The sequence below is a fragment of the Acanthaster planci genome, linkage group LG19 (genome assembly GCF_054643075.1).
Source record: "Acanthaster planci isolate LZ-2023a linkage group LG19, COTS_SCS, whole genome shotgun sequence".
NCBI lineage: Eukaryota > Metazoa > Echinodermata > Asteroidea > Valvatida > Acanthasteridae > Acanthaster > Acanthaster planci.
Genome location: NC_141795.1, coordinates 12,307,655 through 12,451,833, shown reverse-complemented (window position 1 = coordinate 12,451,833; position 144,179 = coordinate 12,307,655). Strand labels below are relative to the sequence as shown.

The 144,179-nt window shown below is 41.4% G+C and overlaps 2 protein-coding genes, 1 long non-coding RNA gene and 2 pseudogenes across 7 annotated transcripts in view; 2 read left to right on the top strand and 3 right to left on the bottom strand.

The window, feature by feature from the left end:
• Positions 1-17,407, top strand: part of skp1 (S-phase kinase associated protein 1) — a 22,420-nt gene extending 5,013 nt beyond the window's left edge. For all 5 annotated transcript variants that reach the window (XM_022237356.2, XM_022237598.2, XM_022237524.2 and 2 more), the window contains exons 3-5: positions 8,605-8,819; positions 10,997-11,137; positions 13,335-17,407. In XM_022237356.2, the coding sequence (XP_022093048.1) occupies positions 8,605-8,819; positions 10,997-11,137; positions 13,335-13,370 (392 nt within the window). In that variant the 3' untranslated portion in view covers positions 13,371-17,407. The remainder of the gene's footprint in view (positions 1-8,604; positions 8,820-10,996; positions 11,138-13,334) is intronic.
• Positions 17,408-23,683: 6,276 nt separating this feature from the next.
• LOC110985274 (glutamine--fructose-6-phosphate aminotransferase [isomerizing] 1-like) lies at positions 23,684-117,364 on the top strand. The gene is made up of 18 exons (XM_022246587.2): positions 23,684-23,969; positions 27,673-27,780; positions 30,506-30,616; positions 40,278-40,403; positions 43,912-44,105; positions 51,691-51,844; positions 65,832-65,993; positions 70,320-70,412; positions 78,161-78,256; positions 78,843-78,940; positions 80,345-80,465; positions 90,176-90,333; positions 93,759-93,873; positions 102,508-102,635; positions 102,879-103,007; positions 108,544-108,582; positions 109,780-109,941; positions 112,108-117,364. The coding sequence occupies exons 1-18, from the start codon at positions 23,963-23,965 to the stop codon at positions 112,150-112,152; spliced, it is 2,046 nt and encodes a 681-aa protein (XP_022102279.1). The 5' UTR covers positions 23,684-23,962; the 3' UTR covers positions 112,153-117,364.
• On the bottom strand, positions 48,322-56,035 carry LOC147796053 (uncharacterized). Its single transcript, XR_015428388.1, has 3 exons — positions 55,831-56,035; positions 49,317-49,472; positions 48,322-48,431 (listed from the first exon to the last, which is right to left on the bottom strand). It is a non-coding gene; the product is annotated as an uncharacterized LOC147796053 (long non-coding RNA).
• On the bottom strand, positions 53,953-55,760 carry LOC147796054 (uncharacterized; annotated as a pseudogene).
• LOC147796052 (uncharacterized) lies at positions 70,442-72,968 on the bottom strand (annotated as a pseudogene).
• Positions 117,365-144,179: the final 26,815 nt, after the last annotated feature.

Sequence of the window (144,179 nt, the reverse complement as noted above, 5' to 3'; positions counted from 1 at the left end):
TGCACTCTTTTTTTAAAGCTTGAGTTGTACATTGATTTTGATTGTACTCGCTGTTTTTTGCAGTCGATTTTTTTGACACTAATGATAGAATCGAATGACTTTCGCGACTGCCAACTCAGGGACCTGATTAATTGTGAGAGGTATTTTTTAATTTTGTGATTATGGTTTTAATATGTGTAAATATTACTACCTTTCACCACATCTAAATCTGTGTAAAATAACCTCGGGGATTATCACTCCTTGGTAAATTTTATTGGCTAGGATTTCAACAGGTTGTTCATGTCTGTCATAAATGCTGACATACGAGATTTTACATGTAATTAATTAACTCCAATTAAGTTGAAAGATGGACACAGTCATCATTGTTCCAGACATCGGCCATGACTTCCCTCATTACATCAGACATTGGGAATTAATTCACTGCTGTTCTCTTCAGGAAAAATGAACCCCCAAAGTTGAACATTATCTAATGGTCCATATTTTGAGGAACCTGCCATACATGTATATGCTCTCCAGCACCCCTACTCCCCCAGTCAATGTTGTCATGTCCAGCCGGAGGGCCGACCATTCACACAGACCCAACACTGAAAGGGGGCCCAGGGGTAGGAGGCCCGACGAGAGTTATCCATTGTCTGAAAAATTATGTGTTCAGGTTTTGGTCAATTTTTAAAGAATAAACAAAAATTAGATGCAAGAGTTTCTGCATGTACATGTATGACTGTTGAGTACATGTATGAAAAAAGTAGTTGAAATAACATACTGAAAATGACGAATCCCCTTGTAAATTTTTTGGGCTCCTGTGGCGTTTGATTTTAGAAATAAGTGCGAATTGGAAATTGGGCCAAAATGTCTTTTAAAAAAATTTTCTGAAAACAATTTGTACAACTTCAAGCAGCTCACATTTTACCTTTCAAACAGAACTTGTCTTAAAATGTATGTGTAAACTGTAGCACTGAAGAACAATACATGAAAGGTAGGTTTTCATTTCAAGTGAATCCAGAACTGGGTAATTCTATCGGGGTTGGGGAACAAATTGTGACGTAATAGTTATCAGTGAAATTTCAGAAGTGTTCAGAAAGTTCATTCATCACAGTTTTCAAATTGCAAAAATATATTTTTAAATGCAAAAAAGTTTTGATTGCGTTAACACAATTAGTCAGTGCACCCTGTATTGAGGGCAGTCACATCAAGTGCAGTTATTCAGTTGAACAATTTTTGTGCACATACTAGTATATGCTGCAAAATGATCCCTTTAGGAGACCCCTTTACAAGAATTAAATTTTTTGTGGATAGAGAAAGACTCAAAACAAAAATGAGACAAGACAAACGTATTTGTTACCGGTAGGTTACAATTTGAACAAAAGAGCTACAGGTATTTTTACTTTTGAAAGTTGTTCTACATGTGTGTATTTGTTATATTACAATTTGAACAAAAGTAATATTTTTATTTTTGAATATGTTAGGTTGCAATTTGAACTAAAGTACTATTATTTTTAAAAAGTTGTTCTGTATGTCCATGTTCAAACACAATAATCTCAAAGAATTCAACTGACGATGCCGAGCTGTATTTAATTTACAGACCGTAGTCATCTATCTGCTAAAGGATTTATAATCTCCAAGCACTTAAATCTTTAAGAAAAAAAAAATTTTGATAAACTATTGCAGACATAACATTAATGCCATCCAAATCTCACCACAAAAGCCAAGTGGTCAAAATGAATACAAACACAAGACAATAAAAACTTAGCAATTTTATAATCAACTATTTCATTTAATTTTGAGATGAATTGAAGCAATGTTTTTTCTCTTAAAAGGGGATGGGCCGTGCTGGGAAGATTTCTTGTAAAACATGCATGAACACAAAAACCCAAACATATAGATAACAAAAAAACACATCTGCATAATTTCAAAATGTGCGGAAATATGTTAAAAATTATAGCTTTCACGACCCTATTTCACTCCCCTCTTGGAGCAAAAGCTAAACAACAGCCATCAGGTACAGGAAGTTGTCTGAAGAAATTCCCAAGAATTGTGACGTCATAGGATGGAGTCCTGTATTGCGGGACTGTTTACTGTTACGCAACGACCCGTCGACATGTATGTAGTGTACATGTAGTAACGTTAGCATGTGCAATCATGTCAGACTCAAGCGACGATAATTCCAGCATTGATGCTTTTTCTGATCATGACAGGGATCAGTTGTCATGTTCGTCATATTCATTTGACAAAGAATGTGACATTGAAGGAGAAATATTGCCTTGTCAGTTCTAACTAGAATACACTCAGGAAGAGATTTTGCAACTCAGGGCTGTTGGCCACATGCATGGCAGCGAACCGGAAGATCGACAACCAAAAACTGACTGGTCACGATTTGATTTTTTCCTGTACCATTATAAAAATGTATCTTTCTGAAAAGATGCAATTGTCCTACCATTGGCTGTTCGATAGCTGTATAGTAGAGTTTTTCTCCATGGTTATAGGCTAGCCTACTTGGTCAAAGTTGGTGTTCCATTCCAACAATTTTTTTTCACCATGCACTGCGAGTCACTTGCTTGGCATCGACAGGTATGCGTGATGACTGTGTGGTATTAATTGCGCAGGAAGATAGTTCACGTGCGCCAGTGCAATATAATCCCATTTTACATCGTTTACGCGTAGTACATGTATGGGTGTACATGTGTGTGTCAGTACTGATACGTGTACATACATAAACATGTAACCATGCACATGTTGGGAATTTGAGTCCTCATAAAAATCTGATTGTGTTTTATCCACAAACCTACCTACAATCGACAACAGCCACTGACAACACAGTTTAACGACATTCTTTCAAAAATCAGAATTCACTATAGAAATTATTACACTTGTACGATGCGATGCAAAACAAAATGAATGTGACGCGTCAAGTTGTCCAGTAGCTCTGCCCCCATGTTGAGAGAAGGGCATAGGGAGCAAGACCGAATGTGGTTGACTTGACACAAACGAGTTACGTACCCGACTACACGCCAGAGCAGAGAATATTATTCTTGCGCGGACTTATCAACTGTCTTACCAGAACTACCGGTATGCATTCTTGTCTGGAAAGTCCATCCAATGACGTCACATTTTTGCCAAGATTTGTCTGCTGCCCTCATCAACCAATTTAGATAAGTTTTGGGGAAAATGCCAATTTTGGCTGATTTAATGACATAAAAGAGGGGTTAATCCAACTTACTGTATGTAAGACAGTTGTTTGTCAATTTAACCCTACATGGCCCATCCCCTTAAAAAAGGAATGTCATGGTCCAGAAAATGGGTTCTGATCAAGTCTCTTGCTGAAAATGCTATGTAATTTACAAGTATATGTTCTTATTCTTTGCCAAGCCACAAATACTTTTAATTGCTAATATTTAATGTTACCGCATGTTCAAACAGTGAGTGTACATGTACATGTATTATTGAATTACTATCTCATATTACGTATAAAACGTCCATGGAGTGATCACTTGTGTTTGCCCTTGAGAAAGGTGTTGCAGATGTAACATCGACACCGCACTCATGTAGCGCCTGCCTAGTCCATCTTTGAAAAAAAAAAGATCTTTAACAAATCAACAATGATGTCTTCATACATGTTCATGTACCGGTATGTATGAAAATCCCATGAACATGTACCTTTAGAAGCACAAAATTAAGTTATGCAGTCCACTTGAGGGATGCACTTTCGCATGTTGTTGAGAAAGGTGCTCACGAGCTGAGTCAATTCCATCAGCAGCCTTGGAGGAACACAAAACAGGACCAAACAGTGTGTCATGTGTGTGGGTATCACTGCAACAGAATTACACACAAAATACAGAGTCAACGAGGCATCAGGAAATATTCGTAAAAGGGATAAGATAATGAAAAGTAAAACATAGAAACAATTTCGAGATGGCTGCCATTTTTTTTTTTTTTAAATTTCTAACAACGGTTGGTTTTTATGCTGTTTAAAGACACACAAAAACGAAACAGACAAGCTGGACAAGTGTATACCACATACAGTACCTGCTTTTACAGTGAATTTGTCTCGCAAAATTTTTATAAGAAATAAAAAACTGAGCTAGCATTTTTGTCCATGTGGCCTGTATACCGATACCACTTTGTAGTTTTTTCACTAATTTATTTGTTTACATGCAGTTGGCCTATCGGTAGGGTCAACATGAAGATGTGGAAAGAAGTTTCAATTTGCTAATATTTATTAAGTTTAGTTTCTGACGGATCAGTCTGCATTTTGCTTTTTTTTCAAAAAATGTAGGTCGTAATGAATAAAAAATCTGTGTGGCTGCCAATACTATAATATCAAAAAGACAATTCATGTTTGCTTTTCCAAGTGGTCAATAGAATGTTCTTTTGCAAGCACTGATAAGGCCAAAAGAAAATACTGCTTCTGCTTCTGATTTCCTGACTGACTCTAATTTTACGGCACCAACCCTAAACTTGTTATCGGCAAGTTTAAGCTTCTTATTCTTCAGAAAATGTCTAGAAAAAAAAATTTTCTTCCAGCTAGATTTCCGTTTCGAACTTTTACAATTTTGAACAGTTTTTCAAAAATCACTAGAGCCAGAAACTTTACCCCAAAATACAGGGTGATAGGTTATTCTGTATGTGTGATACCAAATACTTCTTATTACTTAACAGTCCTACGGTATAAACTTTTGCGTCTAATGTACCAGTATGTTTAATCAAAATGACTTTCAGAGTTTTCTTTTTTTTATAACAACAGTTTTTTTGGCCAATTTAGTTTTTGGCCAAAAACTAAATGCATGTTTTTTCTTAGTTGTGGATTACACCATAAGTGCACGCATGTACGTTGTAAACTCAACTACAGGGGCATAATAGAAATGTACATGCATAGGATGTAAGGGGTTCATCAACTGTGCAGCGCAGTTGACAGTTGCTGATTGCTAGTCAAAATTTACATACATGTAAGTTTCACTATTTAGTTACTGAAATTGTTATTTATGAACTAACTTTCTGGAAATCAAGAAAGTCTTAATTAGAAAATCAGCTTACGACACCGACGTAAAGATAATGGCATCATGGAATTCTAATCAGTTCAGTCTCTGCTCATTCATGTCAGATTTGTTTGAATGTGTGTCATTCAGTGTGTTTGGAATCCTCATGAGCCATAATTGAGATTCAGCCCTAGGTTATGACATTTTACATACATGTACATATTGCAGCTAACGAAGGTAGGTTTTGCTCAATGTATGCAGTCTTCTGCCTGCAGCCTGTGCGGATTACCAATACATGTACATATTCATTATTTCCTAGATCATTACATGTACTTCCATTCAAATTCTTGATCACCAGTAGTGGCCCTCACTCCCCGACTCCCGCGGAGGTGGCGGCCATGTTCTTCCTGTCTTCGTGTTTTGGTCTGGCTCTGAAATTTTTGAGATTTTTTTCTTGGCTACATGTACAGTACTTTGTGTTTTGGTGTCAATTCTCGATCACCTCGTTTGTTTGTTCTCTCTTGTTGTGAACGGTAATACTATTCCTTTTTCCGTTGTATATACATGTATATATATATTTTGTCGTTCCTTTCTCAGTCTTGTGCAGGTTGGCAGACTGACCTGTTTATTGACCTAGTTCTTGTATCTGTGTTTTTGTAAGTTCTCGCCTGGAGGTGGTCTTTGCTTTCTTCTGTGTATATTTGTATATATTGCTTATCTGAAAATACTTTCTATTTAGCTTTGCCCCACTTTGGCATTTCTTGTTTATATCTTATCAAAATACTTTTGAGAGTGGTTGTCTCGTTATTGTGTTCTGTATTTCGCCAGAAATTTTGGCGTTCCCTATTTTATTCTTTCGTTAGTGCTTCTTCCATTCTGTGTATTAAATTCAAGTTCTAGAGGGAGCTATTGAGAGTTCGCTCTCTGCTTCGAGTAGTACTTGTGTTCGCGGGCCAGGGATCGCTTGGTTAGTAAGGACAGTGGTGTGGTGGTTTTGGTCCTTGCTAACCTACGGAATAGCACATTGCGTAGGTTTACTATTCCCTCACTTTTGATCGGTCCGTGTACGACCGAGCATTTGCTACAGTACTGTACTGTCGAACATGTGAGTTCGCTCTTGGAGTACCTTCTCAATTTGCAGCAGGCTAACGGCTGGCCCCCCGGCATGGGGTGATACATCTGTTCATTCAGCTGCACTTTAGCCCATCAACACCCCTTCCCCCATTGGCCCTCTGGGGCATGGCAGAGTCTGCCCAGGGGAGCTCTATAGGGTGATTCATAGTCGTGCAGTAGCATTTCTACTGGCACGGCTCGGCTTACCGTCCAGTCCGGTAATACCACTTGGGAAGTCTTAGCATCATTAGATGCTCCTTGCAGGCCGTCTTCAATCATCCAGCAACCTTTGACCCATCTATGCCCCTCTACTGGCCATCTGAGATGTAAGCGAGTCCGCCAAATGGGTAGCACGGGCGACTCGCTTTGGCTTGCCTTTCAGTCCAGCAACGCCTTACTGCAGTGTCTCGTGAGCAGTCGAGGCATTCGTTGGTTGTCCCTGCCACTGTATTGCTTGCTTATTGTATTGCCAACTGGTCTCTCTACCCTGGCCCAACAGTTGGGAGTGTGTCCAAACCCACCCACAGCTGGAGTGTGCTTCTGGTCCGGTTCACCTACGCCAGCTCAGTTGGGAAGTTACGGCACATAGTGTTCGTTGGGCTTTGGTCCAGACCACTCCTCCTGATAGTCACAGTTTTGGTGGTCACGTAGCTTGTGTAGTAGTTGTTAGGCAAGCCCCTTTCGGTAAACGATCTTTTGCTGTCCAAGTCTCCCTGACATCTTCTACAGTGATACAAGTCCTTGGACTGCCCACCCTGTCATTGACTGGAGGGGGGCATCCCTTGTTGAAGCGTCGTCTTCCCAGAGTTTCCCTTTGATCGTTCTTGTATAGATGCTATGGACAGACTGGTGAAGGCCAAGCGGTGGACTTCAGGCTTCTACCCATGCCGGTTTTTTAAGTTGGCAATGGGTGATTTAGATCAGTATCTCTCGGTACCTGACTCCCCAACTTGGCCAGAGATGAGATTTTTCCGAACAGGGGCAAGTCTACCCATGTTTTTCAAGATTCAAAAATCTTCAGCAAAAAGTCTGCTCTGAAGGATGTTGATTTAGCTGCTCGCTTGGGCATTTGCTGCATGTCTTTCCTCCTCCTTACCGAGTTCTTGTCCTGGGCTTGCAACATTGCAAGGAGGGCTCTGATATTTCATCCAAGATTGTGGTCATGGCCTTTCACTACCTCGACGATTCCTTGTTTACAGGGTTTGAGCAGTTGCCAGGGTATCTCTTCGTGCTACAGCTTCCCACAAGGAATCAGCTATTCTGGCTATGAGTATTCCCCACGAGTCAATTAATTCTGCCCTCAAGAGTCTTCCCCTCTTTGATAAAGATATCTTTGTGGGCCAATTTACTTCTCTTCTCGAAAGTGAGGTATATATGCCCTGTCCGGATGCTTAAATGGTACCTCCACTGGACTAACGACATCTGAGGGCAAGTGACTCAATTGCTCATCACATCTACATGTACCAAGCCTCACCGTCCAGCCTCCAGAGACACTATTGCCGGGTGGGTAGTTTCGGCTATTAAATCTGCTAATTCAGACTGGCCTACTAGTCCTGATGATCAGTGCCGACGCCATATACATGCTCATGATATTCGGGCCGTTTGGTCCTGGGCTTATTTTAAAGGCATCCCAATTCAGACATTTGTAAAGCTGCATGTTGGAAATTCCCCTGAACATCTCTTGTTATCTCAGTGATGTTTTGCAGGGGGATCATTCTCATGGACTGGCCGTGCTGGCCATCTTCAAGACGGGATATCAGTAGCTAGTAGTAGGTTTGGTGCTGCTTTGCATATGTACATGTATTGGTAATCTGCGTGGGTTGCAGGCAGTAGACTCCCTCCCACCAAGAGTGGGACGAGTCTACTACTACATACCTATGAGATTACCAGTCTCCCTCCCTCCTCCCCACACAGCGCAAAGTGCGCTGAGGCCATGTGAGGAGGACTCAAAAAAGAGCAAGAACATGGCGGCCGCCTTGTGGGAGTTGGGAAAATGAGGGTGCACTACTGGTGATCGAGAATTTAGCGAATGGAAGTAATGGACTAGGAAATAAATGCATGTATATTGGTAATCTGGTAGGTATGTCCCACTCTATATGTACATGTGGGTGGGGGGAGAAATCAGTGAATTTTTTGGGGAAAACGACAAAGTTTATTCAGTTTTTCAGGTTGAGAAAAAATTTTCTAGTATCAAACATACTGCCAATACATGTATTCTGATAAAATTTTTTCAAAAAATAGGAATTTCTTTTTTTTTTCAAAAAGATGACATTGTACCGTTTAACTAGCTTTAGTGTTTATAATGAAATGTACATTTGATTAAATTTTAATTGAAAATTGTGAAGTAGAAAGTTATTATTTCATGATTATGAAAGCTATCATGTATAATGAGGGATTAACCATGACCATGTTTCATGAACATTTCATGAAATTTAAACCATATCTTATTTGTCAGGGTTAAAATAATAACAAATGTATTTGCTTGGCAGCACTCCAGACTTTATTTTCTTTCCTTTTATAGATCTTGGAGTGGATGAAGATGATGATGAGGCCATCCCTCTCCCTAATGTCAACTCAGCTATCTTGAGGAAAGTCATCAAGTGGTGCACCTACCACAAAGATGATCCCCCACCACCAGAGGACGATGAGAACAGGGAGAAGAGAACAGATGATCTGTGTGGTTATGACCTGGATTTCCTGAAGGTGGACCAGGGCACACTGTTTGAACTAATCCTGGTGAGTTACATGTACTCGTGAGCGACTGTTACCTGTCAAAACTCTAAATGGAGATTTCAGTATTTACGTTGTACCAGACCCTAATTCTTGGCACTTGTCAACTCCACTTCTGGGACTCCCTTACCTTTCACGTCTTTGCATATTTGCATATTTCTCTAGCCTGAGGTTCCTAACATGCCTAATGCTAGTGTTTTATACCACTGTAAATAGCACCCTTAGCTCTCACATCAGTCTGGTACTCTTATTTCTCTAATGCTTGCATGGGTGACATGCAAAATTTTCACGTTTCTGAGGACATGTACCGGTACATACATAAATATACTCTTAGCAGTGGAGGTTCCTTAGTTGGAACTGAACTTTCATGATTCATGAATGACTAGACAATGCATGCGTCACGGTTGCATTGTTACAGAGATGTTATTTCTGTGTTTTTTTCCCTGGAATTCCGTTTTTTGGGGCCTCAAAAGTTGACTCTCGTGAATCGTGCAAATCCGTTGAGAAACTGGGGGTACAATATGCTAATTAAATATTCATATCGCATTCGCATGTATGCCAAAATGAACAGAAGAGTCAACTCACTTGTTTATTCTGTCTTCTCGAGAATCAGACACTTTGGACTATTTTTCTAATGGCATTTCACCGCGTATGTCTGCATTATATTTACAATATACTTTTATACATGTACTTTTTGCATTCCTCACATGTCCTCTTGCTTGAGAATGAGGTTTTTCAAGACTGGTATTTCTTATGCATTTTATATGAGTAAAATTTGAAATCTGGGGCTCGTATCCAGCCCAGCTGCATCGTACATGTATGTACGCGCACCGCTGTGTAAACAGTAGGCACGTGATTTGACTGATTTGACACGATTCGACACACATGAAAACGATGGCAAGGAAAACGAATGCATAAACAATCTTCATCAAATACCCCACATGGTCAATGGAAAGAAAATTTTAAAAGGTTTTGGAAATGACAGCCTTCTAAAGTTCCCTTCAGTTAACCAATGTTTCACATTCCCCTTTCAAAATAAACTCGCGCAACCCTGTCGCACATTAAAAATGAAAGTTACTGTTCCATAAATTAAAAGAACATTTCTGCAAAATAGATTAGATTAGATAAGATAGAAATAGATTCCCACCAATTAAAAACTAACGGAAATTCCCCAATTTCAGCGCCCTCTTACGTCCAGTCCTTACACACATGAACTGGTTCTCAAGTTTAAGAAACCTTTACTTACGTGCAACATTGGGCACCAGTTTCCAGGTCGTGCTTTGCCATGCCGCACAGTGTGGCTGGCCGGCCACTCACACCACTGTAACAACGTTAACCAAGCACCCTGCTTTTGCATTTGTAAGCCTGAGTAAAAGGGTCGGCGTTGATTGTGTGTTCTTTCCAACTCTACTTTCCTAGACTTCTTTGATTTGTTGATCATTAACATTGTGAAAATCTCAACCCATCTGCCAACTACATGTATATGTCATCTGCAAGAGATATAGGCCTTCATAGGATATTAAATGTGAGGTTTCCAGGCCCATTGTCATTGCCACACAGATCCATTGTACTGACGTCTGGAGGGCATCAAGTGTGACTGTTTCTTTGAGCTATTGTTATGCAGTTTCGGGCATTATCCCACTTTCTGAACGAGGCCCGTGTGAATTCAGGAGTACAGGGAATAAGAACAGTTGGCCCGTTCCTCCTGTGCGCCCATGTCAGAACGGAAAAATACTTTTCATCTTTGGCCTTCAGTAATGACAGGTTTTTAAGGGATTCAAGTCTTCCTTTCGTCTGTGGAAGTAGAAATTAGTAAATATGGAAACATATGACATGATTTAATATTATAAGTGCTGGTAGATGGGAAAATATGCCTTCCCCTTCAGATAAATTTCTGTGACATACATGTAGATGTTGGTCCACCACATACTGTTTGCATATTTTCTGTTAACATTGTTGTGTTGAGCAACTCCATGAATATTGGTCCACATCAGCCAAATTTGCAGTGCAAGGGTGCTGTTTAGAATTCAGTGGGTGTTCATGTACGTATGAGGACCTTCAAAGGTAATACTGGCTTTCATCCACTGGGATACAAAATTCAGTCTTCAAACTTTTTTATTACCACCGCAGATCAAAAGTGTTAAAGTTGTCTTTGGTTATAATCTTGGATTTTTATCTTTTAGGCAGCAAATTACCTAGATATCAAAGGACTTTTGGATTCCACCTGCAAGACTGTAGCCAACATGATCAAGGGCAAAACCCCTGAAGAGATCAGGAAGACATTCAACATCAAGAATGACTTCAGTCCAGCTGAGGAAGAACAGGTAAGGAATAGGTCGGAGAATACAAGAAGCGAAGCAATAGCTTGAATAATATAAAGAAAGAAAGCAATTACAGTGATTTGCAAAAGTTTAAGATCACTTGGAATTTTATTGGTACATGTATTTCCGTCACTGGGCCAGCATTACTTGTCTCATTGAATGATTATTTAACATGTTTTTATAGTGGTGCATAACATCGGTGTAGTGCTATATACCCGTTTGAATGAAATTTTTTGCAAAGGCAGGTCTTGTATGACATTTTGTCTGTAAGGCAGCATGGGTAAAAAAGCCAGTCTAAGTCATCAGAAGTAAAGGAGAGCACACTAACTATTAGACTGTTAACATTTCAAATCATGGAAATGTAGTCAAATAGCTGTTAAACCAAGATACTAAGGTTACACATTGAAAATAAACATAAGTCGCCATGTTTGATTGGTTTAAGTTTAGTTTCTCTTCAGGTTAATGCATTTTGTATGGGTGGTCCTAGACTTTTTCAAATGACTGTAGTTAATATTTTTAGGTATCTGACCAGTACATTTTTACTTTATGTCCTCATGATTGTTACCAAACTTGTGCCGATATTGAGATTGAAAATGGAGATATTCCCTATACTACTATTTTTGTCAAACTATGACCAGCTGTTTGTAACTTCAGATTTTTTTGCCCCAGATGGTAAACTGTATGTTCCATAGTTTGCGTGAAAATCATGAACAATTAAATTATTTATATACCACATAAAAACATGTTTAATGATGATGTTTGAGGAAAACTTGCACAGTAGGGATAGCCTAAAATCCACATTGTGTTCGACTCAGCTTGCAGGCCAACTGCCGTAAGCCAGTAAGGTTGCATGTGCATTGAAGCGAGTAACTTTCGATAACTCGAACGTCGGATAACTCGAACTTTTCGTCCATTCCCCTGAGCTTCGACTTAACGAGATCTTACTGTAAGTGAATCACCTGCACTCGTAAGCAGGAAGTTGTGGGTTCGAGTCCCACCTGAGTACGCTTGTGGTTTTTCACCAGCCTTCGGGGGCAGACACTGAGTATACAGTGTTATAATACATGTCAGGCAGGGCAAAAATCCAAAATTAATTAACATCTCCCCAGTACAAATCCATTCTTGGAAATACATGTTGGAAATGTCGGCTATAGCCCAAGCACCAGCGCTGCCTCAGGCCTGCATATGTACATTAGTGCATATAGGCCTACTCAAAGTCAACCTATGGTAAAACATGACTTGTACACAATTTTGAAAGGAATGCACACATTGCTATGAAACATGGCTGCATTTGCAGGTATGTGATTATGTACATGTATGCCTTCGTATCTAACACTCACCCTGACCAACACGACTTTTGCTCCAGCTGCAGCAAAGCGAGCAATTCCTGTAATGTTTAGGAAACTGGCACTAAATAAAAGTGCGGTTGACTGCGAAAAGTTGACTCAGACATGAAAAAGTCGCATACGCCCATGCTTCAGTGCTAGCTACTAGGAGACCTGTTACCTACCGGTATCCTGACCTTATTTTTGGAGTGATGATGTGCATGAGATATGCCAGATGTGCAACTTAAATGTACATAATGTACATGTACATGTATACACCACACAACTACATGTATGTAAATGTATGCTTAACATTAAACTCCTGTACTGTGACAGTAACACAAATTCTGATTTGAAAATAACATTTTTCTTGTTTCTGCAACACATTTCAAGTACATGTATATCTCTTAGAACTTGGTGAGGAACTGTTTTAATTCATCATCATAGCTTTTGTGCATTTGTACACCAAATCTACGCAATAACCAAAGCCAATAGACTATTTCAATGAGCAAAAGCCACAAACTGAACAAGTCAAGCAAAGGGGAGGGGGTATAGTGGACCCCCTGCTTACCTCCCTCCCCCAACTTCCGCCGTTGGTGATTCAGGCAGCCAGAGAGTTTACCCTTTTTAATTGAAGTTCTCTACATTGCATCAAATTTACAAACACACGTACATATATATCTGTATCAGAGCACATAGCGGAGTTGAATGGGTCATATTCAGATTAATATCATGACTGGTTAAATGTTTGGCATGTTATGTAAACTCAAGTTCTTTTCTTCTTTGCTCATGTGCAGTCTTAAAAGTATGTTAAACTTCAATCTTTGGTCAGTGGTAATCATTGTCATTGTTGTCTTTTTTACCTATTCTTGCAGGTTAGGAAGGAGAACAGCTGGTGTGAAGAGAAATAGATGCCCTTTCTACAGATCAGCACATAGGTCACCCTTACCATTTCTTACCTAAATACATGTACTTCACAAATTCGCAACATGCAGGTACATCTTAAATTGAGGCTCACTTGTAACAGTGCATCTTGGATTATTGCCTCAGACATATATCTCAGCTATGCCTTTGAGACAGATGGTTTCTTTTGTACTGCTGCCAGATCTTTACTGTATATACATGTACATGTCATGGAAGACGAGAACTAACACACAAATCCGGGATTGGTACATTCTGTGAAAACTGTGCAATGAACAATTGAAGTTTCACAAACTAACATAAAAGTAAGGGGGTATGTGCACACACTTGGCGCACTGACCGGTGATTTCTATAGATCTGGGTTTTTACAAACGTTTGACATGAATTACTCATTCATATACTTGTGGATTATAGCGGCATTGAAGTAAAATAGTTCTTACTTAGGAAATAAATTAACAGGTTTCTTTTCATGAAAACAAATATGTGCTAAGACTTGTCTTAGTTTGTGAGAACGCAAATTACGGCAACTGTCAATTCTCAGCGCAAGACATATAAAGAAATGAAAATTACAGGGACAGTAAATTCTCTGCCCAAAACGACCCTTTGTTTGTGGTGACAGTGACGATGTGTGCACATTGTACCTGGAAGGGCCCCCTTCCCCTGAATGATTATTAATCGTACCTAAAATGTAGTTAGTGTATGCTTAACTTTGTTAATACATGTTCGGCAGTCGTCAAGAGTTGACAGTTGTTGAATGGTTGATTGTATGATGAGGATAAAACTGAACCTTTAGCCATAAACAGCTGTTTGGAAATTATACAGTAGCTGACACCTTAAAGGGAAATAACTCACAATTACATGTTAAAATGAAGAAACCAGGACTTGGATTTAGTAGTTTGCTAGTGTACATATGCTCATGTCTTGGATGGGTAAAACTTCTCATGAAATTGACATTGCTCCTTTTCAAAAATTATCTTTTGAATCATCCTGTTTTGCATCATTTTCATGAATATAAATACTGTACTCTGGGAAAGGGGGGCTGGCTGCCATGCAAGCTTTGAAAAAATTATAAGCATGACGATTGTACCTAGCATCAAAATCATTTATTTCACCATGTCAGTTCGCATGCTGCAGGAGGTGAAATGTCGGGAAAAAAGATTTCTATATGCACTCTTGTGAAAATGATGGGAAAAAAACGTATTTCTCCTTACCCCTCCTGAAAGAAAGACAGACCAAAATTCGACCAGGCTGAAAATTTCGAGCCAGCAGTAGGAAAATCAAGTTTTATTGCCAGCAACTGCAATATTTCTGCAGACAGAATGTTTACTCGGGGTCACTGAAAAGTAACAGTGGGGTAGTGGAATTTTTAACCATCAAAATTACCTACATGTACTTCAGCTTGGGTTTGGGGTACTTCATCACAAGTAAAACCCCATTTGATGATGGATTTGTCTTTATGGCCTTTGAGAATTGTTCCTCTTAGTTGAACAATATTTTAATTGCTGAAAGTGTTGTTTGGGCTTGTTGTTTGATAGATGAATTACTTTATGAATACATGTATGTACCGGTAGCTTGTTGGCTTGTTGTACATGTTAGAAGAAAGAGTGTTGAAATCCAGTGCCAAGAAGTGTGGTTTTAAAGATTTCTCAATGATGACTGTAGAAAAAAACAATGTGAAGGGAATTTTTCGTTTGTAAAATATTGTTGGCTGTTGTGCACCGTTTTATGGGAGCATGATGAGTGTACCTGCAGTCCCAATTATGAAATATAGGCAGATATAAAAAGTGAGAAATGTGCATGTTTGTTATGACACAGAGTTTGTAACATGCAGATGGAACGAAGACTGGGTGTAGACACATACAGTTATCATTGTATACCAGGAAGGCCTGTGCAATGGGCTAATCCTACATCATGTCGGACGTTTTGGTTCTCAACAAAATACATGTACCTGACAGTACCTGTCTGTTGGTTTTTCTGTACAATAGCTGTACAACAACTGCCCACTGCTGGGGTTTTCATAAGTGTGAAGTGACTACTTGCTAAGATGTACCATGCTGCTTAAAATGTTCCCTGGGCAACATTGAATAAAAGACACGTACATGTACCTTCCACTGCGCCAGAGAATTTTAAATTACGAATGGAAAAGTCACGACTTTTCCAAAACACTTCAGATATCATTCAGACTTAGGTTCTATTAAGTCAAAGATTTGAAGTAAAGTTAATTCATTTTTCCCTTTTATTTCAAAACTGCTTTTCCTTAACAGTTACACCATAGACGAATATCTCTTTGTACTGTTAACAATGCTAAAGTTGTCAGGTGTTCCCTGCTTTGCTGATGTGTTCATGTAACTTTCAATTATAGACCTCTTCAGTATAAATAGACATCTAGCGGCCACAAATTGTGAAATTTGTTTCCTATGTAGTTATTTATTCATATCTGTTCATCCAACAGCACATTAAATGCCATTTCAAAGATGATTAATAGTGACAATAAAGCCAATAAAGAAATGTTCAGTTTTTAGGGGTTGGAGAGAATCTGGATGAATATTTCATGAAAACATCCATGGAAATGGGTTGGACTGAAAACAGAACAGTCAAGGTGCCCACCCTAAGTGAGATTCAATCCTTGGTTTACAGAGAGGGAAGGTGAGGAAAGAGCCACCTGCTATACTGACTCGCCAAGGAAACTAAATATTCAGTAAATGCCCTTTAGAAAAGCTTTATAATATCTTGGGACATGTATACGTGTTTAAAAAGAAATGTACACGTATTTAGAAATTTGGATTATGACCCATTGGTGCAATTTACATGATAAAAATCCATTTACAGCCTTTACGGGTATTGCCACATGTATTTACCATGAGTATAACCAATGTGTTTTTCAAACAGCATGTAAAAACCCAATTTGTAAAATACTCTAATGTTCTGTTTGTGGAGATGGTAAAACAGCCGGTACATGGAGATGTTCAGTTGTTGATATAGGGACAGAGTTTCTGTTGGTGGGAAGATCGCTTGACAGCAGTAGTCTAGATTTTGCATCGTTCAGTGGATTTATTTATTTACATTTAACACCAGTGTCACAATAATCGTTAGTACATGAATTGTTTACTGTGGTTTCCCAGTTTGGCCGCAAAGTTGATTTTAATAAAAGTTGTTTGAAGAAATTGTCTTAAAGAGCACCTCTAAGGAAAACATGTTTTCTCTGACTTTATCTGTTCAAATAAATATGGAAGCAAACATATCGAATGCAGTGTCATTTGTCTTCAGAGCTACAATGGCTGCATGCATTATTTGGCATTCGCAGGGTTTATCCACAATTAACACAGTGCAGGGTTCACCTCATTTTCTCAGAATGACGTAATCTACATTCAGAATTTGCATCTAGGCATGAACAGAAAAATTCCTTTTTAAGCTTGTTTAGCTCTGAAGACAACCCTGCGTTTGATATGTACATATATGCTTCCATATTTATTTGAACAGATAAAATCAGAGCAAACATGTTTTCCTTAGAGGTGCTCTTTCAAACCTGCTTTGAAAGGTGGAATTCATGCTGCAGATCTGGACAGCTAGGTACAGAAAGAAAACAAAAGGAACATTCATTGTACAGGGGCCTTATCAATGGCATGAGTTACTGTGTGTGTTGCAGATGGTTAGCAGGTTGCAGTTTGTCAGTGTTTTGGGAATTGTTTCCAATGGTTTCTGTATTGTTTGCATTGGCCAGTCTGGTAGACTTGTCTAGATAGCTGTTGTACATAATCATTTCTTTTCTGTTCATGCATTGCGGGAATACATGAAATATACTTCAAGCATTCACAGACAACAGGTGGAAAGATTTTCCTGTGTCCCCTCCCTCCAAACTTGAAACCCTTTCTTGTTTCAAATAAAAATGTTATCATGAGCTCATTGTTGGTCCATTGCCCGATGAACCAATAATGCATGATGTATGCTCCACATTTCACCCTCTTTCTCTCTTCTGCCACTATGTGTGAATAAATTAGTGACACAAGCTGCTTTGAGAATACCTTCAGTCTGACTATGGTTGGAGTTGTTTGTTCTTCAGAACGTCTTCAGGTCTTCAGAACGTTGATCACACAAAGTGACTCATGATGTAAGACAGACGTTAGTACTAGGCTTCCCAATTTCACTTGTTTTAGTAATAGACAGAGGGCTGGAGAGGGCTCAATGAATATTTTGGGAACACGTCTCTGCATGGTTTCAAAGTATTATCGACCCAAATCACAGAAGACTCAGTCTTATGTTTCGTCGAATAAGACAGGCTCGTTTGACCATGCCCAATGAGGTCAGTTTTTCATTCAACAGAATTTTGAGAACATGAATGAAATAAACTGCATTTGACAGTTTGAAACATGTATATCACTGAAAAAGAAATGGTCTTTAAGTATTGTAAGTAAATTGGCGACACTGTCTTCCAACTCTTCATCATCCTCTCTTTCCGATTCGGATAACAAATCATCTTCGAAACCTTCGTTTCACCCTGCATAGATTAAGTTCCACAATTTGCTATTTCTGATTCTTCAAATCTACGCTATTTAAAATCAGGCTCTGAATTACCGATCAGAATATTCAGCATGAATACCTTCAGGGTCATCATCAACTTTATCCCCTTTAGATCCCTGTGCTCCACGCAAATTTTCTACATGTCTCCAACGGTCTCCGTCCAAAGCTTTTGTCACACCAGTGACAAACACGGGGTTCACTTTCGAAACCGATGAAATCGTTAAATATGTAGCCGCGTATTTCATTGCTCATTTGCTTATTCCTTGCTCTGTTCATTACTCATTTGCTCCGAAAAATGAACACGAAGTAGACTTTGAGAGTGATTATGCATAAGTTTAAAGAAGAAATAAATTGCTTGCCAAACTTCATAGCTTCTAAAAAATGTTCTGAAAAGGAAGACATGATCGATATTATCAAAGGCTTTTTCCGATCTAGATTTACGACCGCTAAAGGAATATTATGGTAGTTAGAATATAATAAAATATCTCGTGTCTAGTTGACATTCTCATAAGTAGATTGACCAGGCAGGAACAGAGTAACTTTGGTCCATCTGAATGACATTACCGATAACATCTTTAAGTCCATCAGCAAGAACTTTCGCAAAACTCTTGTAAACGACATTAAGTAGAGAAACGGGGAGCCAATTAGAGACATCTAGAAGATTCCCCATTTTAGGAAGTAGAACAATTACAGCTCTGCGACAGGAGATGAGTAAAAGATTTTGGTGAATGGAAAATTCAAAAACTATAAAAAAGTTCGTCTCTAAGAATTTGCCAGAAAAACTGATAAAACTCAGAGGAAAGACCCTCTAGTCTAGGGGTTTTGTTTTTATTAAGTTCTTGAACAGCAATATCAACTTCTTCGATTGTGACTGAACAGTCATAATCTTCTAAATCGGAGGAAGTCAAGGTAGGGAAATCATCTAAAATAGTAACTTGAGCACCTTCGTCAGTGTCTGCTTGACTGTACAGATTTTTAAAAAAATTGCGAACAGGAAATTTGATCTGAGTCGGGTCTTCAGTAATATCATCACAAGGAAGACGACTTTTGTTCATGTTTTTTGAAGCAGAAATTGAATTTTCCAGGTTGAAATAATAGCCTATGTCGAAAACGTATTTATGTCATTACTGTATTGAAACCAGTCTGGCTTTAGACATGAGACCAGGCTTATTTGGATTGCTTCTGGACCAGGTAAATTGACTAGTATCAGGATTACTTCTTCGCCAAATGTCGCAAAGATTGAGACTAGAGCATAAATTATGGAGAGTAACGGCAATCGAACGTCTCATTTCAATGTCGTTACAAAATCTGTCCAGAGAGGGATTATGAGTACAATTGAAATCTCCACCAAATATAATAACTTCATTTTCTAAAAGCTTGCAATGGAAGTGTATCTCTTTACAAACATTCAAGGCTTGATTGTTACTTTGAGGAATAAGAATATGGTGTAGGTGGTACGTTGTATTATTCAGCTCAAGGCGACTGTAATTAACATAACCAGGCAATACAATATCATGAGAATGGATATTGATATCATTAACTTTGATAAGAGTAGTAACTCCAGTCCCACGATTACAGCCTTCATGACAGAAAGATGTGTAAGGCCATGCATTCCAACACTTGTCATTGGATTTTTAAATGATTGGTTAGCTGAAGAAAGATAAAACGTTAGGATTGTTACATGAATGTTTCATATACTATCGTATCGCGGAGTTTTTCACGGAGGACGAACAACCTCCAGTATTCAGTAATAATAAGGAAAGAACCATAACAAGTAAGAAAAGCTGATGAAAATGATGCATTTCAGGGATTAAAAATGAAGAGGATCATCAGGATCAAGTGTCTTGATCAGTTTCCGAATTCTATGTTGTGTCTTCTTTTGAATGAGGGAGCTGTTGTGTAGGGGCTCTAATTGTTTGACAAGCACCGGGATATTATTGGTGAATTTTCTCGCTGTTTCATCTGGCTTTTTCTTGGTTTCACAGTGGTCCTGTATTTTTTGGTAGACCATGCTCTTGAATATCTTGGGATTGATCTGTGTCTTCCCAAGAAATTGAGTCTCTGTCAGACTCTGCTCCTTCAGCAACAGCTAGAAAATTGGCTGGTGAAGGAGTTGGAGTGGTTGCTCCAAGGGCTTGAGCTGGGCTAGGTGTGATTACTTCCATTGGAGATCTGACTTGCTTAGTAAGTTTTCTAGGGGGGATATGGGGTGTTAAGGATGACAAGATTGCCAGCTTCAGTATGGTGCACTATTTTCTCAGGAGAGTCAATTTATTTACTTTTGGTTACAACGTCAGAAAAGAGTAGTACTGGTTGAGGAGGAGAGCCCCATACAGATATGTAATGTGAAGACTGAGATATTGAAGATGTTAAAGTCGAGTCCAATGAGGACTCTTGCGCGCAAGGTTTACTACTTGTTTTTCCGGGATTTCCTTCCTTACTATATTTTGGGTTGTCGTACCTTTTTGATGCATTGAATTTTCTTGTACTGGTCCTGGTACAGAGCTATCTCGATTGTCTTCGTTTGTGCGAGATATCGATGGCACAGATGAGACTTCTCGCGATTTATCTTTAGGTACCGAGAAATTTGAGATTTCTCATTGAGTTTGGAGAGGGGGGGGGGTGTACCTGCAGATAATTGGGCCGGCCAGCCAGCCAGCAAATCAAACCAAACCAAACCAAACCAAACCAAACCAAACCAAACCAAACTTACAAAATGTAAACAGAAAGGAGCTAAAACAGTTAAATAACAACCTAACAATATAGTTTGGAACAACCAAGGTCTGAAACCATAAGAAACTCACAATTAATGGAGAGCTGGACAGAAACAAAGACTTTTTTGACTTTTCAAATAGAAACTTTATTTCGTTCCATTGAAACAAACGCAATTACAATAACTGAAAGAAATTCAATTATTTACAGGTAAAAGATTTGTTTAAACATAAGTGAACAAAATAAAGGTCAATAACAAAACACGAAGATGTATAAAAGGATACAATATTACAGTAACAATAATAACAATACTAACAGTTGAAAAAATTACAAATGAGAAGACAAACATTAACAAAGTTAAATAAGGTGAACAATGAGAAACATACAGTCAAGTTGACAGCCAAAATGATATAGGAATGTTTTACAACACATGTAAGAAAATAAACAATATATGAGTCAAACTGACCAAGAACAACATTCTGTGTAACTCAGCAAGGGTCACAGGAAGGGAGAGGTAGATGGCCCAAGACACGGGGCAGAGGGATTCCCATATCTCGCCGAGGCGAGCTGCTGCCCCGGATTCAGGCCAGGTTGACAGGGAGAGAGTGAGAAGGGGTGGAGTAGGCCACCGGCGTCTCTGGACGTGGGCAATTCTGCCCACTGCCGTGGCCTCCTCCGGGAATAGAAGAGGGAGAGGGGGGTGGAGATAGAAAAGTGATCAGATCAGCCATGTCATCTTTTTGTTGACAATAGTTAACAGGGAATCGTTGATGTACCATTTATCAAAGAAGAGATTGAGAGGGGAATTTAGACAATAACAGTGATATTCAACGATGATTTTGGATTTAAGACGGTGGGACCAGATTAGGAGGGATCAGGAAATTTGGTAGTGCGGTAAGACCAGTAGATGACGTTTTTCGGGCTGACGATGAGAAAATTCGTGAGTTTAACTGCGTTCTGGCCATGACCCCTGGCGTGGGGGAGGAGGATCCAGTAGAGGTCGAAGTCGAGATGAAGGTCGGGAAGCAGACGGGAGAGCTTGAAGAAGGTTGAGTGCAGTGGTTGGATGGCAGGCCGGGCAGAGAATGCAGAGGTGACTAACGGTTCCTTCCTCTCCACACCATCCGCAACAGGACGGGAGAGAAGGAAGAACGTTGTGAAGTAGTTCAAACTGGATGTCATCTTCTTTTGTGGAATTTGGAAGCTTGTAGGTTTGAGTCCAGGGGATAGAGCGGTCATAGTTCTAGAAATCCAATTCGGTGCCAGTGGGTCAGTGTGATAGCGGGATGGGAGTTGACAGAGCAGTTGAAGGTGTCGTAGAGAGTCTTGGATGAGAGGGAGAGTCCGTTGAGGTCGGGAGCGATGAAAAAGGCGTTGGAGGAGTCTGGCGTGAAGGGGGATGGTGCGGAGAGGAGCCGAGGAAGCCCGGAGTCCAGAGAAGCCGAAGAGAGTTGGAAAATAGAGTGCAGTGCGAGGCGGAGACGACGGAGCTGAATATTGACGAGGCGGAGGGAAGGTGGACGGATTCTTGAAGGGGCGAAGCAAAGATCTTGAGCTTCCAGCCAGCGTCCGGTGGAGGGGTGCAGAAGGTGACGAACGATACCGATCCCGCACGACAGGAGCGGCCAAACGGAATTCTCACCGTCAGCCGAATGAGCTAAGAGAAAGCTATTGATAACATGGCTGATCGAATCGGAAGGTCACAGTTCAATTCGAGCTCCGAGCACGCAGAAAACTCGCCGTAGAATGGAAGAATACCGTGGAGAAATTTGGGATCAAGATCTATTTGGAATAGTTGAAAGTCAAAGCTGAGTTTTGTGTAGCGTTGAAGGAAGTGGGAAACCATTTTGTAGGCCGGCGGGATGAGGACAAAGATCGAGAAAGCGGACGCTCTGTAGGCAAGTGCGTGCTTGGAGGCAGACGAGACCAAGTCCGCCCCTGTTGGGTCTTTGATAAAGAGTCTTTTTTGAGGAAGATGTCTTTTCCCGGACCAGACAAATTCGACCAGCAGTTCCTGGAGTTCGCTCTGGATATTTTTTTTTTTTGGGGGGGGGAGAAAGAACAGAGAAAGAACAGCCAAGACGTGACTGACTTTAGAAGCTGCGAGTTGATTGGCCACCCGACCCACAACTCCTGGGATTTTTGAGTGTGTAAACTTGCAGCAGAGGCTCTGCTGAAGAGGTCTCGCTTACAGTGTTAAAACCGGTGTCACAGGTGATAAAAATTGAAATGTCGGCGTATGCCGAAACCGAGCAATACTTTTCAGTATTGAGAAAGAGGAAGCTGCGACCATTAAGTTTTGACATTGTTTGTGGAGAAAGGGCTCGATGGCAATCGAATAGAGTCCCGAGAGCGGGCACCCTTGACGAATGCCTTTGTCGAAGGTGAAGGGTGCGGTCAGTGAACCGCACACCTTCACCAGGCTGATATGATAAGATGAAGCCTGAACTGAAACGACGTCGAGTAAAACGGCCTTGAAGCAACAACTCTGGAAACATAGGGGAGGCACTGTCCCAATGCAAGAAGAATTTTCCGCCAGCCGGAAGCGCTTAAAAAGTACCCCTACAAATTCTTTCGTAAAAAGGGGTCTGTGTGGGCCAAGAAATTGTGGGATTGTGTAAGTATGGACCAGGGTCACCTCTGCAGATGCAGGGGCTCCCATATGGAGGAAAAGCAGGCAAAAATGTTTTTGAAAAATTGACAGAAGAGCCTGAAAAAGGTGGGGGATGTCATTTGAAAAAAGGCACCTGAAAGAAGACTTGGGAACGGTCACTTTTTGGGGGGTGAGTTTGCTTTTGGCGGATAATTAAAAAATTCTTGGTTAACCTACTAAAATTTGAAAATCAAATGAGACCTGAACGACCAAACAACACATTTTATTTGACGGAGGGGCCTTAGGGACTTCAATTGCCTGCAATGGGGCTTCAAAATTTGTTGATTATACACTCTTTTCCTTGCTATATCAATGGCGCTCTAATTTCAATTAGTTAAGTGCACCCACACATGTTGAGCTGGAGATCATCTGGAAACCACCAAGATAGGGCGCCCTCATGCTGTTGCAGCTGAAGTAGTACCACACCGTACCGTAGCTAGCTGTGCGCGCCGGTCATGCCGCTGTTAATGTCAATTTGACACGTCGCAAAAACTTTCTTCGCCTCGGCCGGCTGGGCTGCGTTGTGTTACATGTTGTTGGTTGCAAGTTAGTTGTGCTATGATCATGGTGATGAAGAAACGGTGTCCGCTTACGTAAATTTATAGAGTATTTTCTCGATTAGTAAAGGGAAAGCCCATCATTCAATGTTCAAGGTCCTACATGCCCTTAATCTATTAAACACTGCATTCTGACGTCAATATGTGTGGTAAGTAACCATAACGTTAGGTAAGCTCTGATTTTGTTCCGACTTGATCATGTTGATGTTGAGTTGAGTACCCTTGAGTTAACCCTCAACTAGCTACGACTGCCTGACTCTAGCTATCGTGGCTATTGGATTGACAACTTGAAGTGATGGGAAAGACTTTAAAAGCTTATTATACTAAGCCTACATACAGACAACCATCATTGATGCCCCTGTGCGCATGCACAAACCATGTGAAGTTACATCATGTACTAGGCCTAGTATGGGGCGGTGTGGACATCCGGTAGTTTCGCAAAATGGCGGGACAGGTAGCAACCGATGAAAACAACTGTAACGAAAGTGCATATGTGCTGATCAAAGAAATGATTGTATAGGCCTAACCCAATCCTCTGACTGGCTGGTGTCACGCTTACATTGCCATAATTGCTGTTTTCATTGGTCCCTACACCATTTTGCGAGAGTGCTGGATGTCCACGCCATCCCATTCCTCGTTTGACGTTGACATTCAGTGTTGAACAAGTGACTGACTTTCAAATGTTGAACAAGTAGCCTAACCTTTTGACATTTTGCGACCGTTCATGATATGTTGGATGCACATCTCTAAAAACAATGGAATGCAGTGGACAAAAAACAAACTGTGCCATGTACATTTCATGGCTTGTTTGACCCTGAAAACCCCATGCTCTGGGTTGCAATGAGTTGTCACTAATTTAGGACAGTGACATGAATTACAGTAGATCAGATTCAATTTCATCTCTAGTCTGAGTAACTTGGACCCCACAAATCGCCATTTTTAACATGTGGACGTGGTCAGGTGATTAGTAGGGTCCAAGTACTGTACATGTATCTGCCATTGTATGCTAAATTATTCAAATTTTGACCAAAAGAACGTACATTAATTGAAGATAGACTACTTGAGCTTTGCAAGCAGCAGTGAACATACCGGACACGTACAACTTTAGATTCCTGCCACCCCGATTGCAGACCACTCTAATGGCTTTATTTCTAGCCAAACTAAATTACCAGTCACAGGTTCTTGATACATGTGGTTTTTATTTTGTGGTTAACAGCAGCATGACACTTTTTACAAGTAGTTAATCAGACGGTGTTTACCAGCCTCAGGAAATAAAGGTAACCCAAAAAAGTGTCAAAAATAAGGCCATTGCTACCGCCAGCCTGATAGTGTTGACTTGCATATTTCAGGTGTACGTTTCCACTTTCACATTGAATGGATTTTGGGTTATTCATGTCAGGCAGTCAGATTGCAAACTAGCTGGTAAGATGAATTTTAGAATTGTATTAATGAAGTTTTGTAATGTTTTGTCGACTTACGTTAATGGCCTTAACGGAAAGATTTAATCATGAGTGTAGTAACTATCAAAATTACCGTGCTTTGTTGGTGTTCTATGCAGAAATACCTGTATATATGTATCAGTATCAAGTTTAATTTGTAATACTTACATTTTTCATGCTGCCCTCACAAACAGTTCCTCTGTTTTTTCAAATCTGCGATGGCTTCTGATTGCACATGGGGCAGCGGAGACCTCCAGGATTATTGCAAAATGGCAGGTACCAGGCCGATGGAAACAATGACCATGGTGACACACACACACACCAGCCAATCCAAGGATTGGGTTACATGTACATACTTTTTTCGTTGATCAGTACGTACGCGCGTGCTCATTGCAGTTGTATTCATCAGCGTGTAGTGGTTGCCACCAGCAATTTTGTGAAACTCCCAGATGTTCCCGCTGCCCCATAAAATTTGGATTAATTCTTCAAAATAGTCTGCTCTTTTACTCCTGCAACTTATTACATTTCCTTGATATAATTTTGTGTTTAATCAACGCAATACTGAATTTTTGTAACATTTCAGAATCGTTGCATACAATCAGTGTTGTAGTCGAGATCATCACAAGACCATGCACAAGATCAGTCCCAAGTACTGTAACAGGGTGAACAATGATAAAGGAATGCTTTTGTTGCAGTTCATTTGAATAGCTTGTGGCTTGAATTCAGACTGGAGGTCTTGCGTTGGTCTTGTGCTGGTCTTGTGAAAGTCTTAAGTGGTCTCGACTACAACACTGCGTGCAATATTGAAGTTACTCAAACTGCATATGCATTGTTTCCTAGTTCAATCTTAGCTGATACGAATTGCTTGAATTTTATATTGATTATAATTATTCAGCCTTACTTGGTCAGAAGATTACTCTGTTCATGTTTATTTACAATGTACATAAAGTTTGTATAATTTGCTTGTTAGGATGCACTCCACGTTGATAATTTTTCAATAGTTATCTTTGCAGCTACATGTATTTTGTTCAGAATTTACACTGTCTGGTAAACTTCACATTACTTAATCTGTATGTTATTTATGTTTGACCCATGTTCTTTTAATTTCAAAATGAAAGCTCCAAAATAATTTATTTTATAAGGTTTTATCAATTTTGTATTGAAGTCTTGTACATGTACCTATTTACAAGCAGAAGGTTAATCCTAACCCTCCTCAATCCTTCACCTGTTGGAGGACTGAGGAGTGTTAGGGTTAAAGCACTCAGCCCCCCCTCGTTGTGAAACCCCCTCTCCCATGCTGTATAATAAAACGTACAATCAATTCCATGTTTTTCTGTCGTGTTCCATTCAGTGTTCATTCCATAGAATCAAACTATTTTTTCCTGTGGATGAGCAAAGCAAAGGAGCATGAAATGAAAAATTGTCAAATGTTACCAGTGTCCACACTTCGTGCACTTCAACGCAGCCATTCTTAATTATCCTCTGGAAATGGCGCTTGTAACACCGATTAAATTTCCAACTGTATCAGTAATAATTTCTGCCGTGATTGGGACGAAAAGAGGAATAATGCATGGGAAATACTCCCCACATGGCACACTGCATTGAAACATGTTACGTGCATGCATTCTTGGGCAGGATGTGCATGTATGCTCCGCTTTCCATGCTTTTCCCAACTCATGCTGTCTGTACTGGACTTTCCGTCCTGGGAAAAGTGACCTGAACATTTTTCACGGGTAGAAGTTTGCCAGTAAAAAATGTGTAGCTCAGTAAAAGTAACTGAGAAGGAAACTTCCTTTGATGTCTGCACTGGACATAAAATGGGAAAAGTACCCATTGCCTTTGTAAGTTTGACCAAAATATCCAGTGCGGACAATGCTTTTGACTTTCATGTACCTGTACATGTGTGCATCAAGTATTCTGGTCAACATGTACCTTATTTGGAGTGTTTTATTAAAGCATCTTTTGAATTCTTGGTGATAATTTTGCCTTTGATTTCATAGATTTTTTTTTCTGAATGGTTCCTACTGTGGGATTTTAAATTGCTGTATTTTATACCCACTGGTTTCTGTGTGGGGAGAAGGCTTAGTTAAGTTTCAAGTCATCTGGATACAAGCATTTTATTGTGTACATGTATGTGCAGACTGAAAAATGGAAAATTCGTTCCAGTTTTGTCTGTTGACAGTTGAAGTTAGACTACACAAATGCGTGTACATACATGTACTTGCACCTGTATGTTCATATACAGAAATAAACTTCCCAAAACATCCTAAAACTTTCTTTCTTACACGTACACGTAGATGCTGCAGATACATGTATCATACATACATGTGCCTAATTACAGCACTTGCAAAAGTTTGCATAAGTAAGCAAATAGGAATCTTCATAAATCGTTTTGTCCTCATTTTTGTAATAGGGATATTTGCCTACATCAACCACTTGGTGCCAAAGCAGCGCAAGGTCATCTTAGAGACTCTAATCAATGGCCTGAAACGTCTGGAGTACAGAGGCTATGACTCTGCAGGTAAGTTGCTGCAGACCGTAGCTTTATACTACCCTTACTGCACCTGTGCAATGCATGTCCAGGGCATGAAATGATGGTCAGACATCGGACATTTTCCGACCACTTGTCACATTTGTCTAAAGCAACGATGGAAGTGCTTCTACAAAATGTCCAAGTAATGTATCAACTTGAAATCATCAGTTTAGTTTGTGAAATAATCAATTCAAGTTGTGTAAATTTTGTTTATGAGCGTAGGTCTGTGAATTATTGCTTTACGGAAAGGTATGTGAATCAAGTGGGACATTTCTCTCCTGAAATAGTTCCATCACAACCTATTTCAACAGCAGAATTTGGTAGTGTTCACATGCACATGTACACAGCTTACATGTAGGTGACATTTCATGGCAATAGTTTGTCTGTAACTTCTTTGCTGTTGCTCTGGAAATTTAAATGAAGAACAATAGTGCATGCTTACAAAACATTCCCATTGTCAAATTTCTGGCGGAGTGCATGTTCTTTTTTGAAAGCTGTTTTTCCGAAAAGTGGTTCTGACCGCCATGGTGGTTCCTGTCATAGATCTGTCTTGCATTGTGTCTTCGGAATGAAATACATGTCTGTAAGTCACAACCACAAATACATGTATATATGGTATCACTGGAAAGCCCATTTCTTACTCTCTCTTCTCATATATACACTGTATATACAAATACATGTACGTGTACATGTACATGTAGTATATAGGCACCTGTACTAAACAAATTGGAAGCAGCAACAGCTGTTGTATGTTATTGATTTGTCCAGATGTGTTGGCGTACACTGTAAGTCGCGTGCATGATCAATGGGCAGACATTTCAGCTTAGATTTTGGGCTGTTCTTCCCAAGTGACATCAGTGCACGGGTACATGTACACGTACATTTTATTGTACATGTACAGGTATGTTTTTATTTTTCAGCGCAGTAAGCAAATTGCCAAACACCATTTAACATGCAGGAATGCAACTTTATCTCAGATATGGGCCGAGTCAAATCAAATGTTTCCCTAGGGGGTCAGGTTGGCGTAGTGGTTCTTTTCTCACCTTCCACTTCTGCGGTCTGGGTTCGAATCCTTGCCTGGTCCGCATGTGGATTGGGTATTCAGGCCTTACCTGATTCTGTGGGTTTTACCCGGAATATTCCTCTGGGGTTTCCTCCCACTTCTTAAACTGTAACTGCATCTCATTGTCTCCTCTCTACAGGTTTCTTCAGGCTTGCCAGCTACAGTGCCTACATGTACTAGTGCATTGTTGGGTGCTTTTGAGGAATCCTGGGTGTCATTACCAGAAATGATTAATAATAAATAATACTATTCAAATATTTGACCTTCAATTCAATGAATATTTGGTCATACTGGCTGGCAGATTGTTGAACAAACTATAAGGCATTATCCTCATAAAATGGACCAAAATGTAACTCCGCATGTAATTTTTCAAGACTTCTAAAAGAGTGACTTTGATCATGTAAAATACAAATTAGCACCTCAGATTAAAAATGATTATTTGGGGAAAATTAGGCATTACTGTGTACATTTGGTGGACATTTGGTTGGCTACCAGTGCAAATCAAATTGAGTTGAATTCATTTAAAGTTTTACATCAAAGTGTTTGCACCAGAGGACTTGATTTCAAAACTTGTCACAACAAGGAGAATTCAGAATATTTTCAACTGATGTATCTTAAAACACCTAAGAAATAACTAAAAAAAAATAAGCAACGAAAAAAAGAGCACAAAATTGATGGGAAATGATGAGAAAAGTTTGGCTCTCTTCATTCTCTTACCGTTTATAATCACTGTCACTATACCAGCATATCTGCGAGGTCTTAAACCTTTCATCCACTGAAAATAATCTTCAAATTCGGCTGCATCAAAAGTGCATAATGAGTACAATGTGTTCATGACAAATTTCATGTTTGACAGAATGTTGATTTAGAATTTTGATAAAAATGCATGACGTTTGAGAATGCTGAAAATGCTGTCACATGTTGTGCTTGAAAATTCCATGCGCGTTGTTCATTTTGCCACTTATTTTGGAGATACAGTGTATCCCTGCTGAAAATTAAATTAAAATGAACAACTCTGCGCTGTTCCAAACACTAATCGACCTTCAGAATTGAATAAAAAGATATTATATTATATAGTTCGTTAAAAGAAGTTTGTCAAACTCTCGCTAAAGCACGTGCAAGTCTCATTGCAGATTCTAGTCATAGGCCGTGCAAATAAAGTGGAAGATTTGACCTCATTAATGCATGCGCTGCGGATTGACTAGTATAAATAGTCATTCTTGAAGGGACATAGATTCATATAACTAGTAACCTAGGACCATATTTTGGTTGGGGTTACATTTACCATGCAAACAGTGTGGTAGGGAAACAGTGATTTGTTTGCAGAGAAAATTTAAGCATTGTATAAAGTAATGGATGTTTCATATTTGTGGAATTGAAAGAATAATTTCAGATTGGCAGATTGAATGTTCCATTCCAGTTGGCTTTACCTCATGGAACGGAACATTTAGTCTGCCACCATGAAATGACGTGTGTTCTTGGTATTGCACCCATAAGATTAAGCTTTTATACAATATCCATCAATATGAAATGGGAGTTGTTGAGTATATGTATCAAAAACTTTACTTACGTAGCGTGTAGTGTGTTTGTTATTTAAAGAAATCACAAAGTGCTGTACAATATATGTGTTGCTGTTCTTTTTCGGAAAAGGTCTTGCAGTTGAAGGCATAAATACATCACCGAGAGAGGATGTCAAGTGTCGTGTTAGCCGTATCATCAAGAAGCAGGGCAAAGTCAAGGCTCTAGAGGAGGAGATTGCCAGTAAGTTTGATTATAACCCCACTCAAAACGAGGAGTTAAGGGAATAAATATGTGCTTCGGTTTTGGAGAATGCACGCCACTAATACCCAAGCTGTGGATTTTTTCTGCTGCTGTGATTTCGCTTCCGTGAACCAGGAAAAATTTGGAACTAGAAAACAACTTTCGTACAACGGGTGGAGGGGGTAACGAAAGTACATGTACCGGTAGCTCTGTTGATCTCTGAATTGCAGTTACTGAGTTTTCAGCAGCACGGTGATATTTCAGCAATTCAGCCCTTCAGTATTAAATTTCACCAACATTTTATACATGTACTACATGGATTTTTATTCCTGATTTACAAGTATCTTTTTTTTCAGTTTTTTACGGGTGCTCAGCCCCAAAAAAATGGAATCGGGTTTGTACATATATCAACAGGTGGGTACCCGGGTACGTGGCACAGGCCTATATACATACTTGGACCAATTAATGTCCAATATTAGGTTGTCAGTTGAGACTAAGAAACAAGCTGTTAAAATGAGTTCCATTCCAGCAACGCTGGGATTACTTTTGAATGCATACATGTAAATGTGAGATTACCGGTATGTACATCCCAAATGTTAGGTTAAATGTTCTCCCCCCAAATCCAGCAGTTTTTAGTAATTCCATCTCAAAGTTTGCCATAGTATGCTAAAATGCACAATATACGCTTTGTAAGGCTTTGTTTCTGCACTTCTAGCTTCAAAATTAGAGAACTGTCATTATGTCAGACCTTCAACATTATAAATTTTGATCTGTATTGTGAATATACATGTATATAACATACTAAGAAAAGACAGCACATTTTTTTGTCAGGTGACACCACAGAATGACTTCAGCATCTTTTTCCTAAAAGATTTTTGATCTGGTAGACACCACCATTGTTCGTCTGTTCCCAAAACATTTCATGATCTGGCTTATTGGAATAAAAAAAAAATGCAAAAGGAGAGTTAATTAATTTTGCTCAGTACATATACCAGGGGGCTATGATGCTCTGTAACAGCTTACAAAGAGGTGGCACATTTGTATCAGTTTCTAAGTCAGACATACCAGTTGATAAATCATCCTCCTATGTGTCCAGAGATTTGGCCACTTTTCTTGCTGACAATGTATAGGAGTTGACAATCTCACAGAGCACAGGATAATCTCTTTACTTCAACTTGTCACTTCTGTATTAGAAGAAATGATTAAAATTAGATGGATGAATATTCGACGAAAACAAGAGTTACTGGAGCAGAAGAAAGAAAGGAAATAAGCACCTGCATTTATGAGATACATCATGCACATGATCCTTCAACAGCTCGTTTTACCTTCCATTATTGATGTATAAATATTGTTTGCTTGTGAATACAGTAGGCATCACAGACTGCCCATGCAACCCCTTCTCTTTCCAAATGCAATATCAGTACAGTGTGTAGTTGTTGATTTAAACATTTTATAAAGAGTTAATTTTGTAAGCACTGGGCAGTTTGAATAACTGTCAACCTATTATACCAGTAAGATTGAAGGTCAGTTCCTTCATGCTTCTCAATCATTGTCACAAACAGTTGAGCAGTGTTGGACCTACAATGTACTCATAATTTCCTGGCCATTGATACTGGACAACTGAGTCACTTAACATCTCATAGGCCTCTTAGTGCTCCATCTGAGTTCCTCTTCTTTATAATCAGAAAGTAAATGACGCTTTATACAGGTCACTTCATAACAGATTTCCCCATCACACCCCCTTGAGCCCATTTTGAGAAAGTGGAAGAGAAAAATAGGAAGGAGTGACTGAGCCTTAGTGTGGCAATTATGCTTGTGCAAATCAACGAGACAGAACGGTAATTAGATAATATATGGGCGCTTAGTTCCAACTGTGTACAATGTCCTGGTGAAAGATAACTTCTGGTACGAGTACAACAAATTTTGCATGTACATATGTATGTACTTCAACTTGCCAGTATTAAAAGATTTGGATGAAATTGATTTGAGCCATCTGTTATAAACAAGTGCCTTTGTTGACATGCAAATGAGGACACCACAGCTCAGTGGGAGCTGGCACAAGCGCTGGTTTCCAATTATCGCAAATGGTGGTTTTAATCAGAGTTTTTGATTAAATAAAAAAACAAATCATTTCCTTCATTGTTTATATAAATAAAATGATAACTAAAATTCACTATGATTATGAACATGACCTTTATTTAAAAAGGAGCGTAAAATGTTGATAATGGGCATGAAAAGAAATGAGGCCAAGATTATTAAATTTTCCCCCAAATAAAGGAGATATTTTTAAACTAATTCAAAAATAGGAAAACACATCAATCAAGTATTGTCTACAGTTTACCCTTGACAATCCTTGCTTTTCCTTGTTAGGAACCGAGTGTATGATTTGTAACAAGGTATGATATCAAAACTCCAGAGCGACATAACCTTTGTTCCAAATGTGTGTCATAACATTCCCGTCTCTTTTGCTCTCTGCTGCTTGACAAAGCATTCCTGGAAAAAAAATTTAAAAGAAAATACAACTTCAACCATTTTGCTTGTGCTCTTTATCTTATAACAATTTTTTTGGTTCAATACTATTTGTTGCCAGACGTTTTTGGCAGGATTGTCTGCTCTGTCTGTTTTCAGTCCTAAGAAAGGCTGCTGCTTAATGTACACCTGTGATCAGGGCGCTTCATGTACTCTGTCAATGCTTGGGTCCTGGATGTACATGTACATGTATATATAAATACAACTTTCAAATTTTCAGGAGTTTCATCCACTGACATCCGCTATATTTTATGAGCTGAAATTTCCACCAGCACATTTACTACCCATGCGACCAGTCATCCCCAGGTTGTTATTTCAAGGGAATTGCGGATGTCAGTGGGTGAAACTTGAAAACTTTGAAAGTTCTGTTTCTATATATGTAAATATGTATCCATATCCAGGGCCCTGTGTCGATGGAGAAGGGCCCTGTTTACGGGTCTACTGCTTAATGCTGCCAGCTCTGGTCAGATTTAATCACATTTATGAATATTCTTTACATGTTTTTGAATCAGCGCATTTCCCTGTAATCTGCTAATCCCACTACAGTAGGTGGCCCCCGAGTACCTCTCTTTTACAAACTTTGGATTGGCCCAACCAAGACCTACAATATAATGTCCATTGGACCTTTCCTGTGAAATATGCAAATTAGACAGGTGCAAGTGTGACCATCAACACTGTTATTGGCATATGAAAACTGCTGTAACCATAACCTGGCACGTTGAAGGTCAATCAAAACTGTAGCACAGCCTTTGTCCGATGCTGCAGCATGCTTTTCTCAAAACCAAGCATGCCAAGTGAAGTTTTCAGCGTCCTAAGATTGGAAAGTAACAATTCCTTGGCACTCATGTCAAACTATACTAGAACAGAAACTATGTTTCTACTTATAGTTGTGTGCAAATGGAGATTTGTATTATTATGTCATAGATTTGAGCAACTTAGCTGCTTTCATCCAAACACCACAGTCCTTCTTCCGGACGTGATCCGCAGCTTGGCCGTTCTTGCCTGCCCGTCCAGCCCCATCTGACATCTGGCCTCGCCTGTGAATTTGTCTACAAACTTTTCCATGTATAAGAAGTGTAAACATTCCACGTCTTCTTCAGCAGTTCATCTTGTAAGAAGTTGTGTTAGTCCAAACATCACACCGCTTACTCCTCAACTATTATCTGGTCAGCCCCCTTAATCTGAAGTTTACACCCTTTATTTTCAGCTCCAGATGCCAGCCCTCTTCTAATTGGTCCACTTCGGCATCCATCATCCAGGACTTCCCTGTCCAGTGTGAAGACACATTGGTTGTCAGCACAGGCTCGTATAGCCTGATGGACAATCTACCATCATTCGAACCCTCACGCGATCCCTCTCGGGATACACAACAGGGCCCGGCCCAGATTTATCCCGATCCTCACGATAGGTCTGCTGGGGACAAAGGAATAGCCTTCTTTAACCGTACACATTTGGAGATTTGTTTTCGTCTACTCCAGAAACATATTTCCAGTTGGGGGTCTGCCGCTGCAGACAAGATCGGTCCGACTCGGCTAAGTCTTGTGGCAATTAAGGGCCCTCTTCTTTGACAAGGACAAATTGAACCTCAAGCTTACCCTGACCAAGTTGGATGGGGCCTCTTGTTGCAGTCTCCGTTGGGCAGCCTTAAATTGCACCCTTATTAGAGTATCTTCCCTGAGGCCAAAAAAAAAAAAAAAAAATCTCCTGTCTCTGCAGACCATACTGCATTTGCTCTTATGGCACTGGATGAGAATACCAGCACTATTTTCGAGCAGTTCCTGCTCATGTCTTGCCTGTCTTTGTCTGCTCGCAGAGTTAATGCGCTTAAGGCCATAAACATCCTGTATGAGGGCATGAAAGCCAAAATTCAGTGCCTCTCCCTCTTTACAGAAAGACTCATCTGGGTGACAACTCATAGAGATGATGGAATTATATGCTTTTACACCGATCCAACTCACTCATTCACCCTGTACCTAGCCCGTGTAAATAACACAGAGGGCACTGTGTTTCTGACTGCGTACCACTTCATGTATGGTTTTGGCAACTTTTCACATCGGCCAGATGGGCTCTTGCAATTGTTTTCAACTACTCTTTGGATTTACTAGTGCCCTTCTGTCTGACCAAATTCTTCACCTACATGTACATGTAACTCCAATCTCTCTGACAAGGTCGAATGGGCAGGCATTGGAGATAAAAAGAGGTTCGTTTGCCCCTAGGAAGTTCTGTATGGGGCATCCCAAACACTCCACAGTGTCTTAACCCCCGTCAACTATATCCTGGCTATCGTTGATGGATCTGAAATTTTCTATAGTTTACAAGTTTCTCTGATTCCTGTACACCGGAAGAACTTTTCGGATTTGACCTACATGTACATGTACCTTTCGATCACTCGATGTCCAAGGGGTTTTCACCCAAATGGTGGAAGTTGTGGCCACCTACATGTACCTATGCCATTTTGCCATTCTGACATTTGAACATTTCGATGGCTAACTGGGTGTAGACAGTTATCCAGACAAGATGGCAGTTGACACTAACCTTACTTTTTGAGATTTGCCCCTACTCATACCCTCTCAGGCTCCGGCACACAACCACAACTCCTCTTTGGCCTGATTATGGGTCTGGTGGACCTGATACCTCTTTACCGTTTTCATAATGAGGCCCCTCCAGCCCACTTACTGGTGTTCTTGCGGCCAAAATTGTGTCCTGATCGATCCCCCAAATTTCAAAATGGACCTCACCATGTCACAACTTTGCTAGCAGCTGATATGGAACCATGTGGTTTACAACCTTTCTCTCCCTAAGATGGATCCTTGGGTGACGACTTTCTACCAACCCGTCCAGATTTACAAGGGAATATTTCCCCTCCTGACCTTCCAGGTCTCAGTTATTGGAAAGTCTCTTCAACATGCGGAACTTTAGGCGACCTCCAGCTTGATGCGTCCCTGCTGCACAGTCGCCAGGACAAATCTGTCCTGTTCGTGCAGACAATTGTCCCCATGGGTGTTGGGCTCTGGGATTGAACTCAAGGTAACCCATATTCTGACTGCCAACATTACGACTCTCTTGCAGATGTGCGCTCTCAGAGAAAAATTATCCCGACAGAGCAGATTCTGTTTGACATTAGGACCGAGTTAATCTTCAAGATATTTGACAGTTCATATATTGTCTTTGTCCTTGACAGCGACTGCTCTACACAAGGTTTCTTCAACTACAGTAAACTCTGAAGAAGTGGGCATCACGTAATCGGTCATATCGTCCAAGTCTGCCGTTTGACAAGAGTCCCGATCGTCTGTAATGCATTTCCATTGAAAATTTCATTTCTAAATTGACATTTATAAGTCGTCATGTCGTATATGTTGTCATGTTTTTCTCGGTTCCTTTTCTACAAAACCACAAAAATTTCCCTGTGTAAGTCGGCATAAAAAAAAAATTGTGCTTCCCGGTATCAGTTTCCTTTGCCGCGGTTGCCAAGAAGTGTCAAGTCCCGTGCGCGCGGCCAGCATGAGTACATCAATACCCATAACCCCTCTAGTGCTACACGCATGCACTTGGTCCATTTTGGGGGGTTGCCTTATTGAGCGTAGTCTGGTTTCCTGCCCAAAGATTCCCTGACGACCCTTGATAATGATTTGTCGGGTAGTCAGAATCAACGGGTTTGGTATCTAGACTATATTGAACGAACTTAACCTATGTGTGTGTGTGGATGAGTGTATGTTTTCTGTACCATAACTGTATCACATACATGTACGTACTGCACTGTTGAGTTGTGATGTGATATGCAAGTGGCTTGCCGTCCTTGCTTCGTCCTTAGGGGAACATGATCAATTATTGAATTTGCAAGATAATAATCGAGAACGAATTTGCTGGGATCGACCATGGAGGCAAAAATAAACCAGGGTAATTCAAAGCCATTGAATTAGTGCAAGGAATAATAATGTACATACATGTAGGCATTACATGTGTACGTGTAAGTCAGCAAAATGACGACTTAAGCACAAGTTGGCATTCGCGTCAGTTGTCATAATTTCTTGAGTGCCCTAAGAGTGCCGACTTAACCGGAGTTTACTGTACAAGCCAGGGCAACGATTGTCCTCCATTTCAGTTGGGAAAGGTTATTTGCCAATGCGCCCACCCTTCGTTCCCTCAGTTTCTGTCATTTGCTTGAGAGCATTGCTACTGTCTTCTCTTCCTTTCTGTTCTGGCTTCACCAACCCCGGTGACTGGATCAACCAGGTTGAAAGTATAAGTCTACACCAACACATAACAGCTTTCCATTTTTTTAATGGTGTGCCAGTCGTTGTGCATCTCCAACCGAGACACCTACAACCACAGTAGCTCGGAACTACAGTTAGCATTCGTACGCAACTACTGTTCTTTTGTCAGGGCTATATCCACTATGATGGCTCCGCTTCCTCGGACAACGCTGCCCTCACATATCTTTTCTTAGTATATTTATTGAGCATTCCCCTCCGAGACAACTCATTCATTGGTGGGACCTGTCTTGTGTCCTTGAGCACTTAACCCCTTGATGACGGGAACTTTTTTCTGAAAGAATCCGAGAATTCCAGCCTCTCTTGGCCACGAAGGCCAGCTGCCAACCGCAAATTCTCGGTTTGTGGCCTGCTTGCTCTGCACGCTTTGAATTACACAGTGAAAAGGCTGATTGTTCGTTGGCATGCGGCTCTACTCATGCTTCCACATTCCCGTTGCCTCTTTTCAAAGTGGGGACTATTGTGAAGCTGGTGATTATGATGCAAATTCGGTCTTTTCATTTCTGGGCTACACACAAAGGCCAATCACCATACATGTATAAACAAAAGCCAGGGTCTGCCTTCTTTCACCGTGTTTGCTTGAGCATGGGCCGAGAATAATAGCTGAAAAGCGGGCTGAGGATCTCAATTTTTACAGCGGCTCTTACCGTCATCCGTCGTGAAGGGGTTGAAAGGGTTTTTCCCTCCGGGCCTTTTATCGGGACCTCATCATCACTCACCTCAGTGAAGTTGGCCTTTCTACTTCTAGTAACTCGTTGTTCTTCATTCCGAGGCATTGGATTACCGACAGTATCCATCACGGATGATTTCATCGAATAAGTAACACCACAGGGTTTATTTCATCCTAACCCTAGACGCCCACACAAGATCCTATTCAAATTTATCCAACCAACAAGACATCTTCATCTCGAACATCATAGAGCAGTCGAGTAGCAAACCTTGCTGTTATGTTTAAATTTATATAAATGGTATCTGACCAGGACTCAAAGCTGAGAGGTACTATCCCTCTTCTTCCGTCATTACCCCAGTAAACCTCATTGAGTAGCAATCAGAGACACTATGGCTAGTTGGGTTGCCTAGGTCATTAAGTTCACTTGTCCCAAATGGTTGACCTTCCCAAATTACAAACCCAGCCGCCCTATCGCAGCTCACGACGCTAGAGCAGTATCTACCTTGCTGACATTCTTTGGCAGGGTCCTGATGAAGATATCTGCAGGGCAGTATTCTGGAAACAGTGTCATCAATCGCACCTCATGCTGCCTGAATAAAGTCTTGTGAGGAATTCTCTCATGGCAAGACAGTGCTAGCCTGTCCACAAACCATGAGGACCCATATTGGGCAAGCCACCTACAGCTCTTTCTAATGGCCTCCTTGTTTCTCTGGTGGGTCCTCATCATTCCACATGGTTTTGCTCAGTTTCAGTGTGTCCTCGCCTAGTTTAGCGCAGTGGACTCCTTTCCCACAGCAGTGTGGGACAAGTCTGCTAGTGAATACCTACATGTACCCAAACAGTGGATACCCTCCATCACTCTGGCTCGGACCTTGGGCTCCTCAAAAGAAAGACGAACATGGCAGCGGCGCTGTGGTGCATTGCGGTAAATAAGGGTGCACTACAGTTGATCAAGTTTTAGTGAATGGCGAAAGGCGTACAGGGGAATTTGCAGAGATAGTGAGTGTTTGGGTAGGTAGCGGTACTGGTATTCACTAGCAGACTCATCCCACACTGCTGTAGGGGAGGATTTCACTATAGTAACAAAAAAAAAAGAAAAAAAAAGATGCACTCAGACTTTTTAAGCAAGATCCCAAGTAGGAATCACACTCGGCAAAATTAAGTTTGCAACTGGATTGCAACGCTACTTTCCTGTACGCCTGTTCTGGTAGCTGTTTTTACTTGTTGTGTATGTTTTGGCTCAGTTGGTCTTAAACTCCATCAGTGAAGCCATTAAAAGGGTCGTAAAAATCTCAAATTTGATTCGCTGAAACCTGCAGATACCCAAGAAAAGTAATGTTTAGGGGGGGTTGTCTCGATTAACGAGTGGTTGGCAGGTATGGGCACATATTGTAGGTAAAGAAACAAGAATACTGAACAAACGAGAAACGGTAAGATGCATGTAATCGTCTACATGTAGGTATTTCACTTTGGGTTGTGTATACTGCATTAATTAGGCACATAATGTCCATTACACAAAAATATAATGTCCATGACACTCAATAAAGTGGATAGCCATTCTAATTAGTGTTGTTTTTCTTGTTGACTATTTCCTACCTTACAGTCTTAAAGTCAGTTGAAACAAAAAAAAAGATTCAAACTTCACAGAGTCCATGACGTTCATTAGTAATACCAATAGCTAAATAAACAATTATGCTTTTATTGATGTTCGTATTGATGTTCATATTGCCTGGTTGGTACAACATTGTTACATGTTAGTAGAAACAGCTAGACAAGTAATAAAACAAATGCAAAGTTCTAAGTCAGTTTTCTGATCATTAGTACTCAATTTAACTGTCTCCAAATGTTATGTCCATGACGATGGAATTGCCCAATAGCAAAACGGTTGCCACAAATCCAAACATCATATACCGTTTGATTTAAAAAGGGATATCCCAAAAAATCAATATTTCTGACACCAATATTTACTACCATGAAAAACTTTGATGAACAATTTTCTATCCAGTTTATTAACTGCATTTATCAGCTAGTACAACTCAAATTTATTTCATGTGTTCATGTACATGTTTACATGTAACTTTAAGTACCGTATGCTTACTTTTGAATCGTGAGTTCAGACATTGTGGAACTGCCCATACATGTGCCTATGTAATCAAACAATGCTAGACACAAATTTTCAATATCTCCACAGTGCAAGAGGATCTGGATATGGATCTGGAGTTTGATGTACATTGTGGCATTGCACATACTCGCTGGGCAACTCACGGTGTGCCCAATGAAGTCAACAGCCATCCCCAACGGTCTGGAGAGAACAATGGTAAAGTAGACTTGATTCACCCTGACCTCCTGCCTGTCACATAAAGCATTGTACTAGGGGATATTCTGTACTTCATGCATGCTAGTTAGCTGTTTCAGCAACTCAGCCGAAACAGCTCTTGTTTTTGTTAAGATTATTTTTCTTTTTGGCTTTTTCCCAAGTTACAAAAAAGGCATTACTTCTGTTCTGTTTTTGGCTTTTTTCACACAGATCTTTAAACAGATGAAACGCCGACAATAAAAACCCCTCACAATATTTGCGTACTCGAAAATCCCATTTGCATACTGTGCATTGGCTACTCTGTGTGTGGACGCGCATTACCTGCCTGTAACATACATGTACATGTAGGTAGTGCACAGTGCATAGGGCATTATATTCAAGAGTTGGCAAATTTCCAAGCACGTGGCGCTGCGAGTAGATCGCATTGTATGGAATGCCAAACAAAAAACCAAAAAAAAAGGGACAAAATGTTTAAAATCTCTAATTTGTGCTCTGTCTGCGATAACAATGTTCTTTTGTATTCTACATGCCTGATTACATTGAAACCTTGCAGAGTGTCAGAAAGGGAAGGTTTATAAACGGAGACTGACCTCATCTGATGATAATGACATACACATTAAGAAGAGTCACGTGACATTAAAGGTGCATCCTTTAAAGTACCTTACCTCCTGAAGTGCATTTCTGATTGGGTTGAAACTTGGTGGACATTTAGAAAGGCAAGTGTTATAGATGAAATTGACCTCATGTGATGATGACGTCATCAGATGACCATATCGCGTGATATTAAAGGTGACTCATCAAAGCACTATATCTTGTGAAGTATTGTACATGTCCAACTGAATTCAAACCTTGCAGATATCTTGAAAGGGAGAGATGAACAATGACCTGATGTGATGATGACATCATATGACAAGTCACGTGACATTAAAGATACACTCTTTAAAGCATTATATCTCTTGAAGTATATGTCCGATTGCTTTGAAACTTTGAGTACAGCTGGAAAGGGAAGGGTTTTAGACCCAAATTGACCTGATCTGATGTTGACGTCATCAGGTGACAAGTTATGTGACATTAAAGGGACACTCTCTAAAGCATGATATCTCTTGAAGTACCACATGTCCGATTGGTTTGAAACTTTTGAGTATAGCTGGATAGGGAATTCAAGGGTTTTAGACCAAAATTGACCTGATCTGATGTTGACGTCAGCAGGTGACAAGTCATGTGACATTAAAGATATACTCTTTAAAGCAAGATATCTCTTGAAGTACCACATGTCCGATTGGTTTGAAACTTTTGAGTATAGCTGGAAATGGAATTCAAGGGTTTTAGACCAAAATTGACCTGATCTGATGTTGACGTCAGCAGGTGACAAGTCATGTAACATTAAAGATACACTCTTTAAAGTGCGATATCTCTTGAAGTACCACATGTCTGATTGGTTTGAAACTTTGAGTATAGCTGGAAAGGGACCTGAAATTGACCTGATATGATGTTAACGTCATCAGGTGACAAGTCCCATGTCATTAAAGGTACACTCTTTGAAGGACTCTATCTTCTGAATTGCATGTCCGATTGGGTTCAAAAACGTCACTAAAACCAAATATCCTTTAAAAAGCCAGATACTGGGGTGGTGGTGGGCAAATTGACCCTGCTTGCCCAACTAGCTGTGACAGAATGATCCTCACATGAGAATTTCCCTCCTAAACTAGCATTGCCTGAAAGAAGTAATCTGACCCCTTACCTGATTGGCGAAAACAATGGGATGTGATTGGTCAGAAGAATGGGCAGTGATTGGCTACCAGTTAATGCAAAAGTAACGCTGATTGGCCTACTTTATGAATAATCAGTGCCAGAATCCTCTTCAGAATCCACCTTTTGTGAAACCCTCAATTTACAGGTACAAACTGTCATAACTGCAAGAAAAGGGGGGCCAATTGAATGCAAACTGGTGCAGATTTGTGGGGATCTGTGGCAGCTGTCTGGAATCATAAATATAACCACATAAGGCAGTGCAGATTTTACAGCATTCTCCTTCCAACCATGAAAAGCTACATACAGTACCTGCTTGTGATCCCACCTTACATGTATGCATAAAGAGTTGGGCTGAGTGCAAAAAGTATAACATCTGCCAGGAAGTGTGAAAGCTACATTGTACATGTATTTAAGGTAGTGCACATACATGTTGGACCCTGTGCTTAATACCGTAAGCTTCTTCAAACCATGCAAAGCAACACCAAGTACATGTATAAAGGGTTCTGTCAAAATACATGTACATGGGTTATGACAGAACCTTGTGTTTGTGGCAAATCACATGATTGATGAATCACTCTCCTGGACTGAAATTTTGACCGAATATATGAAACACTTCAATTTGCGACAAATTCTTGTCTTTAAAACCTTTTTTGGTTTTTTTGGTCTCCTTTTTGAGCAGTTTCCAAAGATCAGTATCATGAAATCCTTGTGGAGACCTACACACCTTTAGACCTATTCAACCCATTCTCCTGGGTCTCCACAAGGCACCATATTTCAAAACTGGAGAACAAAGCCATGTCTCCACAAGGATACAAATTTCGGAAACAGTATGTTGTGTGTGTGTGCGCCAACCTTACATACATGTACCTACTGTGGACGTGTGAACAAACGATGTCCACACGATGTAGGAAAGGAAGATGTTCTGTGAACTTACACACGTCCACAGAACGTTTCTCCTTCTCTAAAAAAGAAATTAAGAGGCTTTTTGGGGTGGGGGTCATCTGTCGTAAAAGGAAGAGGAAGAGTCAAGGAAACCTTGTACAAAAAAGCCAGCTGAAAACCGTGTTCCCAATTCAAGAAAACGAGTATTTTCACTGCGTATTCTTAACTGCACAAAAAGAAAGGAATGTCCACAGTACACACATGTATGAATGTAAGGTAAGTGGGTGCATTTGAGTGTGTAAACGCCTTCAATCATGGACCTATAACAATAGGGGACAATAGGGTCCACGGTTGCCGAAGAGGTTGCCGAAGAGTCCACGGTATAAAACATATGGGAGGTCTTCCAAAAAGTTAAAGTATGAACAAAAGAGGAACAATAGGGAGTCCAGGATTGGGTGTGTGAGTTTGTTTCTGCATTCAATTGGGGACCCTGAACAATAGCAGACAATAAAGTCCCCGATTGACAACTGTGTACAAAACATATGGGTGGTCTTCTTAAAAAGTTAAAGTACAAACAAAAGAGGAACAATAGGGGGTCCCCAGTTGCAGGCAGATACACACTTGTGTGTGTGTGTGAAAGCCTCGTATCGGTGGGTGTGTCATGCATGTAGTGTGTGGAGCACATCCAGGCAGTGGACTTCAGCCTACATGTACAATGTATTTGTACTGTACATATTTAAAATTCTTTTCCATACACCTTGGAGGACAAGAATTATTCTGCCTGTTACTGTTGTAGAACTGTGATTATAAACAAGCAGTTCACAAGACACAAGAAGTCACATTAACGATTGCTTTTCTTACTTTTTAATCTCAGAGTTCTTGGTGATTCACAATGGAATCATCACTAACTATAAGGACATCAAGACTTTCCTTCAGAGCAAGGGTTTCATCTTTGAGTCAGACACAGACACAGAGGTCATCGCCAAACTCATCAAGTACATCTACGATACACGGGAGGACAAGTACATGACATTTCGCGAACTGGTGGAGAGTGTCATTATTCAGCTGGTATGTTGGAGATTTGTTTTCTAACATTGGTCTCCCTAGACCTATAGACAGTGTTGTAGTCGAGTACTTTTTTCCCGAGTACCAAGTAATACCAGGTACTTTGACTGCCGAGTACAAAGATAGGTCAAGTACTTTACCAGCCGAGTACAAGTACTGGTTTCCGAGTACAAGTACTTGCACTTCCGAGTACGAGTACAAGTACTTCTAATTCCGAGTACGAGTACAAGTGCTTCTAATTCAAAAGTAGTTTTATCTTAATTTAGAGACTCTAAGACCTGCCACTGTGTAAAAGAAACACCGAATGCAGATGACATGGCTACAAGAACAAGTGATCTGGCTAGCAATGTCACGGTCACTACGTGTGGGTTGCAGCAGTTGACACAACGTGCACGGCGTGGCGAAGTCTATTTTCCAGACTCAATTATTCATATACCTGTAATTTTCTGTATGCTAGGTTCGTCGTTAGAAATTTCTGGTCCAGAAACCAGACTACCAATGCCCAAGTAAATCGCGGGACCATTCTGGAGTACCACAATATAATTTGCGTACGTGATTGGTTAAGTATGCGCACAGACGGCCTTCTTTTTGTCAGAACCGTATCGAATATCGGGTCATTGGAGTCGATATTTTTGTACCTTATTTTAACGGCGGTGGTAAGTTAACTTAAAGGATTTTTTTATCGAGCACTGTTATCGAGTACGAGTACTTTCATGCTCGAGTACAATTTTTGGATGTTGAGTTCTAAGTATTTTGTAGCCCGAGTACAAGAACTGTAGTTGGAGTACGAGAACTTGGACGTCCGAGTGCAAGTACGAGTACTCTGGAAACAGTACTGGAGTAGTGTACGAGTACCGAGTACGAGTACTACAACACTGCCTACAGATGGGGGTGGGTACCAGCCAACTCATGTCACCAGTGTTTAGATGTATCTCATTTCCTTTGTTGACTTAAACATGTATGCACACATTGCAGATGAGCAGACCAAGCATGTACATGTACTGAACAAATGGCTGTGAACACAGCAAAACACAGGACAAGAATGCAATATGCTCATGTACTTGTACCTTTTGCTTGACCATTAACAGTTTACTGTGCATGCACAACCAGCCATGTCATACTGTCACCATTGCATTCCTAGTTAATTACAGCTAGTTAGGTTTCCCATGTGAACGGATTTGCATACGCATACTTTTAGCTATCCATATCTGTTAAAGATCTACCCATTGTTCTGCAATCCCAACATATTGGTGGCGCTGTGACAGAAGCAATCCAGCACGGCAGCCTCCATCGATGAGCTTATGTTTATGGCTTTAGAGGAAAATGACAAAGAAACAGCGTTTTTTCTTCTCAAATCTGGTGCTGGGACTAGTGCAGGAAGAGTGACATATGAACCTACCTTAACCACCTGCTGCCGGGTGGATTTTTCTTGAGCAAGACAAGATGCTGGCTCATTTTCAAGATTTTTCGTTTTCAAAATTCTTCAAAAATTCATCAGTTCATTTAATGGCCATTTATACCAAAATGAAGGACTCTTTGGGCACTATTCTAAAGCTTGACAGGTAAAATTCATTGACTCCTGAATATCTCAGCCAGGCCTGCAGCCTTGGAAAAAGAGCCGAGATTGTGCGATGTTAAGTAAGATTCTTTTGTTCCCGAAACTGGCGAAAAAATGTCGGCAATGCCTAGCAGCTCAAGTCTTTTATGCTGAGCACGGTCTTTTGTTATAAGGCACAACGCTTTTGTCCCAGTTCTGGGCTCCCGGGCTCTGCATATAAAGCCTATGTACTCGAAAACGGGTTGCCCGACAGGAAGTGGTTAACCAAATTTTCTGTGAAGCACTGACAAATGATCAGTGTCCCGATGTAAGAATGTAAGTGCCAAAAGGATGAGGCGGAAACTTGTCAGTTTTAAAGTGTTCTTCCTTTCTGGTTTACAACTGCTTTATTTACTAAACTTTATACATAGGCATAAAAAGAAAATGATTTAATCAAGGATTTCATCAAATTGCAGGCAAAATGAAGTTTATAATCAACTGTTAAATTATCTCTTTGTTTTCTGATTCTCAGCTACATGTATCTGATTTGACGTATTTTGTTACTCCAAAAAAAAATCAAATTCAAATTCAATCAGTGAAATACAAAATCAATTGGAACCTTTACAAATTATTTCAGGCTCCTTACAATCACAGAAGATTAGAGTTCGTTGTCATAAAAATGCACCAAGGCTTTGTTCTTTCTCATTTAGAAATACATGTACATGTAGTTTTCAATGTATACATTCCTTGTAGTTAAGTTGCGACTCCCGCAGTGTGTCAACTCTTGCTTGCTCAATTCTCAGCACTGCACTCGAGTATTTGTGGACGTTGTGTCGTCCAAATCAATTTGTGACACTGGGTAGCAGGGGTAGAAGGGTAGATGTGATTGACATCAAGAGTAAACACTGACCATCTAAATTCAAAGAAATGGCCAAACCGTATAAGTACTTCATTTCTAACTTGGAAGGAAAAGGTAAGTCCCTGACTATAATTCAAACTTCAAAATATACCTTAATAACTTTTGGATTAATTTGCACAGCGGAATCCTTCATCCTTGACAAATATAACTGTGAAATCAAATCAAATTACATCTACGAATTCTATCGATATTTTCAGTGAAGGAGAGGAACTTCATCTTGTCAAAACATCAGTGAACTTTAGAAAATAATCTGCCAAAATAAATAGGGTGTTTACACTTATGAGTTTCTTCAGTAGAAAGTGTGTAATGTGGTTGAGTTCTGCTCCACTGCTGGCCTTGACAACAAAATCTGACAGGCTGGGTTTTCCTCGGTTCTGTTCTAACTGCGGCAGGTAAGTTGTCGCATGAGGCAGCTGGATTTGTGCCTACTGGGCAAAAGTGCCTCTAATTGTGTCTTTTGGCCGACGAGAAAACGCTTTTGGGAGCAATTCAAATGTCATGCTGACATAGTGGAATCATCTGGCATTCTGACTCTCAGTCTAGCTATGATACTTTCCACATCACTTCCATTTCACACGTTACTCCAACAAGCTCAAGCTAATTTTTAAATAATAAAAGAAACAGCTTTCTGCCACAACCTGGCTAACCTAATTTACTAAGCAAAAAAAGACACAGACACAGGTTCACCTTCAATTCTGGTTTATTGTTTAACACATCTGGAGTGAACATTTAACCAACTAGTCAGGAGAGGGAAAAAAAAATTCCTAGTGGACTCCCAAACTGAGAATTTGCGGTTTGGCAGGTGGCCTTCATTGCCAAGCGAGGCTGGAATTCTTGGAGTCGGCTTTCAGGAAGAAATTCCTGTCGTCAAGCGGTTAAAAAACATCTTACACCGGATATGTTTTGAATAGATCGTGAGAAACTTCATAGGCTCCATGCAGCATTGGGAATTCCTGATTGTATGCCAGAACCGGACTGTGACATCAGGTTTGGATGCTTTACACGTACATGTATGTACCATGCTCCGACGATTTGCCTACCCCAACAGATTATCAACAGACATTCAAGTCTACCCTGTTGTGTGTTGTGAAGGAACAGTCAACTTCCTTCATACTCTCTTTCAACACTTGATTCAGCTACTTCTTTGCAGCATCTGTTAAACTAATGATTTTGTCAGAGCCCCTCCTCAGTCTGTTCCACACAGCAAGATTCTGATCCAACATTTTGGATGCGTAAATTGCTTTACTTGTCCCATTAGTTACCATTCACACTGCAAAATTCTGTTTCAACAGTTTGGATATACCGGTATTAATTCTTCATACCAGTGCAACAACATCGTATCTCTGATATGCCAAAAAACATTCTTTCAATTTTGTATACAGTTTTCATAAATGGTGCAAAACCTCTTACGTATATATCTTGTGCCTGATGTTTTACATGTTCATCCGAACCTTTTACATGTACAACATACAGCCTTTTGGCACTGACAAAAGCATGTTATTGCAAAACTGTAAAGTCGGTTTTATGACGTTGTTGCTCTGACTCCATGAAGAATACAATGCATTAAAAACTATGACCTGTTGACTCTAAACTGGGCCTTGAATGCTAACAATGAAAGAAAAATGAAAAAGTCATTTGGTTTAGAGTTCCTTCTTTGTTACCGGTAGTTTCAGCAAGAGGTCCATCATCTCTGAATCATGTTCCAGCTTAGCTTGCCGTTCTTTCCTCTCCAGTTCAAAATGTTCTTTGTCATGCTCAAGTTGCAGCTATTTGAGAGTGTACTCCTCCGACTTGTCCTTCAGGTGCTGCATGTACTCAGTGGTTTCAACCTTCTTGCGCTTCTTGGGCAGAGGGGTCTGCAGCTTGGCTTCATCTGAAGAAAGAATGGATGGGCCACTTTTATGTGAAATGGCAAATTTGAGCATGTAAATTTTGGTTTTACTCAGCAAAAAATTGGAATGTGATGCATTCCAATTTTTTCCGTTTTCGATGCATTGCTTCGAAAATGATTGGTCTTGATGTGAAAGATGTTCAAAGTATTTTCGAATCAGCAATTGTCCCCAAGCTTTGTGCAATAATGCAAGATCCTAAGCATCCCCTTTATGTTTCAGTGGTCATCAACTGATCCAGAAGAATCCGCACCCCATGCACCAACACAGTGTTTTAGAATGTCTTTTTTGCCTAATGCTTGCCACCTGTTTAACTCTGCATTTAAAAAAAGAAATTCTGCGCCTTCCTGATTGGTGATCTCCACCCTGGTGCATGAAAACAGTTTTTATCTGTTTAGTCTCTGCTTTTTATAAATGTTGTTTTATATTCGTTGTATCAATAGGAATTTTTTATGCATACCGGTAATTCACAGGGAAAACCAATTTTCAGGTTTTTTTAACGTGACAATGTAATAAATTAAGTGAAATGAAATGCCCAAAATGATATTTAATTTGAGAGGTGTTTTACCCTACCCGACATGTGGGGTAGGGCAAAGCATCTCCCAAATGTAATATCTAATTCCCCAATTCAAGATACATTAATTAATATCCAAACATGCTAGCACTTTCTTTTTTCCAAGTGCACTAGTACAGCTACATCATACAGACAGTTAACTAACAACAATCGATCTTTGGGTGAGCTCAGCACATTTTTGTTTTGGAAGAAGCAGAGTGTTTTTGTTCAGCAGAGTACAAGTACATGTACATACTGATTGCTACTGGCACACCCCTTCCCTTTGGAATGCACAAATCATCATACATGTGCTTACCATTCAGCCTTTTCTGTCAGACTTTAGAGGGCTTTCTGCCTGACCATCTCCCCTGCTTCAGCTGTGCCCGTTTTGCCTTGGCTAGTGCTTTCTCTCTTGGCTTCAAGGTCTACCATCTTACTCTCACCCACTCCATACTCCTCGTCAGCACCAGAGCTGAAATTACAAATGGAAAAATAAACATATTTATACTAATCCCAATCGCTTTTCTGTTAAAACTTGCTTTGATTTTAAAGTTTTAAGCTATTAATGTGGTGTTATTATGATTTACCATCTTGGAATCAAATGTTGCCACCTTTTTTGTTTTTAAATTTTCCACCTGCAGCTTGCAAAATGACCACTCAAAACAAGATTACTTGTTGGTAATGGGTATATGTATGGGTATTCATTCATAACTTTAAAAACTGTGTTGAATTCCTTATTATGCAAATATTGAAGGTGTTTATAAGGTTGTGAGCGTGGATACTTCTGAGGTTATACATGGACCTCATGATGGTCTGCTCATGACTGGTGCATCCTATCAAACCTGATTTTGTTCATTGTCCAGTGAAAGAGTAGAGATAGGGTAGATTTCTGGAGGTTAATTATAAAAGTATTAATTTTTTCTTTAGGTGTCAATTACATGTATGTATTTTTGTTGTCATATTTATTTTTTTAGTTTTTGCTGCTGTTATTTTTTGCAATTCGCAGGGTTCTGCCCAGGATGGTTTTAGTGCCGGCAGGACTATCTAAGCGGAGCGCCACCATCGGTTGGCGCGGAGCGTACCAGAAAATTTTTGGAATCTAAAAGCCCCCAGATGGCCGGAAACAGCACTTTCTGGGTGTTTTCAGCTGTGTATACACAGCCTAGAATTAGGGATCTCATGTCTGAAGTTTCTGAAATTTAATAAAAAAATTGAAAATTTGTAATTTTGGTCAACTAGGATGAGGTGATAATTTTAGACGGGCAATTGAATTAGAAAAAAAAGAGTAGAAATAAATATTGATTTTATTCTGTAAATCCCTTAAATATTGAATTAATTTATTATTATTTAATTAATCTCTATGATGCCCATAATTTTTCATTGCTATTCAAATCATTTTTTTTTGTGTGTTGAAAATAAGGCGAAACATGCAAAATCTTGGCGGAATATTTTCCTTATTTTCTTTGTTCAAAAGTTCGTACAGTATGCATATGGGATAACGACATTCATAAATGTGTGCAGGGATTTTCTGAACAGTCATTTTAAAGTCTACATGAACATAATGTAGATTGGCCATTTGCTTTTCTGACACATCTGGCCATGTGTCACGTGCATACTGAGCGCGTGTATCTTGCCATATGGAACTCGTTTACGGAAAAGGCAAAATCATGCTGTTACTTTTGAATAAAAAAATTGCGGAGTTAATATTTTCACCGTGGGATAAACAACAACTAACGAATGCGGTGCGATTGTTGGTTTAAAAAACGATCGCAGTGATCATTTTATGAAACATCGAGCAGAAAATACATGCACCGAATGTTGCTAACCGTGGTCGGCGTGGCGAAAAAGAGTCACGGTCGATTGTCAGTTTTGAAAGTACATGTAAAATTGTTTTTCTGCCAGATTTTTAAGTGTTTAAACGAAGTGCGAATGGGGTCATTTGCAATTTTTTCTTTCTGAAAGTTAAGCCAAATTTTCTTTTCAAGTTGTGGAACTGGGTAAAATGCGGAACTGGACAAACAACGCTGTACATCATGGAGAGGGGGTTTTCCGATATTCGCGCACTGAGAGCGTTGCATATGCAAGCCTATGTGTGGCCTTCCAACCAATGGAAAGATTCGTTACGCACTATGTACACGTACATTGCGCGTAACAAAGCCTCCTATTGGTTCATGTTAATATTTGGTCCAGATATGTTGCATATGCACGTACGTGGGTGCGCAGACGATATGCATGGCAGTGCAAAGTGAAATTTACGAAGAAATTTTACGGTTTCTTCACGATCTTCATATCTTCACAATCGATCCCTCGACCAAGATGCTATTTTATTTGGGTTCTTATCGGGAATTGTTGCCGGTCGGAAAAGTTGATTTGGCAGATTGTGGCGGTCGGCAATTCTGCGTGCCGGTCGGGCCCAACCGGCGCCGACCGGCAGCGGCAGATCCCTGAATTCGGTGAAATGCAATTGTCAGTTCGACTCACTGCTTGTACTGGATGTTTGCCAGTTAATTAGGGTAGTTCATTTGGGCTGATATGCATGTACATGTACCAATAAGAGTTGAAACAAATCTCACACTGAAACTTCAGGGAGTGTTACAACAGAAACAATTCCCACGTTTCATTGTATCTGGGGCTTACTTGTATATGTAATATTTTGAGCTTTGCCTATTGCTTTGTGTCCCTGCCTACAGGAAGGTGCTTTTGCCTTGGCCTTCATGAGCACTTATTTCCCTGGTCAGTGTGTGGCTACACGTCGCGGCAGTCCCCTGCTCATTGGCATAAAGACCAAGCAGAAATTGAACAGTGACTATGTGCCTATTCTCTACAGAGACAACAGCCACAGAGGTGAGTAATTGTACCTCCTCCCTCTGAGTTCATTTCAGTTTTAATCATGAGCATGAGAAAGATCATTGTGAGGTCTGTCATCATATGTGTACACACAGTGATTGATAAAAATTGAGTGATGTAAAAAACATGCGAAATTAGGAGACTCAATGAACATTTGAATCCCAATGAATTGAAAAGTTAAATTACAGCAATGACAGTTATTGGGATGGAGTCGGGGTTGTTACAATTGTTAAATGTTGTAGCTTATGGATAATGCATCACCAACTGAGAGTGTATTAGTGATTGACCGATAATACTGAAATAAAACTTCTAACCGATGATGGACCCTGCCGGTCTGTCAATCAAACCATGCATTGGAGGATGACTTTCAGTCAGATGACCATGAAAACTTCGCAGTGCTTGCTAATAGAAGTTGTTGGCCATTAGCTTGGTCAAATTTAATCGCATGCCGCACAAATACCCTACGCAAATCAGTGGGCCCAATGTAGCTGCCCATCGATTTGGAAGTCGGTTCTAACTTTTTGTATGTTTGGGAATAAAATGGTAAAACTATGCTGCTACGGTACATGTACATGTAATTCCGACACCAGGCATCCGGCGAAGTGCATTTTTTCGCTTTTCCAAAGCCCAAATCCAACCTTGAGAAATGTTTGAGATGGATTAAAGCGTGTGGTCGGCCCCATTCAGACTTGAATGTAAACAAGATCAACAAGGACAAGTGCACGTGTTCTAAGGTAGGATTATTATTAATTGCAAATGCCAAACATATTGTTAAATAATTAAATTAACTTAGATTAATAATTTGTTATTGAAAAAATAGTTTCTCTTCTGACAATTAGTTATGTACTCTTTCAACATCTTCAATAAAAGTAGGTTGTTCACTTCTTGGGCCTAGTTTCATGTAGTAATAGGATGCCATTTCTAGAAGACAACACTTGCTTAAACTTCTAGTCTACTGTTACAGAAAAAGTAATAATTCCTTGAATTCTTTTCCTGGCATATGCATCACCTCACTGTACAGCATTGAAAAAACCTGTAATCATTTGCAATGAAACATAAAATATTTGACCTTGTAGTTGTAGGACAATACCTGTGTCATTTCTTGTTTCGCTGTAGCTCACTACAGCTTTAGTCTCATTGTGGCATCTTACAGGTCATTTTATGTATACCAGGCAAGATATGGGACAGAGGGGTACCCCCTTTACCTGTTTAATCCCTACACACTCTAGACTGTTGTTACCCAACACATCCCCCCTAGAAGTCTGTAAAGAATTCCTGAGATTCCAATCAAACAATGACCAACACAAAGGCGGGGGGTACTCTTCGTCCCATATCTTGCTTCAAATGACTTTATGAGTTCAAGGTCCAGTCTTGATCCTGTCCTGGCTATTGGGACTCTACGAGACCTTCACGCAGGTGCAACTCCAATGCACATTATATTGGTGTTTGATTATAAAGGAAAATTAATTATTTTCATTGATTCAGTGTTATTGTATTCAAATAATTTATTTTAATTAATAGAAAATTAATTAGCCCTGTCTAAATTTGTTGTAAACCTGTAGTTGGAAATAAGAATAAAAGCGTATTAATATTTTCCAAGTGAAAGTTCCTGTACTATATATTTCACAGCATTTCAAAAGAAGGACAGCCAACGGTTACATGCGCTGACCCAGTACCGACTGATGGTAGTGACATCTATAAAGCTGAGAGGCCTCCATTTAAACAAAAGCTTAACCATGAAAACAGGTGGGTCAGTTTGCTATTATTTGTCTGAAACCTTTAGTTTCATACCAAATTGAAGTCGGTAACAAACACAAAAATCATCTGCCGGCTGCAAAATACATTTCAAAACATTTTTAAGCACTTGGAAAGATTAAGTATGTTGTAGAAATCTAAGTGTGCTGAAGTGCTATTCAAAGTTTGGTCTGTGATTTTCTAAAAACTGAACAGATCAGTGAACATTCTCAGAATTTTTTGATCACGTAAGAAGGAACTAGTTTGAAACATTGCATTTTTGGAACATTACTTGAAATATGATACAGTAAAATCCAAAGAAATGTTATTTAATGAATATTTGTTTTTCCTGTTAAATTTACAGTGGTCAGTCATCCAAAATAAAACTATAGAGGCAGACAAAAAGTGCAGAGGCAGGAACAGATGCACCTAATGAAAATCTAACTTCAGAAGTTAAACCTGGTAAGTTCCCCTATATTCTTCAGTACTGGCTAGGAATTGTGTGACCTGTTCCTTACAGAACAAAGCCAGTTTTCCAAATATGACTTTCCACATCTGTGTCTTAGGCAGAATCCTTCCAAGGTGAATGGCCTTACTTGTGTAAACAACAGAGTCACAGAAAGGTGCCCCAGTCACCATTAATTATCCTTGTACTTGATAAAAGTGTGGTTGATTCTCCCTTAACTTTATGCAATTTCCAGATTTTACCATGAAGAAATTTGAAATTTCATCTGTAGTCTCCGAAGCAATCACGTTTCTTGCACTGTATGGACACTTAGTATCCAGGATTCCTGTTTGTTCTCCATCACATATCTTGCCATCTAGTGTGGCTGCTGTGTTAGTACATGTACAAGCAGGATTAGCCACCAGGCTGCAGTCATAAACATGGAGAATGTTTTTGTATTGAAATAAGCCTCCTTTGCAACACTTGTATGCTTTTTGCCATAAGACACAGCTTCACTCAGGTTTATTTGGGAAGAGCACAAAATAGTTGAAACTTGTGTTGACTTTTTTTCCCTCGTAACTACCCTACCAAACTGCAAGGCATTCACAGTCTTGTAGTCGAGACCAGTTAGTCCGAGATCAAGACCGAGAACAGAAGTTCTGAGAGCACCACCTTCAAGAGGGATCAAGACCAAGATCGTCTGAGACTGAGAGTGCCAAGTACACTAAGTTACCAGCCAGAAATCACTCACAGCAACAGTCACATTGTGCATATTTGTGCTTGTTTGCTGGGAATTCAGGTAGGAAAACATGTTGGTTCATCCAAAACACCATCTCAAAAAAGACAAAAGACCGAAGTCATTCACCTGTATGAATTACAATTAATATTTCTTCTCTGTTTTAATGTATCTTTTTTCCAGCACAATCTGGGCTTGAACTAGTATCAGTGGCATCATTAATTCATAACTTAGAGTGGAAAAGGCAGCACTCAAGAAGAATCTTGCTGCCAAGGTTTTGGAGCTGCATGATGCAAAGAAACAATCCAACAGGACACCGTCAAAGCCATCAGACAAGGTTATCAACTGGAAAAACTTCAGTGTCAAGACTGTTCTAAAATCACAAATATCACACAGGGTTCCAAGCCAACACTTTCAATTTGCTTTTTGACTTCTCAATCCTTGATGCAAAAAACAACCAACTTGAGTATGAGAAAAGAAAATCGACATGCATGAAGTTGTCTTTGAACGACCAGCTGTTCTTAGTTTTGTGCTGATTGCAAAATGGGTTTCATTGGAAGGATCTTGCGTTACAACAAGTATTTTCACGGTTTATTTCTGACAAAGAAATATGCCAGAAAAGTCACATTTGCAAGCTCCTTCAAGACCTGATAAGAGATGAAAAAGTCTACCTTGATGATGAAATTATGGTGGATAAAGGCTTTCAAATAGATGGGGTTAAAAAAATTGGTTTAAAGGTGAACATCCCTCCACCGGCTTCATCGTCTTCACAGATGAAACCAGCTGATTTGATGCTCACTAGAAAGATTGCCTGTCACTTGGTACATATAGAGAAAGCAGTTGAAAGAATGAAGAGTTAATAGTCACCAAAACAATTCCCGCCAGCCTGTTTGGAAGTGTTAAAGAAATATGTTTGGTATGCTGCTGTTTGAAAGGATTTCAGGATGTTTGGTTGAAGGAGAAGTAGTCAAACCCACATCCTCATCCATCATGTCCATCTGTATTGTAGCTATAGATTTTTTTAATCACTGGCTAATGTAATCCACCTTTTAAACTCAGTATAAGTACCTGATAATATAGGCTTGATCCTCTCTGAACTTGTCCAAGGGGCGTTTGAGTCACTGAAACATCCTCCTGGAGAAGATACTTCAGTGGGGTTTTTGTTAAGGCTTTTAACTGCCTTATTTCCCTTGAAGTAGGCAGCAACACTCTGTAAAAATATGAGGAAAAATTTACAACTCTGTTTAGTCAGTTATTTCAAAATGAACAAAAGAAAAAAAAGGAAAATTTATGTTGGACTCTAGCTGAAGAAGGAGGAACATTTTAAAAAAGCAAATTTTTGTTACATTTTATTATCTTGGTGGATCAGGACTGAATCTGTGATAAAAAAAATGTGCACAAGGATGAATGGATTGTCAAGAAAAGTTGTCCAGACATCACTCTTCAAAGGTAAAAGATTTCTTGTCCGCAAAAAGTAGATACAAGGTTTTTCAGTTGTACTCAACTACATGTACGTGCTTGTTCAGTTTTTGTCAGATGCATACAAATGTACATTTTGTCTTTCCACATTCCACCAACAAAGCAGATTTGTTAATAGACATTTTTAATTGTACACTACATGTACCTTTGCTCAGTCACTTTTGTGAAAACAGGCTGTCATTTCCTGATTTTCTGGGCTTTGCCATGATCAAGCCTGTCATGGATTTTGGTTGGATTTTACATCCAGAAGGTTTGGGCCACTGTTGTGGCATGCTTGTACAGGGCAAATGCCCTGGCACCTCCTTCAGAGCAAGTTCTGGGTAATGTCTCAGGGTGTATGTCAGGGCAGTTATATTGAAGCAAGTACCTGATAGCCTGTTGAATAATCAGTTGGAATGAATTTTGGAGGTACAAAGGCTTAACAAATAAGAATGGGAGTCAAAGTAGGCCGTCTATAAATTTTCCTTGACATTTTTATCAGCTAACCAAAGAGCAGGGGGGATGCCTTTCATTACTGCAGTTAATAAATTGAGTTAAATTAAAATAAAATCGTAATTGTATGCAAAAGGAAAAGACCCAGATTGATACATTATAATTGAATGTATTTATATATTTATCTAAAAGAAATGCTGAATATTATTCTAAAGAAAAAACAAGAAGAGGAAATATATATTTTATTTTCAGAACAGTACTGATTAGCCTGTCACGTTTCCTTTTTGTACATGTATTGTGCTTGTGTAAGGCATCCTCTTGAACACAAATCAGGGTTTGCATGCATTCTGGAAAACCTGGAATATCCTGGAATTTCATACCCATCCTGAATAGTCCTGGAAAATGCTTAATTTTTAATACATATTTTTTTCATACAATATTTATTTAATACATAATTAAAAATTTTCAGTCATTATAAACTAATGAAGTTTTTTCCTTAACGTTGAATGAACTAGGGGAAGTTTATTTTTTATGATTGCCAAATGTGTGTAGGCCTACCTCGTGGTCCGGTTGTCACTGTCAGAAAACTTGTCACGTCTTTGTCATTGCGCTGCTTGATTTCTATGCATGTACATTGTTATAACTTCACAATCTTCTATTGTATTGTATTGATATATTGTACATGTACATGTATTGCATGTCAACCTGAATTAAGTCCTGGAAAAAATCAAACTTTTCAACCTAGATAATCCTTGAAAAGTCCTGGAATATTTTTTTCACAAGGGTGTATGAACCCTAACAAACGAATACAGGAATAACTAAAACTGTACATGTATGTCTACACGTGCTTATCCAACTACACAGCTGTATTTCCTCTCTGCTATGAAACCATTCCGTTCTAAGCACACATTCAGGGAATGCAGTATACTGCCTTTCTGCATACTTCTGTAGCATTTTGCCTGCACTACCACCTGGCCATCCTTCAAAACTAATAAGGAATTACGTTTGACCGGCTCAGACTTGAGTAAAGAACTGGAAGTGACCGTTTGCCGTTATTTGTAGTAAAGTATGTAAATGAATTGTTTTGTGTTGTTTATTGAGAAGTTCTGTGTTAGAATCGTCTTTATGAATATCATGCCTTTTACTTTCAACCTACCCCAAATAGTCACTAAATATGCAAATTCCTTTGCATGTGATTCTGTTCACTAAAGTTCTGATCAACGTGATGTGCGCCCTATAGTACCATGATGCATAGCGGAACAGCCACCATGTTTGTCCTTCTTTTCCTTAGTGTGATTCTAAACAGACTTTTTTGGGCCTCTTTGAGTTTATCGAGTTTCTGTTTCGCTACCACGTTTCTGTGTTATTCTAATCAACCATAACGTATTGTAAAAATATACATTTGGTATTTTGATATATTCTCTAGTTTGAGGTGTGCACTTTCATGGTATGTGGTATTTTCTCTTCTGTTATATCTTTCAGACTCGTTGACTCTACGTTACTGTACTACCAAGTGACACACAGGGTTAAGGGGTTCCAAAGGTTCCGTGATGTACACATGTACAGTACATTGCATTTGAAAGTTAAAGCTGTGAAAAGGAATGGGAAAAAATGCGAAAGGAATTCGCATTCGCATTTTGACCACAACTTTTCCCCCCGTGCGAAAGCGGTGCAAATCTTTTGTGAACACGTCATGAAACATTTGCGAAAACATTGAGAAAAAAAGAGTGTGCGAAAACAGTGTGAAAATTTTGAATGGGCAGCAGTAGTAGTCAGGATGTCGGGATAGGTGTAGATGCATTGTGTGCTTCGCGATGTGCTGTGGCATGCACAAGGTCCCGTGGCGGTTTTTGAGGAGATTTGGTCTCGGTCGGCATCACGAAAACATAGAGATAACCAGATACATGTACAATGCATTTATTCCAAAATCACGGTACATACATCTGCCAATGCATGTAAATGTAATTCACATACATGACAACATGTGGATACATGTACATGTTTCTGTACATGTGCACATGTTGAGTAGCGAAGTGGGTTAATTTAAACGCTTATAAGAGAGAGCTACAACGGCAATCTACTGTAATTTAGCTGTTCGGTGTTCAGTGCTTGTCTCCAACCTCCACCTTAGCCAGCTTTGATTTTGCCTGTCACATTGTATTTTGCTCAAAAGCGAGAAACATACTGCATTGAAATTTTAATGCTGTCTTCCTCATGTAATCTGAATATTCCTGAGAATTGAAGAACTTTTCTCTCAGACTGATTTTCCTCCACTTTCCATATTCAGGGATGCGCATGTTTGAAACCACAGAGAACAAAAACTTCCTGATGTCTACATTTACATGCACAAATACTACTGTGTCCACTGGTCTAACCATGTGGCTCAGAAACCATGCGCCAGGATGGCCCCATGCCTCCTGCGCAGGGGAGAACTACTCAGTCGAGCTACCCTCAATCTTTCAGGAGTATACGCCGCTGACTATTCAGATTCGCCTCTGCCCTTCAATTATGGACCCTTCGGCGGGCGACTTCAACTTTCGCAGGGTCTTGGGAGAAAGTCATACCAGAGAGCTGGGTTCTCGCGACCATTTGCCATGGATACTCAATCGAATTCATTAGCACTTGTCGTCTGGCCGACTTGAGTTCCTTCTGACAGAAACAAGTGGGAGGCACAGGAGTCTGAAATACACTCTCTCCTACAAAAGCGAGCCATCCGCCCTGTTCTCAAATCTCAACATTCTTCCTCACTCTGAAGAAACAACTCAGTAGTCGGCGACCTATTATCAACATCAAGCCTCTGAATGAGTTTGTCTGGCCGAAGAAATTCCACATGGAGACTCTTCGGACAGTCACCTAGTCTCTCTCGATTCCTTGTTGGGCCTCATCCATAGACCTGAAAGATGCCTACCTCCACATCCTGATTCACTCACAAAGCTATGTATATGCTGGGAACCTTTTTGAATTCACAGCGCTTCCGTTCAGCCTCTCCACCTCACCAAGAATGTTAACAAGGGTTGCAAAGATCGTCACCACTCACCTTTGATAGCGGGACGCCGTGATGTTCCAATACTTGTATGACTGGCTCATCGTCGAGACAGCAGTTTCCACCCGCCTTACGGCGATATCATGAACTGCTTAGGCTTTATTATCAACCCGAAAAGTCGAAACTCGCCCCAACGCAACATCCGACATATCTACGGGCAGCCATTGACCTTCAACGGGGTATAATCTCACCTCCGACCGAATGCGGAACCAAACATCAACCTATTCTCCTTGGTCTGTTGGTGGAGAATGCCCATCAGCCAGTGTTCTGCACCAGATTTTACCACCCGCAGGCTTGGGCGAGAAGTGCTCTTCAGCTCAGCTTGGAAGGGATGTTGACTTACGTCTTTCCCCCATTATCCCTGATACCAGCGGTACTCTCCAAAATGGAACGGAAGCAGTATAGTCTTGTACTTGTACGGGTGCTGACGGTCCTTCCTGCCAGGCTGGAACTGCTCTACCAACCAAAGTCCAGCATTCTTTACCCTCACCCAGCATCTCTACACCTGACTTGCTGGCTATTGTCACACAATCCCTCAAGTCAGCGGGACTTTCTGGTCTCAAAGAGCTGATGGCCTCAAAGAGCTGATGGCAATCTATGCGCAGCATCTATGATGCCAGATTACAACATTTTAACTTTGTGGTGTTCAGAATGAGGTTTTTCTCCACCAATGTTTCTGTGACTACTGTAGCTGATTTTTTCGTGCACCTTTTCAAATCAGACCTATACAAGTACCAACCATCCACAACTACCAGTCGGCCATTGCAGCTTTACATAAGGGCTTCACCAGACGGCTTGACTGTGTCTGACAACGATGCTCTCAAACACCTACTCCGGAGAATGTTTCTTGAGTGTCCTCCTACCAAGAGACTAATCACCTGCTTGGGACTTGTCAGCTGTTCAACTGCTTGCTGGTCCCCCCTTTTGAGCCTCTTAGCGACGCATTGTTGATCAACATGACAGTGAATCTGGCATTCCTATTATTACCTCACTCTGTGGCAGTGAACTGAAAGCCTTGTCCGTCGCTGATGGCCTTATCCGATGGGAACCCTGTGGTGTTCCCTCATCCCCATGCTGGGGCTCCTCACCATTACTAAGCAAACTTAGACCATGGTGCTCAGTGCAAACTCTTAAATGGTACATAGCCAGAACCAGAAAGCTTAGAGGTTGGACATCACAGCTCTTCATTATTACCATTAAACTTTACCGAGCTGCGGCCAGAGACACTATAGCCATATGGGCAGTTTCAGCTATCAAGTTTGCCAACCCAGATTGGCCGATTTCTGTGGACAATCAAACACAACACCTCATCAGGGCTCATGATATCTGGGCAGTTTTGACATCTTGGGCCCACTTCAGGGGCATACCGATGGAGGAGATGTGCAAGGCAACATGCAGAAAGGCCTCATCTATATTCACCTCATGCCACCTCACCGATGTCTCACAATAGGATTCCACACTTGGCAGAACTGTCCTGACATTGGATCAATGCAGAAGGGTTCCTCATTGAGGCGGTCCACCACTGGAACTGCCTAACTGCTCCATTATCTAGTGAGTCCGCACTATATTGTCCTTGGGGCTTGCATCCTCGCCGATATCAGGTTCGGTGCTACTCTGCATATTTAGCAACTGTTTGGGTAGGTTGAAAGCAGAAGACTCCTCCCCCACAGGAATGTGGGTGAGGTCTGCTATTGAATGTCTACCCCAAACAGTCAGTTCCTTCCCTTCCTTTTCCACTTTATTTGGCTTGGATAGTTTTAATAGAAAAAAAAAAAAGAAAAGAAAAGAAGGACAAACATGGCAGCCGCTCTGCTATGCCTCACAGGACTAGAGATAGTAGGCTTACAGGGTGGGCGTAAGTTGAATCTGATGATCTTGCGTTCAGTTCCTTCCGATACACTTGCAGGCACGGTGCGTGTTCACGTTCAGTTTACGTGGGGCTTAGGCCCCACACTTCACGGTAGCATTGCAACGCTACGGTACACGCGATACATACATATACATGGCAATGCCGGCTGCGCTGCCGCACCAGACATAAAACAATGAAAAGATAGGTGTAACTGCGTGTAGCTGCAAGCAACTTCCTTACACGTAGACCTGCCCCTTTCTCAGCATGTTAAGAACATTCTCTACAGCATTTTGGCCATTTGACGCATTCCTCGTAATTGTAGGGAAGTAAAAACTATGTTATTGTCTTTTGCAGAGTGGACTGAAATGTACCGACACAGCCGAATTGCACCCACAACAAACCACCTATGTTTGTGTCCCATTAATCTTTGGTAGAAGCAAATTCTTACAAGTACACTGGCTTTTTGTGGTTTGAATGCCCATCAATTTGCTGTATTCAAGCAGTGCTTAACACATTATCATGATCAGCTGACACACTTTTATTCAGTGTTTTTCGTGAAGTTTTTCTCTCATAGTTTTAGAAACCTGTATGAGATTTTCTTTCCTTCGTCGGCAATGTATAGTCTTCTCAAGTTGCAAAGTAAATTTGAATTAGGGCAGGGATTGACCGTTTATTTATCGGCCCGTTCCAATTCTGTTCTATCCAAATGGGCTTTTTTCTAAGCACCAAGCCGGATGTTTTTCTCTTCTGTCAAACATTTGTTATAATTCGGCTCCTTTACTGGTTTAGTGAATGAATTTGCCTGTAATGAAGAGTGCAAAGTCATGAAAGTCTATTGGGTACCTTGTGGCCGTTGTATTCTCTGTCTCTCTGGGCCCCATTAATTAGGTGGCACTGATGACTGAAAATCTGCTCGACTACTTCCTAAGGCCTCTTCAGAGAGAGAATTTTAGTTTTCAAATTTGTTTCACCATGTTTACTCTTTGCTATCTTATTTCTTGTGCGCTGCCTGGTATAGTTGGCATTGTTTGAATTTATGTACGTGTAACTAGATTTGGGGAAAATACAGCATCTATTTCACAATATTGTGAGCTTTTTTGTGTGGTGAATTTCATGGAGCACCGTGTCGTAATCATTAGAACTTTTAATGCTTGGGTGCAGCTCGGAATAGCACTTACTGGGAAGTGACATAAAAACCCTTGTCACACCAGTAAATGCATGCTTCAGTTTTGGGATAGAGATTTAATTAATAGCAAAATCCGCATTCTATTGGATTAGATAATTGCCTTACACACAACACTAACGAAAGTTTAACCAAAAGTAAACCCTGTTAATTTCACTTAACTTTCTATATCGTGCTCTCTTATTTCTTGAAGAGAGTTTCATGAAAGTTTGACATTTCCAAAACACGCTCAATGTGCAGTGTGACTTTCACAGCTAAAGCTTACTTGTTTTCCTCGATTTTATCGTCATAACTTCAAACTCACTTGTTCAAAAGAATTTAGTACAGTAGGAAGATTAAGGTTCCAAGTTTCCCATGCAGTTTTAATAGTATCTTAGTTTCAGACCCCAGTGTTATGAAGATTCGAATTACATGTACTTGCGGTGTCCGTCTACGAATTGTTTCCGTACGCAGTGTTTTTTGCACTGGGACACCGAAAATTATTTCCAACCGATGACTTTTTAAAATTCTACATGTAGGTCGGCCCTTTAGTTCACTCTACGTTATGGTAAAGTTATTTGCTTGGATAAAAAGAAGGTTTCACAAGTTTCTGTGTTGTGAGAGTTATTGTACTAGCAGGAGGTTTTTTCGCCGTCAGGTTAGACTTTACAATGTTCCATTTTAGTGCCAATTTTGTCCTGTATAAAGTCAACAGTTTTCTAGCATGCCAACAATTTGGACCTGCCGTGTGTGCCAAGAAGAGGCAATTATGGCAGCGTGTTCCATTTAATTTCATATGCAAGCTGCCGCTGTGCTGTCAGTTTGGGCCGGCTTGTTATGTCGGGGCTTGATTCTACTCTGATCAATTTGCTATGTTAATATGAAGGTGAATGCTTGGCCAGCATGCTAAGAATCTAAAAGCTTGTGCGTGCTCAGTGTGGCAAGTATGGAGTGACCATGCCCGTTTTTTCCACAAGCTACCGTAGTTCTGGTACATGCTCATTTGCTTTGTTGGTGTTAGTGTTCAACTTCGATGACTTTCAGGATAAGGTGATTGAGTAATAAACATGGCAAGGATTTAGGTCCATGCATGCCCAGTGTGGCACTATGATGGCCATTGTGGCCTGATGTTTATTCGACAGGCAACTGAATTTCCGATGTACAATCACCCGTTCTGGAGGTACATGTATGCTAAACTCCGCTTTGTTAGCTTGGTGAATGGTGGGCAAGACAATGTGCAAATGGTTTGACCCCCCGTAGGTTATTATCACATAACTCAAGGTGGACTGGATAATAATAATATAATAATAATAAAATGGATTTAGCTAATGCTCTTTGTTGATTTAACCTGAGGGTGATTTACAGCAAATACCAAGCTAGATCTGACGACAGATTCTTTGATGCATTTGGGATAAATTAAGCCAACCGCAGATGGTGGTTGCTGATCTTGCATGTATTTTTCCATATTGATCAAGCATCCCACATGGATGCCATGGCCAAATTGAAGTTGCTCTTTGCATGTCGTCATGCCCTGGGGCATGTTGCAAATTTTAGGGTCAGTGCGTTAAACATGCAACTGCACATTTCGTTACATGCATTGATCTCCCTTTACATGGAACCAGGGAAATGGAAGTTAACAGACAATTTTATGGTTCGTCCGGTGAGAGCCTGCAATTCACGGTGCATCAGCATGATAAGGAAGTCACTTTCGAATTGGATAGTATACGGATTTTCAAGGTTGAGGGGAGTGCACTGTCTGTCGTCTCAGTGGGGGGCGCGTTGCGCGTGTGGTAGGAATTGGCTAGGAGCGACAGGCAGTGCCTCAATTCAAGCTAAAATAGTAAACAACTTTAATTTGGAAGTATGTCTTATGATAAACTTTGTCTTATGTTAAACTTTGAACTTGTATGTTAACTTTTAATCTGTCGTGTTTAATCTTAGGACGGGTACGCCAAGCACCCTCTTATTCTGGTGGGGCTTATTCAATCGCATGTGCTAACAGTGAAAAGACGGCGTACTCTCAAACTTGTGGTCTGTTATGTTTAATCTTGTGCCAGGCACCTCTTGTTCTGGTGGGGCTGATTTGGTTATATTAATAATTTAGGCATATGTCATACATGTACAATCGAGCACAAACATTTTGGCTAGCACCCTCTTATTCCGGTTTGGCTAGTTCAATGGATGGCAAGCATGCCAAGGATTTGGGCCCATAGCTGCCAAGCTTGGCAAGTATTCGGGCAGTCATGCCCAATATTTCGGGCAAGCTTGCCCTGTGTCTCGTGATCTGGTCAGACGTGCCCATTTTGGCAAGCTGCCGAAGTTCTGATATAAGCATTATGAATACAAAGGAAATAAAACAGCAGCTAGGAAATACATGCCAAAAAGTCAAACCTCTGTCTCCATTGCAAGACTATTTTGTGTGTAGTCTGAGAATAATAAAATAATTCCTCTAATGCAGACTGCACTCGCATGATACGTGCTACGTGAAATGGCTCACAGCCAATCAGTTCTTTATTAACTGTTGAAGACTGGCCATGTTGTGGGCTCTCAACCAATAGGAATGGATAAACTGTCCTTATGAATGATTGTGTGTTTACAAACTAAAATGTAACAGTAGCAGCTGCTGAGTTGGGTCTAAGATGGGGCCGTTAGTGGATATCCATTTGAGTTTGTAGTATTGGCAGTATGAGCTGTCATTAATTGATGTTTGGTTCTTCCTTAAAACTGTTTCTTAGTGAATAATTTCAAGTTAAATCCACTCTCACAAGCATCATGCTATTGAAGTCCAGTGAAGTGGGTGTAAACGAAAATGGAACCAGTCTTTATTATCATAAGCATCTCGAAAACTATTTATCATTTAGCCAAAACTGAGGTGCTTCTGGTATATGTTTGGCAGACTGCTGTTCCTGTACAAAGCACAAATGGTTTTGAAAATTTCATGAATGCAAGGTGTAAATATGAACAGTTTTGGTTCCTGTTAAATGTTTGGTACAATTTATTTGTAGATTCAAAACTCATTTTGTTAAAGAATTTAACCATGTAACCAAGATCATCACAATTTAAACTAAAGCACATTTCAAAAATTGTAAATTTATCGTGTGCAGCAACTACCATAGAGCGGTCCATCAGCTTGAGAAATTTCGAGATTGTTGGGGAATCTAAGGAGGCCGAATACTTTTTTGCAAGTGATGCCAGTGCTGTTATAGAGCACACAAACCGAGTAATCTACCTGGAAGATAATGATGTAGCAGCTGTGCAAGATGGATGTGAGTATCTCTCTTCTGTGTTTCTTTTATTGACACCTGTCTTCTGTGTTAGTTTCATAGGGTTTTCAAATGGCAAGGAAAAAAATTCACCTCAGTTACATCATTGCATGGAAGGATACTGGTGAGCCTACAATCACAACCCATCATTGATACAATCATTTTCATAGCCTTGGGCTTACCTGTAACCACTAATCACAAAAATATTTTAATGGATGTTGTAAAAGAAGACAGAGTTATAAAGTTTCATATTTTTGTTGAATGAATTGATTTGCTTCTTAAGCAGCAAGCTGCAATAGCTACATGTATTCTGTTGTAGTTAGAGTGACAAGAAACACGCATCACGGCTGCTTTGCATAGCTACATGTACATACAAGTAAGTCTAAATAGACGCATCAGATCCTCTGTGTGCAAAACAAATTGGAACCACTTTGTGTGAGGGCATATGTACATGACACCCGGAACAATGGGCAGGCCTTCCCCAGGTTAAGGGGACAACTTTACTTGTTAGGAAATGCCAACACAAGTAGGTGTGTGAACAGAAATGTGTTAACATGCTGCTTATGAAACTTATGCCCTCTGACATGAACTGCTTTAATTATTCATATGTCACATGAACAATGATAATGTCATCCTGACTTCATTATTTTAGTATGATCTGTGTTAGGGTCTGCTATCAACACATAATGTTCATTTTTGTCTAAAATGCATCCTTTTCTCAATCAGACATGTAGTTCATGAGATACAAATGTACCTGATGATAATTATCATGTGACTCGTCCTCTAATGACATCATCACTGAGGTCAATTTTTGTCTAAAGCACTCCCATTCTAAGATATCTGCAAGGTTTGAACCCAATTGGATATGTATTTATGAAATGTAGCGCTTTGAAGATGAGAGGGCATTTTAAAAAAATAAGCTTTGAAAATGTTAGAATGAATAGAAAATGTTGGCATTTAATGAATGTTACATAATTGAATCATATTGAGCTGAGTTCTGAAGACTGGCTGGCGAAAAACATGTATAAAACCTATAGCAGAAAATTAAATATTAAAAAATCATTAAGAAATTAGGTGATGTCATCATGACGTGATAAATTTAGCAAAATTCTTTTATCAGGGTCTTTGTTGGCTGTAACTTTGGTGAGGATCAAACATAAAGTTATCAAAATAGTGGCATGAAAACGTGTACAAAATGAATGGGCTGAAATAAACATTGAAAAATCATTAATAAATCAGATGATGACATCATCATGAAGTCATCCAATTAGAATAATTTTTGTATCAAGGTCTTTCTTGGCGTTCACTTTGATAACCATCAAACATCACAAAATTATTAAAATGGTTGTTTGAAAACATGTACTGTACAAAGTCAATGGGCTAAAAGCACTACACGTATGAAAAAACTGCTCCTTTAAATTCGTGTCACATGAGTTGCATTTTGACGGAAAACATTTAATGAAATATTACTTGATATTTTGACTCTTGGGTATATTTGCAATCGAACGGAAGAGAAAATTTAGTCTTATTTCTCATTCGTTCTGGCAGTAATTCTCGGTTGAAGTTGAGAGTTACTCACTCCCGTTTTAGTTATGCACAAAGTTTCAACCCAATCAGACATGTACTTCACAAGATATAGCACTTTAAAGAGTGCCCCTTGAATGTCAGATGACTTGTCACATGATGATGTCACAATCGCATGAGGTCAATCCACGTCTAAAACTCTTAGATGTCAGATAACTTGTCACACGATGATGTGACAATCGCATGAGGTCAATCTACGTCTGAAACCCTTGGATCTACATGTACATGTATTCACAAAGTTTCAACCCAATCGGATATGTACTTCACGAGATATAGCACTTTAAAGAGTGCCCCTTGAATGTCAGATGACTTGTCACACGATGAGGTCATTATGAGAACTTGTACAGGAACCTTTTCTAGCTTGTGGCCTTATAGTGTGTGCCCCCAACACAAACTCAGTCAGATCGATAACAGTGCAAAAGCAGTCTTCCTGTTGAAGAACAGTTTAAAAAAATGTATGGGGAAATTAAATATTCAACATTTCAAAATAAATCAGTGGAAGAAACTTGTACAAAAAAAGGGGGTTGGGGTCAGACGAAGATGATGAAGAAAAACTAGAGGTTTTATCTGTCTTAACTACTTGCTGCCGGGTGCTTTTAAAAATGCTGTGCACACATATGGGCCATTTTGAAGATTTTCAGTTTTCAAAAATCTTTAAAATTCATCATTTCATTTAATGGATGTTTATACCCACATGAATGACTGTTTGGTGGCTACTCTAAGCTGACAGGCAACCTTCATTGACTTCTGAGTATTTCAGCCAGGCCTGCCGCCCTGTAAAGAGAGCCCAAAATTTGTGAGGTGTTCCGTAATTTCCTTTGTTCCCAGTGAATGCGAGTGGCATCTTTTCAAATGCGAATGGATTAGCATGCAGCGGGGCTGTGTCGCTCATCAATGGGGGCCCTGGAACAATTTTGTCCGCGGTGCTAATCCACGGTTGCACTATGCCCAAAACAGTGGTATACTGTTTAAAAACAGTGACGGATTACCTTCGAAAAATGCAAGCTGAAAAATGATGGCAATTCCCAGCAGCAGGCCTTTTGTTCCGAGTACAGTCTTTTGTTACATGGACCAGCTCTTTTGTCCCATTTTGGGCAGCACGGCCCTGTGTATAAAACCATGGTACCAAAAACAGAGTTCCCTGGCAGCAAGTGGTTAAGGACAGAGTAAAGGGCTTTTCGCATTTTTCTTTTTTTTGTTAAGAAAAATTCATGGGAGATACTTCCACATTTCCATTTCTCTCTTTCTGCTTAAAGATCTACTCCAGAGCTACAAATTATTACAAAAATAATTCCAATATTTTCTTTGGTGACGTTATAATGACAAATGTGGAAACCCTTCCAGACATTAGAAGATATGGTATGAACCTTTTTATCACTTCACTTCGTCTGTAAAACTTCCATTTCTCGCTGTCTACCAAATTTCAACCCGATTGGACATGAACATCACAATATATTGGGATCTAAAGAATGTACCTTTAATCTCAACTTGATTTCTCACCTGATGCTGTCATCTTCACAAGAGGTCAATATTTGCCTAAGTCACTTCCCTTTCAAGATATCAGCAAAGTTTGAACACCACAGGACATGCTATTAAGGAAATGTAGTGCTTTAAGCATTGCACCTTTCATATTACGTGAATTACTACCTGATGACGTTATCCTCTCATCAGGTCAATTTTTGTCTAAAGAATTTTCCTTTTAAGATATCAGCTAGGTTTGAACCTAATCAGATGTACTTTTGACATAAAGTGCTCTAAAGAGTGAATCTTTAATGTCACGTTGTCACCTAATGATGTCATCCTCACAGGAGGTCAGTATCCATTTAAATCACTTAACTTTCAAGATATCAGCAAATTTTGAACCAAATCGGACATATTCTTCAGGAGATATAGTGCTTTAAACAGTGCATATTTAATGTCACGTGACTTCTCACCTGATGAGATCATCAGCACATGACGTAAATTTTCCTCTATAACACTTCCCTTTTTAGTTCTCTGCATGGTTTGAGCCCAATCGTGCACTGTACTTCACCAGATACAGTGCTTTGAAGAGTGCACTTTTAATGTCAGGTGACTTGGCAAATGATGACGTTATCATCACATCAGGTTAATTTTTGTCTGAAGCCTTCTCTTTCCAAGATATATGGGAGGTTTGAACCCAATCAGACATGATACATGTATTTAAATATTCAAAATTTAATAACAAATCACTTGATGATGTCATCATGACTTTATTATTTTAATACTATCTTTGTCTTAAGGCCTGTGCGCGGTGTAACTTTGATTATGATCAAAGCCTCATAAACATGTACAAAGTCAAATGGGCTGAAATACCGGTAAATATTAAAAAATCAATAAGAAGTCACTTGATGGTGTCATCATGACGTCCTTGCTCTTTGACCATCTATACACAAGGGTCCTTCATTGATGTAAGTTTGATGAACATCCAAAGTTGCTCAGGAATTGAAGTCGATGGTGGAAGAAACATGTATAAACAAAGGGACTTGGGGCAGACGAAGTCAGAAGAAAAAAACCCCAAAACACAACTTAAGTAATGCCTTCTCGACTTGCGAAAAAGCCAAAAAAAAAAAAAAGGAGAACAAAAAGAATGCCCAAAATTTACGTCACTGGATTGGTTCAGTACTTGGTGGGTATTTCAAGTTTCATGTGTGATGGTAACGTCCTCATTTCATTTGAAGGTAAAAAAAAAAATTACATCTGACATAATGTAGTTTCTCCTCCCAGGCTTGTCAATTCATCGAATCAAGAAGGAGGAAGGAGACCTTATGTCCCGTGAGGTACAGACACTCAAGATGGAACTTCAGCAGATTATGAAGGGTAAGCTTTTTCAATACATTCCACGTTTACATCAATGTACATTGTTACGTGAAGTATTCCATAGGTGTATCATCATCTCCTTGGTTTCTTGATCAATTCTGTGCAAGATACAAGGCGTAGGATGATGGACATGTTCTGGATTACTTGGGTAAGTTGCTTGCGATCGTCTCCTTTCTCATATATGCACTCTATCAAAACTTGTCGTGTTGAATTGTTATGAAGCAAACGTCTGGATGTGGACCCTGTTGTAGAGGTTCCTCCTTTACCAGCTGGGTCTGGCTCATGAATCAACTCTGATGCCAGTCTTGTCAAAGATGTAGACTTTGACCTTGTCTTTGGCTTTCTTGATTTTGCTTTCATTCAAGAAGTTTTCCCGCCAGGTTCGAACACCAGCTGCTAGATGGTAAATTATTTTCAGAATCCAGTCCATGGTTCTGAGAGTAGCATGCAAAACTGGAAACACCTTGATGTCACAGGTTGTGATGGGTTCCTGTGTCAGTCCCAGACGCTCACCGTAGTCACCAGGTTTTGTCTTGATGATGGCTTCTTGTTGTAGGTCTTGGAAGAGGTTTCTGATGTCCTTGTTGGTGACTTCTCCGATCGGAAACCCTTCTTCAATTCTATCCAGATTGTGACATTCTTCTCGACTTACAGGGCAGAGAACACAGAAGCCCCCTCCTCGTCCCATTAGTAGCTTGATCATCTGTCCGTCCACCATTGTGAGATTTAAAGTCAAACTTGAAATGGATCTGTTTTCCAGAGATGTCCAACTCGATGCCCTCTTTCGTCAGAGCTGTCTTTTCCGCTTCGACAGATGGGATGACAGACTCTAGAAGTTCTCTATCCTCTTTTCCTTTCAAAAGAAATAGGGGAATAGCAGCTTTGGGACTGTTTGGAGTTCTCTCCCTCCAGACTGTGGAGTCTAATGAAACCAACAACATTGTTCTTTATTCATAGAATATCAATCTTTAGATCTTTAATAATAATCTTAAGATCTTTAAAAATATTATTTAGATTTTAAATTATGATAAGGGGTTGTAGTAAAATTTCTTTGTTTAGGCAATTGGTTACAACGCCCCACCCTTTCATTTTACCTGATTCTGTTGATGAGCTAGCTGCAGATGGTTCCTCTTCTATGTATATCTCAAGGGGTATCCACATGTACAGGATCATGTTTTACATTTGGGTCTGGGACTTCTGATGATAAATGGCATGCCGACCTGATCCGTCTAAGCCATCTTTACATTTCACTCGAAAATGTTCCGCCGATATGATTTCCAGATAAGCCTCGATCAGCCTTTTCATATGCAGACTACATGATTGTTTCAGGGAAGCCGTCACTGTGGTGAGTTAGCTCGGGAGTTATTTCATGTTTCTTTGCCATAATGAAGTTTGACATGTTCTTTCAGGTCACATTTCAGATTTGTGTACCCTGTTCTTCCCAGGTTGTATGTCAACAGAAAGTAGAGTTCCTTGTCTTCAGATAACTCATTTACCACTGGGACATCCTTGAACAGTTTCATCCCTACATCTGCCAATTTACGATTGCTCACATAGTTTTCTTTTTGAATGAGAAACCCCAAGAGCTGTGTTGTTGAAACTCCATTTTCGTCAGCTTCCTGACGCAGCTTTTCCAACAGATCACTTGTACGTCGAAACTGTTGACGCTGGCCCAATTCATCGAGGGGAACTATCGTGATTGTGTCGCTTTCGGTGTCAACTTCCTCTATATTAACTTGTGAACCAACTGAAGTACAAGATGCATTAAGTGTGTCCCTGATGGTCATAGATGACGTATCCACCTGTGTGATAGGAACTTCATTGAAATTGATTAAGTGTTCATCCAGAAGCTTATCGATTTTTGCTTTCTCTGAAGGTCGCTTGGATGAATGTCCCATGTGTTTCATGTCACTGTACAATCTTCTGATTCGACATGTAATTTGCTCATCAGTGCACCATGGTCCAGACAAGTTGTCATCATCAATAATTTCTCTGGCAATTTTTGTGAAGCTGGGAACCCGTTGTCCACACTTTACCTTTATATACATGTACTTATCAAAGACTTCACATGTTGATGGACCTTTTTGTTTAACTTCTGCCATTATGTACCTACGAGAAAGTAAGTCAGAAAACGCCCTTATAAAATTTGGACGGATCATATCAAACTTTATGGAAAGATATTCGTTTTCTTACAACTACGCTTTACAACGATTACCATGTCTACATAATACATCACAAAAGGGGAAATGGGCTTTTAAAACTATGCAAGTTTGCACATTCTACCGAAATAAACAGAGTGCCGACTCTAAAAATGAAAAGATTTTTAATACATTTTGTTTTACAAAATAGTTGTTGCCTTTTCCAATTTGTTTACAAGTCAGTTACTTTTGGACATTATTTTAGAATTAAAACTTAAAGTGAAGGTTCAAGAGAGAGCTACTTTAGTGACAGTGCAAATCAAGAGTTTTTAGGTAGTGCACTGAGCTAGGCTTAACTACGAAACTCTCATTCGCATCTGAACAAGTCTTCGAGCTGAGACAAAACCAATCAGGCCAATCAATCAAATTTAAAAGACAATTTCAGCCATTAGTGGTGCAACATGACATAAAAAATACAAAGAGAACTTGCCTTTGCTAAGTATAGTCTCTTTATTCACCAAACTAATCGAAATTGGTACGGGAAATGTATTGGTCGATGTGCAGTGAGTAAACAATAATTATACGGACGCAACGGACTTCGTCTATTCACGAATCGTCAACAGAGGGCACACTTTCGTCGCTCTTCTCGGTTGTTTTTCAACGACCACGCTGGCGAAAGTTATGGATTTTTTGATATGAATTCGATCTTGCGGGATTTATGCGGAATTTTCTGTTGATTACCAAATATTCAATCTTTCAATTTATTAAGAGAATTTTACAAAATACCCCAACTGTTAATGGCTGATTGACAAAATAAGCAGCATTTTATTTGTCTTATTTTTACTATCATTTTACGATAAAAAGAATTTATTTCTGCGATCCCTTACTGCTCAGTGGATGTAGGTTTTGAAATAAACTATACATCAATTAAAAGGGTAACATACTGGCTTTGAGAAAAAATATTAAGTAAGCTTACAAGCAATGGTTATAGAGACACGAAATCTTTATAAATTAAGTCACCCAAGCAATATTTTTAATAGTCGTATTAGAGGCTTGACAATGAATTGTCCATTTCGAGTGGAAAGAGTCCTCAAAATGACTTTTAAAAAATTGAACCAAAATTTTAGATATGTGCTGGTGATTAATGCCATGGATGCCTTGGTATCGATGCTGGTGATTAATGCCATGGATGCCTTGGTATCGATGCTGGTGATTAATGCCATGGATGCCTTGGTGTACTAATAATGTGCCTGCAAGTCACAATAGCTCAGTGGCTGGGATGCCCGGGGAAAGCTCTTCAGGTGGACTGCAGACACATGTACTCCCCTCCAGACCCTCTTTCAGAACATGCAGTACAGTAACTAAGATAGAAGGCATAGTGGTCCATGCTACATTACTAATATAAATGTACGAAGTCGGGCGAACGCAACCGACTTCCTAAGGTTTACATGCTTCGGTAGCTGTATGAAAACCTCAAAATAAAATACCATCTAGAAAGGATCACCCTAGGAATGCATTTCTTAGTCCCACATATCATGAGGTGGGAATCTATTGGTGAAAACTCCAACTCTTAATCAGACTGGTTATATGGGTCACTCCAGGAATTTGGGACAACAACATAATTTGGCAGCCCATGGAGATTTGAAGTGAGTTTTATGTGGTAAAATGGGGTCGGTATTGTGTATTTTTTATGGAAGACCTAGTGTTGATGTCTCCTTGAGTTAGGGCTGTGCCGAATAACAGAATATTCGATTGATTGTCGAATATTCGAGTATTATTTTTTGAATTTGAATATTCTAATGCAAAATTCGTGAAAAGGAAGGGAAAGTTTTCTTTTGTTTTAAATGAGAAAAATTGCACTATGGAGGCTTGTTTCCAGTAGTTTCAAATGAAAAATGTCAGAAATCCTACAAGGATTTAAAAAGTAAATTATTCATTCAACAATTTAAAAGGAGTAGAAATTTTCAACAGGGCAAGAAGTCTTGTTCATCTCTTAAACCTTGCTAAATCGTGGCTGGAGATACTCCTAGATGTACAGTAAGAAGCTATTATATTGATCATAGTGTACAACTGTGTGTCTTATTATAACTGATTTTGCATATAAAAATTAATAGGAGTGTCGGTAATGATCGCAGATATCTGATTTCTCTGATGTTTTTACTCAAACCATTTTATGCTATAAGTAAGATCTGTGTGTCACAAACAAAGTGAAATGAATGAAACTTGTGCTTGCTTGTGTATTTTCCATGTACACCAAAAGGTATAATCTATTTGGTGTCCATGCGGTAAAACATAGTGTCGAGGCGTCTTCGCAATCGCACCGAAAAAATGAATGGAATGGCCTCACATGGATTGGTAAACATCACTAGTTTTAATGTGGGAACATGGCCTTGGGATTTTCTATGATGTGAAAGCTGAAATAAATACGTGAAGTGCTGGTGTCCGTGCGTAGCATCAGATTCAGTTTTGTAGAGTTGGTAGGCTTTACCGATCACAAATTTGACAAGTTTTAGGGAAAATTATTAGACGGTGGATATATTGGTTAATAGTTCCGGTAAGGAGTTGCATGATTGTGTCAAATAGGTTTAAAGAAATGTTCTTTTTGCCAAAGAAAGGTTAGCTTTCGATTACCAGTCTAAGTTGACACGGTGTCCAATGTAGCTTCAGTATGGACTTGCAAAAAAACAATGGTCACAAATGTCAACGTGAAAACGGAGGTGTATGATTGATCCAGAGAATCATGTGGTATTTTAAAATAAACTACATGTAGGATAAATTTTTTATTAAAAAATTCTGTTTCAAAAGCAGTTCAACACTTTTAAATTTTCACCCCTATGTCGCACTTTTTGCCTTAACTTCATAGAGAGACCCACGTACATGTACAGTATATATCAGAAAAACAAAGTCTAAAGCTTTACCAAGTGAAAATTCATATCTTTAGACTTTTGATGAATCAACGCACATCACAATCTGTCTAGTGTTCATGAAACCCTATTCAAATAAACCATAATCATCGAAAAGCATTACAAAAGCATCAATCTAAACTGTAGGACCACAGTCAGTCTATCACATACACCATAGATATGATCGGTGATAAGTCCTGACTTATACATATACAAAATCTGCATCTGTTTCTCAACGCAGTGAAGGGCTCCACTCATTCCTGGCCTCCACTAAATTATACATGTAAGTCAAAGTGACAGAAAAGTACACAATCTCAAACCATGTCAAATATTTCACTAAACACGTCTTTAGCTAAATGTAAAAGCAAAGCTTTCCGAGGAAACATTTCCTTTGGATCTAGTCTCGGAACATTACTGACCAGTGGAAATTTTGAGATATCAAACCTTCAACATCATAAATTCGCCTGGGCTTCTCAAAATATCCCAAAGTCCAGACTTCATAAAAATCAATCGGTACACTTTTTTCACAATTTACAACAAGAGTTATAGTGAAAATGCAATCACTAAACCCCAGAAAAGACATACAATAGTATAAAATGATGTGAATAAGAACTCAAACTTACCTAAAATAGAGAGCCAAAACTCGTGAACATAGGAGGAAGAAAATAGTGCAGAGTGCAGACAAAATTCGTCGTGTAGTCAGCACGATGGCAAAGTTTGGAATGCCAAGCTTGCCAAAACTCTTGGGACAAACTGCCACCCAGAATATGCCCTTTCCACATGACTACTCTGGCTCTCATTGGACATTTTTAAACATGTCACACATGACTTCAACACTGATTGGTCATTTATTATCTAGGCAGAAATTTATGGTTTTCACAGCTTGAGTAAGGTGCAAACAACAACTAAGGATTAAGTGTCCCTACATCCTGCTGATCTGTAAAATTTACCGGGAGTGTACACACTGGTGTACTGGTCAGAGATTAAAGGCAGTGGATACAAACACCTCATTCCCACTTGATCCACCAATTGGGGGATCTGATCCACCTTTTGCCAAATTGCCAGATCAGATCCGCGAATTGGTGGATCAGATCTGACAATTGTGTGTAGTGGGAATGCTAACTGCTGTAAAGTGGATCAGGATCAGATCCACCTTTCTTGATCCTCCTTTGGAGCAGGATACAAATCCCTGAATCGGTGAATCAGATCCCTGAATTGGTGGATCACGATCAGATGGGAATGCAAAAAGTGGATCTAATCTAGCAATTTGACCTGTCAACATTCATCCTAGCACATGCGTAATACCAAACGCAGTGACTTTTTGGGCTCGACATTTCCTTGCGAAAAAGTGGATGAAGCGTAAGTGGGAATGCAACTTCGCGGTTTCGTTGCTGTAAGATAACGATCACACCAAAATGCCCAATCATGATCCACCTTTTCCCAAATTCTAGTGGGAACACGGTCAGAGAGCATCCTGTGATGCAGCTTCTTCTGGGAAAGCAGGAACATTCAAAATAAACTAAAGAAAGAGCAGGCTATTTGACAAAAGGAATAAACAATAGATACAGTGCGTCCCCACTTGATCCACCAATTGGGGGATCTGATCCCCCTTTTGCCAAATTTTGCCCATCAATTGGTGGATCAGATCCGGCAATTGTGTATAGTGGGAACGCTAACCGTTATATCAGGATCAGATCCACCTTTCTTGATCCTCCTCTGGAGCAGGATACAGATCCCCCAATTGATGGATCAGATCCTGCAATTGGCGGATCACGACCAGATGGGAATGCAAAAGGTGGATCTGATCTGGCAATTTGACCTGTCAACATCTGTCTGTGCACGAGTGGTGCAAAACTTTTGTGGTCTGATGAACAAAGAAATACCTTTTTTTGGTGTGTAGCTTCTGAAAATTTCAACGTGCACAGCATGCACAATGAACAACTTCCGCACTATGGGCTAGCAAAATGTGTCACCACGCATGCGCGATGAATGCATGCTGTGAAGTGTTCCTAGCCCTTTCATAATTTTTGTTGCGCATTCGTCCATTTCTTTACCTTTTTCATTTGTGTAATTTCACTTGCTCTCCATCAAAAACTAAGTCTGTGTTAGCGTATAGCCTGTAGTGTGTAACAGAGTATCAAAAATGGAAGCAAAGTTTGAAGAGACAATGTATTAGGCTGAACATTTGGTCCGATTCCAGGTCATCCAGGTGGTCATTCAGGTGCATGTTTTAGTAATATCAGTCACAGACACAAGCACTCTTGTCCATCTGATGACTTTACATTTGGTGCATATTTAATTTAGTCCATCACCCTGAAAGGGTGTCAACAAAAAACCTGTTACGTTTTCAGGTGTCATGTGACATGAGATTAAATGTGCAGTCTTTCTCGATTTGATACACGTTTTTGTACATCAGAGGTCATGATGTTATTTCGCTACTTTCTTTTTTTACATTTTAATATTCTTTTGGATAGATTCTTTTTCCCTAAGAACCACCCAAATGTGGAAAAGTCTTTGCTCTGTTCTCGAACAGACATAGATTTCTAGTTCTTAACTTTCAATCAATGGTTTTGTATAGCTGAATATTCAGAATAGCCCTTTTTGTATAAAAGCTGGATGTTACTGTAATTTAGGCAGTCAGCGATGTCTTATTCGCCATTATGTCTTTGAGATCATGTGTTGCTTCTCATTTGTGCACCCACTTCAGGTAACTACAACTACTTTATGCAGAAAGAGATTTTTGAGCAGGCAGAGAGTGTTGTCAACACGATGAGGGGAAGGCTGAACTTTGAGGACTTCATTGGTAAGGGCAATGATCAAACGTTGTGTCAAATTTGTCTCTTCATCATTTTAGACTCTTTGAAAGGTTCCCAAATACTCATGCTTAACCCTTACCCTGAATAATGCAAACTGTGTTCAGTAGGATGTTGTCATACTGGTAATCAACAGCAGAAGCCTGTAAACTACTAATTCTGAGAGAGTTGCCGTCATTCTTAGATGCTGTAGCAGTTGGCGGGCTGTGACTCTTAGGCTGCTTAACCTTGGGATACATGTAGTTGACTCATTGGATCTTGTTGTAGCAGGCTTGTAACTTTTACAAACTCTTTAATACATTGTAGCATGTAGCAGGGCATTAAAAGGGAATTCTGTGGACATTAGTACTTAATTGTGCCAAAATTCAGGTTTGTACTTAAAAATCCACAATTTGCTGCATTTTGGCTGATACCTGCCTAACTAATAGTTACATGGTCAATAACGAAACAGATTAGAAACACAAGGCATTTATAAGTAAAGCTTGATTCAAGCTCTTTCTTTGCTTTAAATATTTTATCTGTGTTAGAATATTTGATTTTGTTTGAAAATGTTAGTTTTGATTTAATTTTTTACAGTAAATCTGGGAGGCTTAAAGCATTATCTGTCAGAAATCAATCGCTGCCGAAGACTTCTTTTCATTGCTTGTGGAACAAGCTATCACTCAGCAATGGCTGTAAGTATATAACAACAAGAATTAGATGATTGGGCTCAGTCCTGTTACCTGGTGACTCTATATCGATTCCTTCTCATTTATGGTCTTTTTTTTCAGAGAATAATTCTGAGGGCTTCTTTTTTTCAAAGCCATACAGTATATCAACTTCACACTTGATACAAACGTCAGTCCTGATACCAAGATGTGCATGTTATTCTGATATCATGATGACTTCTTTACCATTCGTATAAACTTTGCCAGTCAGAGCAGTATACAGTGGAAGTATTTACTATTCAGTACTAGAGTTTCCGTTGACTTTTCAAATTAAAATGAAACATCTTTTCCTTTGTTCCTGACAAAGTTGTGTGGTACCTACATGTACATGTTAGCCTGGTTATATTTGTTTTTGTGAAGCATAGATGATTCAGAATGTGATTTTTTTTACTTAATCAAGCGGCGCTTCAAACTTGGAGCCAACAGAAATATTCCACAGTGCAGTGTTGAAGCCAGTGTGACAGTTGGAATATCTTTACCATTTTACTGTTCTTCTGTTAAGTTTCTATTTAAGTCGTCTTCATTGTATGAAAATTATTTCACATCTCATCCAGTTAAATGCATTGAACATGTTGAAAAAAGTGTCAGATTTTAAACATTAAAAATAACCCATCCTTTACAGAAAAACTGAGAGCACTGTTGCTATGATGTCATCTAGGGAAGACATGTTTCAGTGCATAGGTTTTCCTGTTCAAATTTTGAACCCAAAATTGACATAATAAGAGCATTTCTGAGAAAACTTTGTATGTTTGCTTATTCCACTGTGCAGGGTTAGCCTTTTTGTATCTTTCGACTCTATTATGATAATACTCATGTTTATCCTTGTGGATAGCACGATTAACCTTATTACGGAGGAGTCTCCATAAAGGGGGTCTAGTGTGATTAAATGCAGCTTGTCTTCTCAATATCAAATTCTTTGTTTAGGAAGTCATCCAAGCCTTATTGGTACTATGCAACTTAAGTTTCTGACTTGGAAATTACCGGTCTATTTTTTATGAAGAATATTATAAAAAATATTAGCCTTATCAATTACTAGTTGGCCTGTTTAACTTCCTTCCAACCATATTGTGTAATCCACTTTCCAAATTCACGAATACTTGATTCCTTAAAGGATTGAATAAACAGAACCTTACATGGCTTATTAGTCTTTTCATTGGCAGTTTTACATGTAGGTGTCCACACACTGCTTGAGTGTTCACTAAAACCAGAATTTTCAAAGAATTTTGAAAACAGAAAAAAAAGATTATTATCCCATCCCAGCATCATCAACATTGATAAATGCCCCCAGGGCAAAGTGGTTAATCATCATTGCTTGAGTCCAAGCCATAAATAGCTTTGCATAAACTCTTGTATTTTTGTCAAATTTTCCAGACGAGACAACTCATGGAGGAATTGACTCAGCTACCTGTTATGATTGAGCTTTCCAGTGATTTCTTGGATCGCCGCACGCCCATCTTCAGAGATGATGTCTGCTTCTTCATTAGCCAATCAGGTAAAATGTTTTTAAAACACACAAAAACAATACATATATTAATATATGCATCCCATTTCAACCAGATTTCTTTGTTCTAGACTAAAGGAGTTGAAATCACTCTTTAATTTTTGGGTTCTTCATACACATTGTCTACATATGTCTGTAAGAGACTGAAAGCCAACATTTCTTTGCTAAACTGGTGCCATGCACAGGATCATGCACACTGACTCGTACACATGCTTAGTCTGAACCGCAGTGTTGCAGAAAGTCACAAATTCTAATTGGTTTATTCCATGGAATAAACATTCCATGTTTATTCCATGGAATAAACATTCCATGTTTATTCCAGACTCCATGTGGTCCTACTCAGATTGCCTTTAAAACGTTTCTAAAAGTAACATTACGTACCAAACAATGGGTACTAAAGTTTCAGCTTTGTATCTTCAATGGTTATCATAGTTATAGCCTGTGAAAGTTTGGATGCCATGCCGTTGTTATGGAACAGTAGAAATACTCATCTGCTTTGGTAGGACCATTGATAGCATCTGAAAACTGGTGTGAAGGCAAATTCCTTCCCATGGTATTATTAAAGTCCACTTCCAGGACTCCCTTAACTGTTGAACCTTACATTTGCATATTTCTCCTGCCTAAGGCGCCCATTTGTTAGTGTTTTTATGCCACATTATAAATAGTGTTCTCACTGCCTACATATAACTCCTCAGCAGTCTGGCACCCTTGTCCTCCTTTTCTGTAGCACTTGATTGAGTGAGACATAAAATTTTTAAACTCCCAAAGGCTTGTAATCTCCTTCATTTTCACATGTGTATATTATTAAAGTTTTGTCTACACCAAGTGTGTGTGGTCTGACTATTTGTGGCAAGAATACCATACCACCCTTTTGTTATATGTTGCCATTTATCTTTGCTGAAAAATGGGCACAGGCAATAGGGCTGCTCTTCCCAGCCACCACTCCTGGTAGACATAGAAGAAGACTGAATTGCATCTCCAGCAGTCGATTTAATGAAACTTTATGCAAAGGCATGACGTCACGTATGCCACTTTTTAATGCATACTTTGCACAACAAATTGAGAGTGATTTCACAAAACTTTTGCACTGCGTAAGTCCGGGACTTACACAGCAAATTATCTTTTATTTATTTATTTATTTAAAAACCTATTTATACAGGGTAACATTGTTCAGCATTACAAGTAGCTGCTTTTCAAAATGGCCCCGTCATCACAAACAGTATGCACATCAAATAATAGGATTAAAACAAGAAAGACACACAAACACAAAAATGAATTTTGACTAAAAAAGGTATATCCTGTTAACTGTGTCCTTGTAACAACTGATCAGGATTCATTTTAAGCAAATTTTTAAAGTTTTTTTTTAAAGGTGGTGTCATTAGTAATACCTTTACAGAAATCAGGTAAGTTGTTCCACACAGTTTAGGTCCAGCAAAGTTTAGTGAACATTTTGCTTACTCAAGTTTAGGGATAGGGTAATATAAATTCATTGGATGAGACCTAGTCATTATACTAATTTTATTGGTCTCAATTTGTAAAACAATATTATTGGTGAGGTAGCTCGGGGCCAGACCATGGATACATTTATATATTAAAACTGTGGTAAAATAACATCCATCCGCCCAACAACTTGACAAGATCAATTCCTTCAGAATTCAAGTAGTAATAATTTCCTATGATAAATCTAGCAGCATAATTCTGAAGTCGCTGAATATGAGCCAAGTTCTTTTGGCTTGTAAATCCCAAATGGTTATGGCATAATCAATACGTGGTTGGGTGGTACCATTATAAATGGTCATGAAAATGTTTTTAGACGTTGCATTCATTAATCGCTTTAGTTTTTTAATTCTAGAAGAAATGGAGCTTCTCAGTTAAACCAAATGACAATCCATTGAGTGACAAGTCTAGCTTAACTCTTAGGTACATGTAATTAGCTACATTTGCTTGTTGAAGTTGGTCCGTATTAATGAAAATGTTAAGTTTATGATCTGATCTCATATGCCTCAAGTTAATTGTCATAACCATAGATTTATTTGTATTTAAGACAAGCCTATTTACTGTGTACCATTTAGCGGCATTACTCATGGAATTCTGCAAGTTTTTAGAATCCTTCACACTTCTCCTGGAGCAATACAGAATTGTATCATCAGCATAGAAATTACATGTTGCCAAGCCAACATGTTGAGTAAGGTTATTAACCCCTTCGCGACGGATGACGGTAAAAGCCGCTGTAAAAATTTAGATCCTCAGCCCGCTTTTCAGCTATTATTCTCGGCCCACGCTCGAGCGAACACAGTGAAAGAAGGCAGACCCTGGCTCTTGTATATATGGTGATTGGTCTTTGTGTGTAGCCCAGAAATGAAAAGACCGAATTTGCATCATAATCACCAGCTTCACAATAGTCCCCACTTTGAAAAGAGGCAACGGGAATGTGGAAGCGTGAGTAGAGCTGCATGCCACCGAACAATGAGCCTTTTCACTGTGTAATTCAAAGCGTGTAGAGCACGCAGGGCCACAAACCGAGAATTTGCGGTTTGGCAGGTGGCCTTTGTGGCTAAGCGAGGCTGGAATTCTCAGATTCGGGTTTCAGAAAAAAGTTCCCGTCGTCGAGGGGTTAACAAAAATCATAAACAAAATTGGGCCCAATGCAGACCCTGGGGGAATTCTGATACCTGGTGATACAAATGAAACATCAGAGCTAACAATGGCATTAACTACTGTTTGAGAGCAGTTGGCAAAGAAACACATGTAGTTGCAAATACCGTAGTTCAAAAGTTTTGTTTTCAGAATCTCATGACTAATACATGTAGAATCAAAACATTTCTTAATATCTAAAAGACAGATCCCTGTAATCAATCCATCATTCATGTTATCAATCCAACAACTCTCTCAACAACTCTGTGAAGGGCAGTTTGAGTATTATGAAACTTTCTAAATGCTGACTGGTCAGTACAAATAGAATCATGCCGAGTAAGATAAGCCAACAGCTGTTGCTGAACTTGTTTCTCCATGGTCTCAAAAATCTGACAAATAGAAGAAATTGGTCTGTAATTACCCGGGTCATCTTTTTTTACCTTTTCCTCTATAAACAGGGCTAACTTGAGCCAACTTCCAATCATTAGGAACAACACCACTCTGCAATGACATGTTGAACATCTGAGTGAGAATGGGTGAAATAATGTTGGCTGAAGCATAAAACAGCTTAGCATCAAATCCCAAAATATCAATTAAACTGTTATTATGTCTAAGGAAGCAGTTACAGAACTCTCAGTGATAAGTTCAAACTCAAAGTTGGTGTTACAACAAGGATTTTTCCATGAGAAATCAGGCTGAGAGGCATTATCAGTATTCTGCTCAGTTGTAGCCTTACCAATATTACCAAAAAATTCATTAAAATCATTACCAAAAATATCATTATGAGGATTACTATGCTTAGACCTGTAAACATCAATACTGTTCCAGATTTTCTGTGGATTAGAGTTAAAATTATGAAATCTGCCATCAAACTAGCGTTTCTTTTCAGTCCTAATCTCGGAAGTAACCTGGTTTCTTAGATACCTGTAGAAACTGTAGAACCTGTAGAAACTGTCACTTTATGCATTCTATTTCTTTCATACATTTTTTGGACAATATCATTATTAATCCATGGAGAAAATCTTTCAATCTCATTGTTTTAAGAGGAACATGTTTGTTACTCAGGCAAATAAACTCATCCTTAAAGTTATTCCAGACAGAGTTAAGATCAGTGTTTGGATCATCAAAATTTGTAGTAATGAAAGAACATTTAACCAAATCAGATAAAAAGGAATCTTCATTAAAACATTTAACATCCGTAAAAGTAACAGTTCTATTATTTTACAAGTTAATGTTTACAGGCTTTTTTAAAGCACTTTGCGCTGGTGGCATTTATCAATGTTGATGATGCAGGGACGGGATAATTATCATTTTTTTTGTTTTAAAAATTGTTTAAAAATTCATATCTTCATTAAATATTGGACACTTACACCCAGACGATGGACTGTCTGGTTTCTACTCTAGTCTGACAAACAACATCTATTGACGCCGGAGTATTTCAGCAAGGCCTGCTGCCTTGAAAAAAGAGCCCAGATTTTGTGGTGTTGCGTAATTTTTTTTTGTTCACGAAACTGACACAGTGTGCTGCTCACCTCTTTTCAGTAGGGGCCAGATTAGCGTGTGGCTCATCGCTGCAGTGGCGGAGCGCTTTTGTCCCCGGTGATAATCCGCTCCTGCTAAATGCCTGAAACCGAGGTATATGTATACTGTTTCAAAACAAGGCTGCATTATCTCCACTATGGCCAGTGGAAAAATGTTGGCAATTCCCAGCAGCCTGGTTTTTTGTTACGAGTATGGTCTTTTGTTACAAGGCCCAGCTCCGTTTGTCCGATTTCGGAGACCCCGGTCACGCGTATAAAGAATACGGTTCCGGTACCGGCAACCATGTGGTTAAAATTGTGTAAAATAAATAATGATCACGAAGACATACTTTTAAAACATCAGTACACATGTACTATTTTACACATAGGTGGCAAAAGTTACACCGAACGAAGCAAAAATGAATGATTTGACTAGCTCATCATGTTCAGTTAAACCTCATCATACCTGAACTTAACAAGCCTTAAAGTTGTGCAATTTTGAGTAGGTAATGAGAAACTTGTTTGGCTGAGATAGAACTGCAAGATTTTCTGTCTAGTTCTGATGAAGAAAAGGTGAAAACTTTTTCAAACTTGCAGGCGGAGGTAATTAATTCAACAGCTGTTTGATGACTGTTGTGATATTGGAAAGTATCAAGCCTTTATCATCCTCATCCATGGAAGTTAATATAATTAAAATGTTGCGTAGCTACACAACATTTTGTAAAATCAAACGTAAGCATATAATGCAGCTATGGCACTTATTTGTTGGGTATGGCTCGAAGTTATGCCACATTATGTGAAGTCAGTTGCTGGTCTCTTGCCTCTGGTACGACCTCAGGGAGAGATTAAAGACCAGCTTCTTCCGGACTTCCAACCCCTACCCTAGGCAAAGTATGTGGTAAAGTGTGCCGTTGGAGACACCTATCCTGACTGGGAGAACCCTATAATTCCTAGGATTCAGACCTGACCTGTATAGAAACTAGATCGCCTGGTACTCACTGGAGCCAGAGAGAGACAGTGGCCCAGGGTACATGTTCCTGCCATCACTACAAAAAAACCTGTGTCAAAATTCTAGCTCTAGTCCATCAGAGCCAGGTTCAAGCTATCTAGGGGGTTCCCATCCATATTGCCGCAGGTCCTGGTTGGAGAGCGTGAAACAACAGTCGTACAGTTCTTTTATTCGTTATCGGTCACAATAGCATCCTTGGTTCCCAAACTGATGGGGAATGCTCCATTACATTGAGCACAATGACTGTTTTCCCCATACAGTATATTGTAGTTCATTATCAGAGTTGGATAAATCAGTTTATTGGGCATAGCCGTAAATCCAGCTAGGGTTATGTATTCCCCCCCTTTTTTGTGTTGAGCAAAAAGTTAAAGTAGACTGTGAAGAATTTTTGAGACTTCTAACGACTAAAATGCATTCAATATCACTCAAAAAAGGGAAAACAAAGCCTTAAATGTACCACGCTGAATACACATTACAGATGTACATCAATATCACAAACATCTACATGTACATGTATATGTACCTCTGCATAGAGTCATACACGTACATGTATGGTGTCATTCTCCCTCCCTGTCCCCCTGCTTTTCAAATTGTCATGGTCTTAGCGAGTCATCCCCCCACCTTTTCCACATCCCCCATTTCCGGCACAGATTTACGCCACTGTTATCAGGGTTTTTATATTCGCAAACCTTATTCCTATAACAGAACGGAAAATGATTTCTATACTGGTGCTTTTGGACTCTCCTAAGGAGATAAAAATGACTCCATGTTGAGTAACTGTGAGATTAATTCTGTGGAAAGAGGGCAGGGACTTGACTTTGTAGGAAAATTAAGGGGTAAAAATGATGACAGCAGTATGAAACATGCACACGCATGCACTGAAATAAACTTTGTGCAGTTTCTAAGCTGGTTTGGTAGAATGTGGCCGCTTGTTGCAAAAAAGTTCCATTAAAAATTCAATCTTTGATTGGTCGAGAGTGAAAAAGGAAGCAACCTTGTTCCCCATATGTTGAGCACTGTGCCTAGCTGCTTTCGTTTAGAAGCCAAGCTTGAAATAGCATAGTGCATGCACAAAGTGTTGTGTAGGGAACGGGAACCTACTGTATCAAGCTTGAAACCACTGGGAGGAAGTTGAGAAGAGTTCTGGGCTGTCCGTGCGGTGCATGCAATTCACGTTGCCCTGTACAAAATCAAGTAAGAAAGTTGTGTTTTCTCTTAATTTACTGTGCTGAATTTATAAGAAATAAGGTCAGCATAATTAAGATAACATTGCCCAAGGTTGCACACCTTTTTAGACTGACTTTTGTAAAAATGATAAAAAACTTAGGATCCCCAAATATACAATCCCCAGTTTTTCCTTTTGACAATTTGCCCTGGGATTCCGACAACTGACCATGCCCCCATTCAGCTATGGACAGTCCTGCAGCTTCAGCTTAGGGTCACAAAGGTCAAACTGCTGAACACAAACATTGCAGGGATAGCAACATTCCCCAACTCCCCACGGCTGCTTTATCAAGAACAAGTCTTCTCCGTTGCAGTCCCTTTCTATTTCTGGCCAAACGGTGCATGCACTGATAAAAGACACAGTCTGAGTGTTCAACACATGGTCAGCAGATGAACTTGTTCTGGAACAAAGTGATTGCTGAGCTAACTTTTGGGACCAGAATTTTTCTAGAGTTTCCGATTGATCCGTGTTGTGCTGATCAAATCCAAACACTGGTGCCTGTAAGAGGTGGTGTGCATTCACAGCAAGAGATATTTGGCCATTTCATGTACCGCAGTCTAATTTTGATGATTTTCTTGCAATACCAGCTATGTCTCATACGGTCAGATGTGGTTATTGGAAATAGACTCCCTACTACAACCAGTAGCCACTGGTTTCTTGTAAACCTCTGAAGCTCTTTCATGGGCATGGGCATGGCCAAGCCTGCCTTTCCAACCACCATCCAAACAGATAGACCTACGATAAACCTCTCGTACACTCCTAGCCTTAAAACAAGTTATGCCAGCTACCGCTTTGGACATTGGCATAAATTCAACCACCATGGCCTATTATCTGGAGCTGGTCGGAGGTCATCTAAAAAATTTTATTTAGACTTGGGACCTTTTTGTCAAGACAAGTTGGTACTTGGCACTAGCACACAGGGGCATATGCCCTAGAAAGCACGAGTGTACCTTAAGGCATTGAGCTTTACTTCACACTCGACTCCAATTGTGGCAGACAAATAAATCATCTAGTATTAGAAAACAAAACTCAAATCTTCAGAAGCAAACAGTCCACCTGGTCCAGCTTGGTGATACCTCATTCTTTCTAACAGCAGTGAATGGTGTCCCATACTGAAACTGAAGCCCTTGAATGGATACATGCAGCCAAAAGGATTCAGGATGGAGACACTGCGTACAGTTCTGGATGCCCTGCCATTTCCAGCTCAGGTAGCCTCCCTAGACTTGGAGGATACATACCTGCATGTCTCATTCTGTAAGACCATGTCACATCCTTCAGTTTCTGTTCAATGGAAAAATGAATTCAGTTACCTTCCTTGCAGTTTTTCAACAGCCCAATGATATTCACCAGAATAGCAAAAACAGTTGCATTAATTCTGTGAAAATTTGAACATTAATGTCTTTGGTTGCCTTGACAATTGGCTTGTCGAGGGATCTACCAGAGGCCCTGAAGGCAGTCAGACTAACAGAAGAACTCACTTTGGCTTCCTAATCAATCCAAAAAGTCCCAGCTGGAACCTTCCACTCAGCTAGTCTATCTAGGAGTACAATTTGATCTTTTTCAGGCGTGGTTATGCCTGCATAGAGAAGAATTCAAAACCTTATAGAGTGCGTAACACTTTTCCTTCCTGCCAATATTATTCTGGCCATAGCATGGTTGCTTTCCGGGCTCATGGTCTGTCTGGTTGATATAGTTCCATGGTGCTGATTAAGGATGCAACTCATTCAACTTTTATCTGCTCTCCTACCATGGGCCAAAACTACACGCATTAATTCATCTTGTACCAGTACACAATATAAGTCAACAGTGTCTCTGGATCTGGTGGTGGAATCGTGGAGCAAGGTTGAGGCAGCATATGTACTCTGAGAGGCAGTATCATTGGCAGGTGAATCAGAAGATCAGTCTTGCTCAAAAAGCAAGGTTGGCAGGGTTAGAATGCGGCGACGAGGAGTATCTTGCAGCGTTCCAACTGTATCTGAACATGTTTGTCAAATGTATGGAGACTGCATCTGTTGTCCAAGTGTTGGGATTGGGACTGTGAGTGTGCTATACTGGATGTTAGTTGTTGAAGGCCAATAATCATCTTATTAGTGATCAACTTTCTGAACTCTTCTGAAAGTTTGAGCACGACAGCATAAATCAGCCTCCTAGCAAAATTAATCAAAATGGTATTCATAGATACCTCAGACAGTCTCCTTATTCAACAAAGTGGTGCTTGACCGTGTATTAAAATTTGATAATGTCTGTTGAGAAGTGATAATGTTTGCTACGTAAATCACACACTGGCACCTGGATAACGACACAGTTTAATCAACTCTGATTGGTCAAGAGTCTGTGTGCACGTGGCTCACCACACTTGCCAAGTCCATGTATGAAAAAGGAGATTCTTTTGGACATTTTGCACAAGGAACATACCATAAAATGGACAGATGTGTTTGGGAAAATGAAGGTAAAATTCTAGAACAAAAACATTGGAAATCCTTCATTATATTGATTAGTTTTGACTCTGTGACTAAACAGTATTTATGAATGGGAATGAATTCGTGCTTGGCCTGTCTTAAACTAACCTTTAAAACCGGCTCAGGAGACTGAATGCTGAAAATGCTGGCCAAGCACAAAATTATTCCCTTTAAATCATGTTGCTTTATGTGGTCTAAAGCTCAAATTTCCACCATATGCTCACAGGCATGACAAGTCAAACAATGGTGTGAACTGAGGGTTGTTCAGTTGAGGTTGTTTTTGTCTCTCTGCTATGTTTAGGCCTCCACTACACCTCCATTGAAAATCTGATCAACTTAAAAATATGTTGATGCATAGTTGAAGAAGTAATATCAAAGACTACCAGATGTTGCAGAAGTAAATTGTACAGCGTACATGTAGAAATTAAGGATTTTAGATACTCCAGTGCTTACTGGAGAGTCTAAAATATAGGCATTACATGTACATGAAATGTACGTCATATTAATGCTCGACTTTCCACTGTAATTAGGAAAAATGGTAAGCCTTCAAAGCTGCTACCAAATCAAAGGGTTCTTGGGTGCAGAAAAGTGGAAAAGAGGCTATGAAAAGAAAATGGATTAAGATATAAAGCTGAAACTTTGTTTTCCTTCGAATGTTTTCAGGGAAATTTGAGTCAAGTCACATGGGTGTGGTGCCCTGATTTTGTATGATGTGGTACAGAATGAGCCTTTTCTTTATTGGTTTCTCATTATACATAACAGCCATCATAGGCTGAATTAAGGTCATTTAGAAACAAAATATAATGGATGTATGCATGTAAAGCAGCGTATGTCCTTCATGTTGTTGCATATAGGTGAAACTGCAGACACTCTGAATGCCCTACGTTACTGCAAGGGACATGGCGCTCTTCTGGTTGGAATTACCAATACTGTTGGTAGCACAATCTCCAGAGAGACTCAGTGCGGTGTTCACATCAATGCTGGACCGGAAATCGGCGTAGCCAGTACCAAGGTCAGACATTGCCTTAAAGGCAGATTGTTCTTGTCTGTGTATATTTTGGCCAAAAGGATATACTTAGTCTTAGTCTTACTGGATATACCATGGCCTCTAACTCATAGAAGCAGCCTGTTGGCCCACCAAGATAAAATTTGACTTCCACCATGGTTATAAAGTAGCCACTAAGCATTAAAAGCTGGTGCCAAGTTTCAAATTTGGAGTGCAGCATTAATAATTTGCCTTATTTTACAAGTTACACTGTGCATATCTTGACTAAAGGTCCTTCGGAAGTCTTAAAACACCTTGTGCTTGTGCAATCTGCATTTAGTCGTTTATTCCATTTCTTTACCAAGGGTATGCCCAAACAGTTAAAAACTGGGTTTCTATTGGGACCCTACATACTACAAACAATTAAGTAATGGTGAACTCACATCACAAGATTATTACTTTGATGGAAGATACAATGAACACCGAAACAAAATAAAATAATTTCAACATATATGTACGTCATAGAATAAGCAAATGAACATGGCACTGGTTAAATGAAATAAAACAAAGTTACTCATTTTGTTAATTGTAAAACACAAATTGAGATGTTGATCATGTTATCAAATTTAAGAAACCCATTGGAAAGAACAGGGAAATTCCCACCTGGCTCCAGTATATTTTGTAAGCATGTTGGCATCCTAGTACCATATGTAAAAATGATATTGGGAACATACACTACCTGTTAATGCTGTGTTTGAATGCCCCTACAGTCACACACATCGTATCATATCAATCATACATGTACATGTATATCATAATATTGGATATCTAATATGCACAACACCCTTTCTTAATAAATCCATGCAGCAAACATGAAGACGAGACTTTGCTCTATTGAATATTTGTTGGGGAGTGAACAGGAATCAAGAAATGTTTAGCAGCTTTTATTTTCCTTAAGATTGTTTTTTTGGCTTTGTTTTGCAATCTTGTGAAAAAGGCATTCTTTTTGTTTTCTTCCTTCTTCTTGTTGGCTTTTTTGCAAGTTGCGAAAAGGTCATTCTTTTTGCTCTGGTTTTTTTTCTTCTTTTTCCTCTTCTGACCAAAAGCCCATTTGTTTTGTGCACGTTTCTTCCACCATCGACTTTGGTCCTTTTGCAACTTCGGATCTTCATCATTTTACATCAATGAAGGACCTTGGTTATAGATGTGCATAGAACAGTGCCGTCATGATGACATCATCAAGTGATTTTTATTGATTTTTTAATATTTATCTCAACCCATTGACCTTGTACAAGTTTTCAAGGCAAAATGTTGTTAACTTAGTGATCTTCAGTCGTCCTCAAAGTTACACAAAGGAAAGACCTGGAAGCAAAGAAAATACTAAAACAATTACGTCATGAGGACGTCACCAAGTGATTAAATTAAAATTTGAATATCTAAATAGAATGTTAATGTTGTAAAAATCCATATAAAATCAACCGCGGCTTCCCACAGCATTCTGTTTGTGGCAAGTACCAGAGTAAAATTGGGTCTTAAATTCATCTTGTGTGGTTGAATCACGTGACCCATCCTTCCAGTTGAAACCGGAAGTGGGTTATTGCTTAAAAGTTGTAATAGGTGTCAGGTTTCAACGGTGTTAGTCTGTTGGGGTATAGTATTCTTCAAATCATCTACTGGTGACGTCATGTAATTGTCAAGCGCCCTCTAGTGACAGGTTGAACATTCTGAAAAATGAATTATGAATAGATGTCTGTGGCGAAGTTTGACCGAATCGCCTGAAAATTGATGTGGATGATGATCTTTTAGTACCCAGTTAATTAACACATGGCCGCATAATTCTGTAAAAGACAGCTTCACGAGACTGGCTTTGCGCAATGAAGTGAATATGCAAATTTAATAGGTTCATTCATATTACAGAGAAAAAATGTATATTTACCAAGCTTGATTGAAGCTTGATTTACCAAGTCTGTTACAGAGATTCTCTGTTATTTCATGATACATTTACAGAAAACTGCATTTTACAAGAAGAAAATTTTTAACAGTGCGTCTGTTAGTTAATCCTTGTCATGCACCGGTGAGCCTGCAATTGAAAAAGTGGAAAATAAGTACTGTACATGTAATCAGAAAAATGTATTTGAATAAAATATGAATATTTTTGTTTTTTGTCGGTAATAAATCAGCCTTTTCATACTCAAATATGGTTTCCTCCATGGATATATGATAATGCGTTAACCTACACATGTACATTGTATCTTGTTGCTTGAGATCTCATACATGTAGCTTATATGAGTTGCCTTCGCATGGACTTTTCTTGTCGAGGTCAATCAGGAATAATTCCCGAACTTAAACGCAAAATCAATGCTTAACACATGTTCATTGATTCAAAAATATTGTTACACTCCTCTTTTCCCACGAGTATGTGTCAATTCAGCGTGAAAAAAGCAATTATGACAGGATCTTTTCGATAGAATGTGTAAAAACCTGATGCATTGCTGAAAGGGATTCCCCCAATGAGACATAACGTGCAATACAAAGAACCCAAGGCACCAGCGTGCTCAGAGCTTTTAAACACACTGGTACCTGGCGGTCATGTATGAAGAAGGACCGTATTACTGATCAAGCTAGCTGCGGCGCGGGGCCGGCATATCTGCATACTTGCCTCATGTTGGGTTGAATGATGGGTTGAATGAATTGCATGAGGGGCATCTTGTTGATTTGTGCTCATGCTTGTGAATCAGAACGAAACAAACAAAATTTGTACAGAAGTAGGTTTTTTCACAGGGAGATATACCTTTAACCACATGCTGCTGGGTGCTTTTAAAAATGTAGTGCACACAATACAGGTAATTTTCAAGATTTTCACTTTTCAAAACTCTTCAAAAATTCATCATTTCATTTAATGGATGTTTACACCCACATGAATGACTCTTTGGTGGCTACTGTAACCTGACCGGTAGTCTTCATTGACTCCTGAATATTTCAGCCAGGCCTGCCGCCCTGTAAACAGAGATTGTGAGGTGTTGCATAATTTCCTTTGTTCCCAGTGAGTGCGAGTGGCGTCTTTTCAAACACGGCTGGATTGACATGCAGCAGTGCTGTGTCGCTCATCAATGGGACCCTGGAGATCTAAGATCTAAGTTGCATGGTGAAATAAATTGTCCCTGTCGAAAACATTCTCCTTAAAAGCCCAGCTTGAATAGGATTAAAGCCCTCTATAAGCTATAAGCTCTAATCCATGTGCATTTAAGGCTATTATTAAAATGATAACTCTTCAGGAACATTTGGAAAGTCATAAATGTTTCCCAAACCTAGCCATGCTGTATTTGAATTTCAGAGCAAAGCCAATTCAATAGAGTATTAAAGTATCATTTTGAAACTGCAGTTGATGAAGTTATTAAATACTTAAGATACTTTCACATAAACTGCATGTTCCTTTTTTTTCCTGTCGGCAGGCATACACCAGTCAGTTCATTTCACTGGTCATGTTTGCACTCATGATGAACCAGGACCGCCTGTCAGGAGTGGAGAGAAGGAAGGCCATTATTTCTGATCTGCGGAGATTACCCGGTAGGGTGGACTGTATTCTTTTATGAAAAGAAAGATCAAAGATTTTCGAGGTCTTGAGTAACTGAAACTTATGCAAGAGTGTAAAACAGTAATTTAAGCATTTCCCCCAAACAGAGAAATGACTTATGTAATAGAGGATTTCTGGAAAATGTTGTGTTCTCTAAGGCAGTATTAAAGTGGGCCCAAATAAAGATTGAGATCTCAGGATCCCAATTCAAGACTAAGATCAAGACCTTGGACTTATTACCATGTGGCTTATTCTTCCAAAATTAACCAAAATACAACTCCACATCATTTTTGAAAACTTCTAAGAGAGTGACTTCGATAATTTAAAATGCAAATTTGCACCTTAAAAATGATCATTTGGTAATAATGAAGCAGACTGTGTGCATTTTGTAGACATTTGGTTGGCTACCAGTGCAAATCAAATGGATCTGAACGCATTTAAAGTTTTAAGTCAGAGTGTTTGTACTAGACAACTTGAATGCAAAACCTCTCTGTTCAAAGAAAATTCGGTATATTTTTCCACAAACATAACATAAAGCCTCTTGGAAAGACTTTAAAAAAAATTGAGCCATGCATAATAGTACAAATTGGCCGAAAACAATTAGAAATATTTGGTTCTCTTCATTCTCTTACTGTATGAAATCACTTCCACTATACCAGCATATCTGCCAGGTCTCATACCTTTCAACCACTGAAAATTTTTGGCTGCAACAAAAATATATCAGTACAACATATTGGTTGCAAACGTCACATTTGATGGAATTTTGATGATATTCGAGAATCTTGACAGCGTGAGATTCAATATTACTGAAAGCACTGCCACAGGTCATGCTTAGAAATTCCATGCTCAATGTTCATTTTGCCGTTAGTTTTGGAGATATCCCCACTCAAAATTACATCAAAATCAGGAACTAAGAGCATTTGATTTTCATCATGAAATGTATCTTATGTTTTGCACATTTTTTTTGTAAATGTACTGTAGTTAAGTTTGACAGATTTTCTTTCAAGAAACCTTGGTACAAAGAGAAAATCCCGAAACTTTGCACTTCCCTGGAGGCTCATGAATATCTAATTGAAGAGAAAAGTGGCACACTATCTTGGCTGATGTCAAAGGTCAAACAGCCCACAAGGCAGCGAAACATTTCTGTGATGCCACTGTGATATATTGACAAATGTCTTGAAATCATCTTGAGTGGTATTTTGGACTGGGTTTGACAGAAATGTACCCGAAGAAAATGTAATTGTTCAAGTCTTAACAGTTCAATTCACGGTTGTTGTCAAGATATTCAATCCATTTTCCTGCCTGCCCGAAAGGAGAAAGGAGATGGCCACTTTCTGGCTGCCTTTTAGTAAAATCTGCTTTCCCAGTATCCTGAAAGCAGCAAAGGAGAATGAACAGTTGTAAAAACAGTTGATCCACTTTCCTCCTTTATTGACAAGCAAAAAGCAGATTGCCACTTTGCAGCTGCCAGCGAACAGAGGAAACGTAAAATCTGCACTTCTGGTAGTGGAAAAGTAGAAAAAGCATTACAATGAAATGTTCATTCTGCTTTTCAGTCAAAGTTGAACCCAATCAGACCCTTATTTTTGCAGTTATAAGCCCTTCAAATGTGCACCTTTAAGATGACTTTACCAAGACATCACCTTCAGTCTACCTATATAACAAGATTGATTACCCAATCAGACTGACAGTTCTTTAGTTACACAAAAAATGAATGTTCATGAGTGTTCGGCTCGTGAATGGAACAGTTCCTCTTTCACCTCATGGAACCATTCTTGTCATTGCACAAATGTGAAACATTCACTATTTGTGTTATACAGTACCCGTTTAAATCCTCTTCTGTTGGGACAAAATGTCCTTGCACCTTAACGTTTCTGGAGTGCCACCCATAGTACTGTACAATGTCAGACTGGTTCCCATCCCCACATTATTTTCCTTTTTCTTATTGGGAATGAAATAAATTGGGGGCAGGAATCAGTCAAGTGAAGTTCTATTCAATGGGTACCATGGAATAGAATAATTCAGTGACATGTGATCAACAATCTATCAATCAGATGACAGGGAAATGCTGACATTGTATGAAGGACATTAAAGTATGCACTATTAAAATGATGTGACCTGCGATGATGTCACGATAACGTGGTCTCAATTTTGGTCTATTACAAATCACCATGTACTTGCGCATAAAAATAATCCCAAAACCTTTCTAGCTATAGGACCTTAAAATATCACCATAAAGATTGTAACATGACATCATCAAAACATCACCCCAACTTTTACTTGTACCACATCCCTCTTGACTGCAACTTTGAAGTTACTTCCAAGGTGGATTTATGATTCTGGAAATATTGACTTGGAAAGAATTCCACTTTGGAGGCAAGTCATGTGACAGGTTTTGATCTCAACATCAGTGGCCATTGCCACGATGCCCCAATGCACGAACAGAAGTGCTCTTTGAGAAAACCTTATTGCACAGCCAAGTTGGCCAAAATGCACTTTACTTAGTGTGGAAATCCATTAAGTCCTACATAGCCATTACTGATGCTGTCAAGTTTTTTATCTGCATTCTTGAAAAGCTTTGACATGGTTTGGTCATACCCAACCACAACCATGACAACAAAACCAAGTAGAAAGGATATAGTTGAGCTTTACTGAAAACCAGTCTACTGTCCGTTTGTCCTGTACATGCATGAACTCATTCATATCTCTTTATCATGTCTATTGCCAGCTTTTTAGCTCCCTGCATGCATTGAGTGGAATGCTTTTTATTACTCAAGTGTCTGAAAATGCACCACTTACATTCTTATTGGAAAATGGTTCTTGTCTTGTGGAAGCATCCCCTGTTGAAATGTTGGACTTCCCTTTGAAAACATCCTACAGAGCCACAATTATTGTTTATTCAAATCAGGTTTCCCCAGTGTTTTGTGTAATAAGAGGTTTACTGGCAAATGGATGTGTCAACTTCCCGCAGTGAATGTAGGGCCAACATATTCATTAACAAAAATATCAATTTCAAGAATAAAATCAATGACACAAAGTCCACTGCTTTTATTCTAAACCAAACAGTCCCTGTAATATGCAAATTTCCTTTGCGCCTTATTTTATTTGCTAAACACTTGATAAATTGTAGCGCGCCCTCTATTCCCATAATGAATTGTGGTGCCGCTGCCATGTTCATTATTTTTCTTGGTGTCATCGATAACGGACATGTCTTCTTGGGTTTTGCAAGTTTCCGTTCTCGCTCCGCCTTCTTGTGGTATCCTGATCAACTGTAACGTATAAACAATAAACTGTAGTTTCTGGATATTTACATTTTATCTCTAAATGTGTAAAATATTTGTCATTTTGTGTGGTATTTTTCTCTCTCTCTTTGTATGTGCATGCTCATAGGTTGCCAACGTTGATTCTACAAAGCCCCATTAATATGGCTTATTGTATGCTGCGCTCCCCTACAGCCACATGCCCATATACAAAATTTTTGTGGACTTTTTCAAGCGCTTAGAAATGAAAGAATTTTCATGATTGGAGGTGCTTGATGTATGCCATACCCATTCAATCAATTAATTCAATGAGACAATCCTCCACTACATAATCTTACCTCATACTTTTTGAGAAATTTTGAGCTCATTTTTGAACTTCATCCTTTCGTGCAGGTTGACGTTGACAGTTCAAATCATTGTGGTGTCAAGGTTTGACCCCCAAGCCGTGACCTCACATTATGCAAATAGAGCACCAGGAGTTGAGATCCAGCGGCTGTTTCCTATTTACCCAGGCCTAAACTGGTCACTGCCATGACTGCCAGTCCATGCCCAGCCCCTGTTGGTTTGGATGTTTGGTTATTGGCGTTGATAGCAAAGGGAATGCATGCGAGAAAACTTGATAAAAAAGCAAACACATCCAAAAACAGATGACAAGTTTGACACCGCAAATCTCGGCACATGCACGTGTTCAGACATATGATGGCCAGTGTTGTAGTACTCGTACTCGGTACTCGTACTCGAGTACCGTTTTCAGAGTACTCATACTCGAACTACAGTTCTTGTACTCGGGCTTCAAAATACTCGGAACTCGACATCCAAAAATTGTACTCGAGCATCAAAGTACTCGTACTCGATTAACAGTACTCGATAAAAAAATCCTTTATGTTAACTTACCACGGCCGTTAAAATAAGGTACAAAAAAATCGACTCCAATGACCCGATATTCGATACGGTTCTGACAAAGAGAAGGCCGGATGTTGGACCATTAACGTATACTACCCATTCGCCGTCTGATTTTTCATCTTTTGGTAAGAGTGCTTATTTTCGTATTTTGTATTTTTGTTCTTTTCTGCCCCTTTTTCTGTGCATTATCTACAGATTTGGGTGTGACCTACCGTTGTTAGTTGTGTATAGCTGTTGAACAGGGCTCACGGGCAGCCCTTTGTTCTCAGTGTGGTGTGTGCACTCAAACAATAATGGCCCACTGTGTTCTGCTGTATGGGCCTGGCCATGGAGTGGGGCTTGGCGGGCTGGCCTGCTCCTTTGTGGTGCAGTTTGCGTTGTCCGAGATTAACGAGCGTGTCAGGGAAAGACCCCGTGGAGTGTATAGGCCGGGGTTGAGCGTGCTATGCCTCAACACTACCCCGGACCTTTATCTACGTGATCGGGGTGAGCGTGCTACATGTATGCCGCAACTCTACCCTTGAGCACCGACAACCACTACTGGAACTGATCGTGTTGAGGGTGCTATGCTGCAACACTACCCTTGATCACTGGTGACTGCTCCATACACCTACCAACGGGGCTGAACGTGCTGTATTACAACACTACTCTTGGTCACGGTTGACCAGAGCATAAAGAGCTGATCCTTTCTCCGTGCTGTAGGTACCAGGTGTCGCTACCTACCACATCCCCGAGCGACTCTACTAACCAATGGCCCAATGAGCTTGTGGGGCTCGCGGGGTGACGGGGTGCCCCGGGTCCCTCACCGGCTTCTGCTCGCCGGGCATCGTCCGTTCAGAAGCTGGGCCAGTCAACCTCCTCCAAGCGGGCAACAGGCTCCACAGCGGGTTTGCCATGCTCCACTGCTTCTGCCACGGGCGAGTCCGCGATACAACACGGGCACAGCCTCTCATTGCATAGGATGATGTTAGCCCTTTTGGACTGCTATGCCGCTGGGGCTTTCATCTGCTGCACCTCATCCGCAGCTCCGGTCTGCCGATGGACTCTGGCCATGGGGCCACTGATCCTGACCCAAGATGCTCCTCGCAGGATACGACCAACCATTTGGAGGACCCCGCCTGGCTGTACCTCCAATGGTCCCGGCCTCCGGCTCCCCTGCCCTGGTGAAGGCTAAGAAGCGCAAGACCAGGGCATCTCCTTTGGCTTCTTCCTAGTACAAGGCTAAGAAGAAACGCTGCTCTGATCCGGATCCAACCCGGTGGATGGCGACCCTCCAGTCCCTCTTGGAGGACTTAACCCCTCTGGCCTGCAAGATAGACCCCAAGCCTCAGCCAGCAGTGACGGCACCCGACCCGGATCCCCTTCCGGCCATCCCTCCTACCTCCCAAGCGGTGTTCTCAGAGGTTGAAGTGGTCTCTGTTGTCCAGCCCGACCTGTTCCCCAGCGGGACCCGGCTTCGGATCATGTCCCAGATCGTGGTGACTCTGTCCATTCGGAACACCATTCGCCTTTCCCCTCTGCGGGCCTTCTACCGCTCTCTTCCTAGGATGATGACATTGACTCTATTGCTGGCCTGACTCAACTCGAGGGCTGCCTTCTCCGCCTTGAGTGTGACATGATCCACGGTCTTGGGCTCCCGTTGTCAGACCCTACACCTGCAGAGCAAGGACAAACTTTGTTTAAGCATCACCCTTTGCACCTCAAGTCGGCTGAGCCCGTCTTCCCGGAGATTTCCCTGGATCGCTCCTGTGTGGAGATGATGAATGCTCTTGCAAAGGCTTAGGGCTGGTGCGCAAGTCCTCTTAGGGCTTAATACTGCTTTCTCCAGGAGGACATCTCTCGCTTCCTGTCAGCTCCGATATCCTGGATGCTGTCAGAGACAATATTTCGTCCGATTCCGGCAAACGCAACACCTTCTGGGATAAGGACAGGGCCAACTTCAACTCAGTTCACCGTCGCCTGGGTATGGCTTCTCGCTTTGGCCTCCGATGTTCAGCCTTCCTCTTCCTCCTCTCGTAATATATTGCCTGGGTCTCTTCGGTCTCACCTGATTTTTATGGCCCTTGCCCTGTGTAGGTTTGATGAGGGACTTAACTCCGTCTTTGAACAGTTCATCTGCATTTAACTTCTGGCCACTTCCAGCCGTGGAGCCAACACGGTGGACGCCATGTACATTCCCTATGAGTCAGTCAAGAACAAACTGCTGGATCTGCCGCTTCTCGGAGACAACTTGTTCGTCAGGAAATTTACCGAGGTCCTTGAGTCAGAGGTAAAGCATATGGAGACCGCCAAGAAAATCTCACTCTGTGAACCCGCTGCTCCTCTATGCCAGTAGCCACTGCTGCCACTGAGACGACAGGCAGGTCTGCCCCCATCTTCAGGCCACTTCTTTAGTGCCAGCTCTGGTCAGCAACTCGGCCATCAGACCCCCATTGAATTCTGCTCCCCGACCACTATTAAAAGATTCCAGCCATGTCCTACTGGCCGCGGGTTCACACCCTGCGTCCCCGGTCCCTTCGGGGGATTGCGCTGGTGACCACTCCCTTTTGCCTTTGGCAGCCACTGATCCTAAACCCGTCTGCGGTCATCTGAGCAATTTCATCGGCTTCTGGTTGGAAATCACTGCGAACAACTGGGTCCTCGCCACCATTGCCCATGGCTACACCCGCGAATTCATGAGCTCCCCAAGTACATATACATATCTTGCTTTGTATCTTGCCAAGTTCTGACCCAGTTGGGTATTAAAGTTCATTTGATATTACTTGCAAAGAATTCAACTTTGAGGGTATTTCCTTGACTTGTGATGATATCATCATGATTTTCTTTGTTCCAGAAGTATATGTATCTACCCATTCAGGTCTTTGCTTGGTGTAACTTTAATGATAATACTAATTTTCAAAGGGCCCTGTACAGAAAAACTCTACAACTTGAACAGGAGGGAGAAGAATTAGGAGAAGACAAAATGTACTTTTTATTTTTATTTTCTTAAAATATTTGTTAAACGATGTCTATGTATGAATTTAAATTTCTCAGTTGTCCCTTATTGTCTGATGTTTTCACTTGATTATGACTGTAATTCATAAGTAACATTTGTGTAACTACATTGTTTTTGTTGTTTGTCTGTTGGGCTGTCTGTCTGTCTTGCATCTTAACCACTTGCTGCCGGGGGACCTGTTTTCAAGCACATAAGCTTTATACATGAAGCCGGGGAGCCCGAAACCGGGACAAAAGAGCTGGGCCTTGTATCAGAAGACAGTGCTTGGCACAAAAGACTGAGCTGCTGAGCATTACCGACATTTTTTCACTCTCAATTGTGGAGATAATCCAGCCTTGTTTGAAACAGTATACCATGGTTTTGGGCTTTTAGTGCGAGCGGATTACCACCGGGGACAAAAGCATGCCACCACCGCAGCGATGAGCCACACAGCACCGCTGCACGCTAATCTGGCCCCTATTGAAAAGAGGTCAGCAGCAGCGCACTGTGTCAGGTTCATGAACAAAAGAAAGTTATATAACGCCACATAATCTGGGCTCTTTTTACAAGGCTGCAGGCCTGGCTGAAATACTTGGGCGTCATTAGATGTTGTCCGTTAGGCTACAGTGGCCACCAGACAGTGATGTAGTGGGTGGGTGTAAACAGCCATTTATAATTGAAATGATGAATTTTTGAAGATTTTTGAAAACTGAAAATCTTGAAATTCGCCCCTATGTGTGCACTGCATTTTTCAAATCATCTGGCAGCATGTGGTTAAGTCAATGAAAGCACAAGACAAGTGTGTATGATTCCCACAGAAAAAGTGACCCCTCAGATTAGTGTTGTCTGTATGAACTCCAGTATACAGGTCGTTATGACTTTATTGCCTTTCAAAGGTAGCAGCAGTTTAAGTTTTCAAACACACTTTGCACTTGTCAGTTTACGAAAACTTGTTGACATTCCTTTTAGGTTAACTGTATTATAAAGTACACTTTTTTTAAACATTCAAAATTGTCCATGCTTTCCTGGACAACTTAGGGTTCTGTTGCTGTGATGTCATTGATGGAAAAATGGTTCATTGCTTGAGTTTTTCTGGTAAAATTGTGAACCCAGAATTTACTCACTGAAACCTGTTCTGTAAATGGGTTGCATCACAGACTCACTGGCTTATTGCTATTTACTTTAATGAGAGAAGAAAATTCAGACCACCAGCATATTAAACATTAAGCAGTTTTTTTTCATAAACAATTGTAACATTGCAGTGTTCATCCCAAGATGAAAACACACTTTTGCTCATGGCTATGGAAATATTTTACCAGGCAGTAAGATACCCTTTTATAATAATAAAACAGAAATTGAAATTAAGGTTTATTGGGAACGGTGCATTTTGTCTTAACTTGCATTGCAGTTACCCTTTAACCTCAGAAGTTTCTTAAGTTTGAGGTCCAGTTCATTGAACCAGGGCTGCCTTTCTTTTTTTTTTTTTTTAGACCTTATCAAAGAAATCCTGCTGATGGACGATAAGATTAAGAAGCTTGCGGAGGAGTTGCAAGAAGAGAAAAGCATTCTCCTGATGGGGAGGGGCTTCAACTTTGCCACTTGTCTGGAAGGGGCATTGGTAGGTCAGGAGGGAGTCAGATCTCTCAACCTGTTTACTGCATGGTGTTGGATTTTAGATCTTGGAATCTTGTTTTCAAAATCATCTGGATAGGTGAGAGTTAAGGGTGCACCAAGGGGTTATGGGTACAGAACAGATCCTACCCACTTTCTGCCTGAACATATGTGCTAGAGTGTTTAAATTCTAAGTCCATGAAATAATCAACAAAGTTATCCACATTCTTTCACCCTGGTGTAACTGCAGAAAATCAAGGAGTTGTGCTACCTCCACTCAGAGGGTATTCTGGCTGGTGAATTAAAACACGGTCCATTGGCTCTAGTGGATGAAGACATGCCTGTCATTCTCATTGCAATGAAAGATGGAACCTACACGGTGAGAGTTGGATTCAGTCCTTATTGGCTGACTCTCAAATGAGAGGGGATCTTTCTTTAAATGCATCATTTGTTATAAAATCTTTGTCTTGTGTACCAACAACAAAGTTGACTGTAAAATTTGCCTGTTACTTAACGGTACAGTCCACCATTTTTCTTCAGTGCATTATGTTTCTTTAAGGCAACAAAATTACTCAAAATCTAAAGGAAAGTGCCTACAAACCTGACAAAGTTTCAGCTCAGCGAATACTGTTTATTTCGTGATAAACAGTATTGTAGGATTTCAATATCAGACCAAAAGTTGCTGAGTCAGGTTTTGAATTGCACCTGAATTCAGTGTCGGAGACATGCTCTCACATTCATTTAAATGCAGTTATGCAATGTCACACACAAAGCCAACAAATTAGACTAACTGCAATGCATGTGTGTGTCGTTTCAATGCTTGCACGCACTTCTATTGGCAATTTTCCAAAAATGCATCTTTAGACGTATCATTGGAAATGGCCTCTTTCTTTAAAACCACAGTTTGCCGGAAGGAATAATTTCAGAGGGAGTTTAGTCCCATAACTGCCGTATTCTATATAGCTGTGTTTTCAGTTCAGATTTTTCCTATCCTTGGATCAATAGAGGGCAGAGCCTTGTGTCTTTATAAAAGTTTTCAAAAAAGAGAGTGGGCATTTCACGAACTGTAAAAGGTTATTATTTAGGCATGGTTACATCAATGTTTTTGAGGGGGGCAATGACAATTCTCCTCTTATAAGGAAGAGCAAATTCCCTTCTTTGGCCTCCACCTTCCTGCATGCTACTCACCAGTGATACATGTACCATATAATTCATACCAAACTAATGCAAGTGGGTTTCATATGGGCATGAGAATCCTCTGTGGTTTTAGACTTTCACTTCCATAATTATCGTGCAGAGTCTGGTGAGTAGTACTGGCTGTTGTGGGCATGATGTGATTTTTAGCAGTCTGCCCTTGGGCACACGGACATTTGCATATGCTATGCACTGTTAAGTGCTTTCTTTAGTTCAATACGTAACCCTGGGTTCACCTTTCAAACAAGCAGGAACCAAAACATCGGTTAATTTGAAATAGAACCAAGCAGAAAATTTGTGATTTGTGGGCACTGTACAAACCCTGGTTTGTTCTAAATTTGATGAATCCTTGAAAAGACTGTCTCTCAGGCTGTGTAGGGGAAAGATGGCCGTCCTCAGTGGGTGGCTTCGAAGGGGGAATGCCGGTCCTTCGTGGGTGGCTTCGAAGGGAGAATGCCGGTCCTTCGTGGGTGGCTGAGAAGGAGCTGTCCTTCAGGCCAGTAAGATTTTTAAGTCGGTACTATCAAAATGAGCGCCAAGGTATGGAATGCCAAAGAAGCAAAAACATTGATTGTTCTGACAATGATCAATCATTCTTCAACATCGATCGATTGATCCACTGCATCGATTGATCGATCCACAACATCAATCAATCGGTCTCCTATGTTGATCGATCGGAATTTATTCGATTGTTCTCTTTTGATCGATGAAAAAAAGGGCGATGGAAAAAGAATTATGAAAAAATAGCAATGTTAAAACAGTGATGACGAAAGAGTGATGGAGAGGGATGAAGGACGATCAGTGGAGAGGGAGCGATGGAGAGAGAGCGATGAAGGACGATCAGCGGAGAGGGAGCAATGGAGAGAGAGCGATGAAGGACGATCAGCGGAGAGGGAGCGATGGAGAGAGAGCGATGAAGGATGATCGGCGGAGAGGGAGCAATGGAGAGAGAGCGATGAAGGACGATCAGCGGAGAGGGAGCAATGGAGAGAGAGCGATGAAGGATGATCGGCGGAGAGGGAGCGATGGAGAGAGAGCGATGAAGGATGATCAGCGGAGAGGGAGCGATGGAGAGAGAGCGATGAAGGACAATCAGTGGAGAGGGAGCGATGGAGAGAGAGCGATGAAGGACGATCAGCGGAGAGGGAGCGATGGAGAGAGAGCGATGAAGGATGATCGGCGGAGAGGGAGCGATGGAGAGAGAGCGATGAAGGACGATCGGCGGAGAGGGAGCGATGGAGAGAGAGCGATGAAGGACGATCGGCGGAGAGGGGGCGATGGAGAGAGAGCGATGAAGGATGATCGGCGGAGAGGGAGCGATGGAGAGAGAGCGATGAAGGACGATCCGTGGAGAGGGAGCGATGGAGAGAGAGCGATGAAGGACGATCAACGGAGAGGGAGCGATGGAGAGAGAGCGATGAAGGACGATCAGCGGAGAGGGAGCGATGGAGAGAGAGCGATGAAGGACGATCAGCGGAGAGGGAGCGATGGAGAGAGAGCGATGAAGGACGATCAGCGGAGAGGGAGCGATGGAGAGAGAGCGATGAAGGACGATCAGCGGAGAGGGAGCAATGGAGAGAGAGCGATGAAGGACGATCAGCGGAGAGGGAGCGATTGAGAGAGAGCGATGAAGGATGATCAGCGGAGAGGGAGCGATGGAGAGAGAGCGATGAAGGACGATCAGCGGAGAGGGAGCAATGGAGAGAGAGCGATGAAGGATGATCGACGGAGAGGGAGCGATGGAGAGAGAGCGATGAAGGACGATCAGCGGAGAGGGAGTGATGGAGAGAGAGCGATGAAGGACGATCCGTGGAGAGGGAGCGATGGAGAGAGAGCGATGAAGGATGATCAGCGGAGAGGGAGCGATGGAGAGAGAGCGATGAAGGACGATCGACGGAGAGGGAGCGATGACGAAGGTCGATGAAATTACATCGATGTCCACAGCCCAGAAGTCTAGAAGAGAGAGCCGTATGGGCCATGCCATAATTAAAAACTCTTACAACAGTACAATATTCTTTGAACAAAACTTACTATTGGGCCAAGCTAACGTGAGAATGAGACTTTATTATAAGGCAACAAACCTGCTTGCACAACTTCATCTGCAAGGTGCAAAATGCATGTACATGTACATGGACAAGTACCCTCTGGCACAAGGACAATTCTGTCTACTGCAAAACTTTAGTATGAGACATTGACTGTGTCTTATTTAAACTACATGTAAATAAGAATGTTCACATAGTAAATAATAGAGGCAAAACTTAAAGAGTTAATCTTGGTAAAGTTTCCAAACCACTGAACCAGTCCAAACTATGATGACTTCATAAATTGCATAATAACTAAGATAATTGTACTGTTGCAACTTCTCAGCTCAATCAGTAATATAACATCACTGTATTTAGATACAGTGTCTTATCAAAATCCCGAAGACAATAACCAGAATATTTTGTTGGAGAATTCATGGCATCAACAGACTTTACTGTACCAAACACACTTTACATGTATCTGAATCGAACAAAGGAAAAGTCAATTTTAACTATTCACATGAAAGGTTATGCTGAGGGAAAAGTTACTTTCATGGAAAAGCTTACCTGGAATAGAGAGCCAATAGGAATCAGACATGAATGAAGTTGATGATGCTTCAGAACCTGTTGAGGAGGTTGACGTAGAAACCTCGGATGAAGACAGTTCAGAATTGGAAGTCAATGCCACCTACCAAGATTGGCTGGCTGAAGCCAGAGAAACAAATACGGAGATGTGGGATGAAGGCATGGATGAAGATCAAGGCAAACAGGAAGACCCTCTGGCCAGTCAAACAAGACTTTTTTGACAACCATAAGGAGTTTCTGTCAAGTACCTACAGTTGAAGGATAATGAATCTCATCAGGACATTGTGGTGATCTCGAAGGAAAACTTGATAAAGGCATGAAAGTAAACAAAGCCTTGAATAGGGTTATGCCTAAACATGCTGTTAAATTTGACGTACTGTTTGAGCTCAATGACGAAGAGGAAAGTAACTACAAGATAGTAATAATTACAGACAAATGGTTCCACAAAGAAATGAGTACATGTAGTGCCTCTGATATAAAATATAATAAATCACTAGTTCAAAGGATTAAGAAATTCAGCCAAGGCTAACCGGGTCTTCTTTCTGTATTAATCAGATCTCGGTAACCATAGTAAGCCTAACGTAACACCGTTAGCATGTGCCCGCCCTCTCTCGTTTAGTGTCCAAGGATTAAGTCAGACCTACGCTCACTCCCAAGTACACACTAGTCACCACACAGTGTCCCATACAGCCCTCCAAAAGATTATCCCTCGTTACATGTACCTGGCACCACATACTGTCCATTATTTGTCCAAAGGATTATCCATATCATTGGTGGCATGTACGGCCCTTTGTCTACGCTTTATTGTTTCCTGCCCCTTGATTACTTCAGGGCATCCCTGTAGGCCAGTCGGTATTTTTCCATGACATCATGCACTATACGACTCATCGTCTCATGGCCATCATTTAATAAGAAAGGTCAAACTGTACCAACATATTTACCCCATGATATGCCTTATTCATATTTATCCATACACATTAATATAACAGGTCAATCAATCTTATCCCTTATTCCTATGCCCACACGAGGTCAAACCGTAGCATAATTTTTTACCCTACCCTCATTCCTATTCCTATTTTATGATTTCTATACATATTTATGCGACCATTTCCAAAGGTTAAACTGTCCTATATTTAAAGGTTACAGTGTCCCAGACTGACCCCTCCCCACAACTCTTGTGATTCAGGGCAAGCTTTTCCATAGCGAACACCATCTCTGGAATGGACTGGCTATCCATTGAGAACAGTGTGTTGTTGAAAGGTGTCTCTTATGTAACTAAGCAGTTGTTTGCCCCGAATCATGAGGTATAACAACAATGTTTTTAGTATGGAGAATGCAAATTGTTATGTTCACGTGAATTTAAAGAACTTAGTGTACCAGATTTTATTCCAGTTTCATTCACAAAAGGCTTATTGTGATGATGTTAGATGCCAGTAGGCTCGAAGAACATCTTTTCCTGTGTCTTGCATGTTTGTATATTCTTTCAACTTGTAACTAACATTGTGAGGATGTTTTGTGTTGAACTTGGAAGTGTAAGATTGTCTGCAAGTGTCTGTTGTACATGTATTTGACCTTTTAAGCGCTATTTACCTTCATTTTGGCCAATTTCATGCTACATGTACCGCCTAAGGTGGCTCAATACCTTAGGTGAAAGAGTAGAAGCTGTCAATATGAAAATATAAATAAGGAAATGAAAAATGGAATCAAGAATAGCAAAGTAGAAAATTCCTTTCCCAGATAATTGACAAGTGACAAAAGCTGCACAGTCAGACATGTGACATACCTTTAGATTTAAATAAGCAAATCATACAAGAGTTTGTTGATTTCCATGCACTTAATCAGGGAATTGTTCAAAGTCTGATCTGGAACTGGGAAAGTGACTGTAATGTGAATGTAATCACAGTTTTAGGAAACTCTTCAGAGCACTCATTTAGAGTGACCACCTAATCTTTTGAGCATTATTTGAGCCTTTTTGAGCAGGCATTTTTGTAAAATGTGTCCAGTTTGCTAATTTAACCTTGCTTCATAATGTATTGAAACTCTGCAACTTCTCAGCTGTGTATTATTGGAAGTCAAAACCATATTTCATTTCAGATTAATTTTTTTTTCTTACAGAAGTGCCAGAATGCCCTTCATGAAGTCCTGGCAAGGAAAGTATGTACCTGAATAATGTTTCTCTTTTTCATGCTTCTTTTTAACAGACTAACATCAATGTTCGTAACACTAAATGTAATTTTTTGTGTGTTATCATTTTCTGTTTGTGAAAGTAGCTCCTATGTGTACATGCATCTCTTTTACAAACATGTAGATGGTGGGTTTCCTGTTAAAGGGTTCCAGAAATAGAAAACATTTAGTTCACATGAAGTATTTCAAAATAACAATAAATAGGTAAACATTTCGAAAACGTCATAAATTTAATGTTTACCCCATTAATTATGATTGCACGCTTGCAATAGACCACGTTGTGTTTGATGTAGCTTGGCCAACAGGGCAAACGCTGTTTCAGTTCAGGAAATACATGGTAGGACTGTGTCTTTTAATTTCTACCTTGAACTGAGACAGTTCAGGTTAATGCCTGTGGGCCAAACTACAGTCATTTGCAAAAGTTTAAGACCACCTTGAATTTTATTGGTATTTCTGTCATTGGGCCTGCATTATATGGTCTCACTGAATGATTACTTAACATTAGGCTGTTAACTGGTCAAATCATGGAAATGTAGTCAAAAATGTTAAACCAAGGTTCCAAGGTTACACATTAAAAATAAACATAAGTTGCCATGGTTGATTGGTTTAAGTTTTGTTATCCTTCAGGTTAATGCATTTTCTATGGGTGGTCATAAACCTTTGCAAATGACTGTACATGAAACACAATACAGTATATTGCATGCGATACTGCATGTACTGTGCACTATGTACATATACAGTGTACATGCATCGTTCTGGTGATTACGTCATCCAATCAGCCTCAGAGCACGAATGGCCAAAAGGAGATTTTTTGTGGGCAGGGAAACGCAGGAACTTTTTATTCATTTGGGGGTCACAATTAATGGGGTAAACATTAAATTTATGATGTTTGTGAAATGGTTATGTATTTATTGTCATTTTGAAATACTTCATGTGAACCCTACACAGTCAATAGAAACGTTATCTTTAATACCATAAAGTAAAGTTGTATTAGCCATTTTGTTACAATACACACAATCACAGTGGCGTCTTTGCATGGGAGTAGTGCTCACAACAACAATGACATTCAGGTTTTGTCTCAGCTGCTGTCTCTGTCTCCATTAAGGGGGGGTATTAGTGCATATCCGTTGCACTGAACTCATAAAAGGGGTGCTTTTTCCTCTGCAGTGTCGGCCCATTGTCATCTGTGACAAGACAGACATAGAGATGCAGAGAGTGTCATCCCGATCCATCGGCATCCCTGGTTGCGTGGACTGCCTACAAGGGATCCTGAGTGTAATCCCCTTACAACTACTGGCATTCCACATTGCTGTTTTGCGTGGCTTTGATGTAAGCATAAACTAAGTGTTACCTTTTGAATATGATTTGGTACTTTTATCTACGTAAATTGCTCATTTTTTTGGTACTTTCCACTTTAACACTATACTGCACACTCGATCAAAGTTCTGTCCCCTCTGAGAACATTGACTTCTAATGTTACGCGTTCCTCAATGTCATCCACGTCCCGAGGTGGAGTAATGTACGCTTTGACCTAAGATGACCCCACAAGAAAAATTCAAGAGGGGTTAAGTCCGATGACCTGGGGGGCCATCCCATATCACGGTTTAGGGCAATTATTTGTTCTCCGAACAGTTCTGTGAGGCGGTCTGTTACAGTTCTCTGTCTGTGGGCCAGGGCGCCATCCTGCTCACCAGGCTCTCTGAAATTGGCCGTTTCTGTTGCAACGATAATGTGGCAGTTGGTCAAGGACAGGAACAGTGTCCTCGTTCAGCATCTGCAAATAATCCTCACTTTCCATGCTATGGTGGAAGAAAAAAGGGCCAATGATTGAGCCATTGCCTCCCAAAACCTATCCACACAGTCAGCTTGTACCTTGTATAACGTTGATAGTGAAAATCAAGGGGAGCATGTTCACGAGGGCAGTACTCTCAGATATTGTGTTTACTGCTGCATTAAGGGTAAAGCCTGATTCACCCGCAATGATAAGATTGTCCAAGAATCGTGAGGGTTAGGCAAGGAGCCATCCGCAGAAGCACAGTCATCGCTGTTGATCCCTAGGTAGAAGTTTGTGTCACCTAACCATCTGATAGATATGAAAGTGAAGGTCCAAACGAGTTATTCTGTTGAAAGTGGATAATGGTAGCCCAAGACTATTGCTTTGGCTGCTGATTGTCTGAACTCTCCCTTCTCCCGCCTGTTGGTGCTCAACAAGACGATTTCAGACAGCTTTGATATTCGCAAGAGATCTGCCAGTTCTTCGATGTCCAGATTTTCCCTTATGCAGATTATGACTTGTTCCCGTTGTTCTGTACGTCTGTACGTCTTTGGAAACTGTTGTCTTCGGGCCTCGCACGTTTGGGAATTCCTGACGGAACCTCTGGAGGACTTCCCCAACACTGTTGATATGATGGTATTCTGTTACCATGGAAGATCACTGTTTGGGGGGGGGGAATGGCCTAATGATCTTTGGGAGTTTGCTTCCAATACAGAAGTGAGGGAACAGTGCACCCAGGGCCCACAAATTTATCCCATTTGCTGGGAATTCATAATGATGTAACAACTGAAATGTGTCAATGGATGTGCTGAGCTCAAGAAAGTGCAAACACATGGTGTTACACCATTCTGGGGACATCCATTCAAAGGGTTAAAGCAATTTTCCTGACAATTTTTGAGGAAACTTGAGGGCATACCTAACATTGCTTCTCATAGTCTCAGATCCTATTTTCTTCCCAGCACTTTTCCTTACAAAGCAGATGTATCGCAATTTACCTACATATAAGTAGCCTGTGCTCACTCATGCGTGACATGTTAGAGTATGTGCAGTTGCACAAAAGGGACCATTTTCTATCAACCTATGGAAAAGGATTTCAAAAAATTATAAAATATACATTTTGGGGAAATTTTTCAAAGTGGGACTTTTTCGGATACACCCTGTAGAGAGTTGTGTAGGGGGTTAGAAGCCCAGAGTCAGCAAACTTTTACTTAGACACAAATATGAGAGGGTGCCACCGTTCACTGTCCAGTAGAGAGATTAATCAAATTTCAAAATTTCTTAACAATAACATTTGAGGAAAAGCTAAAATCTTAACAATAACTATAGACAAATAATTCATAACCACTCCTCACAACCAGAAATTTTAAAGCCACTTCCTTATCTTGCAATTCATCCACTACCTCTTGGGTACTAGGTTGAAATTTTTGCAGTTGTCCATAAACATGCAGTTACCCTGATAGTTTTGCATGTAACTGCAGTTCATGAGACAGTTTACTCAGTTAAGCAGAGTGTGCCTGTCTTCAATAAAAGGATGCTTTCTTACTTCTCGATGATATGGTGCTTCAGAAAAATTTGCTTGTGCATAGCTCTCAGTTATTTATGCGATCAGTTGGATGTGATGATGTGCTGTGTTTTTTCTTTCATTTTTAAAAATTCCAATCCCCCAAACAGGAACCTGTTATTAAATCCTCTCTTTGCCTTCATTTTTCTCTCATCTACAGGTTGACTGCCCACGTAATTTGGCGAAGTCTGTCACTGTGGAATGAAATTTCTCATTGGTGCAGTTTCCAAGGGATTCTGTACAGTTTGTTTTCGTGACATCAGATTTCCCTTTTGCCCTATTCGGTTTTTGGTTTGTTTTTGTTTTAGCAAGTATTTAAAGTATTTGTTACATGACAGTAATTCAGCTTTCATGTTTCTGTTTGCATGCACTTACATTCCACAAGGCATGAGTAGTATCAGTCAAAAAGGCATTCCCAGTCCCAGACGGATGCAGGATTAGATACAGTTGTATTTGACAATGCCAAGTAGGCAGTGCGTCCCACAGTTCTGTGGCTCACAGGTATATAAAGCAGGGGGCTGGGCCTCACAGGACAGTGGGGCTGTGCTATCTTGCTGTTCCTTCAGTCTAATTCTTATCATTTTCTTATGATTTGGAGAGAGCAGTGGCCATGCATTTGATAAACAGACTTAATATTTTAGCCTGGTTCTGCAAGGAACATTTTAAGATTCTTTATCAATTCATTTTAAATCTAAATGTTTTATGTGGACATGTGAAACCTAAGGTGTATGTGTTCAGTTGTTATTTACCAATTGTACATTTATGCCATCAATGGTTATGGATTGCTATTAGATGTATGGAACATATATTCCATCTGCGAACTACATTTACACAACTTCATGCATGTATTTAATATTAATAACTCATAAACCAAACAGCATACTCCAGGTCAGTTCTGTGGGTGCTGTTATGTACTTGTTTCTGTCATATACATGGTGTCACCGATTTTGTTAGTGAGCTCAGCATTGTCTAGTTTTAAAAGTTTTTAGTGTCTTAGTGAATATTGAAAGAGTATTGACATTAAGTGTTGCAGACGTCCATGTTTTGAAAGGAACATATGTATACAAAAAACAGTACTGTAGTCGAGACCATGTCAAAACCAAAACAAAACCAACACAAAACATTTCATTCATTTTAATTTAATCATTTAAACAATTAACTTCAATTAATTTATTCATTATCCCAGCATGAAACTATTTTTCTCGCTTTGTACCAAATTAAACATACAATGGATCAAAACAGAAATTAAAAGTAAAGATATAAATGTAAAAAGGATAAAACATCCATTAGAAGTACAAATTAGTAGAAATATTACACCAGATATCGATAAACCTCCTAAATGTCACAAAATAGGCCACATCGAGGAATACCTGGGGACATTGGAGAGAGAACGAGGCCAGGCAGAAATAAGATGGGGAGTTAACAGTTTAAGAGGAGGACACACACGCACACACAAAGTACAAGAATATAAGGAAATGAAATGTACATAACAAGGGAAGGAAACAGAGGAAGTTATAGGATTGAAACAAGGCATGGAAATGAGCAAAGAGAAACAACAAGAAGAGAGAGGGATACACAGTAGATGAATGGCAATGGGCAACAAATAAAATGATGATAAATAAATAAATAAATAAATAATAAACTAAAAGACGCGTAAATGAGAGCAGAGGGGGAGGCAGGGGAAAACATTAATGGAAGGCATTTCAAACAAAAATACCTCGAGTATCGCCACACCAAAAATAGCAAAAAGGCAAGTGATATGACGAAACTGTGGTTAAAACAAGAATTTGCATTAGGTACCGCTGACAGACGATAAAGATTTGTATTGGATTAGGGGTGACGTTATTTGCCAGACATACTATAAACAAAAATATGTGAAGTGGGTGAGTATTATTATTGATCTCAAATATTGGACAGTAACACCAATTATTATTTCTGGCAGATTTAATGTTTCTATTGTTTTGTCAACATTATCTACCGGTAGACCATTTACCCACGTAATACAGGACAACATAACAGACACTTTGATAAACTATCCAAAGAACTACAAAAATGCATTCCATTGTCATTCATCATCCTGTTACTTCAGATTGGGCTTTTGACTTGTCATGTGACTGGTCTTGTGTCATGCTGTCATGGTCTCAATTGCAGTACAATGCATTTTATTTTTGCATCCATACATTTCATCTCTCCTCAGACATTGCACCAGATTATGAATGACCATCTTTGCTTAAAGTAGCCTGCTAGTATAGTCCAGGGTTGAATGATACAGTAGGCACTGAAACATTGGGGGGCTCAAGAAAAACTTGGGAGCCCCCTAAAAATACCAGAGTGTGCTTTGAAACTCAAACTCACAGAATTGTTTTAATTTGAGAGTCTGTATCTGCATTTTTATTGTTTGAAACGCTTCCAACAAGCTAGCCCAGTGTAACGTATAACATCAACATAAATTACATAAGTTCCTGTGCTTCGAAAATCAGTGGTGGTGACGCTCACTGAATATGAATCTGTGGTTGAACCTGACTTCAGAGGTCAGCAATACATAATCAGTTTGTTGGAGCTGTTGGTAGTAAGTTTACAGTATACGAACTTTGAAAGTTTTTTTTTCTGTTGTATGTTTGGTTGATCTTTCTTTTATTGTTTAAACGCAGAGAATGAAGCATTTAGGTTTGTCCATTGTGGTCACGTCAGTTAGGAAAGACACGGGGCTATATTTAAAAGCACATTTACAACTCATTGGGCATATGCATTCAGTTTGGTATTGCTGTTCCTGAGATTAAGAACGAAGTACATGCATGTATTATTATTTCTGACATCCTAGCTTGGGTTGGTTTTTCCCTCTTCCAAAGAGTATGTCCATTGCTGCTTTTGTGAGCTGGTTTCTTTGGCCATGGAGGAAAGATACAAAGAGTTTGAATTGGCCGGTCTACAACATTTGGCCAATTACCGCTTTCTGGCATGCCCGAAATGTCCATATCCAGAGCGCAGGATCAGGAGCGTTTCCTAACGCATCATTTGTTTCGCAGTCATGAGACCCTTTTATACCCAATGATCATCGCCGCAATTTTTCGCTGGTAATCTGCATCCTTAAAACTTTGTGTACTGAAGTATAGGACATTGAATAGTGTTGATTCGTTGGAGCTTGGTATGCTCTCTCAACAATATCAGATTTAATGTCTTCTGCAGTTGCTTGTGTTAGGGCGTGTTCGCTAAATGCTCATGTGCTGTTGCATGTATCGCCCTTTTCGAACGCTTTCTTTTGGAGCTATGTTTGGGAAAAATAGCCAGTTTATTACCTTTGTGTATTATTGGAATCATATTTATTACTGCATTTATACAAAGGCATATTTCATAAGATCACATTATCACTTCTTTTGATGAAATAGCGCATTTTGTTCATGAACTCAGCTTTTCAGTGGTGGTCAACATGTTTGCATCGTAGCCAAATTCGTACCAAGTTTTTAAAAAGTGATGCTTTGGAGGAATAAAATAAAATTACAAACACTGCATGGATATTTGAACAGCGTATTAAAATAAAAGTTCGTTCACGATGGCAAAGGTAGGTCTAACGTTAGGGATTTTTCTCTTTCTATTTCCTGGTTACAGCGATAAGTTTTCAATTTGAAGCAAAGCACCAGTATAACTAGAATATTACTGGCCCCACTTGTCTGGCTAAGATGCGGGAGTAACCGGGCATCTTTGGAATGATTTCTGTTATTCGTCTGACTGGTCGGCGACGATCATTGGGCACTTTGAAGTGCCAGAGTTGTAACTCCTCCTGTGTCTTTTCTCCATTCTTTGATATGCTGACTGATGTTAAACAGTGTAGCATCTTTACTATCAGAAATAGTATCAGAATTAGCCCCCCCACCCCTAATAACCCTTAGAGCCAACATCAAATATTTCCAGTTCTGAAAATGGTGATAATTCTGGAAGAATGTGCAGTATATAACTAAGGTTTCCCTTTAAAAAGTGCCTTTTGGGTACTTAATTATTTTTGCCCTTCAGCAGTGGGATTTATATGATCGCCGGGTGTCCGAGTATGCAAGAAAGTAATGAAAAAGCTTACTCGGGTGGAACCTGAACCCACGACGTCTTAACAGGCGTCTTATCCACTCAATCACCGAGCTTGCTGATCAGCTGGCTCGTTCGAGTCTTTTTAAATTGTTGACACTGTAGTCACGGTCCCACTCTGAAAATGGGAGTAAACGATGATTTAAAAAATTACTTCGGTAGAGGGCAGAACCAAATGCTAAATTTGCCTTTCTGTGACGCAAAATTCCACCAACAGTAAGTGAAAACTGTCAAAATAGTCTTGACGGGAGTGTTTCATTGAAACTTTATCGTCTGTGATAAATCAATGTTTTTATTGTGTATCTGCTTTAGTACTCCTGTCCAAAACCGCACCCTCTATACATTTCTAGGTATTTTTTAAGAACTTTATCTTTTAAAAAGCGCTTCAGTACCCTTTTCATTATTGTTTTTATTGGAGCAGAAGAACTCCCTGTAGTATAATACATTCCAGAAATGTATTCACTGACATTCGAGAAATTTGATATTTTGAACTTCAAACAAAGTTGTTCATGGTCTAAGGTTCCGGTCAAAGCCAAATTCCACGATATGAAAATGTCTCTTTGATCTTTCAGTGACTGCATTGTATTCATACTATTGCCAGATTCAAGGGGGCTAACGGGAGCCATACCCCCGGATAGGTTCTTTGGGGTAGTAATTACAAAAAGACGATTTGTTGAGAGAGTTTTTCATTTACCTTCCAGCCCAAAACATGTAAAAAGGCTTTTCTCAAAAGGTTATAAAAAGTCGTGTGAAGAAATTGCAATGTTTTTGTTCCCCCCTCCCCCAAAAAATCAACCCCCACAAAAGAATTGATTTAGGTTCCACCAAGGTGCACACAATCACAATAATTATGTTAGAAATAGTTTCAGTTGTCGCCCAGCGCCGAACAGGGTGCTGGGAAGGGCTGATGGCTTTGCATTGTGTTGGTTAAATTTTGCACGACCTGTGACCTCGAGGTTATCACAATGTTAGCGAAGCGTTATTTAAATTTTTGGTTCAAGTGCCAAAGCATATGAAGTAAATCTATAGTAAAGATTGCGGTAACACCATGTATTTATCTCTTCTTTGAGTATGTGTGGTTCTGAGAAGAACCGGGGAATAACTCGACGTTTCGAACAGTGTACTCTGTCCGTCTTCAGGAGACATAGAGCACCCCCCGCGCTTGTGTTGGTTATTGTTATACTGGTATCTCAGGAATTCTTTTCAGACATCTAGGGTGACAGTAGGCTGGAGTGTGTATGGGGATTGGATTTGTGGGGGGTGGGTACCCCTCTGTTCCATTTCGTGCCTGGTATATGGCAAAGTGTAGACTATTATGATGAAACATGGCCTTGGAACAATGACAGTGTGTTGATGTATCTTCTTACAAAGCGTCACTGATCACGTGTCTTTGGGCGGTATATTCAAATCATTGGTTATCTGGATGAATTTTGGATGAACGAATAAAGTGTAGTGAGAATACTTTCAGCAGTGAGGAAGAAAAAGAAAAGAATATCGAATTGATAACCGGCACTTGCGTAACACATTGAGCGCCTGGCATAAAATTACCCACAGTTCATTTATTCATTCATTACTTTTTCCACATCACATAACAATAATGTCATTATAAACATGAATATTGTGACAAGACAGAGGGCGCTAGTCACTAGGCGTGGTGCGAAGTTATAGATGGCGCTCTGCTCAGTAACAGGCAGATGCTAGGGGTGCAGTGTCCCAATTCAAGGAAAATTCTCCGCCAGGCTCAGGCGCACAAAAAGTACCCCCCCCAGAGATTGTTTCAAAAAGAGGGGTCTGTTTGGGCCAAGAAATGGTGGGATTGTGTCAATATGGCCCAGGATCATCTCTGTAGATTCAGGGGCACCCATTTTGGGGCAAAGCAGACAAAAATGGGATTGAAAATTAGTCAGAAGAGCCCGAGGAAGGTGAGGAATGTCATTTGAAAAATAGCCGCTGGGAGGCTCGGCAACATTCACTTTTTGGAGGGTGAGTTTGTTTTGGGCGGATAATTAAACAATTCATTTGTTGACCAACTAAAAATTGAAAATCAAATAAAACCTGAAGGACCAAACAACACGTGTTTTGTTTGAGAGGCCTCAGGGACTTCAGTTGCCTACCATGGGGCTCCAAACTTGGTTGATTGTACACTATTTTCAATGGATCTTGAATTGGTTCAGTGCACCCTATACTAGGGGTGCATTCCACCAAATCGTATTTCTGCGCGCGAGCTCATTAATATTTTGTGATCCCACGGCATTTTTACAATAAGACAAGCCATAATTAAGGGGCATCGTAGAAATATTTCTATACATCCCGAATTTGGGACTGATAGTTCCGCAATTTTGGTCTTTTGCGAAAGACATACCCCAAACTGGAAACTGTCAGTCCCAAATCCGGAATTTATGGAAATATTTCTATGATGGCTCCTGATTATGGCATGTCTTATTGTAAAAACCCCGTGGATCACAAAATATTAATGACCTCGCGCGCAGAAATACAACCATTTGGTGGAATGCACCCATAAGGGGCGCGCAGGCAAGGTTTAGTCGTCCTGATCAAGGGCTGATCCTGAGGTATGGGTCGAGAATCCTGTGCAAGGGTTAAAGTCACCTAGCCTAGTGTGACTAGTACTGACTGTGTGCCCAGAGATTTTATAGCGGCGGAAATCGGGAACTGTAAAAACGCGTAAAACGTTGTTATCGCATGGGCGCCATTCGGGTTGAACTACGCCTACGCAATGCAGTAAATACCCATGCGCTGCTACAGGCACGCACATACTATGACCGTTTTCCAATACTGTGGGACTATCAGACTTACCATTGCGTTTAAAACTCATTTAATGTCACGTGACATGATCATCTGATGACGTCATCATCGGCAATGTCAATTTCCATCCATAACAACTCCCTTTCTAAATATCTACCAAGTTGCAACCCAATCGGACGTGCATTTGAGATATAGCACTTTAAAAGATGCACCTTTAATGTCACGTGACTCGTCGGCTGATGACGTTATCATCACATGAGGTCAACATTCGTTTACAGAATTTCCCTTTCTATCTGCAAGGTTTCAACCCATAAGACATGTACAATACAAAATACAACAGAAAAGATTATTGTTATCGCGGAAAGAGCGCAAATTAAAGATTTTCAGCTTTTGTTTTTTGGCGTTCCATACAATGCAATTTGCTCTCAGCACCGTATGCTAATACATTTACCAACTCCAGAGTATTAATGCCCTGCTCACTGTGCGCTGCCGATGTTTATACACACAGTAGCCAATGCACAGTATGCCAATGGGATTTTCGAGTTCGAAAAGGGTTGTTCATCGTCAACGCTTCATCTGTCTGAATAAGTACACCACTTCTGCACTTCATGCATTTGACTCCAATATTTTAACTATCATCTAGTGAACAATTCACTGTTACATTTGATTTTTTACCGAATTTTGAAGAATAAAAACACATTTTATCATAACCTCCGATACAATGACGTCATCGGTCCTTAATTTCACACATGTTAATTAGGTAAAGATCATCGTCTACATCAACTTTCAGCTGATTCCGACTAACTTCGCCAGAGGCATCTATTCCAAATTCATTTTTCAGAATTTTCAACCTGTTCCCAGAGGGCTCTCGCCATTTATGCAATTGATGACGTCATCATGATGTCATCGTTCTAGGACCGTTTATGCATACGGGTCCTTCATTTGATGAAGATCCGAAGTTGCTAAGGGGCTAAAGTTGTTGGCTAAAGAAACGTTCACAAAACAAATTGGCATTTGAGCAGAAGAAAAAGAATAGGAAGAAAAGAACAGACCAAAAAGAATGCCTTTTTCGCAAAGTTGGGAAAAAGCCCCCCCCAAAAGAACAAAAGAATGCCTTTCTTGCAAAATTGCGAAAAAGCCTAAATAAAAGAAAACTCAAAGGCGCATTACAAAAAAATGATGTAAAACCAAGAAGTATGTTGCAATAAAAAATGAATAAAAAAGAAACGAAAGAAGACAGTCTTTGAGGAAGTCAGGCCTCCATGCCAGTGCCCGAACCGCAGTTTGGGGATACGTCTGTCCCGTCAGCGGGGTAACTACACGTAATTACCTAGGCCTAAACCCGGTCGACGTCGGTAATGTCTCGATCACTTCCAGGGACAGACGCCTCTAACCCTACCTACGTAAGTTTCCACTGTAACTACCTGACGCGATGACCCTAGAAGTATATAGAAAAAGGAAGCTCAGAACACAGTTATACATTAACAAATGCTGATCTAAAAAGGAAAGTTTTCAGCTTGCATTTGAAGGAGTTAAGTCTCTGTTCTTGTCGAATGTATAGTGGCAAAGCATTCCACAACTTAGGGGGCTGCCAAAGAGAATTACATTTCTTCCAGAGTGGATAACATCTTCCTGCTGGTATAATCAAAAAGGGGGCCGTTGTTTCCTGACATGAGTTGATACCTGCATTCTCTCCTAACGGTAATAAGATCTTGCAGGTTCCTTGAAGAGAGTCCATGAGAGCTTTAAATGTTAATGGGATAATTTTGAATTGAATTCTGGATAGAATGGGCAACCATAGGAGTTGACGTACATGTAGAAGAGGTGTTATATGTTAAAAACTCTGTGTGTTTGTAACCAGTCTGAACACTGCATTCTGGACCTTTGTAGGTTTGCTATTTGTTCTGCTGGCAGACCATACATTTAGCTATTATAATAGTCCAAAGTGCTGGTCACAAATATGTGAACTAGTGTAGAAGGGGGATCTACTAATGAATTTGGTGTTATGAAGGTGAAAATATGCACCAGATCAAGCCTTGTTAATGTGGGTATTTATTTAAGTTCAGAGTCGAACCATGATCCCACATTCCTGACACATGTGGATGAATAGACACCAGATTCCTCTACTGTGATGTTAAAATTTTAACAATCTTTATTTTCTGCAGCTGCTGTCTGTTGCCGATGATCAAGAGCTCACTCTTAGTATCATTGATCATTAGCTTATCATGCAACATCCACTGTCTGATGTCCTGGACCCAACTTTCCATCGCAGCTACAGCGGTCTGACAGGAAATATCATAGTCTGGTCTGAAAGACAGATACAACTGTTTGTCATCGGCATAACAATGATATAGGCAGATGATGCTCAACGATGTCAAATAATCTGGAAGCATGAAAAGTGCATAATATAGGTTCTTTAGAAGATCCTTGAAGGACCCCACAGTTAAGTCGAACCTTTTTGACAAGGTTCCTTGGATGGACACGCGTTGGCTTATACCTGACAAAGCTTTGCCTGCAGGCGCTTCAGCAAAATAATTATGATCAACTGTATCGAAGGCTGCACTAAGGTCTAAAAGAACAAGTAAAGTCACATGCTGGGAATTCATCTTCAGGAGTATATCATCTTTTACCTTTAGACGAGCAGTCTCTGAGTTCATTTTCAGTAGTATATCATCTTTTACCTTTAGAAGAGCAGTCTCTGAGTTCATTTTCAGTAGTATATCATCTTTTACCTTTGGAAGAGCGTCTCTGAGTTCATCTTCAGGAGTATATCATCTTTTACCTTTAGACGAGCAGTCTTTGAGTTCATCTTCAGTAGTATGTCATCTTTTACCTTTAGAATAGCAGTCTCTGAGTTCATTTTCAGTAGTATATCATCTTTTACCTTTGGAAGAGCGTCTCTGAGTTCATCTTCAGGAGTATATCATCTTTTACCTTTAGACGAGCAGTCTCTGAGTTCATCTTCAGTAGTATGTCATCTTTTACCTTTAGAATAGCAGTCTATGAGTTCATTTTCAGTAGTATATCATCTTTTACCTTTGGAAGAGTGTCTCTGAGTTCATCTTCAGGAGTATATCATCTTTTACCTTTAGAAGAGCAGTCTCTGAGTTCATTTTCAGTAGTATATTGTAGCGCCGACGGGTTCAGTCCTAGCTCGGAGCTAGCTGGCTGCCCCCGGTGGTATGCGAACGGCCTGTGGTTTTCCCGCCTCGCGCCTGTGCAGTCCCGCAGACATCTCGTGTCTGGAGCTTGTGAGCTTGTCGGGACAATAAACAGAGTATTTTTGCCCAGAACGGCAATTTGTGTTTGACTGAGTGGTTCTTGAAAGCGTCAGAGCCCAATAAGCACGACACGCTACTACTGGTGGCAGTGGCGAGACGCTGGATTAAAGAAAAGCAGGTTAACTCTTCGCCTTTTCTGTGCCATGGAGTGGGTGGATGATTTGGGTCGGATGCCGGACTCGCTGGATAGCAACAGCACAGGCAAACGCAGGGCCCCGCAGTCGGGGGCCCAGACTGTGAAGGCGACGTGGAACTCGCCTGGGTTGGCGGGCGAGCTGGAGTCGTTCCTCGCGGTGAATCTGGAACAGTTATCTAGGAGATGGGGGCGGAAATTCGAGGGTATCGAGTGTGTCAAATGCGCGGCGTGGGAGGGTTAGGTCCCCTGGAGAATACGGCCAGCCTGCGCAGACTTCCCCCCTCCCAAAGTCGATGGGGCGAGGAAGATGCGGTTCCGATTCCATTTCGCCCTGACCGTTGAGGAGGGGGTGGGGCATCGCCCGGCGACATCCCCCCAACCTCTCACTAGAACAACCATCACTGGCGTCCTTGGGGTGCCCTTTGGCGGCGGGGGCACACTGGGAGAGGCGTTCCTGTCGGAGCACCCTCAGGGTGGGTCCGCGGCTGGGGGTTCCCGACGGGAGCCGGTTGGAAATTCATTCATGTCTTTTGATAGTGTTGGGGCACCCTCTCGCGGTACCGTCGTGGCTGAAAGAACGTTCCTCCCGGAGCGCGACCGGGCGGCTGCCGCGGGATTGGAGCCTCGGCGCGAGATAGCTGAAGCTTGTAATACTGGTTATATTATTGGGGCGCCCTCTTGCGGCGCCGAAGTGGCTCAGGAAGCTTCCCACTCGGAGCGTGTTCGGACCGTGGCGGCGGCCGCGGGGGCGGGGCCCCGATGCAAAATGATGGGAGCTAGCGGGCCTGTGGAAGGTTTAGGGCTGCCCTCGTGCGCCGGGGACGTGGCTGGTGTGGCGTACCGCCTGGAGCGCGCGAGGCCGAGGCCACGGTCGTCGGGAGGGGGGTTCAAGTCGGGCTAGCTGGAGTTTGTGAGATAAATAGTGAGATGCGGGTACCTCCACGCGGCGAAACTGCGATGGGTGGCACGATTAGGGCGGATCCCCATCCGGGGATCCGCACGCATCTGTATGAGGCGGACCCCCCTTGGATCCACACAAACTAATAAGGCGGATCGCCACTCGGGGATTCGCATGCGTCTGTGTGAGGCGGATCCCCCTCAGATCCGCGAGCAAACTCATGAGGCGGATCCTCGTGTGGGGGGTAGCCGATCAGAAGGACCGAAGACCGGTGCTACTTCCGGACCTGAATAAAGTGAATAAAGGAAGCTCGTCCTGGGCAGATTACCTCACGCACTTCGAGAGTGTGGCCACCGTCAATAGATGGAGCAAGGCGGAGAAGGCGGGGTACTTGGCCTCCCATCTGCATGGACTGGCCCACGAGGCATTCACCAACTTGTCACCGGAGGCCCGGAGGGACTACGTGAGCGTCCTGGAACACTTTGAGCGGCAGTTTGGAGTTGCTTCGCAGGTGCCGCTCCATCGGGCTCAATTTGCCATGTGGGTGCGCGGTTGGGGAGAGTCCCAGGAGGAACTGAGGAGGTCCATCCGGCGGTTAGTCCTCCGAAGTTAACCCACCTTGCCCATGTAGGTGCGTGAAGATCTCGCAGTGGAGGCCTTCCGGAACACACTGGGGGACGAACAATTGCAGAGCCATGTCTTCATAAGGAAGGCCACGACCCTGGCAGAGGCGATTACCCTGGCCACTGAGATGGAGGCCTTTTTGGAGTCCCAAGGAAGGGTAAGATCGGGGCCAAAGAGGTCCAGGGGGTCAAGGAACCCTCCGTAGGTACACCAGGCAAGGCGGGGGCGGCGGGTGGAGACCCACCCTTGCTGGGCGTCCCCTCGCGGGTCCAGTGCTACGGGTGCCGCGAGTATGAGCATCTCCGCCGGGATTGCCCTCGCAGGAAGGGGAAGAGAAGCGCTGTCCAGGGCTGGCTGCCGGCACAGCAAGTCTCAATGGCGCCGACGGGGCCGGCCCCTGCGCCGCGGCTGTTTGCAGCAAAGACAGGGCCAGCGGGCCGTCACAGGAAGATGCTGTAAGTCTCATGTCGGCCAGGGTCTACTACGCGCTTGTCAGCGCCGACAAACCCAGATTGCAGCCAACTGGACCGACACTGCGGATGGTAGCCGATGCGAGCGGACCGGGTCGCCGACTTCATACTCCAGCTAGGGGAACAGTGCACCCTACACACCTACACCGTGGCGGATATCAAACCCTACGTCATTGTGGGGATAGACTTCCTGGCTAAACACCTCTGTGAGTGGAGGTGGAGTGACAACTCACTCGTGGTGGACGGCAAGCTGGTTCCCTTGGAGGGGCCAAGCTGCAAGCCGGTGGTGGCACGGGTCCAGGTGGCCGAGAGCGTGGTTATCCCCGCCAGGCACGAGGCGATCGTGACCGGGAAAGTCTACGGAGATCGTGCCCACGGAGTGGGATTGCGTACCCCAGCCTGGCGGCCACGGACCACTGCCAGTTGGCCATCGCGACGGGCCTCGGGGATACCTGTCAGGGGGCCGTGCCGGTGCGAGTATTCAACCCGACGGGAAACACGGTTACAGTCTATAAGGGAAGTCATCTGGCCATGTTCGCCCCCGTGGAAGAAGGTGCGGTGATCGACCCCGGGAAGAGCTCTCAACAGGTGGTTTAAGAGCCCTGCCCTATGGAAGGTTCCATTTGGAGCCTCGAGGGCGGTCTGGTGGGCCACGGTTGCCAGGGAGGTTCCTGTCAGAGCTCGGGCGATAGTGTGCCCGCCCACCTGCAGGACCTCCTCGACCGGGGAGCCGCCCACCTGGACGGCGAGGAACCTGCACGGCTGGCGAGCCTGCTGGTAGAGTTCCAGGGTGCCTTCACCGGGCCAGATAGCAGGCACAGCCAAACCGACTGGGTCCAACACCCAATCAACACATGGACAACGCCGCCCATCCGGCAACCTCATCGGCGTCCGATCCACAAGCGGTTAGAGACCCAGAGGCAGATGGACCAGATGCTGGCGGATGGGGTAATTGAACCACCGCACAGCCCGTGGTCTTCGCCGGTGGTCCTGTTGCAGAAGAAGGACGGGTCTGTCCGCTTCTGCGTGGACTACTGGCGGGTCAATGCAGCCACCCTGAAGGATGCGTACCCCATCCCTCGGATCGAGGATACCTTAGATGCATTCGAGGGAGCCAGGTGGTTCAGTACCCTGGACTTGGCCAGCGGGTGCTGGCAGGTCTGCATGGCGGAGATTGACAAGGAGAAGATGGCTTTCGGAACCCAGAGCGGCCTCTACCAGTTTACCATGATACCCTTCGGGCTCTGTAACGCTCCGGCCACCTTCGAGCGTCTGATGGATCGCGTCCTGCGGGATCTCCAGTGGCAGGTGGCTGTCGTCTACCTGGATGATGTGATATTGTTGGGGTGGACCTTTGAGGAGCACTACTAGAGGCTGGCCATGGTGCTGTGACAGTTCCGTACCGCCGGGCTCAATCTGAAACCCAAGAAATGTGACTTGTTCAAGACGGAGGTGTCCTTTCTGGGCCACTTGGTGTCGGTGGAGGGGGGGGCGCATTTGGACCCCGCTTAGGTCGCAGTGATCCGTGGATGGCCAAGGCCAGCAAACGTGGCTACAGAGGCTGGGGTGCTACGAGCACGAGCTGGGACCGGTCTGCCAGTGGCTGGTGGCAGGGAGCGACCGGCCTGAGTGGGAGGACATCTCCGACTCCGGCGCCGGGGTCAAAAGCTGGTGGTCTAGTTGGGAAACACCGCGCCTTTTCCGAGGAGTCTTGCAAGTGAAGTGGTTGAGGGCCGACGGGGGCCCCCACCTAGAAGATTGCCGCAGGCCAGGGTGCCCGAGGTTTTACTTCTTGCCCACAATCACCCCAATCACCGTGGCCCGACTCAGGCAGGCTCCTGTGTATTGGAGGGAGATGAGATGGCAGGTCGAGGAGTGATGCCAGAAGTGCCATCTCTGCAGTTGTAAGAAGTCCGTGCCGCGTCCCGGGAGAGCTCTGCTCCGACAATACCTGGTGGGGGCCCCATGGAGTGGATCGCCATTGACCTCACCGGACGCCTGCCTCGAACCAAGGCCGGGAACACCAGCATAATGGTAGTGGGTGTAGGCGTTTCACCTTCCGGATCAGACGGCTGAGACTGTGGCCAAGACCCTCGTGGAGCAGGTGATCACATGCTTCGGGACACCCCTCGAGATCCACATGGATCAAGGGCGGGAGTTCGAGGCGGGCCTGTTCTGCGGGGTCTGCCGGCTGTTGGGTATCCACAAGACCAGGACGACTCTGTTCCACTCCAGTCCGACGGCATGGTCGAACGGTTCAATCGAACCGTGAAGACCATGCTGAGCATGTTTGTGGCTGAGAATCAGGACGAGTGGGACGAACATCTCCCCTACGTCCTGATGGCCTGCTGTTCCTCCCAGCACGATAGCACCAGGCTCACCCCGAACATGCTCATGCTTGGGTGGGAGGTGGAGCTTCCCCTGGACGTCGTTGTCGGGTCACTGGGGGAGCGGACGGAGACTACCGAGGCACTAGATTACGTCAACGAGCTGAGAGCGAGGCTCACACGGGCCATTGAGTTTGCCCGGCGACACCTGAGGCGGACTCAGAGCTACCAGAAGCAGCAGTACGACCGGCGCGCCCAGGTGGTTGGGTTCGAGCCCGGCCAGGCAGTTTGGCTGTTCACCCCCAAGAAGAAGGTCGGTCGCGCCCCCAAACTGCAGTGGTGGTGGGACGGACCCTTCGCGGTGCTACAACGCCTCAACGATGTGACCTATAAACTGCAGCGTACCGCCCAAGCGAAGCCCCAGATCGTGCATCACAATTGGCTCAAGTGCTACCTGGGCGACGTGCAGCTCGGATGGCGGGAGCGCGTGGCCCGTGGAGCCCTGGCCGAGGAGGCGCCTGCGCGAGCAGGGGGCAAGGAGCCAGTGGATCCGACCCCCGGTCCTGCCCGCGGGCTCTGTCTCCCCCCGTTGATGAAGGGACCGCACTGGAACCTGTTGACAGGGCAAAGTCGGGACACTCGGGCTGGAGCGGTGGCGTGACGAGCAGGGAGAACTCAGACACAAGCAGCCATGGAGGCAGCGTGCCGGCGGAGCCATCGCTGTGGGAGCTGGAGGCAGGGGGCGCACGCGTGACTTGCAAGGGGCGGCGGGTTTGGCGCCTGGCGCAATTCTGCTCCACGCTAACTCCTGAATCTCCCTCTGTTTCTCTCCCCGGGATGGACCGGTTGGCATGCCCCCACTGTCAGCGAGAATTCAGCCAGCGGGCCAACTTGTGGTGACACTTGAGGTCGGCTTGTCCAGAGCTGTTCGCCAACCGGCCCTATACCTGTGAGCGGGGGTGCGACCGCTGCTTCTACCGCTCGGACATGCAGGATCGGCACCACCGACACTGTGACCATTTCCTCGTCGGCCAGGTCCGGGTGGAGGATCCTGACGTCCCGGAGGTCTTCGCCAGTGGTGGGGAGTTGGGGGGTGACGAGTTCCCCATGGAGCAATCACCCCCCGCCTGATCTCTGCAGGGAGCCGCTCGGACCCGCCCCCGGTCAACTGCTGCGGGCGAGCCCTCGCCGACAGTCCACTCTCGGCGCCGACGGCGGGGGTTGCGGGGCGGCCGGGTCGATGAGACCAGTCGGACTCGCCTTCCAGTGCGGCTCCGGGCCCTCAGGCCCCCGCGGCGGCCGCCGCAGCCGGAACTGACCCCTGCGTTACTCAGAAGAGACGGGGACGCAGACCAAGGTAGACCTACCAGCCCCGGTTTGGAGCGGGAGCTGCTGGAGTCTGCCCCCTGGCTCCTGAGTGACGTATGCGGGGGGAGGTCCGCCTGCGACTGGGGGTGCGAACCACCCTGCAGGAGGAGCGGGCCACCAGAGACGCAGACACCATGATGGACCCGCCCCTCTGTGAGCATCACCACCACTCACCGGAGTCCGCCCCCCGAGCAGCGAGGCAACGCCAGAGGGTGCCACGGCGACCAGAGTCTCCTCCACATTGGACCCCTGGATCCCCCCTGTGGTAGCGGAGAAGACCCGTGGAGCCCACCAGACTTGTACTTGTTGCTTTCCTATTCCTCTGCCTTGTAAGCTGCGCAGAGGAGACCGGGACGGCTTCGGGCAGGCCCGCCGGGTTGTGCCGCCTCGTTCGGGGACGAACAAGAGTCCTCAGAGGCGGCGGTGTAGCGCCGGCGGGTTTGGTCGGTGGGGGTGCAAGCTCGGACCCACATGGAGCTAGCTCGCTGCCCCCGCTGGTATGTGAACGGCCTGCGGTTTCCCCACCTCGCGCCTGCGCAGTCCCGCAGAGACTTCGTGTCTGGAGCTTGTGTGCATAATACAGCTTTTTCTGAGGCCGGGACAATAAACAGAGCATTCTTGTCTAGAACGGCGATTTGTGTTTGACTGAGTGGTTCTTGACAGCGTCAGAGCCCAATAAGCAGGACACGCTACATTATCATCTCTTACCTTTAGAAGAGCTGTCTCTCAGTTCATCTTCAGCAATATATCATCTTTTACCTTTGGAAGAGCAGTTTCCATACTATGATGTTTTTCTTTGAGATGATTGATAGACCGGAGACAAATAATGTTTGGACATGTGAGAGTACAGTCACAGTCACACACTGCTTTCTCAGTTAGTTTGGATGTAAATTGCAAATTTACTGATTGGCCAGTTGTTTCGACGTTCAGGTCGAGGTTGTCCTTTTTTTACCTTTTTTTTAAACAAAGGACGGACTAAAGCCTCTTTCCAATCCTCAGGGAATGTGCCAGACGCGAGAGATAAATTGATCATTTTAGTTAGTACAGGAAGCAGAACGTCAAGTCACTCACTCACTCACTCACTCACCAATCGGTGGGCATTGGATCCACGGCACAATACTGCTTTGCAGATTTCATACCAAGCTGCTTTGCCTGTAACTCGGTTAGAATGATGAACGGATCAAACAAAATATCACTTGATGATGTTCTGTTAGGAATGAAACTATTTATTTATTTCATTTCATTTCTTTACTCAGGGTATGTCCAAACAGTTGCAAACTGGTTTCCATTTGGGCCCTGCGATCATTACAAGTTAATAAAAATAGTTAGAAATTCACAACAAAAAGTAAAATTGACAAATACGACAAACATTAATATTTACAAATTCAAACCACTAAAAGTATCATACATATGTGAACATTTAAATAATCAAGGCATTAATTAAATACTGATCACGGGATGGGCGAAAACCCCGCCAAAACCCTATGGGAAAAAAGAATACGGGAGAAATTCGCGATCCGGCTCCAATGAACATTGGCAACCAAGTTAACAACTCCATAGATCAACATTTTGGACTACACGGCACTGGTCATGGCTTTCCGTAGTTCTGATTTGAATGTCCCTAAGGAGTGTATACTTCTGAGTTGCTCTGACAAATTGTTCAATGTTTTTGCACCAATCACTGCAAAACTTTGAGCCTAGCATTCTTTTTTGGCTAAAGGGACTTTAAGTGCCTTGTCAACTGAGAAGCTTGTTTCACGAATCCGTGTGAATGACATAAACAGATTTAATTTGTCATATACATATAGTCAATTTGTTTAAAATTTAAACAACATTTAAAACATTTAAAAACAAGAACAGTCTTTTTACACCTATCTCTCTCGGAAAATGATACCCAGTTCAGTGAAGCAAACATAATTGCTGAGGGGGCGAGAGGTACATTTGAGGATTATCCGTGCAGCTCTCTTTTAGACATTTGTTAAGAATGGTATCGTGGGATATGTGTCTTCCTCCCATACCGTGCAACAGTATTCTAAAGTTGGAATGACTAAGCTAATGAAAAGTGTGTGAAGGCTACTTTGTCAGACATTGTTCCAAATTCTGTTTAACATACCTAATTTAGATGAGACTGTTTTGCCTATGTAATCAACATGTGGGCCCCAACTTAATGTTTCGTCAATAATAACTCCCGAGCATTTGCAGGATTTTGTTTTGACAATTGTGCTATCAGCAATGTAGAGGTTTAATTCTGTATTGACAGTTTTCTGCCTTGAGCCAATAAGCATGCATTTGGTTTTGTCTATATTCAGTTCAAGTTTGTTTCTAGAGCACCAATGTAGAATTCTGTCAAGAGCTACATTCAGATTCCGTTCTATTTCAACAATATTGGAAGAGCTACACGTCAGAGTGGAGTCATCTGCATACATATACAAGTTACAGTTTGGTGGGATACTGGATGGCAGATAATGAATAAAAGCGGTCCTAACATCGAACCCTGTGGGAACGGCTAGTGGCAGAACCTTTGATATATTACCCTCAATATTTACCGACTGACTACGTTCGCTTAGGTATGATTTAAACCAATCGATTAGTGAAGTAGACATGTTAAGCTTTTTAATTTTTCCAGAAGAATTTCATGGTCAACACAATCAAATGTGAATCTATAAATTCACTACCTGTAACTTCTCTATGCTTCAAAGTATGAAAACACATATTTTTCAAATCGTATAGGATGGTTTCAGTTGAGTGCAAGGGTCTAAATCCTGGCTTGCAACTAGGAATGAGGTTATTTTCTTCAAGGTAAGTGTATACTGACGAGTGCACCCGCCTTTCCAAAATCTTAGAGACAATAGGCAGTATCGAGATCGGACGACAATTGCTCATACTACATTTGTCTTTTTCCTTGTAAATTGGTGTCACCAGAGCAAGTTTGCAGTCTTTGGGATATCTCCCACATGTGATGGAGAGGTTAAAAATCCAAGTTAGACATTTGGTAATACACGGGGAAGCCATTTCGATAATTTTAACACTTATCCCATCCGGATCTGTTGATTTCCCTACTGACATTGATGATATTTCGTTTCGAGCAAATTCTTCTGTAATGTCATCTGTTTCAAGATCTTTACGACGGATAAAAGTCAAATTGTTTAGAATATACATAGCAACCCCACCACCATGCCAGTTCCTGTCTTTCCTGACAACGAAATAATTGGGTAGAATGATCTCATTGTCGTTGATTGACCCATCACAGAGTGTTTCATTTAAGCAGTTGATGTCAAATGCATTTCTAGACATTAGTATATGAAGATGCTCAAAATGATTAATTACGCTTCTCATATTAAGATGAGCAAACGAGAACCCCTCAGAGTTTTGATTGTAGATAACACCGTCCCTTAGGTATATTGTGGTTCCTTGTTCTGTAGATTGAGTATCTCTCCGACTGTCACGCATCGCATGACAGATCACTTTCTTTGCCTGCTCAGTCTCCTGGGCTGTAGCCGTTTGATCACGGAGTCGCCGATGACCAAGACATCTGCATAGCTGTTTGTATTAGGTGTAGCCACTAGCCTTGTGGGGTTAGACTGTGATTTGTCCCTTGCAGCAATCTGTTCCTTACGCTTTTTGCGGTATTGTGCCAGCTGCTCTTTAAAGGAGGCATTTTCTTTCGGAGAACGAGGCTTATTCAGGGCTGAGGGTGCAGAGTGTCTCCTCTAGCTCTCCTTACTAGGTTGGGTGTTTGGCTGCAAGGCTTCGAAGTATGAAGTGAGATACCCCAGCAAGTCTGGTAGACGCTAAGTTGTCAAGTTTAGTATGAATATTTGATATCTTTCCACCAAGATATCTTTTCCGTCATTTCATTGGCGAGGGTCATTTCATCAGTAAATGGCCTGCATGAAGGGGGCGGTAACAGATTGCCCAAGCAGGGATTTTGACGCCCTAAATAATTTCCCTTGATCAGAGTTGTTATTATCGATAAATTCTTTGTAGAAATCACAAAGAGCTCTATTCAAAAGGAAAGTGACCATATTTTGATACTGTTTTTAGCATAAAAGGTCTCAGGCCTTGTTGATTCGCCGCCACTTCCTTTCTGCTCGCCTCTTCAACCTAATAGCCGACTTGATTTCCTGATCAAACCATGGAAGACGGGGTCTAACAGTGACTGCCTTCGATTTCAGTGGGGCATGTTTGTTAAAAACTTCATCTAATATAGCTTTACAACATTTTACAAGCCCTTTGAGACCCTGAGAAGTGTCCTTGCACATCTTAGAGGAACACAAGTCGCTTTTCAGTCAATCAATGTTTATGGAGTTGATATTTCTATAAGCGACCTCCTTTTAAACGCGTTCGTTTTGGACTAGCCTCAGCGCCATCTGCCTTCCAAAAGGCATGTCCTGTGCTCTCAGTGGTTTGAAGGAAGTACAGTGTTACTTTGATGACATTGCCATTTTTGGTTGCGATCAGAAGGGCCACAACACAAATCTCCATGCAGTGCTGAAATGCTTGACAGAGTTGGGTGTTACAATAGACAAATGCCACTTCGACAGGTCAAGTTTCCGTTTCCTGGGCCATACACTGTCATGCAATGGCTTTGCTCCTAACCCAACACATGTCGAGGCATTACTAAATGCTCCTGAACCTACAGACCCATCCATGCTTCGATCATTCGTGAGTCTTGCATCATACTACGCTAGATTCATACCAAACTATTCAATCATTATTAAACCACTCCGCACACTCCTTCGTGAGGACACTCCGTTCATTTGGTCAGACGAATCACAGTCTTGCTTTGCCTCACTCAAACAGTACATCTCAAACGCACATAATTGTGTATTTGCCTGCAACTGGGGACCCCATATTGTTCCTCTTTTGTTTGTACTTTAACTTTTTTAGAAGACCACCCATATGTTTTGTACACAGTTGTCAATCGGGGACCCTCTGGCAATCGGGGACCTTATTGTCCTCTATTGTTAAGGGTCCCCAATTGAATGCAGAAACAAACTCAACTACACTTGCACTGTTTGACCCCGATTGATCTTCCTACAGTTGTTTCTACAGATGACTCTGCACATGGCATAGGAACCATACTCATACAAGTAAAGAACAATGTGGAACGCCCGATTGCTTTCGAGTCGCGTTCGCGCACAACAACTGAAAACAAGCACGGTACACTGTAAGTGGGAAAGAGGCACTTGCATGCGTCTGGGCGTGTGAAAAGTGATACAAATACCTGTAGATTCGCTGTTTCACATTACAAACTGACCACCAAGCTTTGACAACATTGCTTTCTACTCGTGGTACTGGTCACAAACCAATACGCATTGCCAGATGGGCAGCACTTCAATTTGTTGGCATCCGTCTGTCTCGGAAGACAATGGAGTATCTGCGCCTTGGTCAGTCCGTTGTACTTGCACAGCGCCTGCTGTGACTGTACAGCCCGAGGCGGGAACGACAGGTCCTTTGACATTTGCTGCAGGCGTCGTTTTTGGTCGTGGCAACAGGAGCTGACTGAAGCCTCTACCGCCTGCAGATCTTCTTTTCTTCCCACTGACTCTTTCTCCTCTCCCCAGCTTGCAGGACCCCTGCCTTGACAGAAGATCGCCAGTTGGTGCGATCTGATGTCGTTGATTCTAGGTCCGTGGTGCAGACGCTTCATGCCTTCTCAGATCACGTTTGCAGACATCTTTGTAGCGAAGGGTGGGCCATCCAGTGGGCCGCGTCCGTGTGGCAAGCTCGCCATACAAAACATCCTTTTGGATGCGTCCGTCGTACATGTGGCAGACATTGCCCATCCAGCGCAACCGTCTCTGGGTCAGAATTGCAAACATAATTAGCACACCCACCTGAGACAGGACATCTTCATTTGTGACGTGATCCTTTCAAATGATGCTCAGGAGTCGTCTAAGGTAGCGCATGTGAAAAGCATTCAGCCTACTTTCTTGGCAAGAGTACAATGTCCAGGCTATGCTACCGTAGAGAAGGGTACTCAGAACACAGGCTTGGTACACCTTCATCTTTGTGTTGGTTGTCAGCATAGTGTTGCCCTATACTCTTTTTGTTAGGTGAGCCATTGCAGTTGCTGCCTTTCCAATCTGCAAATTGAGCTCGGCGTCTGAGGAAAGTTTGATTGAGATGGTAGAACCAAGGTAAGTAAAGTTGTCGACCATTTCCAAGGTGTGGTCGGCGAAGGTGATTTGGGATTTGCTACTAACATCCTGGCCCATGATGTTGGTCTTTTTCATGCTGATAGTGATGCCGAACTCGAAACATGCTACCACAAAGCGGGTAACGAGCCGCTGGAGTGCTTCCTCACTATGATCAGTAATCGTCTGTGCTTTTAGGCGGGCCAAGATGAAGAGGTTCCCGTCACTCCTAGTGTGGAGGAAGATTCCATCTTCAGAGTGTCGAAAGGCAAAGCGCAGCAGCAGGGAGAAGAACACGCCGAAGTGTGTCGGGACCAGGACACACCCATGCTTCACACCGTTCTTGATTGGGAATGATGATCCTTCGAACTGAATGGTGCCAGTCATGTCATTACGAAATGATGTGATCATCTTCAGGAGCTTGGGGGGGTGCAACCAATCCTGTGTAGGAGGGTGTAGAGGCCGGTTCGGTGGACCAAGTCGAACGTTTAGGTGAGGTCAGTGAAGGCAAGAAACAAAACACGACACTTCTCCTGTAACTGCCTGAGGGTGAACAACATATCAGTTGTCGACCTTGCAGCTCTGAACCCGCATTGTGACTCATGTTACACACGATTGGCGAGTAGTTGAAGCCTATTGAGGGCCACCCAGGCAAAGGCCTTTCCCACGATGCTGCGGAGGGAGATCCTGCGGTAGTTGTTGCAGTCACTGCGGTCGACCTTGTTTTTGTAGACCGTGATGATCTTGGCGTCACGCATGTCCTGCGGTATCATGCCTTCCTCCCAGCACTGGAATAGGAGATCGTACAAGTGGCTGAGGAGGGAACTCTCTCTGCCAGCCTTAATGATCTCCGGTGGGATTCCATTACTTCCTGGTTCTTTTCCACAGGCTAGTTAGTCAATGGCCCTGATGAGCTCTTCGATGGTGGTTGGTATTTCGAGCTCCTCCATACTGGCCAAGGGAGTGGTGTTCTCAATGGCCGTGTGGGTGAATATATTCTCTCTGGAGTACAGTTCCTGGTAATGTTCTGCCCATCTCTCCATCTGCTCCCCGCGACCTGTGATGATGTCGCCTGAGGTGGATTTAAGAGGAGCGATCTTAATGGCACTAGGACCAAACGCTTTCTTTATGCCCTCTTACATGGAGCAGATGTTACCACAGTCGGGAAGGGACTAGCCGGTACGGTGGGTGCCAGCGCAGCTGAAGGAGTTGCCGGAATGTGTCATAACACATTCGACCTACCGCCTACGCGGCTCCACTCCGAATTTTCTGTCTGGGTTTACTCCTTTAGCCTTGTTCTCTTCAAAGTTAACCACAAGGCAATGGTGCTATTTTACCCATAACTGGGGCAGTGGTTGACAAGGTGCCAGGGCGTGTCCACACGCCAGTGGGCCTGCGCACCATGTCTCTGGGGCCCACTACTGCTCCAAGATCAACTGCGGATTCTGCCAGGGGTCGCAAGATGCCCTGTTATCGTGTGATGCCACAAGGAGGCAATGCAGTAGTCTTGATGTTGGAGAGGCTATGTACTGGCAGGTGAGACTTACGCACCCGGCTCCCTTTTCGCCCCGATGGGGCTAGCCAGCGGGAGCAGCTAATAGACGGTAGGAGTAGTGACGAGACAGTGTATACTCGCAATCCGCCACTACAACGTGTACCCCTTCCTGCAAAACCGTGGCAAAAGCTAGCTATTGACATTTGCGGTCCCTTTGAACATGGCCCGCACAACTACAGATTCGCAATTGTCGTTATGGACTACTTCAGTAAGTGGCCAGAAATTGCCTTTACAGTTGAGGCCACTTCATAGTCCGCGTGTTCCCTCCTTGACTCTATTTATGCGAGGGAAGGGCTTCCTTATGAACCGGTTTCGGACAATGGAACACAGCTTATTTCTGCAGACTTTCAGTCGAACCATGGTCGCACTTAAGCCTGTGAGGAATAAAACACATTTGCACATCTCTGTACCAACCGAAGGCAAACGATCTCATTGAGCGATTTAATCACGTTCTCAAGCAAACCTTCCAAATTGCAACTGATGAACACAGACCTTGGAAAGCTGCAACTCCGCACCTACTCACAGCATGTCGAGCAACTGCACATGTTACTACTGGCTAATCACCGGCAAAACCCTTGCATAACCCGCCAATGACCACAAACTGAACATTCGACCCACAGAGACTGGCCAATGTACATCAGCTAATATCCGCAGTAGAGAGGAACATCATCAGTGGAAAGTTCTACAAGCAGTACATAAACCAGAAGCGTGGTGCAGTACAATCGTGTTTCCACACAGGAGACAACGAGTGTGTCAAGAGTCATAGACATGTGCGTAAGGGCTCTAACCGCTAAGGACCTCCACGCCGCATCACCAAACTCAAAAGGTCCGTCCACTTACATGTACCTACTCGATGAACGCAAAACATAGAATGCCTCCTATCTACCTATGACTCATAATTCACAGACACTATGGCCTGCCACTCCTTCAAATCCAGTACACTTAACTCACAGAACAGTCCCAAGAGATGCAATCAGGCCCCAACTGGCACTATTTTAGCCATTTCGCAGAGGGATGCATTTTCAAAATAGCTACTATTCCGGGCAGTGAAATTTACTTAATTTTAGGGGTGGTCCGCTTTGGGTTAGAATTTCTCAAAAATTCATTGGTCAACCCACTAAAATTGAAAGAAAAATGAAAGAGGACATGTCGAACATCGTTTTTCTGTACAGCCTGAACACCTGTGAAAGTTGTGTTTTTTAAAAAATATTTGTAAAATATGGGCATTTATCAGTGGTGTTTATTGGAATTTATTTCCTGCGGTGCACCCCGATGGCCTCCCACAGATTTTAGTGAAGGAAATACGTCAGATGGGGTCACAGCTAACGACGCACAGAGCATTTTGGGTAAGTTTCTGGCAGGCGAGCAAGCTGGCTCAATACGGCGGTTTTCAATTTGATATTTTTTCTTTTTCTTCTCATTGGTAAAAGATTTTCTCACTTCACTTTATCGTCTATGCAAAATTGATCAAGATAACCAATGATTTTAAATATACCTATATCACTAAATGACATGCGATCAGTGATACTTAGTGAAAAGATAAATTACACACTGTGATTGTACCGAGGTAATGTTTTTATCAATGTTATTCCCGTGTCAAAGCATTGCCATTGTGAATCAAAAAATTTAAATGACACTTCGGTAACAGGAAATGATAATCTCGCGGTCACAGGTCACACACAATGTAGCCAATCACAATGTAGGCCCATCAGCCCATCCCAGCCACGGACGTGTATAATAAAATCTGGACTCGCAATGCCCTTAATCAGCTTATAGAGTCATTGAATCCACTCGCAGCCATTTTACCGAGCCGAATACAAAGCTTTTCTGGCAATGCCCACCTTTTTTCTTCCTGACGTCAATAGTAGGGAGCCAACCCACGCCTTTGTATTCGGCTCGGTAAAATGGCCGCTGGTTGGCTTCTTTTTCATACAAAGGCGTTGCAAGTCCAGTTTTTTTTATATACGTCCGTGATCCCAGCGCCCTATTCGGGCGCTGGGTGACGAGCGAATGCTCAACCCAGTCTAATTTAATTTCCTTTATGATCAACGGCTGTTAGATGTATGAATACCATCTGCACGTAAGTATAACTTGTTTATAGTAAATATCATGTCATGATTTGGCAATAAACCAGATCGTGGTTATGAACTGTGCATGCACAAATGAACTTTTGCAAAGGTCATTTGTACATAAAACGAATTGATTCACGTATAAATTGTGTGTGTCGCCAAAGGTTTGCTGTTGATACAATGAAGGTTTAAGAAATTGCTGAAATAGGAAAGATGCCGAAGACAAAATATGGAAGAACCAAGAACTAAGTGAACATTCTGGTATCCTACAATCCAAAGATGTCCAAAAATAATTAACAATACTTTTCTATAACTTTTACGGAAAGGATATTGGTAAGATTTCCATATAGAAATGTCACTAATTTTTCCCCGCAGGGCCAAAAAAGTCAAATTTAGCAGTGAGAAAATCGAAGCATTTTCTTAGAAAACGGAATTTTTTCAGACCAACCCCATAGGGTCCCTGCAAGGGTGTCATGTGACATTCGTGCGTGAACTCACTCCAGGAAACCTTTACGGACATCAGTATCTATTAAGATATAATGAAACTGAATATGGAAAAAAATGAAATTTTAAATACGTACCAGTTTGAACTACTTTCATTGTAATTTGAAGTGTTGATTAAGCCAAATACAGCATGTGGAATATGTTGTTGTTCCTTAGAAACTGTTTCAGCCGGCCACGGTCCACCGACGAATTTCATCAATTGAAAGATCTTGCTCACGTCCATCCATGGTAAATATTTACCTGAAAACTTGAAAAGAATTAACCCAAACCGAAGCTCAAGCTGAATCGCGCACTTCTACACAAACACAGAAGGGCGCCCACACAAGACGCACGGTGAAGCGAGTCGTGTATGTACACTTGCCCTACTTTTTAGTGCAGCGTACATGAAGTAATTGCGAACTGGGTTACTGTTTAACGAGTGCGTGTGATTTAAAACATTTATAATGCATTTCGATTTCGATTTTTGTCAGATTTAGCAGAACTTTGAAGTGCATCTAGAAGAAATGCACCATTTTCATCTGGTCACCCTGGTCTCTTCTGCGAGTGTCTACGTGTCTACATCTTGCGTGTTGTCGGCGTTTGTTATGACTTTATGGAAACTAAGCTTTACTGTTAGTGACACGTACGCTGCAGATTGAAAATGTAATTAGAGGCCATCTTATTAACTTTCAACATGGACCCATCAGTTTTGATGTGTAGAAACACTCCAGACTCACTGTCCCTCTGAATAAGAGGTTTTCACCCCCCCAGAAAATCGATTAAAACTTGTGGGCTTCACTGGCGGTGAGGGCTCTGTAAGTAATTAGCGCTCCGTTGACGGAGTTAATTGCCATGGGTAGATTTCAAGTGGAATTAATTAGTCGTGATGATGCTGAACTGAAGTGGACTTGTAAAAAATGACTGCAATTCGATTTTTTACGACCATAGTTTCTCGGTTACATTTTGCACTGAAAAACAGTCGATAACGTTCAAAATAAGCCTCAAGCCTGTTTATGACCTTCACAAGCGATGATGGCTTGAAATTAATTGACATTTTGTATTTTGAAGAGTAGAATCTTCGGCGAGTGGAGCTCGAATTAGTCGCTTAAGTGAGCAACCAGCGGCAACGGTTTGAGAGTGGGCCACATTCACATAGCGTAATAAACTCCGACTATGTACGTCGTCAGGCGTTAGCGTCATCAGGGATCGCAGCAAATATGCCACAGTCTATAAAATATGGTGTACTATTTACGACACTTATTTCTGTCTCTCTTTAGCCTCTTCCAAGGCGACGCAACTACACGACGAGACGGCAGGACGGCTCCCCAGCGTCGTACCGTCCCTTCGCACTGTCGCCTTGTTGCCATTACGTTAGTACACACACGACGTGTCGCGTACGTCGTGCCATTGCCCGTCGCGTCGCGCTGTCTTGCGTCCTTTCCTTGTTGCGTTTTTTTTTCAGCCTAAATATCGCTTCTTCCGTCCTGCCGCGTATCACGTCGCCTGAAGCACGACGCGACGCACGGCACCACACACGACTTGACGCGTTGCGTGTGTAGCCCTTTTATTTTAATATGGTGTTTATAAAGGGCGCAATCGCTGATTTCTTTCATTTCTGTTCCCCCTGTGCTTGCAAAATATAACTTTGTTCCAGAAGGTAACAATAAACTTGTCTGGCTGAGAGAAAACTGCGAGACTTTTTGTCTGGTTTCAAAATGGCGGGCGGAGTCGCTCAGCGACTGTTTGACGACTAATGTTATATTAGATAGGAACAGCTTTCGTAAAAGCCGTTTTGTCTGAGAAATTGATATTAAAAACGTGGCGCAGCTAGGCAGCTTTTTGTGAAATCAAACGTAAGCAAATTGCGCAGCTACGCCATAAATCTGTGGCGCAACGCTTACGAATGGTTCACAGTTACGCCACGTTTCGTGAAATCGGGTCCTGCTGCAGGAACATTATTGTTCTCTGTATAATTAAGCAAATCATACACAAGACGAATATTCTCCCCGATATAGCGGCCCTGCAAAAAACGTTTTTGACTTTTATGTATAATTGTGAAGAGGCAATGTTTGTTTCTCTCTGAAATACAACCAGAAGCTAATTTATACGAAATTGGTCTCCAGTTCTTTAAAAACTGTCGGGGTTAATCCCCTTTTGGCAGCAAATGATACCGAGCTGTTGGCTGACTTAAAGTCTACGAGTATCATACCCAAAATTGAGAGACCGTAGAGCCTATATAGGAGAAATAAATAATTACTGTCTTCCTTAGTAATTCTGCTAATAATCCTATTATTACAGTTATGCTTCTCCAGATTAAAAAAAAATATTTCGATGGTTCTCTCAATGCTCCTTCCACCTTGTACAGGATCTAACCATAACACCATCCATTTTAGATATCCGCAAATTAACAAGACAAAGTTGTTTCTCGTTCAGCGCACCCACCAAACTGTTGTCACCACTGGCAATTCTATCTGACAAATCCTTCATCTCATTTTCAATATTAGTATCCTTCTCAGGTTTATAGTTCTATTCGGTGGTGCGACCGTCTTGGAGTTGGTAAATGGGTTTTTATCAGATAGAGCGGGGTTGTCGTCAAGGAGACGGTTTGAGCCCTTATTTGTTTCTTTTGTGTGCTGAAATTATGGGTGCTTGTTCGTAATGACAGCATTCTTAAGGGCATTTCAGCAGAGGATAGAGAGTGTAGGCTTTCTCAGTATTCTTCTCAGATGGTACAGAGCAGTCTTTTGAGAGAGATTTTAAGATTTTGGGTGATTTTGGTAATGTTTCTGGTCTCAGAGTGAACATAGATAAAACTAATGCTGTGTGGATTGGTGGTAATAGGGGACGTCAGAAACGCCTTTGTGAGCATATTAATGTTCATTGTGTTGGCCCTGAGCCCTGGGCATTGATTTTACTCTCAATCTCGATAAACATGACCATCATAAATTATTGCAGAGTGCTTGAAGCCACTGCTACTTTAATCGATCATGGGTCTAAGAGAAATTTAACGGTTCTTGATAGAGTCACAATTATTAAATCACTTGTTATCACTTAAATCACTTTTTATTTTGGTTCTTCTAGATCCACCCCAAGATAATATTAAGAATTTAAATGCTATGCTGTATAAATTTATATGGGGGGGGTGGTCAGAGTTGCTAGGAATCAGATGATCCAAGATTATAAACATGACTGTGTCAATATGGTCGATTTAAGTTTATACACTGAAGCTCTTAAGTGTACTTGGATCCGTAGACTGTTGAATAGCAACATTTCTAGCTGGTTTCATTGATGTGCTTTTGGATACCAAAAACTTTCCTTTTCGCAATTTCTATTAACCCCAGGAATGTACTCAATTTAATTCACTTGTTTTGCCGCTTCCATATTTTAAAATAAAAATGAACGGGAATAAACCATCATTCTTATTGTCTAAAGACGATTTAAAAAGATATTTTGCCTTACAAAGATTCATTTTCACCTCTAATAGAAATTATGCCAAATTCAGTACTAAATGGGGTCCTTTTTCTTTGCTGTGTAATTGATTAATGTCTTATGTGAATTGACTGTGTTTTGATTTCTCTTCTTCTGATCTCTCTCTTTCTCCCCAGCCCCCCTCCAGGCGACTCAACTACACGACGTGACGGCACGACGGCTCCCTTGCTGTCACCCTTTGCTTCATGGTGTTTATAGAGGGCGCCTTTACTGTTTTCTGTCATTTCCGCCCCCCGCGCTTGCGTAGTACACGCCATTTGATCTTTTGCACGCTGCCACCGTGGGCACGCAAAGCGTCGAACTGGCAGCTTGTACAACTGCGTCAAAATTGCGTCAAAGTAGCTTTTGAAATATTGTTCGTATGGTTATACATGGTAGAAGAACTAACGCAGTATGCCCCAAATAACTAGGCAACATACACGGAAATCATTGTGTAAGGCTATGGTTTTGAGGCTCTGCATGTCAATGGCGGCAGCGCGTAAAGAGCAAATAGGTAGCAGGTCTTGTTTCTGTTGTTCTTTTTCACGCATTTTTTTCTGACATTTTGTTTTTTTAAGAGTAAGGTGTTGGAGAAAACTGTAATTAGAGAAAGCGTCGCGACCGATTATCTCCAGGAAATAAATAACATAACGTCAGCCACAACAAGGTTTTAGCTTTTCCTGCTCTAATTTTGATCTATATAATAATTATTTTTAAATCAGTTATAAGATAAAAAATACATCAATCACTATTACGTTCTTGCCAATGCGGATCTGATGAGAAATTATGTGCGTGGCCAAACACATTTGACGAAAAGACACGGCCACAATGATAATAGCGTCTGTACAATGTTTTATTCAGAAACACGAACTAATATCATTGAAAGTGTGGTGCTGATTAAGGTAACGAGGAAGACTGACCTGAAGAAAGACTACGACGGAATATTTTGAGGGTTTTATAGAGCAGGCTCGGTGATAACTTCCTAAATCCGTAGTCAAACTTGCGGGCGATCAATTGTAGACAAATTGTCTGGAGGACTGAGAGTGCTACTTGGAAATTGCCGGAATGGACCACAGAGAAATACTGGTATCTATAAATCTTCCACAAATGTAATCTTTATCGACAGTACTGAAAAGAAATCATTGGCTGGGTATTTAAAGATTTAAAGAATTCTGGGCTTCAACTTATATGAGAGACCAGTTCCTTCGTATGCGGGTTTTCTTTTTCCTCTATTTTCAGTTTTTTAATAAAATATGACATGATGATGGATGACATAAAAAAATCAACACCAATGAGTGAATAGCATGTACCCTGCAAGCACGGGGGACGGAAGTGAAAGAAAACAGTAAAGGCGCCCTCTATAAACGCCATGAGGCAAAGGGCGACAGCACACGACGCGTCACGTCGTGTCGTGCGTCGCGTCGTGCTTCAGGCGACACGATGCACGACGGAGCGACGAGATGGGCGATATTTAGGCAGAAAAAATGCGACAAGGTAAGGACCAAAGACAGCACGACGCGACGCAAAACGCAACGCGTTGTGTGTGTACAAACGTAATGGCAAGAAGGCGACGGTGCGACCCGACGGCAGGACGCAGGGGAGCCGCCGTGCCATCGCGTCGTGTCGTTGCGTCGCCTGGAGGGAGGCCGGAGAGAGAGAGAGAAAGAGAGTACACCATACCGACGTTTAGGCAGAAAAATTACAACAACGAAAGGACGTAAGACAACACGACCCGACGCACGACATGACGCGTCGTGTGTACAAAGGTACTGGCAAGAAGGCGACGCGTCGCGACGGTGCAACCAAAAGCACGATGCAAAGGAGCTGTCGTGCTGTCGCGTCGCGTAGTTGCGTCACCTTGGAAGAAGCCAGAGAGAGGTAGAAATGTGTGTCGTAAATAGTACACCATAATATAAACTTGGCGGAGGAGACCTCCCCCCATCAGTGACATTGTTTCTGTGCTGTATGTCGAAAAGCATGCCTGCCTTGTGGCGCTAGATCTTGGTGATGGCACCATCTATCAATCAATATATCACGGTGACGGTAATTTTAAAAACGGTATTGAGAACCCCCCCCACACACGCAACCCACCACACAATAATTTTCAGCAAGGCTGTTGTGCCGGAAAATCGTTGAATTGTTTATGCGTGACTAACGCCTCTTGTTTGAAAGCGGTTGTGGTGCGCAGGGAATTCAAAACTGCTGCATTAAAAGGGAATGGTTAATGGCAAAAAGGTAAGCGGAAAGGAGCAGCATGCACTTTGTCAATCTGTACTTCACACCTTATCAAAAACATGTGCACATATATTGGGGATTTTGTTTATTTTGTAACCTATTACTTCTGAAGATTGTTACAGTGATATTCTAATTCTGTTATTCGCAGCCATTCTTCGAAAAATACTTTCATGGTAAGATAAGGCCTTTTCCTAACTTGTTTTGTGAAAATAAAATTGAGAAATTGGCACCGGAGTGGTCAAAACTAGTGATTTTTGTGAAAAGCTCTTTTCGTTAGCGGTAGTTTGTTTACAGTTTGGCTCGAAACATAGAATTCGATATTTTCCTGAAGTTTTCAAAAG

Bases quoted from the DNA above. Each gene is read 5' to 3' on its own strand.
- LOC110985274 (XM_022246587.2), top strand. The intron at 51,845-65,831 runs GTGAGTAATTGT...TATCGTGTGCAG, and splicing joins CAGAGACAACAGCCACAGAG to CAACTACCATAGAGCGGTCC. The intron at 90,334-93,758 runs GTCAGACATTGC...TCCTGTCGGCAG, and splicing joins TCGGCGTAGCCAGTACCAAG to GCATACACCAGTCAGTTCAT.